General features: G+C 43.8%; 1 protein-coding gene across 1 annotated transcript; it reads right to left on the reverse strand.

Annotated features, from left to right (window-relative positions):
- Positions 1-24,257: 24,257 nt before the first annotated feature.
- On the reverse strand, positions 24,258-101,074 carry LOC124595391 (protein yellow-like). The gene is made up of 6 exons (XM_047134114.1): positions 101,005-101,074; positions 82,493-82,696; positions 75,300-75,475; positions 56,682-57,233; positions 50,501-50,760; positions 24,258-27,583 (listed from the first exon to the last, which is right to left on the reverse strand). Exons 2-6 carry the CDS (start codon positions 82,692-82,694, stop codon positions 27,415-27,417), a joined length of 1,359 nt encoding a protein of 452 aa, XP_046990070.1. The 5' UTR covers positions 82,695-82,696; positions 101,005-101,074; the 3' UTR covers positions 24,258-27,414.
- Between the last annotated feature and the right edge of the window lie 42,790 nt (positions 101,075-143,864).

Consider the following 143,864-nt stretch of genomic DNA (forward strand, 5'->3'; position numbering starts at 1 on the left):
TAATAAAGATAAGGTCAGCTTACAAACTGTTCGCGCAGCATGATAAGCTTGCTGTCGTCCAAATAGTTGTCATTAACACCGCCGTTCCTTTCGTTAGAGACGAAACTAAACGCCCACGACTACATCAGGGAAAATGGCACTAGCCTACCGTACCCCCATTTAACTACGCTGTTTCCGCAACGCGCTTCGAGGAACACCACTCGCCAGTTATCCACACGAGATCCATAAGAAATGTCCTATTAGTCTTCCAGCGGCCGACAACGGCATCATTTGCACCAGCGTAGGCTCATCCCATATCAGGTTTTGTGATTTGTACTTAGTTCTGTCAACAGCAAAAAATAAAATAAGAAATAAAATGTACTCCCTCTTCTGTGTTTTGTAGGTTTCAATAAGCGTCCGATCTTTGTTCAGACGCTGAAGAAAGAAAATTTGCTCTGAATTGCTACTGGAAATAGGAGAATGTCACTGAAGTCTGAAGACAGTTTAGAAGGACTTTTCAACGAAATCCACCAACGCGGACTATCACTGAATGCATCAAATATAGGTCTGAAGCAACTGGAACTGTTCAAGACACCCAGCGAAAACATTCAGATGTCTATGAGTCTGAGAAAGAAGAACAACTACTGCAAACCGTTCTCCGATCCACAAGGAAATCACTGCGACATGTAGCTATGGAGACAAAAGTCCGTGAAGTCTATCAGCCACCTCATTTTTGAGTGAGCCAATTGATAAAATCACATTTCAAGTAAGCCCACACTCTTAACGAAAATTTTTCTGTTCGAGGGGTACATTTTGTAACGGCGGTACGTGGGTAAATGTGCGTAAGACGCAGATTTGCCAAAGTTAATTGTCTGGAATGATGGGGTTACTTTTAAGTTAAATGGAGCAATTAATCAGTACGATTGCAAACATTAGGCTCTTTAGAATCCACACGTTGTTGTAGAATACCACTTGAACTGTCCTGGGTTTAAAGTGTGGCATTGAAAAAAAGCGAGAGACTTCGTAGAACGATCCTGATTTAGATTTTCCGTGGTTTCCCTAAATTACTTCGGCAAATTTAGGGGTGATTCCTACCCTAAAGCCGTGGGCGACTATCTGTCCCCTCCTTGTTGTTCTTAAGTTGTGATACCACTACATGTCCAACGTCCTTGTTAGATGAATAAAACTACTACTACTACTACTACGACCATTCGTTTTTGACAGCACAATGACTAACTTTATTTAGACTCCGTATGAGGTCCTTGAGACAATACGTTGTAGATATGATTGCTGTAGAAATTTTCTCACAGCTGAATGGATCACCTTCCCTGCTCCACAACGAAGCATTTCTTCGTCTTGGAGCTAATTTCATGGATGGATGGGCTGGGGTAAGAAGTCTTACTAAATTCCGCCTGCGTTTCCTTAATTTGATATCCATTGACTTCGTATTATGGAGATACTTACAAGAAAAGACTTATGTAACAAGGCCGGCACCAATCCATGTGCAGGACGAGGAGGAGTTTAAAAGACAGAAGCTTCAAATTCTCGTTCCGCAGTTTCCTGGATGTTATCATTCAACTGTTCCACGATATCAGCTTTGTCTGGGTAACAACAGTCATTAGTTTGAACATTTTTGAAACAGGAAGGAGTAAAATTTTGGCAAAATGCCTACAATACATAAGTGTATTCTTGAGTTACAGAGCGCTGAAGGCGCGCCGTGTACCTTGTAGTTTCGCAGCGTGTCTTACACTGCGCTCGCGAAGTGCGCACTTAAAATCAAACAGTCCTTATGTGACTTAGCGGTCTAAATGACGGCTAAGCTGCAGAGCTCACCTGCGCACATGATATGATTTAATATTTGAATTTCTCTATTGGTATTTGAGTTTGTTTCTTCTTATATGCCCCTATTAATTTTGCTATAAAGTTTAGAGGAAGTTTGATAATATGGCAGGAAAATAACGATTCCACATTTTTGGTAGAGACTCTCCGGAACTTGGTCTTTGTGTGGAATTCGTTGCTGAAACTGTACGTTGTTTGCACTGTTCATAACTTAATAGATATTGTGAAAACTCAGGAAGGGGCCCTAATTTTTTATTTAAACAAAATTGTATCACTCAACATGTTATTAATCTTTTGTATGTATTAATAGTCTAAATTGGTCAAATTCAGTTACGCAGTAAGTTAATTCATTCTGGTTAATCTAATTCCTTGTAAAATCCATTTGCAGTCACCCTGGGCGCAAATAGCTCCTGTGATATCCCCCTGGTAAAATAGTCGAATTGTGGGCCCCCGAAATCATGAAACATTACAATTTACGAATCATACTGACAGTAAACACGTCGATGTTGTAACGCACTGCACGTATACAAAAGTTCATCTTACATGGATTAAGATTCGCTGTAAGCTTACTTGCTAGCGCTTGCGAAGGCTCCAAAGCACACTCCATCGACTGCTAACTTGGTTCTCCGCACGGAGCTTCGTGTATTTCCCGTAACAGTCGGTTGTTGTTTCCCTTGTAAGTTTCTCTGAATGGGACCTATTCTAGCCAATCAGGAGTCCTATTGACATCTGAGGTCACAGTCTGCAAGGTGGGGTTCCACAGAGAAAGCTAGTTAACTCACAAAACAGAATGACCACACACACGGGTTGGTCTGTAATCTTTCTCAAATGATTTTAAAGAAATTGTTTAGTAAAAAATTTTGATCCTCTCCCATCTCATAGCCTCATTCATGAACTTCATCATGATCCGCTTATCATTTCGTTTTTTATCGTAGCTATTGCGATTTTCGGAATTAAGTACCTCACTGCAGGAAATCCGAATAGTTTGCAATGAAAAATAGGGAGCGCTATGAGATTGTGTTTGGTGCCTGTTTGGTCATGCATTGCTGCATATAAAATGTACCTAAAATATTGAATTATTCCCTCAGATTGGGAGGAAATCTACACTGCTTGAAGAAAAAGTGAAGCACTCAGAAAGGGGGGAGTGCACTAAATGATACTTAGTGGGTTTAGGAGGTAAGTGATATTATTGCAGTGATTATGAAACCGAGTCAAATTTAAAACGCACTTGGCAGTATGAGCTCACTTATGTCTATGACAGACAATGTCCACAGGTCTGGATGTATGCACTGATTCGATTGGGAAGAGTGTCTACATCTACACCTACACGGACACTCTGCAGATCACACTTAAATGCCTGCCAGAGGGTTCATCGAATCAAGTACACAATATTTCTATTACTCCACTCTCGAACAGGTGGTGGTGGTGGTTAGTGTGTAACGTCCCGTCGACAACGAGGTCATTAGAGACGGAGCGCAAGCTCGGGTTAGGGAAGGATTGGGAAGGAAATCGGCCGTGCCCTTTCAAAGGAACCATCCCGGCATTTGCCTGAAACGATTTAGGGAAATCACGGAAAACCTAAATCAGAATGGCCGGAGACGGGATTGAACCGTCGTCCTCCCGAATGCGAGTCCAGTGTGCTAATCCACTCTCGAACAGCGCGAGGAAAAAACGAACACCTATATCCTTGGATGCGAGCTCTGATTTCCCTTATTTTAATACGATGTTCGTTTCTCCCTATGTAGGTCGGCGTCAACAAAACATTTTCGATTTCGGAGGAGAAAGTTGGTGATTGAAATTTCGCAATAAGATACCGCCGCAACGAGAAACGCCTTTGTTTGAATGATGTCCACTCCAAATCCTGTATCACGTTCGTGACACTGTCTCCCCTATTTCTCGATAGTACAAAACATGCTGCACTTCTTTGAACTTCCTCGTTATACTCTGTTAATCCTGTATGGTTGGGATCTGAAAGCGCACGGCAGTATTACAAAAGAGGACGGACGAGCGTAGTGTAAGCAATTTCTTTACTAGATTTGTTACATTACATTTTCTAAGTGGTCCGTTAACAAAACGCAGTCTTTGGTTCCCTTCCCCATAACATTTTCTACGTGTTCTTTCCAATTTAAGTTGTTAATAATTGTAATTCCTGGGTATTTAGTTGAACTTAGGGACTTAAGATTTGATTGATTTATCGTGTACCCGAAATTTATCGGATTCCTTTTAGCACTCACGTGGATGCCTAACACTTTTCATTATTTGGGATCAACTGCAAATATTTGCATCATACAGATATCTTTTCTAAATCTTTTTGCAACTTTTTTGATCTTCTGATGACTTTACTAGCCGATAAATGACAGCATATCTGGAAACAACCTAAGACGGCTGCTCAAATTGTTCCTCAATCGTTTGTATTGGTAAGGAAGAACAGAGAGCCTATAACATCGCCATGAGGAACGTCAGAAATAATTTCTGTTTACTCGTTGACTTTCCGTCAGTCACTACGAACTGTTACCTTTCTCACAGGAAATCACGAACCGAGTTGCGTAACTAAGACGATATTTAAGAAGTATGCAATTTGATTACAAGACACTTGTGAGGCACTGTCAAAAGCCTTCTGGAAATCTAGATATATGCAATCAATTTGAAATCCCTTGTCAATAGCAGGCAGCACGTGTGAGTAAAGAAGTAGTTGTGTTTTACAAGAACGATGTTTCCTGAAACCGTACTGACTGTGTGTCAATAGACCTTTCTCTTCAAGGTAATTCATAATGTTCGAATATAATATATGTTCAAAATTCTGCTGCATATCGACATTATGATATGCGCCTGTAATGTAGTGGATTACTCCTATTGCCACTATTGAATGTTAGTGTAACCTGTGCAACTTTCCAGTCTTTGGGTAAGGATCTTTCGTCTAGTCAGCTGTTCAATACGACTGTCAAGCGTGGGGCTACTGCATCAGCATAGAGCTGATAAACAATCTGGACCAGAGACCTTTCCTATATTAAGTGACTGAAACTGCTTCGCTACACCGAGGATATCTACTTTTAAGTTACTCCTGTCGTAAAGAAGTTGTATCCTCACCGAGCGGAGCTGGACCACAACTGTTGTAACCAGTCCTTGATATCCCGGATTCTGAATTCCGGCTCTGGGTTGGAGTAAATGTTCAAGCTGGTCCAACACGTTTTCTATCAGAGACATATCTGAGGATCTTGCCGACCATGGGGGTATTTCAACACTATGCAAACAGTTCTCAGAGATACATGCCACGTGTCGGTGAACATTGACTTGTTGAAAAATGGTACCACAGTACTGTTGCACGAGAGGTAGCATATGAGGACGTAAGTGTCACGGTGTCCCACAGTTTTGTCTGAGTTCCCTCAGTTACTACCAGCTGTGCCCTGAAGTCATACTCAATGGCTCCCCACACCACAACGTCAGGAGTAACATCACTCACAATTCAAGTCATTGATCAGCAGCCCATGCTTCCTAATTATGGCACCATAACAAATACAGCCATTTGTGTTGTGTTATTAATGGCAGCCTACACATTGGACGGAAATTTCCTTGTCTGGCTACTGCTAATCCCAGACCAATGGTGTGAGATGACTCAGAATATTGCAGGGAGTCCATTACTTGTTCCTGGATGGCAGAGGCAAATGTGATGGGAATGTGATGTTCTCGGTGCACAATACAGCGATCCTCTATTGTGGTGGTCAGACGTGACAGGCCGAAACATTGATGATGAATATACCTGCTCCCGCAGTCCCACGAAGTCTAACCTTGGGCCTATATAACATCTGAATCCAAAACAATCTGGATATGACACGGTTCGACTAGTATGCCAAATGCAGACCCACAGTGAAGTTTTCGCAAATTCTGTCAGGTGCTCAATGCTACCTCACACAAGTACAAAGCATCCCTATGTCCTTGCAGTGTTCACTCAACATCTGACACTGTGATGATGATGATGGTGATGATGATGTTTGTTATGTGGGGCGTTCAACGACGCGGTCATCAGCGCCCGTACAAAGTCCCAATTGAAACTTCCTGGCGGATTAAAACTGTGTGCCGGACCGAGACTCGAACTCGGGACCTTTGCCTTTCGCGGGCAAGTGCTCTACCGTCTCACCTACCCAAGCACGACTCACGACCCGTCCTCACAGCTTCAATTCCGCCAGTACCTCGTCTCCTACCTTCCAAACTTCACAGAAGCTCTTCTGCGAACCTACCTGTTATATTCTACACATTCAATACTACATCTGATACCCCCAACTACTATACCTCCAGCTACTGTGATGCACCTTCGTGTGGATAAAAATGTTATCTATCTTCTTCTTCATTTAGTCATACAGCTGTGGAGTACTCTACCCAGTAACTGTGACTGATCCGAAATCACGAAACTTTCAAGATAAGGGTAAAGCTTTATCTGTTATCAACGGCTTAGGTACCCTTCGGGTTTATCACAGTTTCCTCCTTCAGACCAATAGCGTACCTGTATGTCTCTCATAGTGTCGATACTCTGGAAGCTTTTTTCATCTCTGGGCGTTACCTTTCATTTTCTTCCACGCCTTTTCTTACTCTAATCCTATAACTTCTCACCTTTCTTTCCAGGCCATTTAATTTCTTCTCTAGATTTCCGTCCTTCTGTTCCACAGCCAAACCTTCTTTTTAGTAAACACTATGTGATCAAAAGTATCCGGAGACTCCCAAAAACATACGTTTTTCATATTAGGTGCATTGTGTTGCGACCTACTGCCACATACTAATACTGCTAATGAGATGTGAATCGGGTATATAAGGAGTAGCGTTGTTTTGGTTGAGTACGTTTCAGTCAGTACCTGATGAACAAGTGCTACTACAGTCATAGGTCTGAACAGTGAAACAGTGCGTAAAATCGTGGCTTTCAAAGAAGAAAGGTATTTATAATATTATTTTAATTAATTACTCTTGCCACGACCAGACTCCATAACCCATCGTTAACCAAATGAAACTAATGATATACAGACAACGCTACTCCTTATATACCCGATTCACATCTTATTAGCATGTATACGAAATTTCCACTCTCTTAAACATCCCTAGGTCCACTGTTTCCGATGTGATAGTGAAGTGGAAACGTGAAGGGACATGTACAGCACGAAAGCATACATGCCGACCTCATCCGTTTACTGACAGAGAAAGCCGACAGTTGAAGAGGGTCGTAATGTGTAATAGCAGACATCTATCGAGACCATCACACAAGAATTCCAAATTGCATCAGCATCCACTGCAAGTACTATGACAGTTAGGCAGGAGGTGAAAAAACTTGGATTTCACGTCGAGCGGCTGCTCATAAGCCACACATCATGCCGGTAAAGTCCAAACTACGCCTCGCTTGGTGTAAGGATAGTAGACATGGGACGTTTGTACAGTGGGAAAACGTTGTGTGGAGTGAAGAATCACAGTACACACTGACGATCGAAGCACCTTCTTGCTTACCACTGTTGAAGAGCAATTCGGGGATGGCGATTTCATCTTTCAACACGATCGAGCAACTGTTCTTAATGCACGGCCTGTGGCGGAGTGGTTACACGACAATAAAATCCCTGCAATGGACTGACCTGCACAGAGTCCTGACCTGAATGCTGTAGAACACCTTTCGGATGTTTTGGAACGCCGAATTCGTGCCAGGCCACACCGACCGACAGCGATACCTCTGCTCAGTGCAGCACTCCGTGAAGAATGGGCTGCCATTCCCCAAGAAACCTTCCAGCACCTGATTGAACGTGTGCCTGTGAGGGTGGAAGCTGTCATCAAGGCTAAGGATGGGCCAACACCATATTGAATTCCAGCATTACCGATGGAGGTGCCACCAACTTGTAAGTCATTTTCAGCTAGGTGTCTGGATACTTTTGATCACATAGTGTATCACTACTCTATTTGTCAAATATATTAGTCGTATGTTGTGAGAATGTACTTAACACGTGTTAATAGAAGCGACTTCACTATAACAAATGTTCAGAATAATAATAATAATAACATATTAACCATTGCAATTTTAATTGCAAGCAGAATCTCTAAGGATGTTTGGTTAAATCTAATATTGTGAAAGAACATGACGGCCTTAATCTTGAAAGGTAAAATAAAAGTACATTCTAAAAAGGAGAAGGAGAAGAAGAAGAAAACAAAAAAATCAACGGCGCACCTCGAAGGAACTAGCCGAATAAGGCGGAAATCGGTAGATGCGATGTACACGTACAGACAAACAAATGATTACAATTTCAGAAAAAACTGTATTATTTATTCGAGAGAAAGAGTTTCACAAATTGAGCAAGTCAGTAACGTGTTGATACGCCTGTGGCCCTTATGCAAGCAATTATTTGGCTTGGCTTTGATCGACAGAGTTGTTGAATGTCCTCCGAGGGATGTGCGGAATTATGTTGCTCGTCCGTTGCTATGTCACGACATTGAGGATATTATAAGAAATCTCTTATCGAGCAAGTTCATCTCCTTTTTGTCACCTGGGCTATATGGGCATATGCCCATTCACACTGAAAACCATTCACTCCTCTAGCAAAACCAAAGTGTGCTCAATATAAATTTCTGTTAATCCTTTCTTTCTTGGAGTAAAGTACATTTATCTCATTTTTATGGTAAATGGCAAAATTCGCCTTAGGCCTTCAGCAGACACAGTACAACGCCTATTGAACACAGCGTTTCGGTCCTACGGAGCGCTAGGCTTCTTACTGCACAATGCAATGAGGTAGCAACTGATGTCAACAGAGTTATTTCCAAATACATGCAGGACTCATATATTTGATGTGGAGGTTCTGAGGCTTGAAATCTATTAACGATAAGTTGCATCGAAACCAAGCCCTGGTGATAGAGGCTGGTAAGGGGAAGATGGTAATTGTAATCGAAGAAAAAGACTTTCGAAAAAGTGGAGCAGTTTTTTACGTTGAACAGTATTGTCAAATGTAGGTTCGTATAACAACTAAGTAGTAACTAGTTTGAATATTTTTTTAAAAGTCTATTGAACGTCTTTTCAGCGCATTTCAGAAAATGCGTCTATTTCCGATGCACCCAACTGTCCCTAGCTCAAGTGCCAATCCAAACAAATCACCATCCTATCCGCCCCATCTTTAACGCTGGGGGGGGGGGGGGGGGGAGGGGGCAGCTGGATATCATGTTGAGAAGGCACTCGATTAGTACTTGGACAAATATTACAAGCACCCTAACGATTTTTACGTACATAACTGGAGATAGGTTACTGCCAAACTGCAAATTGCAAGAGTTAAATCGCACTTCCAGTGCAGGTATTTTGTCATTTGATGTCTGTAATATATATTCTAATACTCCCACAGAGCAAGCTTTGGACATCATTTCTAGCAGTCTGTCGACTTTGAGCGACAGACCAAAACAAGAAATCGATGAGCTTCTGGCAACAATGAGGACTGTATTGCATTTTAGGTGTTTCAGGTTTGAGAACTACTATTACACACAAAAAGACGGACTGGCAATCCCTTGGATTTTCGTCTAGCAAATATTTGTATGACTAGTTTCGAGCCGGCCGGTGTGGCCGAGCGGTTCTAGGCGCTTCAATCTGGAACCGCGCGACCGCTACGGTCGCAGGTTCGAATCCTGCATCGGGCATGGGTGTGTGTGATGTCCTTAGGTTAGTTGGGTTTAAGTAGGTCTAGGGGACGGATGAGCTCAGATATTAAGTCACATAGTGCTCAGAGCCATTTGAACCATTTTTGAACTAGTTTCTAACAAGATGTTATGGAAAAATTCCATGTCATACCCAGAACGTAATGTTGTGGTACAGATACGTTGACGACGTTTTGCTGATGTGTGAAGGCATTAGTGATGAGAGCGATTGGGTTTTGAACGATGTAAATAATCTCCACCCGACGATCCACTTCGTTATGCAGCAGAGTTTGCCAGGCTCACTTCCTTACCTAGATCTTATTATCAAATTGCAGGCTTCTGGCTTTATCTTTGTTTTTAACGGGAACCTACATGCACTCATTCAGTGATTCATTGTACCTCAAACCATCCTCATAAGTACAGTATGGCTGTTGTTATCGCTTTCGGGAGGACGACGGTTCAATCCCGCGTCTGGCCATCCTGATTTAGGTTTTCCGTGATTTCCCTAAATCAGTTTAGGCAAATGCCAGGATGGTTCCTTTAATAGTACACGGCCGACTTCCTCTCCTAATCGGATGAGACCGATGACCTTGTTGTTTGGTTTCTTCCCCCAAATCAACAGAACGCAACGCTGCTATTAGAGCTATGGTGAGCAGAATGCATAACGCGGCCATATCCTGTGAAGCCTTTGTCAGAGAATATCAACTTACCCAGGTTATAGAGGTACACAATGGTTACGAGGCTAGCTTTGTTGGTGATATCAAGGGCATTTTAAAGAAGAGAGGTTCGAATCTGAGGCCGGGTAGTATCCATGGCATTACCTTGCAGCCTGTTCTTAAGACCCCCTTGCCCGGCCCATGTTTACCATAGGATCTCCCTTTATGGTAGGATTTTCGAGAGATGCTAGCCTTATAACAAAAAATATTTCTCCAGTATATTTTATTCCTCAGAAGATTGGCCAAAAATACAGGAATAGGGATCGGTCTCCTGCTTGTAAGTTACATACGTCTGTTGTTTACAATGTTCGTTGTGGGGACTGGCAGAAGACATATTTTGGCCAGACTGGTAGATCTTTTAGTGTGCGCTTCCAAGGGCATGTTAAATTGGTCAGTTTGAAATCCAACATAATAATCACAGCTTCGTCAAGCGGGTCATACAGTTGGCAACCTACACTCCAGTTTATCTATTTTGATTGTCTAAAAGTGAATTTTAATTTCATATACTTCGTGATCTTACTTATTTTTACGCGTATTAATTTTTTCATCATTATATTTACCTTTTCCTCAATGAGAAATTATCTTTTATTTTTTTACTATTCCATCTTTGGATACATTGTCTCACTGTTAGGGCGCTCCCCAGTCTTCCGTATTCAAAAATCTCGCTGCGTTTACTTTATGTCGTGGCCTTATCGTAGCTCACTAGCGCCTCCGATAGAATGTCATCCGTCCATGTTAGTACACACCCGTCTGCCCTCCACGCCGCACCATTGCAACCACGGCGGGGTGTGAACAAATTATCGGTTGATGTTCCTTCAAGTTATCTAAGTCATTTGCTGTCTCATTATATTAAATTTCTGTTGTGGTTAGGTGTCCCTTAACTTGATATATTTTGTCTGAAAATAATAATAATTATAATAATAATAATATAATAATATTATATTATTATATAATTATATTATTATATAATATTATAATAATATAATAACGTGTCATTAACTATTTAGTGTCCTCGGTTTCATGGATTCCATACGGATACACTTATCGGTTTGTTGTTCAATAAAATGTGTGTGAAATCTTATGGGACTTAACTGGTAAGGTCATCAGTCCCAAAGCTTATACACTACTTAACCTAAATTATCCTAAGGACGAACACACACACCCATGCCCGAGGGAGGACTCGAACCTCCGCCGGGACCGGCCGAAAGTTCAGGACTGCAGCGCATTAGACCGCTCGGCTAATCCTGCGCGGCTGTTGTTCAACCAATCTTATGGTTTTGTCATTTTTTCACAACGGCGTGAGAGTCAGTGAAACGGGCATGGGAGGTTGATTATTTTGCTCCCTGGAGGCCCCAATTTTGATATTTCCTTATTTATGTCTTTCGATTTCACACATTTTACTTATACATGGTTTTTTATTAGTAGTGTATCACCGCTCTATTCAAACAGATTTCCTGTTTTATTCATTTTGACGACTGCACTTCTTCAGGGGTTTGATTTTTGATTACGAAAGTTAGGGGTGTCTTGCTACGCTGATGTGTTACTGCTGTAAGTACGTTTCAGTTTTGATGTTTCTGTATGTTTGCATACTTCAAATAAGATCTATAAAAATATTTTAAAAAAATGTTTTCTTAAAATTATCGATAGTATTTAAATTTTTACAGAATTTTTAAAGGATTTTATAGTATTTTTTTCATATCTCTTACATTAAATCCTTTCCTTCTTATGTTCAAATGTTCAAATATGTGAATTCCTAAGGAGCCAAACTGCTTAGGTCATAGGTCCTTAGACTTACACACTACTTAAAGCAAGTTACGCTAAGAGCAACACACAAACCCATGGCCGAGAGAGGACTCGAACCTCCGGAGGGGGTTCACCTGAGATTGCTATTTAATGCAGCGAAACCGATTATGACAATGACGAAATCACCAATTAGTGCTTGCTTGGGGTTGATTTTACTTCAATTCATGATGAAATTTAACGGTCTTGGCTGTCCGCATTACAAAGTTCTCTCTGTTCAGTGACGAGCCCTTTCTCCAACTGAGCCCCAATGACCAGCCAATAGGAGTCTGGAGACTCCGCGGACAGCTTTTTGATACCAACCTGTCTATCACCCGCCATAAGGCCCGGAAATCAGCAATGATGGTATCGGGCGCCATTTCATCCGCGGCGTCCATACAGCAGAGCGGTACGTCAACAGTATTCTACGCCCCGTTTTGCTGCCCCTCATGGCACCCTCGGTTTACATTTCAGCAAGATAATGCCCACCCGCACACGGTGACAGTCTCTACTGCTTGTCTTCGTGCTCGTCAAACCCTACCTTGGCCAGCAAGGTCGCCGAATCGTTTCCCAGCTGAGAATGTTTGGAGCATTGTGGGCAGGGGCCTCCAACCAGGTCGGGATTTTGACAATCTAAAGCATCAATTGAACAGAATTTCGCACGATATCCCCCGGAATGACTTCCAGCAACTAAGTCAATCATTTTATGATAATGTAATCATTTGTTTGTCTGTACATGCACATCACATGTACCAATTTCCTTCCCATCCGGATAATTCCTTAGAGGTGCGTAGTTTTTTTGTCTTAGAGTGTACAAACAAAGACACGAACTGCGTTATGTTGGCTCTTTATTATCTTCACCTCCAGCAGGTAGCGACAGCGACCAGAGATGTTGCTCGTCGCTACGACAGATGCCGCCTCCAGCTGCCAGAGGTGGAACAGGTATGTAACGTGGGTCGCGCCTCTCGCATTGGTGCAAGGCTGTCCGAGCTGCCAGTAATTGCTTGTTCCGTGCTGTATGAAGTGCTGAGAATGTCGTAATACTAATGTGCGCACAAGAACTCTGTTTTGTTTCAGGACTCTCTGGTTTACGCTGTTGGTAAACTTGCAGCACGCAGCTTTGTTTACAGTTTACATTTTCGTACTGGAAGTGGTCACACAAGTGGTGACGAGGTGTTACTCTATCATCAAATCTCACTATGCGCCAATACTATGGATTCGAAGTTTCTTGAACTTTGGCAACTAAAGCTGTCACCACAGCAACAGCAACAACATTAGGAACAAGAAAAACTGCGAAAATAACAGTATGCTGCTATCCAATGATTCTGGTCCCAACAACTGAAGTATCAGTCGGCGGTCACAGTAACAACCCAGCACCGTTCGCCTGCTTTGACTACGCTTCGGAGAGCTGGGAGGTAAACCTTCGATTTTTTGAGCTGCTTTGTTTGCTTATAGCATTTGAGTTAGTCAACGTAGTGTTTGGTCTTTTCTTCTAGCAGTCGTCTCTGCGAAGTGGTGCAAAACTTGCGACCACTCTCTGACCATAGTGATTTATATTTCACTAAAGTATCCACTCTGGTAACAGAATACTATGGTCATTAGAAGCAGATTGTTGCAGTTAGACTACAGTTTAGTCGGTGTCCTACACAACAACACAGTCTTAAGCCAGATGGGCTCTAGCTTCTTCTACAGTTCCCTATGTTTCAGCTTTTGCACGCAAAAGGACATAACTTTTCTCTCGACCTCAATGCCCAATTCACTGCAAATATTTTACATTTTTATTTAATCTAAAAACTGTTTAAGCCTTTTACCGGCAAAGGCTGAAATTTGAAATTCGAAGTATGTCAATACTTCGGAATTCTCGAACTGTAAAGATGCCCTGTCCTACCTTCCCATTGGTTCCAGTGTAGATCTCATTCGCCAGGAAATGATTTTCATTGCGCTAGATCAGAAACTTTAAGAAATGCTGGGTGAACTCTTGCTGAAAGGAAGTATGTTGCCCCATTGTTTTCCAACGAGCCGGTTCTGTGGTACGTTTCGTCAGGAGTGGAGCGATATTAACCTTGGCCACTGACAACTGTCAATGCCGGACAGTCATCCCCCCTCGCACTTCTGCCGTGCAGCCCACAGGCGCTCCATGCTTCACATTGAGGGATAACAACACGAATGAAGACGTCAGCACAGCGGCACATATACTGTCGCAGTAGTGACGCTGCGACTGGACTTGTATGAAACTCCCGTTGTGACAGTTCACTAAACCAGATGGCCCCAGCACACCTTTTCTCTCGGTGGCCATTAGCAGACCACACACGAGAGTACACATTGATTTTTCTTGGGCATTTCAGGGAGCTATATGTCTGCTGGTGGTGAAAGGTCTCTCCAACATCCCCTTTATGGCATAGATGTCGTCAAAGTCCATCCATGCTATCATATGTACCCTCTCTACCTTTTATGCCATGAGGGAGTGACATGCAGACTTATGTCTCACAACAGTCCCCAGTTTACATCATCACAGTTTGAGGCCTCCTATCACCACACGGCATTGAGCACCTGACCACTGCCTCCTTGTGTCCAACCTCCAACACAGAGAGCGAGTGAACTGTAAGGACATTGAGAGCTCAAATGTATTAGGCTCTGCTGGCGACATTGAGCGAGGAAGCGTTCCACAGCTTCCTCTACGCACACTGGGACAGTCTTGCCAAAATGATGCCAGGGTGCAGACATCGAACCATGCTAGACCTGCCTCAACTGCAGCGAGCGCAGTTTAAGTGTAGGTCCGCCTACCTGCGGAGTGCTTGTTTCAGGGCGCACCCATTTGTACGGCACCTGGGGTGGACCCAGGAGGTCACTGCAAGCCACAGGGGCGTGAGCTGTTCGACGTCGCGGCCAGTTATGACGTCTTATGAGCTTCTCCACCAATACCAACTCGCACCGCAACCACGGCAGCACTGTCTCTCCGTTGCCACCTCCGACACTACGGCAAACACTCACCAAGCCACTTGCCATAACCCTGCGCCATACTCTCGCTGGTACACCCTGCATCCCTGTTACCCACTCCTAAATAGTCAAATGAATAAACCGCAGTCTGACAGCTGTTGAATGTGGACCCAGTCTTCTAGCTCCAGTTATACTAAACAACAATATGTCTCCATCATGGTGCCAAATTCACTGACCCGCAGTACCGGGCTATCAGAATTGGCCAGTCCAGACAAAGCTATACCGCTGACCCTCTTGGTGGAGAACTCAGTCGTGCCTCCGCTTCCATGCCGGCAACAGCACAAACTTGGCCATTGTCGGACCTACGTGCCGAGGGAGGAGGGATTTAGTATCCCCACCTATAGCGGCTATCGATAGTGACTCAGAGACGCTACACCTCGCTGTACACCCACTGCCTCCAGTTGCAAGAGGCGGAACTGGGGTGTCAGGTGGACTGCGTCTCCCGCACAGGTTCAGGCCGGCCCGAGACCAATAAGGACTTGTTCCATGCTGTATGAGGTGCTCAGTATCTCGTCATATCGTTATGCATATATGTATACAACGACCCTGCTGTGTTTCTGGACTCTCTGGTTTTCACCATTGATATATAATAACCGGAAGCTTACAACGACTCTTTCCCTGTTTAAGATTTAGATTTCCATGACGGGATTGGACAGAAAAGGATCAGATTTGGAAGTGACCAGAAAAAAGTGATTGTATTTAATACAAAAAAATGACGTATGTCAGGTTGTTCTAAGTTACTTTTGCAGTTTCTATGGCATATTTACTTGTTTAATAGTGTAAGTTACTGAGCCACGCCATCTCTTACCTACTGCGCGTTGCCCAGCAACTGCTTCGCGTGAGACTCCCGATAGGGCTCGTGGGCGACTTCCGAGCCTTTTACAGGTACACAGGGCTCACGGAAAGGGGTCTCTGTCTGGCAGTCAAGAAGGAAGGTTCCAGCTGGCAACAGGTGTGTAGAGTCCATTCCAAGCAGACAAGCTGAGTGGGCTCCTCCAAGGCAGTGCAAGCCTGAGTGCACAACGTCGGGTCGCACTGCGTGACCAACGGAAGGTGAAGCATTCACCGCCTGGAGCAGCCCCTGTTCGGAAACTTCCAAGAATGATTGCCTCCCGAAGTCGCGGGGTCCAAACGATACATATCGAACGCGCGATCCTCAATCGATCACGCGACTCTAGTGGCGGGCGTTATGATAAATTATTTGTGATCGTCATATTTATCTGTTTTCCGTCGTTCCCTTAGTTGCTCTGACTTACTCACCTCCGCGAATTAATGGCAAAAAGGGAACTGTTCCCATAGCGTACACACCACATGGACTTTCACATGACAACAACACCGACAACGAGTAACGTAAGTCGTCTCCTTCGTAGTTACAAGTATTTTTGTAACGCTCTTCTTTTGTCGTTGCTATAATGGCCACCGTTAAGATACTCATAACGTCCGCCACCAGAGTCGCGCGACTTCGAGAGGCAATCATTCTTGGAAGTTACCCTCCGTTCAATCAAAAGGATCTGAACATGCTGAGCACTTTTCAGAAAATTTCCTGTTGCCATGCGTCATGCGCTCCGGAGTCGAATTTATCACGCAGTCAGGGGGGACTACTCAAGAGGACGTCGCTATCAGGAGAAAGAAAACTGGCATTCTACGGATCGGACGGTGGAATGTCAGATCCTTTAATAGGGCAGGTAGGTTAGAAAATTTAAAAAGGGAAATGGATAGGTTAAAGTTAGATATAGCGGGAATTAGTGAAGTCCGGTGGCAGGAGGAACAAGACTTCTGGTCAGGTGAATACAGGGTTATAAATACAAAATCAAAGAGGATTAATGCAGGAGTAGGCTTAATAATGAATAAAAAATAGGAGTGCGGGTAAGCTACTACAAACAGCATAGTGGACGTATTATAGTGGCCAAGATAGACACGAAGCCCATGCCTACTACAATAGTACAAGTTTGTCTGCCAACTACCTCTGCAGATGACGAAGAAATTGAAGAAATGTATGGTGAGATAAAAGAAATTATTCAGGTAGTGAAGGGAGACGAAAATTTAATAGTCATGGGTGACTGGAATTCGACAGTAGGAAAAGGGAGAGAAGGAAACATAGTAGGTGAATATGGATTGGGGCTAAGAAATGAAAGAGGAAGCCGTCTGTTAGAATTTTGCACAGAGCATAACTTAATCATAGCTAACACTTGGTTCAAGAATCATAAAGGAGGTTGTATACATGGAAGAATCCTGGAGATACTAAAAGGTATCAGATAGATTATATAATGGCAAGACAGAGATTTAGGAACCAGGTTTTAAATTACAAGACATTTCCAGGGGCAGATGTGGACTCTGGCCACAATCTATTGGTTATGAACTGTAGATTACAACCGAAGAAATTGCAAAAAAGGTGGGAATTTAAGGAGATGGGACCTGAATAAACTGATTAAACCAGAGGTTGTACAGAGTTTGAGGGAGAGCATAAGGGAACAATTGACAGGAACGGGGGAAAGAAATACAGTAGAAGACGAATGGGTAGCTCTAAGGGATGAAGTAGTGAAGGCAGCAGAGGATCAGTTAGGTAAAAAGATGAGAGCTAGTAGAAATCCTTGGGTAACAGAAGTAATATTGAATTTAATTGATGAAAGGACAAAATATAAAAATGCAGTAAATGGACAGTGTCTTGAAAGGAGGATATCAGATGAACATCAACAAAAGCAAAACGAGGATAATGGAATGTAGTCTAAGTCGGGTGTTGATGAGGGAATTAGATTAGGAAATGAGACACTTAAAGTAGTAAAGGAGTTTTGCTATTTGGGGAGCAAAATAAGTGATGATGGACGAAGTAGAGAGGATATAAAATGTAGACTGGCAATGGGAAGGAAAGCGTTTCTGAAGAAGAGAAATTTGTTAACGTCGAGTATAGATTTAAGTGTCAGGAAGTCGTTTCTGAAGTATTTGTATGGAGTGTAGCCATGTATGGAAGTGAAACATGGACGATAAATAGTTTGGACAAGAAGAGAATAAAAGCTTTCGAAATGTGGTGCTACAGAAGAATATTGAAGATTAGATGGGTAGATCACGTAACTAATGAGGAGGTGTTGAATAGGATTGGGGAGAAGAGGAGTTTGTGGCACAACTTGATTAGAAGAAGGGATCGGTTGTTAGGACATGTCCTGAGGCATCAAGGGATCACAAATTTAGCATTGGAGGGCAGCGTGGAGGGTAAAAGTCGTAGAGGGAGACCAAGAGATGAATACACTAAGCAGATTCAGAAGGATGTAGGTTGCAGTAGGTACTGGGAGATGAAGGAGCTTGCACAGGATAGATTAGCATGGAGAGCTGCATCAAACCAGTCTCAGGACTGAAGACCACAACAACAACAGCAGTCTGGTTCAGTGTTGCTTGTTGGAACTTCAGTCCTTATTGGTCTCCAGTCGGTTTCTTACTTGGTGTTTGTTATTGGCGCCGGCAGACTTGAAAAGAGTCGATTATTTAATTGTTTGGTGTTAAACTGCATCCGCCCATTAATTTATTCTTGTTATCGTGGGTCACGAACATTATTGTCCGTATACTGAAATTGGCCATTTATTTGAGTATCGGGCTCTGTGGGGAGAATAGATCTGAGTGGCACAGCTGGTGTGAACTTGCTCGTTACGTGCGTCTACTTTTAAGATTTTTGTTATGTGAGTATTGTAACGTATCCTAGTAGACGCTGTACCCTTTGCTTGATTCTGTTCGATTATGGTTCCGTCATCGGCACCGTTTCTTGTACGTTTCAGCCTAGCTATATTACCCTTGAACCAGGTTTTACAGGACTTACTGTTGTTAGTTTGTTATTCAAGAGTTAATAACTATTAACGTTAGATAAAGGCATTATTGCTTAGTTTATTTTTGGGTTGAAGTTATTTGGTGGTATTGTGAAAGTTTATTGCCAAAATGTTTCTGGACGTGGACAAACGCAATCTGTAATCCTTTGAAATTCTGTAAAGCTGCCCGCTTCTGTGAACTGGTTATTGTGCGTTTGTTAAATGTGTTCTATTTATATGTTTTAACCAGTAACTGCGCTATTTGGCCCACATCCTGTAGAACGGAGCGTCCAGTATTGTGAAATGGTGCCGGGTTTGAGTCCTGCCTACACATGATTGAAAAAGGACGTTATTAGGACACCTGCTGGAATTTATGGTTGCATTGTAAACTTTTGGGCAATCATTTCTATGCTGTTACTTAATGAGTGAAGTGGTGGTTTATTTTAATGAATTTGTTATTGTTCCGATGATGATCAGTTGACCGTCTAGCCCTATCACTCCCCAAGCTCCAAGCGCTGGCCATTGCAGTTACTTACTTGACATTAGTATGTGTTAACGCGTTATACTTTTGAAGGTTCACCTTCTTGGCAGTCTAGTGAAAAATGGACGAGCAAGGGTGAAGACAATCAGTTCATTGTTTTCGTAACTGGCTCAGTGCACTATGTGTTCTAATAACTTCCTGTATTATCTACATCTACATCCAGACTCTGCAAGCCACCTGACGTGTGTGGCGAAGGGTACCTTGAGTACCTCTATAGGTTCTCCCTTCTATTCCAGTCTCGTACTGTTCGTGGAAAGAAAGATTCGCGGCATGCCTCTGTGTGGGCTCTAATCTTTCTGATTTTATCTTCATGGTCTCTTCGCGAGATATACGTAGGAGAGAGCAATATACTGCTTGACTCCTCGGTGAACGTATGTTCTCGAAACTTCAACAAAAACCCGTACCGGCTACTGAGCGTCTCTCCTGCAGAGTCTTCCACTGGAGTTTATCTATTATCTCCGAAACGCTTTCGCCATTACTAAACGATTCTGTAACGAAGCGCGCTGATCTCCGTTGGATCTTCTCTATCTCTTCTGTCAACCCTATCTGGTACGGATCCCACACCGGTGAGCAGTATTCAAGCAGTGTGCCAACAAGTATACTGTAACCTACTTCCTTTGTTTTCGGACTGCATTTCCTTAGGATTCTTCCAATGAATCTTAGTCTGGCATCTGCTTTACCAGCGATTAATTTTATATGGTCATTCCATTTTAGATCACACCTAATGCCTACTCACAGATAATTTATGGAATTAACTGCTTCCAATTTTATGGTTATTATCGTTATTATAATGGTGCTGCGTGAATCTCAAATCTATTTTATTCAATTATTCTTTAATTATAAAACTGGTATGCATAGTACAGCTTATTTTAGAAAATAATGTGGTGGATGAATTTGTAATGATAACGCTTTTAATACCTATTATCTCACCGGGAGAGACTTAAGATGACGTTAATGATGAATCGCCTGTGCCATTGGGGTGCATCATCCTCTGTGACCCGTTCCGTTCATTTAGTAGAAAGTGTCTTCCAGAAGAGTGCTCAACATGGTACCTTCGATACTACGCTGAGCGAGGAGGATAACCGGCTTATCGTTCCGAACCAGAAGCATCTTTCAGAATGTTCTAATTTCTGACGAGTGGAAAAGGATTCGTCTTGTTGACTGAATATTACAGAGCTTCTATGAAAGCGTTGTTTTAATGTCTGCGTAATCCAAAAACTGTGAAGATAATCAAAAATTGTTACCCACTTGGAACCTGGACAGAGTGACAGTGATCCCTAAAACGGATTTTCGAACAGGAAAGAGATGTACTTCGCAAATCTTTATTCTGACACAGTACTTTGAAGGCCGTTTCCGAAGTGTAAAACTACAGGTGTCATAGTCACCATCTTGACTGCTGCATACCATTCAGTCAGTCACCGCCGGCCGAAGTGGCCGTGCGGTTAAAGGCGCTGCAGTCTGGAACCGCAAGACCGCTACGGTCGCAGGTTCGAATCCTGCCTCGGGCATGGATGTTTGTGATGTCCTTAGGTTAGTTAGGTTTAACTAGTTCTAAGTTCTAGGGGACTAATGACCTCAGCAGTTGAGTCCCATAGTGCTCAGAGCCATTTGAACCAGTCAGTCACCGTGTACTGCTGCTCAGTGTGTACTCGATGACGAAACAATTCAAGCTGATTAAATTTCTTCGATGTCGCCTTGGGAACATAATATTTTTCATACAATTTCAATATCAGCGTCTGATGGAGAAACCATAAGAATGGCCTAACCTGAGGCAGTCCACTTGCACTGCCTGATCAAAAGTATCCGGACACCTGTTTGTGGGATCTACCCAACCTTCGCGTTTATGATGGCCTGAACTTTGCTGGGGAGGCTTTCAACGACGTGTCTGAATGTCTGTGGAGGCGTGGCAGCCCATTCTTCCTCAGTAGGGTTCTTCGCCAGGAGTTCGCCAAACCCAAACCCTTCTATCGGAGTGCCACAGGGTATGGCGTGATTCACCGCCCACCGCATTGTTCGACGATTCCTGTTCGTCAGGTCATAAGGATTGCCAGGTCTTTTTGTTTAGCTGTGGCTGTTCCTTCGCTCTTCCACTTCACAATCACATCATCAGAATCTGACTGATGGATTACATACTGAGATGACATCAGATGAATAGTCCGCTTTAGAAGGCACTGTTACTACTTTTCTGCTAACAACACAACACTGCAGCCTCCCGCGCGGGGTAGCCGCGTGGTCCGAGGCGCCTTGTCACGGTTCGCGCGGCTCCTCCCGTCGGAGGTTCGGGTCCTCCCTCGGGTGTGTGTGTGTGTGTGTGTGCTTTGTCCTTAGCGTAAGTTAGTTCAAGTTATATTAAGTAGTGCGTAAGCTTATGGACTGATGACCTCAGCAGTTTGGTCCTGTAAGACCTTACCACAAAAAATATAAACTCCGCGCCTCCTTTTGTATAGGTGTGCCGGCTCTAATGACTTCTCGTGATCAGTTCCGCATGACGTAATTTTGCATTACACAGGGGTGCTCGGATAATTTCAGTCAGATAGCGTTCACAAACAACCAGACCTTCACGGAATTTTATCTGAACTGAGGACTGCACAGAATGTTTTTGAACACTAGAATAATTTGTATCTGCTGCTCAGGAGGAATCAAGCACATTTAAATTGAACCCTGATGAGACCGCCGGCCGCGGTGGTCTCGCGGTTCTAGGCGCTCAGTCCGGAACCGCGCGACTGCTACGGTCGCAGGTTCGAATCCTGCCTCGGGCATGGATGTGTGTGATGTTCTTAGGTTAGTTAGGTTTAAGTAGTTCTAAGTTTTAGGGGACTGATGACCACAGATGTTAAGTCCCATAGTGCTCAGAGCCATTTTGAACCTGATAACACCAGTGTGTCTGTGCCTTCCGCGTAAAGAATAAGTGTGCGTCTAAAAACCTTCATATTGTCGGGGGAAAACATGGTTTTGGATCACTGTCCCACGAATAAGCAATGAAGTATAACTCTGGACCGGATTGTTACGCACCAGAAGGAATGTACGAACACGAAGTGTAATGTTTGTGCTAGTGTCAATATTCTTCGTAAACTTTCAGGTAACAACCAGGAAATAAAATCGTGGAAATTGTGGTACAAAACCAAAGTGGTTCAGTATAACGCTGCGGAATATACCTGTGCTTTCCGCTTCAAATCGTGCTATGCCGAACAGACCGGGGTACTGACCGTGTCTGCTTATTACAGTATGCTTCAGACCAACCAAGCCACTTCAAAGCACGTCTGACAAGTATGGAGGGGAGACGCAAGATGCCTACTGAGATTTTTTACCGGTTGTGTGGGTAACACACTGCCCAGCAGCGGTTGACATTCTGGACAACTTTCCTGAATTCTATACAAAATGTGCTCGTCCGAAAGATAATATTCAGCTCTGTGCACACAGGGGAGTTTCCACCTCATTCACTCACTGCATATATCCAGATGCTTCGAAACCTTCAATAAAGAAGCCACAAGGAATATTAGTCCTCGCGGAAATCGTTCAGCAGCTTGCGCTCTGTAGTAAGATGACGCAATTAAAACATAAAAAGTGGGGAATCTTCCGGGAATTTACTCGTTCCAAAGATGGGGTCGGACAGAAGCAGATGTCGGATGAGCCGACGAGTTGTCCAGAATGTCCAGTTAAGTGTATACTGGAGGTCTTGGTAGGTCGCCTATAAACCACCGTCGATTCGACGTCACGAAGAAACTAACGAGGAAAGCCAAGGATATCCCAAAACTCGTTAGTAACTGTATAGCACAAAGCTGGTGAACAGGTTTCATGAAACAGGGTTCGTATGTAAAAGATCTTTTAGAGACCTACTAAGAGGTGTTTGGGATGAAAAACCGCAACTCTCTGTTTCGTAGGTTCGTTGTCAGTTCTGAAGCTCACCACAACGATTTTCAGACGAGGATGATCAGTCTAATAATAGTATGCACCAGATCAAAGTGTCAATAACGAGCACCCACAGTAACTCCTATTGCGTGTTTTTAAGTGAACATTATACAGATAATCAACTAGATCGACCAAACAAGCATTTTTTCATGGAAGTAATTTATTCAGTGACTAACCATCGTATTTTCTGGGATGCCGACTGTCGGAACACACACCAGAAAGTCCTCGTCGACTTATTCGCTCATGTGAAGCCCACATGTCATGTCTGTTTCTTCTCTCCCACAACGGGAAAATGCAGGATGCCTCTTGCCTTAACGTACTGCAAGACAAATAATTTTCATACTTCCTGATCGGGAAGGCACTTCCCTACATGGTTTCTGTACGGACGTGTCCTTCCGGATAAAGCGGTAATGTAAGACAACACATAAACAAAAGGTTTCCCGAACATTTTATTGAACAGCGCGTCTCAGTAGAGTGGCCTATGAAGATCTCTCAACAACCTCCACTTTACGGAGAGCTGTGAAAGCCGAAGACTAAACTGTAACTTTAAAAATTTGTCACGTTTTGCCAGTAAACTTATGTCACTACAATATTTTTGATGGTGCAAGGAATGTCCAGTCAACGGCGAGAATCGCTCGTGTCCTTTTTCAAGGGAACTATCCTGGTCTTTGGCTTTAGAGAGTTAAGGAATCCAAGGAAATACTAGAATTTGTTGACCAACCGCGGATCGGAAAAGCCATCCTCCAGAGTACGAATCCACTGTGGTCACTGCGCCCCTTCTTTCGGTTTAAACGCTTTTGTAAGGCTGTAAAACATGTCATGAACTGTGTTTGTAAATGTCGACGAACAATTTGTTCCTCCGTTTTGTCTCTCTCGTCATCTACGGTTACGGGATAACCTGCGTTACTATCTTACTATTTCCTTGTGTTAGACTTGGCTAATACCCTAGAAAGCGTACTTAAAAGGCGACTTCCTCTTATAGCCCTGGTGGGTAATGTGTCGCTGTACACGTTGTCAATAAGTAATTCTTCTTATGCACAAAAATGGATTTTCACACACATGGACTGTAGGTATTTTTAGGAATATTAGATATTTATTGGTGATGACAACCAGACACATTATTATAAAATAAATAAATACTCAAATGTTATTAAATGATTAGCAGTGTATGCATTATGCATATATAAAGGTGGCTTGTACTTTTTGATTTAGTGCTTAAATGTTGCATGAGAAACACACAAAATGTAATGATACACAAATGGTAATTGATACATAAATATTACATTGATAAATTACTTCACTGTAAAAGGTATGAGGAAAATGTTAGTCTGACGAAATATTGAAGATGATGCACTTTGCCACTTGTCATAACCAACACACAGTTTTGTTACACTGGGTATTGTTTTCATCAGAGGTACTAAGATCTGTTAACCAGTGAGGATGGTATGAATTGTATTATGAAGCAAAACTGCCTTAAAGTGTCGATATATAAAAATTCATGGTACACGAGATGCAAAAAATGAAAAAAACCTCATATCTGCAATGAGGAGTATTGGAAGGAATGGACAAAATCTGTGTCTATAGGTGAGGTAAAGTACGTAATTTTTGGCTTCACACAAATCTCTCTACCCATTTAGAATAACTACTACGTTTTGGATATCTCGGATTGGTTTATTTCTAAACCCAATCACTGCTGTTGAAAAAGCTTATAGACAAACTGGAAGATATATAAACCTCTTTGGTGCTGATTACGGTTGTATGAAACGTACTGCAGCTTGACACCAACCCTCCAAGAAAAACGTTTGGCTACTTATTGATTAGTTACAGAAACAATATAAGGATATTCTCCAATAGTAGGGTTTATGATCTACCGTGAATCCACGGAAGTTTGTTAGACAGTGGGGATTTCTTTGAACATTCCCTTTTAACTTTCGGTGTATAGTACACCAGTGACATATGTTGTGGAAACAACTTACAGTACTGTTTCCGTACGTAAACTACATGTTATATTTTTTCGAAGGACTTTGAATGTTATAGTCTTACATTTTGTAACAGAAAGAGAAACACTGGATTGCATCACTGGTAGCTTGTACACGTATCAATTATTATCCGATGGAACAGTGGACAACACTTTCTTTCATATCAGTAGCAAAAATATACACAGAACGACAGGACAGCTACTGAACGGCATTCTAAGAGAAGTGTGGGCGCCATATTTAGCACCTTTTGCAACTGTTGCGTAATTTCTATTTTGTGAGGGTTGGTTATCGGTATGTAGGTCCATGAAGTTTGTGTTGTCAGAACTCAAATGAAAGGTTGATTTATGTTTTGGTGTCGCACTCCAGCTGTCGCAGTCAGAAAGATATTATTTACCCAACGCCTTATGATGAAACCACTCGACAAAATGTAAAGTCGTGTAGTAGTAATGCGGCAGAGAGATCGTGACGGACGGTCTTAGTCATCTGATCGAGAAAGGTTTGCTTCCTCGAGCGAATGGCACTTGTTCTTCGTTAAAGTCTGGAGTGGTATGTCTTATGAATAGCCGTTTGAGTACTGATGAATGGTACAGGTGCATCTTCTAGCATTGTCAATGGCGATGATGAAGAGAAGAAGGAGGAGGAGGAATGTAGAAGCGGAATATAGGTACTCATCACACAAGGTGCGACATAGGCCTGAATAAAGCCAGTGATAGAGAAAGCACAGAATTCTTTTCATTCCACTCGACGTTCACAAAAATTTGTCATCTGACTATGGACTTCGGTCCATAATGACCGCCTTCAGATCTGATTAAAACAGAGAAGCTTTGTAATATCCTAAAACGATGTGAACAACAGTGCCGTTCACATTATGATTCTTCCGGCAGTGTAGTGTGGTTTATACTACACTATTGTATTTTCAATGATGCCAAGCTAATTTTGCTTGTATCATTTGACCGTGCCACTTCGGCTTAATCGTATTAGAATAATATGGTGATATGGTAATGTGATAGTCTCATCAGATCTGAAGATGGTCATTCTGGACCAAAACCGACAATCTGACGACTATTTTTTGTGATCGTCGACTGGAATTAAAAATAAATAAATATATAGCCTACTGCTCTGGAATTGGACTGTGGTGGTAGCGTAGCTTAACATCCTAATTCTGTGACGTTACACCATCAGTAGTGTGATGTGCTCTCTGTTCATGAGACAGCGAGGAGACGTTTAGAATGTACCCTGGGCGGTGATGCATATTGTGGCGATGAGAAACTGTTCATCACATACTCTTCACCTTCTGCTATCCAGATACTTGATATAAAAGCTTCTTCTGTCCATCGTGCCGCTGAACTGAATGCTGTGGCACAAACATCTTCTAAGAAAAGAGGGTAAAATGACATTAGAAAAGCTAGACTTTTCGTATCAAAACAATGAGCATACAGCCCTGAAAACACCACTAATAGTTTGTCGGTAGACATTCCTTCCAAGTTGGTAATGAGTAAACAGTATACACCATGAGTAGCGTGATGTGCTCTCACTTCATGAGACACCGAGAAGATGTTTAGGAGTTACCATGGGCAGTGATGCATATTGTGGCGATGAGATACTGCACATCACCGACTCTTCACCGTGTGGCATCTAGATACATGATATGAGAAGTTCTTCTGTCCGTCGTGCCGCTGGACTGAATACTGTCGTACAAATACCCTCGGAAAGAAAGAGGGTAAAGTAACATTAGAAAAGCTAGACTTCTCGTATCAAAACATTCAGCATACAGCCCTGAAAACACCACTCAAAGCTTGTCGGTAGACATTCCTTCCAAGTTGGGTACTGAGTAAACAGTGTGCTATAAACCGATGTAGTGATCTGTAGTGAAATTCTAGGGACGCTTTCGTCTTTTACGCTCTGTGTTAGGGAAATCTCATTCTGAATGTTGCCCTGTTTTTAAAAGAAGGCAGACATTCGAGTTATTAACGCCGGTCCTTCTCGAACATACACGCTGAAAATGTAGTGGTTTTGTGTAAACGAAGCGATGAAATGAGAAGGTGGAGCTTCGAACTTTCACGGAAAGTCCTTGCGTCAGCTTCAACTGTGCGGGGCTGAGGCTGGTTTCTGTGAGTGAAATCACCGGGTAGCGCCTGTGGCTGACACTGTGGGCGCAGCGAGTACGGGTGTCGCGCCGCAGCCAGAGGGGATGGCGGTCAGTGTTTGTACGAGTAGCCAGCTGGCTGCAGCGGCTGGCGCGCTGCCCGCTACTGGAAGAGCAGGCCTCCACTACCGTAGTAGCCGCCGCTGGGCCCGCCGTACGACGGCCGCTGCTGCGACTGCTGCTGCTGCTGCTGCTGGGGCCGGGAAGCCTGCTGGCGCTGCACCGCGCAGCTCGTCCCGCGCACCAGGTCGTCGACCGGCGACGCCAGGATCCTGCGGGCAGCCAACCGAGGTGACTCTCACACACCGCACACACACATCTTACAATTACATTTTCCTCGAGCCATTTGAGTCTCATCTTCATCTATCATACTGATAGAATCTGAAGAAATGCATTAAAATTTGTGCCACGGCCGGGACTTGAACCCAGGTCTCCTTGCTCACTAAGCAGGAATGTTAATTACACTACTAGCCATTAAAATTGCTACACCAAGAAGAAATGCAGATGATAAACGGGTATTCATTGGACAAATATATTATACTAGAACTGACATGTGATTACATTTTCACGCAGTTTGGGTGCATAGATCCTGAGAAATCAGTACCCAGAACAATCAGCTCTGGCCGTAATAACGGCCTTGATACGCCTGGGCATTGAGGCAAACAGAGCTTGGATGGCGTGTACAGGTACACCTGCCCATGCGGCTTCAACAAGATACCACAGTTCATCAAGAGTAGTGACTGGCGTATTGTGACGAGCCAGCTGCTCGGCCACCATTGACCAGACGTTTTCAATTGGTGAGAGATCTGGAGAATGTACTGGCCAGGGCAGCAGTCGAACATTTTCTGTATCCAGAAAGGCCCGTACAGGACCTGCAACATGCGGTCGCGCATTATCCTGCTGAAATGTAGGGTTTCGCAGGGATCGAATGAAGGGTAGAGCTACGGGTCGTAACACATCTCAAATGTAACGTACACTGTTCAAAATATCGTCAATGCGAACAAGAGGTGATCGAGACATGTAACCAATGGCACCCCATACCATCACGCCGGGTGATACGCCAGTATGGCGATGACGAATACACGCTTCCAATGTGCGTTCACCGCGATGTCGCCAAACACGGATACGACCATCATGATACTGTGAACAGAACCTCGATTCATCCGAAAAAATGACGTTTTGCCATTCGTGCACCCAGGTTCGTCGTTGAGTACACCATCGCAGGCGCTCCTGTCTGCGATGCAACGTCAAGGGTAACCGCAGCCACGGTGTCCGACCTGACAGTGCATGCTGCTGCAAACGTCGTCGAAATGTTCGTGCAGATGGTTGTTGTCTTGCAAACTTCCCCATCTGTTGACTCAGGGATCGAGACGTGGCTGCACGATCCGTTACAGCCATGCGGATAAGATGCCTGTCATCTCGACTGCTAGCGATACGAGGTCGTTGGGATCCAGCACGGCTTTCCGTATTACCCTCCTGGACCCACCGATTCCATATTCTGCTAACAGTCATTGGATCTCGACCAACGCGAGCAGCAATGTAGCGATACGATAAACCGCAATCGCGATAGGCTACAAACAGACCTTTATCAAAGCCGGAAACGTGATGGTACGCATTTCTCCTCCTTACACGAGGCATGACAACAACGTTTCACCAGGCAACGCCGGTCAACTGCTGTTTGTGTACGAGAAATCGGTTGGAAACTTTCCTATGTCAGCACGTTGTAGGTGTCGCCACCGGCGCCAACTTTGTGTGAATGCTCTCATAACCTAATCATTTGCATATCACAGCATCTTCTTCCTATCGGCTAAATTTCGCGTCTGTAGCACGTCATCTTCGTGGTGTAGCAATTTTAATGACCATTAGTGTATTATTAGCAACACTGTGGCTAATATCGCTGCACGAACTACACAAGTCCAGCGCCCTCTGCAACACAAACTTCTATTCATATCTTCAGCTCATATTCTCCTTCTTGGATCGTCACTTGATAACAGCGACGATCTAAGAAGGGGGAAATAAGCTGAAAACACGAATTGAAGTTTGTGCTGGGGAGGGGGCAGGACTTTTGTAATCCATGCAGCAATGTTAGCGATAGTTCTGTCGTGGTGTGAAGTCTAGCGTTCATGCCTAGTAACCTATGGTGACATCCACATTTGTCACATATGACTCTACTTTTACAGTAAAGTGTAAAACACTGACTGACATTTAAACTGCAATAAAGTAAGAACTAGTGGCTAATTATCTTCCGATGAACTGAGCAGTTAACTTCTGGATGGCAGGCGGACATAAATATGAGAATGTAAACACCACACACAAATTCACTGAACTTAAGGTTTGCATTGCAGAAGACATGGAATGAATGAAAAATAAAAAGCACGATATTTTTTTAGCGACAATCTTAAAGAGACGCTAACAGAAAATTATGAAAATCACTGTCACGTATCCAAAATTAATGGGAGGACGTAAACACAGAGATGCAAGAATCCCATACACAATCACTGAACTCAGAAGACAAGAAACAAATGAAAACGGAAAAAGTGCGATTTTTTTAACAACAATATTAAGCCGAATCTTTCTGGAAGTTACGAAAAGCACTGTAATGCAAATAAAACAACATTCCATAGCATTCCTTATAGCTGGTACTGATGTCAGAACATGCCGATACTCTGATATGTCTCAAGTAACGGTGTTTCGGAAAGAATGACCTGATTTCAAAACTCCTTATTTATTGATAAAAGCATACTATAAACATGGGGTGGATTGCAAAATACCCACAAAATCTTAAAGTTTTATCTATTCTATTACAAATGCTTCATGTGCCCACCACCAGCAACATAAATAACATCTAGAGATTAGCTGAATTCGTCATAAACTTTACACTATGTATCTGCTTTTACAGCAGTTATGGTCGTTTTTATTCTGTTCTTCACCTCTTCTACCTCACGAGGTAAAAGAGGAGATGAACATACTTTCGTTCACATATTACCACAAGAAAAATTTGCATGGGGTCCTGCCTGACGATGTTGGAGGCCAAGAATGAAGGGCAGTATCTCGGGATCCCAAGCGGGCTATCCAGCGTCGAGGCAAAGTGTCATTGAGAGCCTGACGTACGTTGTTGGAAAATGAAGTCATAGGAGTCCTCCTGAAGTGAAAAAAACCAGTTCTTCAGCATTCGAAGGAAGGTCATTCCAGTCACTGTGTTTTCCTGTGCGAGGTCGATCTTCGCACAAGCATACTATCTCTTCAGATTGGCTATATCAACGACGAGTGTTTTCGCGCGCTGGCGGATCAGTGGCAAAACACCGACGAAAAGCGCACTGGACCGATCTCACTGACTCGCTTTTTGCAAACTGCAGCACACAAAACGTCTGCTGTTGAGCGGACGCCATCGTACTCTTGACTTAACGCAAAGATAGAAGACGCATTGATTGACATCTAACGGCGATTTTCTGAAACTTTAGGCCACACCCATTCAAACAATACACATTTTCTTACCAGAACGTCCCATGTTCCGTAATTCTTACTGTACAAATTCAGGTAATTCTTTTTGAAACACACTGTACTACGAAATTATCAAACCTTGGTGTCGATATCGATACTGTAGGTGTCGATAATTATTTGTGTCAATCATATCGGAACCTCTCTGCATCTCGCTCTCATGATACTTCTGACTTTCTGAGCTATGTTAGAGAACAGCTTACATTTTGCACCGCTCGCCAAGCGTTACGTTACATTAAACTTCCTCTTCAGTTCCGAAATTGATTCCTTGTACAGCATAATTTTAACAATTTTAAGATTTAATGTACTGGGTGATCGAAAAGTCAGTATAAATTTGAAAACTTAATAAACAACGGAATAATGTAGACAGAGAGGTAAAAATGACACAAATGCTTGGAATGACGTGGGGTTTTATTAGAACAAAAAAAAAGTGTTGCTAGACGCGTGAAAGATCTCTTGCGCGCGTCGTTTGGTGATGATCGTGTGCTCTGCTACCACTTTTGTCATGCTTGGCCTCCCAGGTCCCCAGACCTCAATCTGTGCGATTATTGGCTTTGGGGTTACCTGAAGTCGCAAGTGTATCGTGATCGAGCGACATCTCTAGGGATGCTGAAAGACAACATCCGACGCCAATGCCTCACCATAACTCCGGACATGCTTTACAGTGCTGTTCACAACATTATTCCTCGACTACAGCTATTGTTGAGGAATGATGGTGGACATATTGAGCATTTGCTGTAAAGAACACCATATGTGCTTTGTCTTACTTTGTTATGCTAATTATTGCTATTCTGATCAGATGAAGCGCCATCTGTCGGACGTTTTTCGAGCTTTTGTATTTTTTTGGTTCTAATAAAACCCCATGTCATTCCAAGCATGTTTGTCAATTTGTGCCTCTCTATCTACATTATTCCGTGATTTATTCAGTTTTCAAATTTATACTGACTTTTTGATCACCCGGTACTTTACGGTTGATTCACACCAGCCGAAACTTTTCCGCCCGAATTTTTCGCCTTGCCACGACTGGTGTCGGACAGTGAACTGCGCAGCCGATAGGCTCGCGTCAGCCACGCACGACAGAGGGTGACGTCACGACAGTAACGTCAGAGGTGCGCGCGTGCTGGAGAGATGCGCACGCACGCTGCCAGCTTTCGCCGCGGGCTGCCCTGAAGCAACGGCGGAATTCCCTCGCCCGCCGTCGCCCTTGGCGTGGCTCCTGCGAGGACGACGGACTCGTCCTCGGGGTCACCCAGGCCCATCTCTGCCCTCCCCCCCTCCCCCCACTCCGCGACTTACCGCCACATAATTGCGCGTTTTGTTGTTTTCGTCGACGAAACTGCTACTCGGACCTGAGATCAGCCACGCTGATTGCGTTTGCGTGCTAATCCCGAATCGTTACGGCATGTTTTTCCAGAAGAGGGCGTGCAGAAGCGTTAACACCCTCTCGGTGGAGAGATCACGAGAGCTGATTTAACCGAGCTTCGCGCAACAGAAGGTTTCATTTGGGTTTTAAAAATCGGCCTCCTGCACAGTACGACACTGGGTGAATCCCGATCCCACGGAGAATGTTAAAAAATATATCGGCTCAACCACTTATTTATAGTGTAAAACACTAAGACTGACGCGTTTCGGAAGTCAAGCTTCCATCATCAGAATAATAAAAAGTAAAAGAACCTGTTAAAACTCGCTAAAATGGAGCATGCACCAGGCACAATAAAATTAAAACATCGTGGCTACTTCCCTTGTTGCAGCCGTGTCTTCCCAGGTGCATCTCCACATAGTCGTCAAAATATAAAAAACTCTAAAGTGGTGTCGCCTATGGTGTTCAACATCTAACCACATGGCTTTCTCCTTTACCCTGGTAAACCACCCGTGCATCTTCGTTGATACCACACACCACGTAGCCAAACACGACACTGAAACGCGAGTGAGCTCACGTGCAAGTAAACAAGGAAGTCACAGAGATATCTATACAAACAGATATCGTATACATGTTCCAAGGACCTCATGAAATGATGGTATCCTCAAATTGCTAAAAATGTAGTTACTAAAAGAAACCAGTGAAATGTTTGAAAAAGTTATTTGTATCACCAGTTAGCTGTTCATTCAGTGTGTTCTGATTATCCATGCTATGTATCGTAATTTCCAGCTGTTCTAGTAGATCCAGCTTTTTGCCTTTGTCCTGTCTATGTAAAATAACGAGATACTGATCTATTCCCAACATGGGGTGTCCCGTTTCCCAAGTATGCGTGGCTACAGCTGACTTTTCGAAATTATTAAGCTGGAAAGCATCGCTATGTTCTTTGTAACGTACTTTAAAGGACCTACCAGTTTGGCCTACATAGCTTCCCTTGCACGTGTTACACTGAATTTTATAGACCCTAGCTCTCTCATATTTATCGCTTTCCTGCTGCAAATTATTTCTTAGTTTAAACCGCAGCGTATTATTGGTCTGAAAAGCGGTATCAACTTTAAAAGATTTGAAAATGTTAGCCACTTTTTGCGAAATAACACCGAAGTATGGAATTGTGACTCTCGTAATGTTATTTGCGGTATTCTTCCTTGCATTCGCGCGCTGTTTCTGTCGTATTAATTTATTGACAACGTTTTGGTGATATCCGTTAGCTCTGGCTAGTTGTTTCACGATGTTCAGATCAGTCATTCTGTCTTCTTCATTCATATGGACTCTAAAGGCTCTAGCTATCAAAGATGTAAAAGCAGAAAGTTTCTGGCTATTAGGATGGCAGGAATTATTTTGTATCAACACATCGGTTGTGGTTAGTTTCCTAAATATTTCGCGCGACTGCTACGGTCGCAGGTTCGAATCGTGCCTCGGGCATGGATGTGTGTGATGTCCTTAGGTTAGTTAGGTTTAAGTAGTTCTAAGTTCTAGGGGACTGATGACCACAGATGTTAAGTCCCGTAGTGCTCAGAGCCATTTGAACCTAAATATTTTAAAAACATGCCTACCATTTTGTTTCCTAAGGTCGAGAAATTGCAGTTCACCATTTTTCTCTTCTTCCACTGTGAATTCATTTTACCGTGTAACTCGTTAAATTTATTTACTATTTCTGCAACTTTTTTATTATTCTGATGATGGAAGCTTGACTTCCGAAACGCGTCAATCTTAGTGTTTTACACAATAATCAAGTGGTTGAGCCGATATATTTTTTAACATTGACATTCACAACCATGATCTCCCATCCAGTATGGATAAAATCAAAGCCCACGGAGAATATTTCGGACGTAATTCAGGGGCGGGAACGAAGTCTTTCGCGACGGCACTTATCTGTAAAGCATTCTCGGTTTTCTTGCCAGGCCAATTCGGGATAAAATCTCAAGCTTTCGACGATTACGTCCATCGTCATCGTTAGGAGCAACTGACTGTCTTCACTGTTGCTGTGGTAGCCTTTTTTATAGCCCATGGACGGCTTCTTATTGGTCGGCTTGAGAAGTGGAGAAATCGGCATTTGCAGAGCACAGCCTCACGAACAAACATAAAATATTGTTCGATGAAACAAAAATTCTGTCCCATGCCTCCACGCACTGGGATTCTGTTATTAAGGAGGCTGTTGAAATAAGAATGAGCGAAAAGAACTTTAGCCGCGATAGCGGATACCATCTGAGCTGTGCATGGAAACGAGCGCTTGATGCAGAGAAGCAGCAGAGACGTTCCTTCCAAGGTTTACGTTCCAACGGAAGCGGTCACAAGCCTTCTACGGGCTATAAAAAAGGCTACATCAGCAGTGAAGACAGTCAGTTGCTCCTGACGATGATGATGAAGGTAATCGTCGAAAGCTTGAGATTTTATCCCGAATTGACGCGACAAGAAAACCGAGAATGTTTTACATATGTTATGCAGGGGTATTTTACGAGTATTTTGCTGTAAGGCACCCGTTGACTCATGTGGCTCGTTACATAGAAGTGACGTACTTATTATACATTCGGTTTGTTACTATATTTAGCCTTGTTTCTTATGAAAATACCTGCACAACGTTGTAAGACCCTGTAATATGCAATCACAAAACGTACAATACGCAACACAGAGTAATGCAACAACCTTAAGACAGATGCAAAAGTATTTCTACGTTGTTGCCGTCGCTGTAGGTATAGCGTCGTTGTACTGCTATTCTCTTGCATTCAGTGAATCTATCCATATACGAGGTGCATAACGGCCAGCTCATCAATAATAAACTTAACCTTATTGATATGTATGACTATTGACCCACGACGAAAACTGCCCGAAAAACAAACCTGAGGCAGAAATGAGCAGTATTGAACGCAAGCTTGATGGCAAAGAGTATAGTAGGCATTATTGTCGACAATAACTGTCCTAAGAGACTATAACAAGTTTGTTTCCAAAGACGATACGCAGAACATACAGTAGACATTTGCACTGCTGTGCAGATATTTTTAGTGTAATATAGATAAATAGATAAATGGGGCAAGATATTAAACGAAACATACCGGAACATTCGGGAAATAACCCTCGATACTTTATTCGCGGAGATCCGGTTCTCCCTGAACATAATATCTGTATTTCGTTAGGTCGTACAGACAATGTTCATTGCCTCCATCCCTAACGGGTATTTATACATTTATTTCTGAAATTGTATTACAAATTTTACATGAATCAAACATTGTAATTTTACCTTAAACTAATACAAGTCATTTACTCGTATAATGATCATCATTTATACCTTAAGTTTACAGGGTGGAATTCATTTAACAGCACAGCACGAAAGCATTTAATCTACAAAGCAGTCGGACTTTTTTTTAACAAGTATTTTTAGCGAAATCTTTGCAAAAACATCGGCGCAGCCTAGGCTATAAGTTGGATTTGCCACATTTTCTCCTCATGCGTTGTGTACAGTTCTTTTGTGACCAGTTTTGTGTATCTTTTTTCCCTTCATTGTGAGGTAGATATCCGTGAATTTGCATTGTGAAAGGACCGAAACAAATTGCGCAACGGAGTGAAACAGCACTGTTTTGCTGCTGCTACTGATTCTCAGCTGTTGAGTCACGTGGTTTATACTCGATCTGTGGCCATTTTTAAGTAATGGAATTGAGTGTGAAAAGCAGGATATCTCGTGCAACATTGTTAACTCTGTCTCATAATTATAATGATGATATACGCATCGACGTTGACACTCCATGTTTTCTATCGTCGTCGACTCGATCTGTTATTCTTTCTTGGGATAAAATCTGCCTATTCGACCAAACAATGTCCACTTGGTTTTTATTGCAGTCATATTTTACCTCATCATTCCACTTTGCTCCCTATCCACTTATTTGTTCTCCTGTCTCCTCTAGCGGTTCCCAAGATGCACCACTCCATTTTGCGTTGAACAACCCTGACTCTTTAAATAGTTTCCGCGGAAATGGATAGGTTAAAGTTAGATATAGTGGGAACTAGTGAAATTCGGTGGCAGGAGGAACAAGACTTTTGGTCAGGTGAATACAGGGTTATAAATACAAAATCAAATAGGGGTAATGCACGAGTATGTTTAATAATGAATAAAAAAACAGGAGTGCAGGTAAGCTAATACAAAGCATAGTGAACGCATTATTGTGGCCAAGATAGACACGAAGCCCACGCCTACTACAGTAGTACAAGTTTATATGCCAACTAGCTCTGCAGATGATGAAGGAATTGATGAAATGTATGATGAGATAAAAGAAATTATTCAGGTAGTGAAGGGAGAAGAAAATTTAATAGTTAAGGGTGACTGGAATTCGACAGTAGGAAAAGGAAGAGAAGGAAACGTAGTAGGTGAATATGGATTGGGGGTAAGAAATGAAAGAGCAAGCCGCCTGGTAGAATTTTGCGCAGAGCATAACTTAATCATAGCTAACACTTGCTTCAAGAATCATGAAAGAAGGTTGTATATATGGAAGAACCCTGGAGATACTAAAAGGTTTCAGATAGATTATGTAATGGTAAGACCGAGATTTAGGAATCAGATTTTAAATTGTAAGAACTTTCCAGGGGCAGATGTGGACTCTGACCAAAATCTATTCGTTATGAACTATGGATTAAAACTGAAGAAACTGCAAAAAGGTGGGGATTTAAGGAGATAGGACCTGGATAAACTGAAAGAACCAGAGGTTGTAGAGAGTTTGAGGGAGAGCATAAGGGAACAATTGACAGGAATGGGGGAAAGAAATACAGTAGAAGAAGAATGGGTAGCTTTGAGGGATGAAATAGTGAAGGCAGCAGAGGATCAAGTAGATGAAAAGACGAGGGCTAGTAGAAATCCTTGGGTAAAAGAAGAGATGCTGAATTTAATTGATGAAAGGAGAAAGTACATAACTGCAATAAGTGAAGCAGGCAAAAAGGAATACAAACGTCTCAAAAATGAGATCGACAGGAAGTGCAAAATGGCTAAGCAGGGATGGCTAGAGGACAAATGTAAGGATGTAGAGGCTTATCTCAGTAGGGATAAGATAGATACTGCCTACAGGAAAATTAAAGAGACCTTTGGAGAAAAGAGAGCCACTTGTATGAATATCAAGAGCTCAGATGGAAACCCAGTTCTAAGCAAAGAAGGGAAAGCAGAAAGGTGGAGGGAGTATATAGAGGGTCTATACAAGGGCGATGTTCTTGAGGTCAATATTATGGAAATGGAAGAGAAGGTAGATGAAGATGAAATGGGAGATATGATACTGCGTGAAGAGTTTGACAGAGCACTGAAAGACCTAAGTCGAAACAAGGCCCTGGGAGTAGACAACATTCCATTAGAACTACTGACAGCCTTGGGAGAGCCAGTCCTGACAAAACTCTAACATCTAGTGAACAAGATGTATGAGACAGGGAAAATTCCCTCAGACTTCAAGAAGAATATAATAATTCCAATCCCAAAGAAAGCAGGTGTTGGCAGATGTGAAAAATTACCGAACTATCAGTTTAATAAGTCACAGCTGCGACATACTAACGCGAATTCTTTACAGACTAATGGAAAAACTCGGGGAAGATCAGTTTGGATTCCGTAGAAATACTGTACACGCGAGGGAATACTGACCTTACGACTTATCTTAGAAGAAAGATTAAGGAAAGGCAAACCTATGTTCCTAGCATTTGTAGACTTAGAGAAAGCTTTTGACAATGTCGACTGGAATACTCTCTTTCAAATTCTAAAGGTGGCAGGGGTAAAATACAGGGAGCGAAAGGCTATTTACAATTTCTACAGAAAGCACATGGCAGTTATAAGAGTCGAGGGACATGAAAGGGAAGCAGTGGTTGGGAAGGGAGTGAGACAGGATTTTAGCCTCTCCCCCACGCTATTCAATCTGTATATTGAGCAAGCAGTAAAAGAAACAACAGAAAAGTTTGGAGTAGGGATTAAAATCCTGGGAGAAGAAATAAAAACTTTGAGGTTCGCCGATGACATTGTAATTCTGTCAGAGACAGCAAAGGACTTGGAAGAGCAGTTGAACGGAATGGACAGTGTCTTGAAAGCAGGATATAAGATGAACATCAACAAAAGTAAAACGAGGATAATGGAATGTAGTCGAATTAAGTCGGGTGATGCTGAGGGAATTAGATTAGGAAATGAGACACTTAAATTGGTAGATGAGTTTTGCTGTTTGGGGAGCAGAATAACTGATGATGGTCGAAGTAGAGAGGATATAAAATTTAGACTTTCAATGGCACGAATAGCGTTTCTGAAGAAGAGAAATTTGTTAACATCGAGTATATATTTAAGTGTCAGGAAGTCGTTTCTGAAAGTATTTGTATGGAGTGTAGCCATGTATGGAAGTGAAACATGGACGATAGATAGTTTGAACAAGAAGAGAATAGAAGCTTTCGAAATGTGGTGCTACGGAAGAATGCTGAAGATTAGATGGGTAGATCACATAACTAATGAGGAGGTATTGAAGAGAATTGGGGAGAAGAGGAGTTTGTGGCACAACTTGACTAAAAGAAGGGATCGGTTGGTAGGACATGTTCTGAGGCATCAAGGGATCACCAATTTAGTACTGGAGGGCAGCGTGGAGGATAAAAATCGTAGAGGGAGACCAAGAGATGAACACACTAAGCAGATTCAGAAGGATGTAGGCTGCAGCAGGTACTGGGAGATGAAGAGGCTTGCACAGGATAGAGTAGCATGGAGAGCTGCATCAAACCAGTCTCAGGACTGAAGACCACAACAAGAACTGAAATTCTGTGGATTACTGGAGAAATCCAGAAAGGTTAATTCACATTCACAGTAAACTTTCCTTTTGAGACACGTTCAGATCGAACAACGTTGAGGCAGGAAATCTCCCGTAGCTGTTTTGGCGGATCTGTTTTGGAACCTGGCTTAAGTCGTTTAGAAAACTGGAATATCTAAAACAGTATGACAGGGCGGAGATTAAAACAAAGTCTCTGCACCTATATCTATATCTACATTTACGTACGTACACAGCAAGCCAGCGTATGGTGTGTGGCGGAGAGTACTCTGTACCCCTAGCAGTCATTTCCTTTTCTGTTCCACTCGCAAATAAAGCGAAGGAAAAATGACTATCTATATCCTTGTGGACGAGCCCTAATCTTGCTAATCTTATTTTCACGGTCCTTACGCGAAATGTACGTTGACGGCAGCAGAATCGCTCAGCAGTCAGCCTCAAATGCTGCTTCTCTACATTTTCTAAACAGTACTCCTAGAAAAGAACGTCGCCATCTGTCCAGTGATTCCCATTTGAGGTGCCCAAGCATCTCCGTAACACTTGCGCGTTGCTCGTACCTACCGGTAACAAATCTAGCATCTCATGTCTGAAATGCTCCTTGTCTTCCTTTAACCAGACTTGGTCCAGATTCCAGATACTCGAAAAGTACTCAACAAAGGTTCGCAAACACACAGTCTCCTTACGGATGAACCACAACTCTCTAAAATGCTCCGAATAAACCGAAGTCGAACATTCGCCTTTCCCGCTACAGTCCTTACATGTTCATTGTATTTCACACTGCTTTGCAACCTTACGCCTAGATATACAGGGTGGTCCATTGATCGTGACCGTGCCAAATATCTCACGAAATAAGCGTCAAACGAAAAAACTACAAATAACAGAACTCGTCTAGCTTGAAGGGGGAAACCAGATGGCGCTATGGTTGGCCCGCTAGATGGCGCTGCCGTAGGTCAAACGGATATCAACTGCGTTTTTTAAATAGGAAACCTCATTTTTATTACATATTCGTGTAGTACGTAAAGAAATATGAATGTTTTAGTTGGACCACTTTTTTCGCTTTGTGATAGATGGCGCTGTAATAGTCACAAACGTATAAGTACGTGGTATCACGTAACATTCCGGCAGTGTGGACGGTATTTGCTCCGTGATACATTACCCCGTGTTAAAATGGACCGTTTACCAACTGCGGAAAAGGTCGATATCGTGTTGATGTATGGCTATTGTTATCAAAATGCCCAACGGGCGTGTGCTATGTATGCTGCTCGGTGTCCTGGACGACTTCATCCAAGTGTCCGGACCGTTCGCCGGATAGTTACGTTATTTAAGGAAACAGGAAGTGTTCAGCCACATGTGAAACGTCAACGACGACCTGCAACAAATGATGATGCCCAAATAGGTGTTTTAGCTGCTGTGGCGGCTAATCCGCTCATCAGTAGCACACAAATTGCGCGAGAATCGGGAATCTCAAAAACGTCTCTGTTGAGAACGCTACATCACCATCGTTTGCACCCTTACCATATTTCTATGCACCAGGAATTGCACGGCGACGACTTTGAACGTCGTGTACAGTTCTGCCACTGGGCAGAAGAAAAATTACGGTACGATGACAGATTTTTTGCACGCGTTTTATTTAGCGACGAAGCATCATTCACCAACAGCGGTTACGTAAGCCGGCCTAATATGCACTATTGGGCAACGGAAAATCCACGATGACTGCGACAAGTGGAACATCAGCGACCTTGGCGGGTTAATGTATGGTGCGGCATTATGGGAGGAAGGATAACTGGCCCCCATTTTATCGATGGCAATCTAAATAGTGCAAAAAATAGTTTAAATGGCTCTGAGCACTAGGTGACTTAACTTCTGAGGTCATCAGTCGCCTATAACTTAGAACTAATTAAATCTAATTAACCCAAGGACATCACACACATCCAAGCCAGAGGCAGGATTCGAACCTGCGACCGTAGTGGTTGCCCGGTTCCAGACTGTAGGGCCTAGAACCGAATGGCCACTCCGGTCGGCTAAATGGTGCAATGTATGCTGATTTCCTACGTAATGTTCTACCGATGTTACTACAAGATGTTTCACTGCATGACAGAATGGCGATGTACTTCCAACATGACGGATGTCGGGCACATACCTCGCGTGCGGTTGAAGCGGTACTGAATGGCATATTTCATGACGGGTGGATTGGTCGTCGAAGCACCATACCATGGTCCGCACGTTCACCGGATCTGACGCCCCCGGATTTCTTTCTGTGGGGAAAGTTGAAGGATATTTGCTATCGTGATCCACCGACAGCGCCTGACAACATGCGTCAGCTTACTGTCGATGCATGTGCGAACATTAGGGAAGGCGAACTACTCGCTGTTGAGAGGAATGTCGTTACTCGTATTGCCAAATGCATTTAGGTTGACGGACGTCATTTTGAGCATTTATTGCATTAATGTGGTATTTACAGGTAATCACGCTGTAACAGCATGCGTTCTTAGAAATGATAAGTTCACAAAGGTACATGTATCACATAGGAACAACCGAAATAAAATGTTCAAACGTACCTACGTTCTGTATTTTAATTTTAATAACCTACCTGTTACCAACTGTTCTTCTAAAATTGTGAGCCATATGTTTGTGACTATTACAGCGCCATCCGTCACAAAGCGAAAAATGTGGTCCAACAAAAACATTCATATTTCTTTACGTACTACACGAATATGTAATAAAAATGGGTGTTCCTATTTAAAAAAAAAACGCAGTTGATATCCGTTTGACCTATGGCAGCGCCATCTAGCGGGCCAACCGTAGCGCCATATGGTTTCCCCCTTCAAGCTAGACAAGTTTCCTTCTTCGTAGTTTTTGTGGTGTTACCGCCAGACACCACACTTGCTAGGTGGTAGCCTTTAAATCGGCCGCGGTCCGGTAGTATACGTCGGACCCGCGTGTCGCCACTGTCAGTGATTGCAGACCGAGCGCCGCCACACGGCAGGTCTAGAGAGACTTCCTAGCACTCGTCCCAGTTGTACAGCCGACTTTGCTAGCGATGGTTCACTGACAAATTACGCTCTCATTTGCCGAGACGATAGTTAGCATAGCCTTCAGCTACGTCATTTGCTGCGACCCAGCAAGGCGCCATTATCATTTGCTATTGATCTTGTAATTCATGTATCATCAAGAGCGATGTTCACCAATTATGGATTAAAGTTAAGTATTCCAGCAGCTACGTACTTTTCTTGATAGTATAATTACTTTACCTTGTTCCAGACCTCACGCCAGTCTGCGTGAGCTTAAACGCGTGCATTTCGGCCTCCTCTAGCAACACGGTGTTGGCTCTTCTGCCAACACAACAGTTTTTCCGTTTGACGCTTATTTCGTGAGATATTTGGCCCGGCCACGATCAATGGACCACCATGTATAATCGAGGTGATTGTGTGAAGCGGCACACTACTAATGCTGTACTGGAACATTACAGGTTTGTTTTTCAGCGCCGAATAGCAGTCCATTGTCTTCCCACTGCCACGCTGCATGACAAAAGCGCGCTTGAGGGGACAACTCAACGCTCTCCCAGTGTGTTTACGCGTGCCTCCACGTCGAACGGGCGGGCCTTGCGTCTGCCTGACGAAAGCAGTGGAATTACGTCGAAGTAGTCAAGAAACCACATACTTCGCGTCTTTCTTTGTACGGAACTTTTCACGTCTTATTTTTATGAAAAATACCACAGTAACGAAAAATTCCACACTGACTGAAAAATACGGACACGAGGTGGTTGATTGCTGACGTGCAACTCGAATTGATCAAAGAAGCAATGTTCCAAATCTGCAGGACACTTTCGGAAGAAAATGTTGAAGATGTATCAATGCTTGAGGCATGTTTCTATCTATTATTATTCCCATTCTGCCATATATTAATTGAGGAAGACTATTCACTTAGTGCATTCTGGAAGCGTGATGTTGATGGTTTAAGTAGCTAAAGGACAGAATATGACAGTAATGTGACAATGTTCGACCGAATAAAAGGTCCAGCCAAGTGGCAAACACTTTTCCTCGCTCATGAAGGAATAATTTTCTTTGGCTTCGCTCTGGACATTTGGGGACAAGTTGGGAAACGCTGTCATTGGTTCCGTGTAAAACTACACATTCTCTCAGCTATAAGTCGCACACAACGTAGAACGGCTGTGGTATACCGGCACTGGCACTTCAGGTAGTAAAATACTGCAAAACTAAATTCCCGGCGTTGACGATTGGTTTCTTCTAAAGCCTCTAAGACCATAAATGTATGGTCCCTTACTTTTTCATGTATTACCCACATTAATGTACAGATTAATGGAGGGGGAATTTGGAGAATGACTTAATATTTTGCGGAGAGTGCTGTCGGGGCAGTCAAGTTGGGAAGATGGTGCACAGTCTTCTTCGTAATGAAAGAATCCGTTCCTTCGGACGTAAAAACGAGGAAAAATAAATAAATAAAATAGACGAACTAAAGTAAAAAGAAAGGCTCAGCTAGATTTGTCTTCTTAGGCGGTACCTTGGCTCTCCATTCGCAAAGGGTATTAAAGCTACTTGACGCAATGATAATTTCCCATTTCATGTTAGAACATCAAAAACAAGATGAACAGAGAAGTCACACGCCTGGAACAGTCACAAATGACAAAATACAGGTTTACACACTACACAAACCAAATTGCTATGCTTTTTTTTTTAAAGGGATCTTTGCTTTATGAGGTAATTTAAGAAAAACGTTACAAATGCTGGCTGTTAAGATGTCGCAACCGCACCGCTCGATAATGTGAGGCCTTGACATTCTGCCACGTCGTCCGGAGAGACACAGAACGCCGGCGGCAGATGCGGCCTTCGCGAATGAGGGGGAAACATATCTCCGTGTCTGCAGGCGGTCACAGGTCACGGTTCTCAGCCACGTTTTCTCAACACTAATCCAAACGTCTCAAAATGTAGTTAAGTATACACCCACAACTCTTTCATTTCACAGTTAACTATGGAGAGAGGCTGAGTTTAGTTGAATCCGAAAGCCGTTCACGTTCCCCGTGGCAGGTGGAGAATCAGTCGGTATCTTTTGATCCGAGAAGTTTCTCTCACGTCATTGATACAAGGTACGTTTTCGGGAGTGCAGTCTTCTTGGCGACTGTTTACTTGCAACAGAACAGCAAGGGTCCGTCGAGTAGAGAGCGAACCCACGAACAAAACCTGTTTAAACGGAACAGTGTTACACGAATCCATCTTTCCACAACATCGACGACTTCCTAGAAGCCGCACGACTGGTGCGAGAAGTCGTACCTGCGCAAAAACTGACGGGAAGAAAAGAGAAATGAAGGGCCATTGCTCTACATTAGCAACCGGTAGCAGTTTCATGATGCCGGGCGTCGTGGAAGATTGTTTTTGCAAGATGACAGCACCACAAAATACGGAAGTAGGTTCTCATTTCAATATAAATCTTATCTAAGTCTACATCACTACTCTGCAGTTCGCACTTAAGTGCCTGGCAGAGGTTTCTTCGGACCATCTTCACATTATTTCTGTACCGTTCCACTCTCAGACAGAAGAAATGAACACTTGATTCTTTCTGTAAGAGCTCTGATTTACCTCGTTTTATTATAATGATCATTTCTCCCTATGTAGGTTGGCGACAGTAAAATATTTTCAATCATTGGAGAATATTGGTGATTGAAATTTCATGAAAAGATCTCATCGCAACGAAAAACGCCTTTGTTTCAATTATTCTCATCCCAACTCGCTTAACTTACCCGTAACACTCTCTCCCCTATTTCACGATAATACAAAATGAGCTGCTCTTTTTTGAACCTTTTCAGTGTCTTCTGTCAATCCCATTGTAATGTCTCTTGCAGCGGTCTCTCCGTGATATTTTCAGAAATTTTATAAATTATATAACTCAGTACATATCTCGAAATATCTCTTCTTATCTTACCGATTATCAATGCAAAGTAGTTTCAAGCCCAATTATTCCTTGGAGCGTCCATTTACTCCTTGGAATAGCCTCTCTGCTATCTATGTTTTCTCTTATGAAAAGAATAGGGAACTTCTTGCCGATTAGTCGTGAAAGAAGGATGTATATGTATGTATTGTTGAGCTAGTCGCCATCTTGATGAGATTCTGTATGAGAAGGAATTTAATACATGAACTAAACTAAAGTAAATGTGTTCGCGTATTATTTAACGGATTATTATTATTGACAGTGTCTGCTTGCTACGCTGTGTTGCACGGGATCAGTGGGGAACGTCTGATTTACACTGGACGAACCTGCCGTTTTGTATGCTCAAGATATCCAGTTACTTCAAATAAATAGGCTAACACGGTCTTACCAGCAGATCTCCGGTCTTTCCCATGTGATCACCGAAAGTTAATAATTATTACAAATGTTTCCAGGAGATCTACTGACAATTTTCGTCGCACCGAGACTTCGAAATTGCTTCACTGCCTTATGGAATTTAAGTTAAGCTTAATTTAATCAGGATAGAACAGTATTGAACAGTGTGAATGTGATAAGCCTGCTTTGTCAATAAAAATTCCCTTAATAAACGCATGTTTTTACTATCCTGATCATTGAAGCTAAATCAGGCCAGTGTGAGAGAGGTTTTTAAATTTTAGATCCCATACAAAAAAATATTAAACCATCTGGTAAGAATCTACTACAGCATAGCAACAATCTAGCAGATGACGAACCAACGAAGTACAGGCAATCATTTCGGTAGACTTATTGCATCTTCTAAGCGGTCTGCCAACGAAACGCAGTCTTTTGTTTACCTTCCTCACAACATTATCTATGTGAACGTTTCAATGTTCGTAACTGCAATTCCTATGAATACACCTGAATAGACAACCTTTAAATTTGTGTGATCTGTCGTGTGACCGGAATTTAACGGATTTCTTTTTGTACTTATGTGGATCACCTCATATTTTTCCTTCTTGAGAGACATTTACCACTCTTCTCTCCATAAAGATAACGTGTCTAAGTCATTATGTAACTGGTTTTGATCTTCTGATGATTTTACTAGACGGTAAATGACAGCATCATCTACAAAAAAATCTAAGAGGCCTACTCACGTTGTCTCGAAAATCGTTATATAGATTAGGAACAGCAGAGGGCCAATGACACTTCCCTGGAGAGCGCCGGATATCACTTTGTTGTTGTTGTTGTTGTTGTGGTTATCAGTCCGACGACTAGTTTGATGCAGCTCTCCATGGTACTTTCTCCTGTGTCAGCCTCTTCATCTCCGAATAACTACTGCAGTCTACATCCCTCTGAATATGCTTACCGTATTCATCTCTTGGCCTCCCTCTACGATTTGTACCCCCAAGCGCTTCCCTCCAGTACTAAATTGGTGATCCCTCAATGTCTCAAAATGTGTCCTACCAACCGATCCCTTCTTTTGGTCAGGTTGTACTACAAATTTCTCTTCTCCCCAATTCCGTTCGGTATGTTCTCATTAATTACGTGATCTACCAATCTAATCTTCAGCATTCTTCTGTAGCACCACATTTCGAAAGCTTCTATTCTCTTCTTGTCCAAACTATTTATCGTCCATGTTTCACTTCCATATATGGCTACACTCCATACAAATACTTTCAGAAACGACTTCCTGACACTTAAATCTATACTCGATGTTAACAAATTTCTCTTCTTCAGAAACGCTTTCCTTGCCTCCCTACTTCGACCATCATCACTTATTTTGCTTCTCAGATAGCAAAACTCATTTACTGCTTTAAGTGTCTCACTTCCTAATCTAATTCCCTCAGAATGACCTGATTTAATTCGACAACATTCCATTATTCATGTTTTGCTTTTGTTGATTTTCATCTTATATCCTCCTTTCAAGAGACTGTCCATTCCGTTGAACTGCTCTTCCAAGTCCTTCGCTGTCTCTGCCAAAATTGCAGTGTCATCGGCAAACTTCAAAGTTTTTATTTCTTCTCCTTGGACTTTAAGTCCTACTCCAAATTTTTCTTTTGTTTCCGTTTTACTCGATGATTTTCCATCGGTCACTACGTATGTGACCTTTCTGACAAGAAATCACGATTCCACTGCAATCTATATATATTGAATAGTTTGAGATCCCCTATCGAAAACAGTCATTACTTCGTGCGAATAAAGAGCTAACTGTGTTTCACTAGAACGATATTTTCTGAATCCGTGCTGATTGTGTGTCAATAGACCTAACCTTCGAGGTGATTCACAATGTTCGAACACAGTATATACTCCAAAATCATTCTCCAAATCAGTGTTAGTGATATGAGTCTGCAGTTCAGTGGGTTACTCCTGTTTTCTTTTGCAGCACTGTTGTGACCTGTCTAGCTCTCCAGTCTTTTGGTACGGATGTTTGCGTCGAACAAAAGGTTGGATATGACTGCTAAGAGAAAGGCTATTGTATCAGCACACTCTGAAAGTAACCTTATGGTATGCTATCTGGACGGGAAGGCTTGCCTTTATTAAATGCTTTAAGCTGCTTCGCTACACCGAAGATACGTATTGCTAAGTTGCTCATGTTGGAAATTGTTATTTATTCGAATTCCAGAATATTGATCTCGTCTTCTTTTGTGAAGGAATTTCGGAAAGCTGTGTTTAATAACTCCGCTTTAGGTGTGCTGTCATCGGTAATATGACCATCGTTAACGCGCAGTGGAGATGTTGATTCTGTCTTGCCGCTTTTGTACTTTACATACGAGGGTAATCTCCTAGGATTTTCTCTGGGATTTCGAGACAAAGTTTCGCTGTGGAAGCTATTAAAAGCATCTCTTATTGATGTCGACATTAAGCTTCAATCTTCAGTAGAACATCGCCAGTCTGGGAAAAACCACGAAATGAAAAATTACGGTTAGTGGAAACGTCCACTTCGCTATTAATTACGGAAGCAAAATATCTGATGAATGGACTTCATAGAATTTTCCATCTCTTAATCCTACTGAGCAACTGCTGTAGGCTCCCATTGTTCCAGTTCAAGAACTCTGAAAGAGGTGCAAAGTACCTCGTGAAGTCTGAGAACTCGAATCAGGAATCATATCACGGTTAATCTATTTGCCAAGGATTCAAAATGGAATGTTCAAAGAAGAACAACTACTGCTCGGAAATGAATGAGTCTTTATCTACGACTACAAATGTCTTCAAATTAGGACATTCGTTGCGAAACTTTTCTCTGTACACTCGTTTAGTTTTCTTGGCACTAAACATCGGTACATCATACGAGTACATTAAATGCATGTCTCCAACTTCTTGTAATGAGTAATGCTTCTTTTTCGACAAGCAATCAAGAATCGTAAGCAGTGGTAAACTCCAAAGTCGACGTATCACACACGATTTACTGTAGAAGGCCGCCAAGAGATCAGTCACAATCTGTAGTCTATACCAGTGGGCTGTTGGTAAGAGACAATGGCAGGGTCTGGCGTCAGTTGTTCACGAACTATCTTGTTGATAAACTTCGAATGCCTCCCTTCGTCGGAAAGCGAATACACCATTGTGCAAGTAATCTTTGGCGCCCTCGAAATGATATTTTCTATTTCATGCTGTGTCTGACGAGACCCTCTTACCAGGGCCTCAGTGTGAAACAAATGATGTAGTACCTCATACCGGGAAATCGTGCGGAACCAACGCTTGCAGTGCTTAGGAAAAAATCAGTGGTTACTGGTTATCCAAAACTGTGATTATACCTAAGGTTGCCTAATAAATGCCCCAGTTGACATCTACGCTCGTGTCTTATCTGTCTAGGTGAGTACGAAAATCTTTCACTCGTTTGCGTACTGATGATGATTAGTTGTTATTAAAGTATCCCCAGACAAAACGCTCTCCGCGTGAGGTATCAGGACAGTCTGACTGCCGCGCGGTCTCAGGCGTCTTGTCACGGTCCGCCCCCCCCCCTCGCCCCCCCGTCGGAGGTTCGAGTCCTCCCTCGGGCATGGGTGTCTGTGTTGTCCATAGCGCAACTTAATTTAAGTTAGGTTAAGTAGTGTGTAAGTTTAGGGACCAATGACCTTAGCAGTTTGGTCCGATAAGATCTTACCACAAATTAGTACAGTCTGGCTGATACTGTAACTGTTATTATCAGTGTACTGTATATGGACATATACATTGCCCCAGTAATATTATATAACCTGATGAAGACTAACTGAAAAAGTGGTCGAAACGTCGGTTCTTTAGTTTTCTGTATGATTCGGTGTACAATTTAGAAGAATTTTATAGAAAAGGTAATTAGACGCTAGTGTCCTTTGTAACAGTGCACATAAATTCTTGAACCTTCTTTCGATTATTGCATTTTTGCATCGCAACCAGTCTTTTGTGAAAAGGGAGGGGGTGTGGGGGTAAAAGCAAGATTGCTGTGGAGTGTGAGCGACGACACTTCCTCACTATCGTAACAGACACAGAGCTTTACCACAGAGTGAGTCGACAAAGTACGGCGAACAAAAGCACCAAAGCCCAAGTGGGTTAGAAAGTGAGACACTCCAGTTTCTACTTACACTATGTTACCAACAGAAGATGGTTCGTTATGAAACATTGCGAGGTTGTGCAGGGTGTCCGAAAAGTCTTTCCCTGATTACATAAACTGATAACTCAGGCTAGAAGCAAGATACAAATGTGAAACTGGTGTCTAATTGTTTACAGACTATCAAAGTTTATTTCAAACATAAGTAAACTTTCACATGAGCACCCTTGGTAGCACGTAGCACGTCTAGGCAATATTCAATTTCCCTCCACACATTAGCCAACATCACTGGAGGGATCGATTCAACGACTGTGGTTATCCGTTGCCGCAGGGTTTCGAGATCTGGTACACGTGTTCGGTAGACCTCGTCCTTGACATAACCCCATAAAAAGAAGTCTAATGGGGTTATGTCAGCAGGAGAGCGTGGAGGCCAAACCGTTGGCCCATCACGACCAATCCATCGCCCAGGAAAGGTCATATCGGGATAGACACGGATCGTCCAAACCCCAATGAGGCGGTGCACCGTCTTGCTGAAACAAGACATCGGGGTGATACTGAAGCAGCTGAGGAACAGCATACAGTTGCAACATGTCCAGATACACTGCAGATCTGATGGTAGCCTCAGCGAAGAAGAATGGCCCGATAATTCGATCGTGCAATAGCGCGCACCAGACATTCACCTTTGGACTGCCTCTGGTGCACTCCATGACCTCGTCAGGGGGTTGTGAATCCCAAATGCGTACATTATGGCGATTCACTACTCCACTGAGAAAAAAGGTCGCTCCGTCGGAAAAGGCAATTCGTCTGAGATAACCATCATCGTCCTCAATACGTGATAGCATTTCGACCGCAAAGTCATATCGGCGTGTACTGTCATTGGGCAACAATGGAAGTGGAAGGTTACTGATGTGTGAAAAAAACTTTGATAGTTTGTAAACAATTAGACACCAGTTTCATATTTGTATCTTACTTCTAGCCTGAGTTATCAATTTACGTAGTCAGGGAAAGACTTTTCGGACACCCTGTATAACATTGCAGATTCTCAGGAGGCAAGGATGGCGCTTTGCTGCGGGCGACGCACCTGTAGTTGATCTCCGAGTTGTCGATGGTGCCCGTCATGTGCTTCTGGAAGCGGCAGGTGAGCACCCAGAGGTGGCTGCGGCCCTTGCTGTCCTGGATGACCTTGACACCGCTGGCGAACTGCAGGTTGTCTGCGTCGCGGTCCAGCTCGACGATGTTCCGGCCGCCGTAGCTGGAGCGCGAGTTCCAGCAGTTGAGCGTGTTCCGCGGCAGCACGCTGAAGAACATGACGCCGTCCACGTCCATCGCCTCGGCCGCCGTCTGCCGACAAAGAGAGCGGTGTCCAGTGGGGCACGAGAAACGGACGCGGAACAGGTTTATCCACCGAACCAAACAGATTGGCTTCATCTTTAACCCTTTCGTGAGCTGTGGGAAACATGCTTCCCACTACAAAGAACTCGCTCCTAGTCTCGTGGGATTCACAGTTCCCACCTCTGTACGGTGCTACCACCTAGTGAACAGTATAGGGTACTACTTCCAAACGGAAGTTCCCGCCGTTTTTGCTGTACCTTCGCGCAGAGGCATTGTATAGCTGAGTGTTGCTCTGTAGAGGAGCCTTTCAGTGCTGTTTGCGTGACATTTTGCGATTTTTTTCCTCAAACATACAGTATAAGGTAAATACTTTTGATTTACCTAAATTTATGAAGGAAGACGTAAAATTGGAACGAGGAGAATTCCAGTTTGAAACAAATGGAGCCATTTCTGCAGTAAAATGGATGGATAACCGTCCAGTCAATTTCCTGTCCTAAATTCATGACCCATGAGAAACAGCCACAGAGAAAAGGAAAAACAAGGATGGTACTAGTACAGAGATTTCTCGTTCTGAAGTTGTGGCAGAATACAACAAAATAATTGGTGGTGTCGATACGTTTGATCAATTACGAGAAAGGTAAAATTGGAACGATGAGAATTCCAGTTTGAAACAAATGGAGCCATTTCTGCAGTAAAATGGATGGATAACCGTCCAGTCAATTTCCTGTCCTAAATTCATGACCCATGAGAAACAGCCACAGAGAAAAGGAAAAACAAGGATGGTACTAGTACAGAGATTTCTCGTTCTGAAGTTGTGGCAGAATACAACAAAATAATTGGTGGTGTCGATACGTTTGATCAATTACGAGAAAGGTAAAATTGGAACGATGAGAATTCCAGTTTGAAACAAATGGAGCCATTTCTGCAGTAAAATGGATGGATAACCGTCCAGTCAATTTCCTGTCCTAAATTCATGACCCATGAGAAACAGCCACAGAGAAAAGGAAAAACAAGGATGGTACTAGTCAGAGATTTCTCGTTCTGAAGTTGTGGCAGAATACAACAAAATAATTGGTGGTGTCGATACGTTTGATCAATTACGAGAAAGGTATGCTGTTCGCAGACGTTCTGTAAAATGGTGGCACAGAATATTTTATTTCCTGGTGGACGTTGCTGCAGTGAACAGTTTTATCCCGTGGAAAATAAGGAAAAGAGAAAGTGGGCAGCATGATCAGCTCACGTACAGGATCCATCTAGCCAGAAAACTGATCGCAGGCTTCTCATCCCAAAAAAGGCCTGGACAAAAACCTGTCCTTCTGACAAAAAGGGGTAAAGTACCTGAAGATTTTCGTCCTGTGGCTGTAGGGGAGCATCAACCCATTTTAGGAGAAACCTACTGGACGTGCCGTCATTGTAGTACCAAAGCTACGCAAAAGAGCACTCGCCGTGTTTGCACATATTGTCAAATACCACTTTGCATAGTCCCGTGTTTCAGAAAATTTCATGGCACGTAATTGTGAAAAATCATTGTAACAAGAGAAGTAAATTTATCAAATAAATATGACGTATATTGAAAAAGTTGTTTTTGTCATTTAACTCCAAGGAAGGGCAGTGGGAAGAATACTTCCCACCTTGTTGTGTGACCTCACTTTCACAGTTGGAGCAAATGTCATATTCTGTATGATAAATATACCTATCTGTTTACTACTATCTGCTCTCCATTCATTAAAAAAAAACTGCTCAATAATTTTGCCCACGAAATGGTTAAGAGTTTACTCTGTTGCTCCTGCAACGCTTCTCACGAGAAACCTGTTCTGCTGAGAGCTTTCGGTACTTCCATGTTTCATGACCTAGTAAAATTTCTTATGTGAAGTGCTTCCCTGATGGATTCGTAACCGCAACGTGGAATCGAGTCCGGCGCCCGATACGGTTTAGCGTATAGAATTCCTTTACAAATTGCACTCGCAAGGCTTCCTGGGCTCGGTCGGTAACAAAGTTACCTCTCCAGACGAGGCCCGGCCAAGTAGAGCTCGGCTAGCGCGAGCGCTTCGGCCCTGCCCCCACCTAGTGCTCTGAGCGCAGCGGCGGGCAGAGCTGAAGGGCGAGGAGCAGCAGCAGTAAGAAAGCTGCGGCAGGACGCCGCTAGAGCGGGGCGGTCTGATCGTCACTGTTAGCGAACAATACGAGTTGTACGAATGCGTGGTGTCTGTTCTTTTGGAAAAGTCCGAAAGAAGAGAGAGCACGCATTTATAGAAGGTGATTATTTTCCACTGTGTACGAACTCGAGGGACTGGTCGATGAGAGGACACCCGAACAAAAACGGTCTAATGAACTTATGTCTGGGAATGCATGGTTTTGGGACCAGTCTTCCTTCCACGTCGCCTAAAAGATCGAAACTATCGGCATTTCTTGCGGGTGACTTTCCCTCCCTTGCTGGAAGACGTGCCGTTCATATTTCGAAGCATATTAGACCGCAGTCTCTGTAACAATGTGTGTTTGAATAAATGGTTCATAGACTTTACCAAAGCTTTTGACCTACTCGAAAGGGATCTCATAGTCCGAAAACTGGAAAGCAAAATGGGAGAAGGTAGCGTATGGGCAAGAATAATCAAGTCAGTCCTCGAACACAACTTAATCACAGTATCAGACAACCTCTCTTTCTCGAACCTCATTCTGCAATCGAACGGAGTCTTACAGGGTGACCCAATGAGCCCTTTGCTGTACCTTCTTGCCACTGAAGAAGTACTGCGAATTGGAGAAAATGAAGAAGATGTATACATATATGCATACGCTGACGACGTAGCCGTAGGTTACAAACAGATATACAGAAGCTGCAGAAAATCATTGAGAAAATACACAAATGGTGCAGTGAACACAAATTACACATAAACATAACAAAGACAGAAATAGTGATTTTCAGAAAAGGAGGCAAAACGCCCAAGAATGCGGAAATCAACATCAAAGAACAAAATATAAAAATCTCATCAGACTTTAAATACCTAGGGGCGACATTGCAACCAACAGCCAAATGCTTCACGAAACATACAACAGAACGTGCAGCCCATGCAATAACAGCAATGCAGGACATCAAAAACATCTGCCTACTCAGTTTAGAAACGGCAATGAAATTATTCAACGCAAAAATCTTACCTATCCTGTCCTATGAGATGGAGGTTATATGGGACCACCTGACAGAAAAAAATCTAGAAACCCTAGAAAAGGTAAAATCGACTTATCTAAAAAGAGCACTGGGTCTCTCAAAAACAAAAAGACCTAGACTAGCGAGAGAGACATTCCTAATTGAAGACATCAAACTTTGATATATGATGCCACACACCAGAGCTTTCAGAAATCAACTGAAGATCATGGAGGACAAACGAGAAAAAGTATGGCCGGAGTTCTATGACACCGAAGCAATGACGAACTGCTCATGGACAGCACCGAACTTCGAACTGCTACATGTCGTAACTAGATTTTCTATTCACGGCTTTCATCATCTAATTTGCAGAAACAAAACTTATCACGACTCACCCACAACATGTGTGTGTGAACTGTGTAACGAAGCCTGTGAACGATATCACATAGAACTGTGCAGTAAAAGAGTGAAATCTATAAATGAATTTGCAATAATGTAAATGTAAATGTAAAATGTTAAGCAAAGTAACTGTATGTGGCTATTTGGCTGCAATTTTATTAAATAAATTGAATAAATGGTCTGTAACATGGAAACGCATTTTCGGGGACACGAACATTAGACCTTTTTTGTTCCGTATCCTCTCATCAATCAGTTCCTATAGTTTACACACGGTCGAAAAAATCACCGTGTATAACTGATTCACCTCGACAGGCAATGGATCCACAGCCTTCAGTTGTCAGTCAGATGCACATGAACCTAAAATGGGCCATTTTGGAGGAAATGCATGCTGACTGCAGGCCGGGATCGTGCCGAGGTAGTCCTCGAATCTGCGTTAAAAATTGTGTCAAGGTGACACAATGCTTAACGCAAGTGTCTAGTAAGTTGGAGATCACGAGTTCGAGTCCCAGCATGGCACGCATTTTCGCTCGTCGCCGCCAGTTCCACATAAAGTCTTGATGCAGTGATTTCATTAATTCCTTTCCTTTTGTCTCTCACCTCTCCATATTCAGTTTGCACAATAAACACCCATTGTGTTAAATTTTATTTATTTATTTATTTTTTAATCTTACACATCTAGTTCTATAGGACCAAACTGAGCAGCGTCCCGTGGTCATGGAACGTGTCAGTACATGAAATTACAGCAGAAAACTAATAAGATATAAAATAAAATGTTTATGAGTCCTAAAAAGACAACAAGCTATAAGTTTATATAAACGCAGTCAACAAAATAACATAGGAATCAGCTTAATTTTTCAAGGACCTCCTCGGCAGAATGGAAGGAGAGACCTAGGAGGAAACTCTCCAGTTTCGATTTGAAAGCACGTGTGGATTACTGACAAGATTTTTGAATTCTGGTGGTAGCTTACTGAAAATGGATGCAGCAGAATACTGCACGCCTTTCTACACAAGAGTGAATGAAGTGCGATCCAAATGCAGATTGGATTTCTACCTAATATTAACTGAGCGAAAGCTGATAATTCTTGGTAAGAAGATGAAATTGTTAACAAGAAAAGACATCAAAGAATATATATATATATATATATATATATATATATATATATATATATATATTGTTGTGGCTTGGCAAGACAGCCAAGCCACTATGAGGAAGCCGATAGGCACGCGTTTAAGCTCACGCTGGTTGGAACAGGACAAGGCAATGAGACTTCAGAAAAAGGAGGTAACTGGTAGAATAGTTAACTTTAATCCATAATTGGTGAACATCGCTCCTGACGGTACAATGTTTACGGCATTAATAGTAACTGGTAATGGCGCCTTGCTAGCTCGTAGCAAATGACGTAGCTGAAGGCTATGCTAACTATCGTCTCGGCAAATGAGAGCGTAGTTTGTCAATGAACCATCGCTAGCAAAGTCGGCTGTACAACTGGGGCGAGCGCTAGGAAGTGTCTCTAGACCTGCCGTGTGGCGGCGCTCGGTCTGCAATCACTGATAGTGGCGACACGCGGGTCCGACGTATACTAACGGACCGCGGCCGATTTAAAGGCTACCACCTAGCAAGTGTGGTGTCTGGCGGTGACACCACTATATATATATATATATATATATATATATATATATATATATATATATTTTTTTTTTTTTTTTTTTGAGACAGTAATGTTGTCAGAATATTGAGACTAATCAACGGTGTCGACAAAAGGTTCGCGAACTTACACCACTTACTGCTCGAGCGGAAGTTCAGCAGGTGAGTCATCTGCTAGGGGACAACGATAGTTGATACATCTCCGAAAGCCATTTCTTCCATCTTACGCGAACTGTATTAATTCAGACTCGTAACGGAAGAGATGACAAAGACCCCAACCACAGCTACAGCTATTCACCCAACCAACAAACACTACTATCCTCTCCCTCCTATACTCATCATCATTATCATGATACAACTCAATCACGAAATTACACTATACACGCATCCATTACACTCGCCTACACTCTACGAATATTTATAGAACACAAGTCACATATCCGCAAGGAGGATGCCAGAACCCCCCTTCCGATTAGGCAGCTGAACCCGGCCCGTGGGATATTCCAGTCAATGATACCATATGATATTTCTTTTTTTTTCCAGATGGGATAACCGTTCGTGTTACTTTTGGACACTCTATTCATTACGCCCATCTGACTAATAATGACCTGGCCACCGGTGTACCAATTTCTTGTACCGAAATATTCAGCAGATACTCCTGATCAACCAGCAGAGTTTTACCGATAGAGTTCTGTCTAATCCTGTGGTATGGGCGGAGACTTTTCGAGTGTGCTCCGAGCCGGCGCTCACCTGTCCGGGCCGCGGCTCGCCCAGCAGGAGGAACTCGCGGCTGGCGTGGTTGACGCCGTCCTCGAAGAGCGAGTGGTTGCGCAGCACGGACGTGGCCACGGCGGACTCGCGGTCGGAGGCCATGCTGTGGAAGTAGAGGCGGCGGTCGCCGTCCGCCCCGGGCGGCCCCAGAGCCAGCCCCAGCACGCCGTCCATCAGGTCGAACGAGTCGCCGTTGAGGTCGAAGTGGCCCCACTGCGGGTACGGGTAGAAGTAGTTGGCCGTGACGCGCCACGACCGGCGCCGCTGCTCGTCCAGCACGACCAGCCCGAAGCCCGTCACGTCGGCGGCGTACGCGAAGTTGCTGGTGCACGCCGCGTCGCGCGACTCCACGGCAATGGTGACCAGCAGCGACGAGGCCGTCAGCACGTCGTGCGGGTACTCGTAGCTCAGCGTCTTCTCGCCGCGGTTGTTGAACACCACCACCTTGGTCGGACATATCCGCCTGAAGTCGCTCGTCAAAATGTCGACGAAGCCGGTGTCCAGAATCCATAACCGGCCGCAAGAGTCAACCTGCAACAGCAAGTTACCATACACTGTAAGAAGTATCCCATCAAAGACATCTACCACTGCCGGTAGCACATTTCCACCCGCCCAAATCTACGTCTACATTTATACTCCGCAAGCCACCCAACGGTGTGTGGCGGAGGGCACTTTACGTGCCACTGTCATTACCTCCCTTTCCTGTTCCACCCGCGTATGGTTCGCGGGAAGAACGACTGCCGGAAAGCCTCCGTGCGCGCTCGAATCTCTCTAATTTTACATTCGTGATCTCCTCGGGAGATATAAGTTGTAAGTAGGCTGTTTAGGTTCTTATATTGGTAACGCCACCGCCACGTAGCGCTCTGTATGAAAATTACTGGCTGTACTGTGTGCTGTCTGTGGCTGGGTGGCATTGTTGTAATGTTCGCTATTGTAGTGTTGGACAGTTGGCTGTTAACAGCGCGTAGCGTTGTGCAGTTGGAGGTGAGCCGCCAGCAGTAGTGGATGTGGGGAGAGAGATGGCGGAATTTTGAGAGCGGATGATATGGACGTGTGTCCATCAGAAACAGTACATTTGTAAGAATGGATGTCATGAACTGCTATATATATTATGACTTTTGAACGCTATTAAGGTAAATACATTGCTTGTTCTCTATCAAAATCTTTCATTTGCTAACTATGCCTATCAGTAGTTAGTGCCTTCAGTAGTTAGAATCTTTTATTTAGCTGGCAGTAGTGGCGCTCGCCGTATTGCAGTAGTTCGAGTGACGAAGATTTTTGTGAGGTAAGTGATTTGTGAAAGGTATAGTTTAATGTTAGTCACGGCCATTCTTTTGTAGGGATTATTGAAAGTCAGATTGCGCTGCGCTAAAAATATTGTGTGTCAGTTTAAGCACAGTCATTTATAATTTTTCTAAGAGGACGTTTCAAAGTAGGGGGAAGCAATATATTCGATACCTCATCCAGAAACGCACCTTCTCGAAACCTGGACAGCAAGCTACACCGCGATGCAGAGCGTCTCTCTTGAAGAGTCTGCCACTTGAGTTTTGCTAAACATCTCCGTAACGCTATCACGTTTACCAAATAACCCTGTGACGAAACGCGCCGCTCTTCTTTGGATCTTGTCTATCTCCTCTGTCAACCCGATCTGGTACGGATCCCACACTGATGAGCAATACTCGAGTATAGGCCGAACGAGTGTTTTGTAAGCCACCTCCTTTGTTGATGGATTGCATTTTCTAAGGACTCTCCCAATTAATCTCAACCTGGCACCCGCCTTACCAGCAATTAATTTTATATGATCATTCCACTTCAGATCGTTCCGTACGCATACTCCCAGATATTTTACAGAAGTAACTGCTACCAGTGTTTATTCCGCTATCATATAATCATACAATAAAGGATCCTTCTTTCTATCTCGAGCCACGAAGTAAAGAAACTAAGAATTTTTTTATAATAGCATACGCGTTACGCAGCAAGTTATTACGACATGACATTCGTTGCAGTAAGGCACGCAGCCGTCTAGTACGGTGGCTGCAGGATGGCTTTTTTTTTTTTTTCCGCTTTGCTCGCAACACCGCCGACGCCGCCCGCCGTGAGAACTGCCTAGCGTAACATTCAGTCAATACGAAGATTCATACGCTCTACGAATCTAAATAATTCATATTAGTTATTATCCGATTTTGTTCAAATTTGGTACAAAGCCTTCCACTAATATAATGGAATGATGCTGCCAAAATTTCAGATTTTTTTAATTATAGTTCTGGAGATAAAGAGAAGTACCTAAAACTAATAAAACCTACTACACATGTTGTTTAAACCCAACTTAGGAACAATAACTTATTAACGATAACTTTCATTGTCATTTGAAGCCATTCCAAAGTTATCAGTGCATAAAAATCAATTAATTAGAATTTTCTTTTTAAAACGTTGAACACTGTGCATTACGTAATACAAAAAACACTCAAAAATATTATTTGATTATATTTTGCCATGTGAGGCATTGAGAATGATTGAGAGAGTCTATGGGGGACATACGTGAAAGTTTAATATTTCATTGTACGCAAAACCTTGTACAAACGAACGGTGGGGAAGTTACGTTGCAATCACGATTCAGGTGACGTATGTCGGTGTGTGCCTGCTTTGATATAAAAGTAGCCAGAATGGAAGTTAGAGGCGGAATAAGTTTATTTATTAGTTTGAAGAGTATTTCACAATTCGTTTATTTTGATTAAACAAAACACAAGAATTTGAAGTTTTGCTGACATAAATTACTATCAAATTAAAGACTGGATAAAGCAAGATTTGCCGCGAGAATGATCTGGAACGAACGTCCTGATTGGTCGTTTCGGGTGTCCGAGCGGTTCTAGGCGCTACAGTCTGGAACCGCGCGACCGCTACGGTCGCAGGTTCGAATCCTGCCTCGGGCATGGATGTGTGTGATGTCCTTAGGTTAGTTAGGTTTAAGTAGTTCTAAGCTCTAGGGGACTGATGACCTCAGAAGTTGAGTCCCATACTGCTCAGAGCCATTTGAACATTTTTGATTGGTCGTTTAGATCAACAGCCAATCAGAGTTAAGCTGTTCCCGCGCGAAAAGAGGAGTGGACATATAGGAGAGTACCTTGAAAGAGTCGCTTGCTAGCCGGCCCACGGATAACACGATGTTAGATCGCTCCTTAAGAACAGTCTGTAAGATTAGTAAATAGTGAGCGACTCGAGTTACGAACATTTTAATGAAAGTTTGCTGCTTCTAAATTAGATAATTTGAGAGATATGCGCGTGTGAACTTTCTGGTCGTAATAACAACTCCGCGTGGTGTGTTTCATGCTCTGTGCGGAATATTTTGGCGAGCATCTCTTACGAAGAAGATCACTGAAACGACCGAATGTTTAACTCGCGAATAGGTGCGTGTGTTGACTGGTATAACGTGAAAATTAGTCCGTTCGGACTTGTTAAAATTCTGGCTGCTTTTCGAGTGAAAACTTGTTGTATAGACAGTGAACTCCTATGGACAATGTTTCACTATATTAAATACCGACTTGGTAGCCATTTCATGTGTTTCAATATGCATAAAAGGCAGAGTTAATCCAATGTTAAACGCTTTTCTGCAAGTAGACTGAAGATCCCGAACGCCCGATTTTTTAATCATGGCCGGCCGGGGTGGCCGAGCGGTTCTAGACGCTACAGTCTGAAACCGCACGACCGCTACGGTCGCAGGTTCGAATCCTGCCTCGGGCTTGGGTGTGTGTGATGTCTTTAGGTTATTTAGGTTCAAGTAGTTCTACGTTCTAGGGGACTGATGACCTCAGATGTCAAGTCCCATAGTGCTCAGAGCAATTTTTTTAATCAGGAACTGACCTTCAACTAGAGTTGTGGGCGTCTGTGTGGTAGGTATTAGGTAGTGGTTTCATCAACGCTGCTTTACACTGTTTAGCACGTATCTGCTACCACAGAGTGAAGGGATACCGGCAAGAAGCCTATCGAGGTAGGTGGACTAAACGACTATAACGTTAAGCGTTAACGAAGACGCGGACGACCGACGCCGCCCCGCCGCAGACACCACGCGAAATCCGCCGCTGTGTTACACATTATATAAAATGAAGGTAGAGGGGGAGAAAGGAAAGCAAAGGGAAGGGACTGTTGATATCAGCTGTCAACCATTGCGCCACCCGGACTGAGTGTTTACCTGCCTCGAGATCACTGGGTGTTTGTGTTGTCCTCGTCATTTCATCGTCATTCATGAAATTGGCAATATTGGACTGAGCAAAGGTTGGGAATTTGTACGGGCGCTGATAACCGCTCAGTTGAGCGCCCCACAAACGAAACATCATCATCACCGTGTTTATCGCAACTGCACGGACGACTTCGGCACGCCTCGGTGGGCAATGAATCATCCACTTACAGTGCGGATGCATAATTGCGCCCGGCTGTCTGCGTCAGTCTCAAAGTAGTGAACATGGAGGACGTGAACAGGGACTGCAGATAAGTTGCGCTGGGGGTGAGTGTGTATCGGCCGACAAGCGTGCAGAGATAGTGCGCGCGAGTATCGTAAACACTGTGTCCGGATGACGCAAATGCTTAGTAAGCAGGAGACCTCGGGTATGAATCACGGTCCGGCACACATTTTCATTCGTTGCCGCTCATGCAGCACAAAGTCCCGGCGCAGCTGACATCAATAATCCCTTCCCCTTCATTTCCTGCCCTCCGTCTACCTTCAATTTACATAATTTTTTCTGTAAAAATATGCAGATACGACCTTATGTGACTTGTAGAGAAGAGCGAGTACATAACATTTTGAATAGGAAACCATGCCCGGAAACGTACCACTTAGAACTAATTAAACCTAACTAACCTAAGGACATCACACACATCCATGCCCGAGGCAGGATTCGAACCTGCGACTATAGCGGTCCCGCGGTTCCAGACTGTAGCGCCTAGAACCGCTTGGTCACTCTGGCCGGCTGTTGTTATTGTGGTCTTCAGTCCAGAGACTGGCTTGATGCAGCTCTCAGTCTTGAGTATCTGATAAAAAAGGAGCTTCATTGCTATTCTTAAACGGGCCGGTGTGGCCGTGCGGTTCTAGGCGCTTCAGTTTGGAACCGCGTGACCGCTTCGGTCGCAGTTTCGAATCCTGCCTCGGGCACGGAGGTGTGTGATGTCCTTAGGTTAGTTAGGTTTAAGTAGTTCTAAATTCTAGGGGACTGATAACCACAGAAGTTAAGTCCCGTAGTGCTCAGAGCCATTTGGACCATTTTTTTGCTATTGTTAGGGTCAACCATTCATTCGAAATGTGGTGCTACAGAAGAATGCTGAAGATTAGATGGGTAGATCACATAACTAATGAGGAAGTATTGAATAGGATTGGGGAGAAGAGAAGTTTGTGGCACAACTTGACCAGAAGACGGGATCAGTTGGTAGGCCATGTTCTGAGGCATCAAGGGATCACCAATTTAGTATTGGAGGGCAGCGTGGAGGGTAAAAATCATAGAGGGAGACCAAGAGGTGAATACACTAAGCAGATTCAGAAGGCTGTAGATTGCAGTAGGTACTGGGAGATGAAGAAGCTTGCACAGGATAGAGTAGCATGGAGAGCTGCATCAAACCAGTCTCAGGACTGAAGGCCACAACAACAACAACATAGGCTCAACCGTCAGTACACTTCTGACATCGAAATATCTTTTTGTTTATGGCAATAATTGAACTTAATGTATGGTGAAGCGACATCTGTAATTGAGAGCAGTAGACGAGAATTAGTTTTGTAACATACATTAAAAGAATACTAGCAGTGAAACTATAATAGTTATTCCTTTTTGTGTAAACAATAACGCTGCGATAAGTCTAATTAGCTGTTACTGAAAGATAAATTGAATAGAGATCTTATAATAAAAATAAACCATGTACACATACAGTGTCCACCTACGACCTCACACCCTACGGTAGTTCGCGCAGTATATATGTACAGGTACTTAGGTGATTACCTCGACCAGACCACTTGCGTTATTTAGTGTAAACTAATAACCACAGGGCAAAGCCATTTTTAATTCCCACCTAATATGGTCGAAATAAAATAGCCTTCTTGTGACTGTTGTGGGATATGGTTCCCATGTAAGGGTCAAAAGGTTCTGTTTAGTCAAGCCTTCCGCAGTAGTGAAGCAGTGATATGAATCAGGTGATACGTAATGATGAGATGTAATGGAGAATGTACTGCAACACTGACACATGGTCTCCAAATGGTTCAAATGGCTCTGAGGACTGTGGGACTTAACATATGAGGTCATCAGTCCCTTAGAACTTAGAACTACTTAAACCTAACTAATCTAAGGACATCGTACACATTCATACCCGAGGTAGGATTCGAGCCTGCGACCGTAGCGCCTAGAATCGCTCGGCCACAACGGCCGACCAGATGGTCTTCTAGCTGTAATTGGAGTGTGTTGGGTTGGGGTTGTTTTCGGAAGGAGACCAGACAGCGAGGTCATCGGTCTCATCTGATTAGGGATGGATGGGGAAGGAAGTCGGCCGTGCCCTTTCAAAGGAACCATCCCAGCATTTGCCTGGAGCGATTTAGGGAAATCACGGAAAACCTAAATCAGGATGGCCGGACGCGGGATTGAACCGTCGTCCTCCCGAATACGAGTCCAGTGTCTAACCACTGCGCCACCTCGCTCGGTTGGAGTGTGTCCATTGGACTTCATAGTGGGTAGCGTTTGACAGAAAATCGCTGAAATAATGAACAGGAAAGAAGAAAATTGACATTCGAATCAGGAAGAGTAGTCTCTAGTGTTTTACAAAACTCAAAAAAGAGGCTGCAGTTGAAGTATCTGTAACCAACATATGAATTAGTATATTTTTTCCACTGATCATGGGCCGTACCCGCGTAGTTGCAACAGACAGGACTACGGCGTTGAACTGATTACCGGGTATGGCTATGAAGAAAGGGAGGGAACATCTGAATGCGTGATCTTTGAGTATCTAACATTTGTACAAGTTGGCTGACTCATGTGTCAGGCATCTGTTAACCACTCAGAATATAAATAATATACGTAGCACACCATGACAGGCATAAATATTTGCTAAATTCTTTGAGACCACAACTGCCATGGTTCAGCAACAGTATCCTAGAACTCAATACTATGATTTCAAAAGTAAAGTCGAAAACGCAATGCTCTTAGGCATTGTGCATTCCGGGAAGGATTACTGCAAAAAGTCCAAGACTATAAATTTTAAGAAGGGTGAGGTAACATAGCACTTCTTCAGACAAACATGTCGTCAAATTACCACGACAAGAAAATAAAAGAAATTACAACTCACCACAGTCCTAACCTGCCTTCGTTTTTCGCACGTGCCATTTGTGAATGGAACAGAAAAGAGGGAAAATGGTGTTGGAACCCAAAATTCCATATGCCATACACCACAAAGTGTCTTGAGTAGTACTAATGTAGTTGTAGAATACCTAGGGATATTTTATTTTTGGTCTTGGAGGTGTCAGAACGATGTTAATTGTTACGGAATACGTTTTGTACATCGATGAGACAAAACATTATGAATACCTGCTTAATAGCTTGTTTGTCCGTCTTTGGAACGAAATACACCACTGACTCTGCGTATCAGATATCCGACTTTTGTTGGTAGGTTCGTGGAGGTATGTGGCGTTGGATATCTACGCACAGGTCACGTAATTCGCCTAAATAACGGGCCGCTGATCTGCGTATGCGGTGATGGTGCCCAGTAGCGACCCAGATAGGTTCCATAGGATTTACATAAGGCGAATTTCATCGCCGGGACATCGACGTGAGTTTACTACAATGCTCCTCAAACCACTACAGCACGATTCTGACTCGGAGACACGGACACTTCTACTGACGAAAGATAAAATCGCCGTTGGGGAAGATATCCAGTATAAAGGGATGTAGATGGTTCGCAGCTATCGGCGTGTCTTCAGTTACTACAACAGGTCCCACAAAAGCGCAGGAGAATGTTTCCCACAGCATAATACTGCACGCTTGGAGACGACCATCGACCTAGTGTAGCAAAAATGTGATCCAGCCGAAGAGCCGACACGTTTCCATTGATCGACGGTCGAATCTCGATGGGCCCGTGCCATCACATTCCTGCAACTGGTGTACCTAGCCCTCTTTATTGCGCTCAAGTCTAATTTTTGTGGTTGGTAAATGTAATTACATAAATCAGTTTTTCTTGCTGGAACGTGTAGTAAAGCTATCACCATGTAAATGAGTGTGACAATTTTACCACTACAAGTTTTGGGTGAAAGACTTTATTGTTTTTTTTAGATGTAAAAAACATAAATAAATAAATAACTCGCAACTGCTACGTGGAAAGATTACGGAAATTTCTCTCATAGTTGAAACAGATATCTATATATCCAAACACTATGTCTTTCCCCGTAAAACGTCTTCGTTAATAATTCTAGAGCACTACAGGATAGAAAAATCTAAGGAAGAAAAAGTTTATATGTGTGAGAACATCGTCTTGGAGTTCCGTATTATTCATCTGTAACGTCACCGTTGGTTACAACTCAAGCCAACTATTCTGTGGCTGTTACATCTACTGATATTTTCATAGGCTCAGTTTGCATGAAATCTGTTGTAAATACAGTATTGATCTGTTTTTGTTACTGATGCTGCGGCATAGAAGAGACAATCACTCCGAATGTCATGCGTGTTCGTTGCCCTATCTTAGGTGACAAATGAAATTTAATCTCATTTTTATGCGACCAGCTCCGCATTCTGCACCTAATAGTATGAAATATAGTGTCGTTACATTGAGAAAAAAATCTCTGAAGAGGCTGTACCATGAAAAATTTCAGAATTCTGCTGAGAAACTACATCTCTGTTGTGAAATAATATGGAACAAATAATTTCATTTATAAATATGAAGTGAATTCTTTTATTTTAAATTGTCAAAAATTTCATACTTTCAATTCAGTACAGTAAATTTGATGTTTGGAGCAAGATAACAGTGGAAACAATATTTAGAAACGGAAACAGTGTCGCATCTAAAGTGTGGAAATATTTTTATTTTGATGCTGCATTTGAATCTCAAATTATACGAGAAGAAACCGATTTAAATTTTAAATTAACGGTTATGGAAACAAGAAGATGGTGGAAATATAATGCTGCTGGTGAACGTAAAGCATAATTTTGATGCTTCTTATAAGCATTGAGTTGTAATCTAGAAACAAGCTCAATCAATCCTGAACCAAACAGTTCAACGTTAAAGCGCAATATCTATCGCAACCGGCTGATAGTAAAAATGAATACTCCCATATTGTGCGCATAAAAATCTAGCTATTTGAATGTTAATGCTGTATAAATACCTTTTTTTCAGTTGTGACAGCAGTTAGCGAAACAGACAGGGAGACGCTCCCACTCACTCAGACACCTATTACTATGTCGCACATCCCATAACTCTGAGTTATGACCTCTACACGTTTCGTTCTGTGATGTGCTGTAATACGGTGACCAGGCAGGATACATTGCTTCTGATTTAGCTGTGAGGAACGCTTTACTCACGTGCAGAGCGGTCTATGATGACAGCTTCTCTCGCCTGATCTCCCCGATTCCGTCGAATAGGAATAAAAATAACGCAGTAGGCAGATACTCCAGATCTAAGATTAATCCATCGCTGAGTGGATTTACTTAAATGTATTTGCTGAAGATTACATAACGTCACCAAACGCTTCTTGCACTGCCTCACAAACCTTCCGTGGCGTCAACCAACGAGCTTATGAAAGCTATCGGCCTTTATGTCCGCTTACGTGTCTAAATTTGCGCATTCCTTCACGTAGCGCACGCACTCCGCAAGGTCGTTTCGCCGCAGCTTATACTAACTGCATATCCAGCCGTAGTTACACCACAGTTAAACTCGTAACTGATGAGATTTGCCCTTATGAAAACGAGAGTGTTTAATAGACTAAATGTACGAGATGTCGTACTCAGACTGGTTCTGAAGAAAGTACTTTAAAAAGTCGAAACAAAATAAATCCATAGGTTTTTTTATCCTGGAGTCCACAGCCATCTATAATTTCTTCTACGAAGTCACTTTTGGTGAATCTTGCTGTACTCGTGATTGAGATACTTTGTTTCACGAGCAACTGGCTAATTGCAGCCTGGTGCTTTGAGTGTTTGCTTACGGTCTCGTAGGAAGGAGCTGTAGTCGGGTTACGGGCGGCGTTTTGATTTGCACATCTTCAGGCCGACTGTCATTTCATAAAAAAATGTGGTACGTATTATCTTCTTCTTCTTTTTCTTCTGCCTTTCACAGATGAGTCTTATCACCAGTTCGGGGATCGGGCTCGGTTTTACCTATTAACTTGCCGTCCTAAGCCACTGCTTCTTTTGGGCTTGTATTGTAAAGCCATTTTTGGCCTGCGTTCCAGATGTTCCTTCCAGTTTTCTTTACGTTATTTTATTTTGCCATTTACTGCAAAAATATTCAGTTCTTGTCTGATGTTTCAAAAGGAATCCTGTCCAACTCGGTACAATCTTCGAAACTTCGTAAAAATTTTATTTCAGCGCCGCGCGGGATTGGCCGAGCTGTCTTAGCGCTGCAGTCATGGACTGTGCAGCTGGTCCCGGCGGAGGTTCGAATCCACCCTCAGGCATGGGTGTCTATGTGTTTGTCCTTAGGATAATTTAGGTTAAGTAGTGTGTAAGCTTAGGGACTGATGGCCTTAGTAGTTAAGTCCCATAAGATTTCACACACATTTGAACATTTTTTTTTATTCCAGCCGCCAGTACGGTAGAAAAGGTACACCCATCACCTTATACAATTTCATTTTTTGTATCTCTCTGTATTTTAATGTTCTGTTTTATAGTGAAACATATTTCTGTAATTTAATGTCTACATCCTTATCTTCATTAAAAGTAATACAGCTCCCTAGGTAAATTAAAAAAAATGGCTCTGAGCACTATGGGACTTAAATTCTGAGGTCATCAGCCCCCTAGAACTTAGAACTACTTAAACCTAACGCAAGGACATCACACACATCCATGCCCGAGGCAGGATTCTAACCTGCAACCGCAGCGGTCGCTCGGTTCCAGACTGTAGCGCCTAGAACCGCTCGGCCACCCCGGCCGGCTCCCTAGGTAAATGAAGTGCTGAACTCGTTCCAAAACCTGATCTTCATTTCAATTTTGTTTCACACTTGATTTTTCCCATGGATGATGTGGTCTATATGAACATGAAGAAGGGTAGGCGATAAAGAGCACTCTTGTTTTACACTGTAGTTTATTAAAATATTTCCCCCTGTTTAATTGTGGACATAAAGTTTAATGTAACTTCAATCATACAGTCTCTTGATGCTGTTTATTAAGTGATTATCATGTTAGTATATTCCACACTGCTATGAGGACAATCTACACCTACGTGACTACTCCGCTATTCACAATAAAGTGCCTGGCAGAGGATTCAATGAACCAACTTCAAGCTGCCTCTTTACCGTTCCACTCTCGAACGGCGCCCGGGAAAAATGCGCACTTAAATTTTTCCGTACAAGCCCTCATTTCTCTTATTTCATCGTGATGATCATTTCTCCCAATGCAGGCGGGTGCCAACAGAATCCTTTCGCAATTGGAGGAGAAAACCGGCGATTGAAATTTCATGAGAAGATCCCGTCGCATCGAGAAACGCCTTTGTTTCAATGATTGCCACTCCAATTCACGTATCTTGTCTGAGGCACTATCCCCACTACTTCGCGATAATACAAAACGAGCTGCCCTTCTTTGTACTTTTTCGATGACATCTGTCAGTCCCACCTGATGTGGATCCCACACCGCCCAGCAGTACTGCAGAATAGGGCGGACAAGCGTGGTGTAAGCAGTCTCTTTAGTAGACCTGTTTCACCTTCTAAGTGTTCTGCCAATTAATCGCAGTCTTTGGTTTGCTCTACCCACAATATTATCTACGCGATCGTTCCAATTTAGGTTATTTATAACTGTAATCCCTAAGAATTTACTTGAATTTACAGCCTTCAGATTAATTTGACTTATCGCGTAATCGAAATTTAGCGGATTTCTTTTAGTACTCCTGTCAATAACTTCACACTTTTCTTTATTCAGGGTCAATTGCCACTTCTCGCACCATACAGATATCTTACCTAAATCATGTTTCAATTCGTTTTGGTCATCTGATAACCTTACAAGACCGTAAATGTCAGCATCATCTGCAAACAATCTAAGACGGCTACTCAGATTGTCTCCTATGTCGTTAATATAGATCAGGAACAACAGAGGGCCTACAACACTTCCTTAGGGAACGCCGGATATTACTTCTGTTTCACTAGATGACTTTCTTCTATTACAACGAACTGTGACCTTTCTGACAGGAAATCACGAATCCAGTCGTACACCTGAGGCGCTATTCCATAGGCACGGAGTTTGGTTAGACGACGCTTGTGAGGAACGGTGTCGAAAGCCTTCTGGAAATCTAAAAACATGGAATCAATTTGACATCCCCTGTCGATAGCACTTATCACTTCATGGGTATAAAGAGCTGGTTGTGTTTCACAAGAACTGTGTTTTCTGATCCGTGCTGACTCTGTGTCAATAAATCGTTTTCTTCGCGGTAATTCATAATGCTCGAACCAAGTATATGCTCCAAAATCCTACTGCAAATCGACGTTAGTGGTAGGAGCCTGCAATTCAGTGGATTACTCCTATTTCCCTTTTTGGGTATTGGTGTGACTTGAGCAATTTTCCAGTCTGTAGGTACGGATCTTTCTGTGAGCAAGCAGTTGTATATAATAGCTAAATACGGAGCTATTGTATCAGCATACTCTGAAAGGAATCTGACTGGTATACAGTCTGGACCGGAGACCTTGCCTTTATTAAGTTATTTAAGCTGTTTTGCTACACCGAGGATATCTACTTCTATGTTTCTCATCTTGCCAGTTGTTCTTGATTGGAATTCAGTAATATTTACTTTGTCTTCTTTGGTGAAGGAGTTTCGGAAAATCGTGTTTAATAACTCTGCTTTAGTGGCACTGTCATAAGTGACTTCACCGTTGTAATGAGCTGTGTCTGACAAAGAAACTGTTACACTTTTGTGTAACGTTGGTTCTTGTTTTAAGGTGTGACAGTCGCTTCCTGGGCTTTGTAATGCTGTCCATTGCTTTTGTTGCTCTTCTCTTCCACCGGATTGCACAGGGAGCACTAGAGGGCGGGACGAAATTTGCCGATTGCGCATGAAATGGGGTGTATCCGGTGGAAGTACTGTGCGTTGCGGGAAAAATATCTTCAGCCGAGAGATAAAGCAACGCTTGAACTGAGTGCTTAAGACATATCATTGACAAATGTCTCACAGGTGGGTTGAGACAGTCACTACTCCTTTTGTAAAATTAGATGCACTCATACATTGAAACAAAATATTGCACTGAATGTTACAACGGTTGTAAAATCACTTCCGTACCTGTGGGTAAGCGCAATCATGGGAGTAAATTACACGATGCGTATCCTAAATTTGCTGTCTGTTTAATCAATCAGTACGAGAGAAGTATTACTACTTTGAACACACACACGTATTTTTAACTAAGATGTAAAACCGGAGAATTTTTTATTTATACAGAGGGTGTCGAGGCACATTCTTCCGGGACAGGTAAGAATGGCGGAGCGGGGTAATCTTCTGCGGTACTTAGCGTCCACAACACAGCACCTGTGGAGGAAAAATATCGGCGTAGTAGAGAAGGCGAATGGAAACATTGCCACCTTCAAAATACTCCACTCTGCGATTGACACTGAAACACAAAATTCTTTTATTTTTTTTTCTTACTTTGGTTGTGTTACATCGTATGGGATTATTCTGAAGTGGCTATTACGAATTCTCAGAAGGTATTTATAGCGCACAAGAGGATTACCAGAACGATTTCCGGTATCAGTTTACAAATTTCTTGTAGGCCACTGTTCCAGAATCTGCAGATTGTAACCCTGTAATGATGTATTTGATCTCCCTCAAGATGGTTGCAATCAATACTGATCGGTGATTCGTTAAAGACTTGTCACGAAATTTGTACGTTCCTCTCACAGGGCACTGTGAAACATTTGACTAGCCAGTGTGAAGAGGAACAATGTGCTGGAATACGTAGGGCCGAGGACATTTTTTAAGATGAGTCTTATTACATTAACCAGTCGTCTTTTCACCCGATGCAGTATTCTAGTGACTGGTTTCGTCAGCTAATGAAGTCGTTATCTTAGGTTAGACCACAGGTGAAGATTACTGATTTTTCTTTGAATCGTGACACAGTCGACGTCTTGTGGCCAAAAGATAAGTTGCTGGAATCATTTATAAACGACATAGAAACACCGGCTGCCCAAATCATATCACGTAGAAATTTGAGAGGGCTTACATGTAAACTATAATTTAACATATATTTTCCATGCCAATGTGGATACATTACCTCAGAAGTAGTTTTTTGGTCTGTTTTTAAATCCGCAGATTAATTTTACGTTCTTTAATTGCAAAGTGACAGACCGCCGTAGGTGCTGAGAAGGGATTAGCTAGATTTTCGGCAGGCATCTGAAATTTCTCGTGAACTGGGGCACTCTTTTTGCCAGAAGCACGAGGGGTATGGTATTTCTTCCCAGACCATTTGGGATGTTCTCACTGAGTTTTTGGCTGTGTTTCCCGATGAATCATGGGGATTTCTCTAAACGCTCGTTTGCCAAACAGTCGCGAGTGAGGTACTGTTAGGTGCTGAAAGGGTTGAACCAACAATAATGTCCGTGGGGGAGGAACAAATCATGCATCCTGCAACGACAGCACAGGCCAAACACATTTGACAATTTGCAGAGTTTTTTTTATGAAGTGGTTAAACGTGGGAGTACGTCGCAGGCCTTCATGGAGGGAAGAAGACAGGCTTAGAGAGAGTTGCACGCGTAGTTCTCGATGTGGTAGAGTGGTAGGACACCTTCGTCGTTTAGGAGGACACGGTCTTGCACGGCCGTAGCGAAAGCTGAACGGTAGTTGTGACTTCCAATTAAGTAGGCAAAGGTTTAGCCAAAGCTAGGTTTGTCACTCGATGAGAGCTATGTGTTTCGTTACGGGACCGTTGTTATCTGATACTGAATGGCGATATACAGTACAATAAGCCGCATTGTCTCAGTGGACCCTGACCTGCTCCATTCTTGTATGTCTTTGTGATAATATTTTTAATCTGATATCTCGGGATATTTCACTTTTCTGAAATTGCCGAGAACGTGATAAGCAAGTAGTTTAGGAGATCAAGATGAGAATGCAGGCATTATATGTTTCCAGTACAGTGGTCGAATCTCTGAATTTATCTGACTATAATGAGATTGCTGCACGGCAGTTATTAGATGAGTCAGAGTAGTGAATTTTTAACCTCGACTCGCGGATTAAAGCGAGGTTGACAACATTCATCGCAAAGTGTTTCACTATGTGGTGGAGGAGTGAGTTGATGCGGGTCCGCCGATTAACCATTACTTCGCCGACAGTAGACCAAGTACGTCTTGCAGCGGCTGGCTTGGAGATTCCCTCCGCTCAGACACTGGCTGCTGTGTTGCCCTCATCATCATTTCATCCTCATCACCGGCGCGAAAGTCGTCCAATGTGGCGCCGAATGAAATAAGACTTGCGTTTGGCGGCCGAACTTCCCCGAACAGGGGCCTCCCGGCACAACTACATCTACTTCCACATCTACATCCATACTGCGCGCAAGCCACCTGACGGTGTGTGGCGGAGGGTACCATGAGTACCTCTATCGGTTCTCCCTTCTATTCCAGTCTCGTATTGTTTGTGGAAAGAAGGATTGTCGGTATGCCTCTGTGTGGGCTCTAATCTCTCTGATTTTATCCTCATGGTCTCTTCGCGAGATATACGTTGGAGGGAGCAATATACTGCTTGACTCTTCGGTGAAGGTATGTTCTCGAAACTTCAATAAAAGCCCGTACCGAGTTACTGAGCGTCTCTCTTGCAGAGTCTTCCACTGGAGTTTATCTATCATCTCCGTAACGCTTTCGCGATTACTAAATGATCCTGTAACGAAGCGCGCTGCTCTCCGTTGGATCTTCTCTATCTCTTCTATCAACCCTATCTGGTACAGATCCCACACTGCTGAGCAGTATTCAAGCAGTGGGCGAACAAGCGTACTGTAACCTATTTCCTTTGCTTTCGGATTGCATTTCCTTAGGATTTTTCCAATGAATCTCAGTCTGGCACCTGCTTTACCTACGATCAACTTTATATGATCATCCCATTTTAAATCACTCCTAATCCCTACTCCCAGATAATTTATGGAAGTAACTGCTTCCAGTTGCTGACCTGCTATATTGGAGCTAAATGATAAGGGGTCTTTCTTTCTATGTATTCGTAGCACATTACACATGTCTACATCGAGATCCAATTGCCATTGCCTGCACCATGCGTGAATTCGCTGCAAATCCACCTGCATTTCAGTACAATTTTCCATTGTTACAACCTCTCGATATACCACAGCATCATCCGCAAAAAGCCTCAGTGAACTTCCGATGTCATCCACCAGGTCATTTATGTATATTGTCAATAGCAATGGTCCTACGACACTCCCCTGCGGCACACCTGAAATCACTCTTACTACGGAAGACTTCTCTCCATTGAGAATGACATGCTGCGTTCTGTTATCTAGGAACTCTTCAATCCTATCACACAATTGGTCTGATTGTCCATAAGCTCTTACTTTGTTCATTAAACGGCTGTGGGGAACTGTATCGAACGCCCTGCGGAAGTCAAGAAACACGGCATCTACCTGGGAACCCGTGTCTATGGCCCTCTGAGTCTCGTAGACGAATAGCGCGAGCTGGGTTTCACGAGATCATCTTTTTCGAAACCCATGGTGAGTCCTACAGAGTAGATTTCTAGTCTCCAGAAAAGTCATTATACTCGAACATAATACGTGTTCCAAATATCTACAACTGATCGACGTTAGAGATATAGGTCAAGATGCCAAACGCTCATTTACATTTTTTGTCTTGCAGCGGGATCGCCGATTCGCTAATATCTCTGGAACGGGCGGATCAAGACACTGACGTGAATTCGTGACATCGCGTAGTTACGAAGAGGAGAAGCAGATTATTAAATCTTCCTCCGTCCAAGGGATTACATCCAACATGACTGACTTGACTTAATTCCTTTGGCCCCTATGGGGGCATAGGGCATCCAGGAGAACTCGCCATCCGTCTCTGTCTTTGGCCATTTTCCTCAATTCTGGCCAGGTCTTGCCAACTCTTTTTGCTTCCCCTTCCACTGTCCTCTTCCATGTGCCCCTTGGTCTTCCGCTCTTCCTTGTTCCCTGGAGATTCCATTCCAATGCTTTTTTTCTCGATGGCTCCATCTGGTTTTCTTAAGGTGTGCCCCAACCAGTCCCACTTTCTCTCTCGTATCTGGTCTTCTATAGGTATCTGGTTTGTTATTCGCCAGAGCTCCTCGTTACATATTTTTTCTAGCCACCAGATATTCATGATGCGTCGAAGACATCTATTTATGAGCTTTGTAACTGGGATGTTATCTTTTTATCCGTTTTCCAGCTTCCACTGGCGTACAGAAGGACAGCCTTCACATTTGTATTAAAAATACGGATTTTTGTTTTGTACGTGATATTTCTATTTTTCCATATTGGATACAATTGTATGAAGGCAGAATTTGCCTTTTTAATGCGGTTTTTCACGTCATCTCCAGCTCCACCATCTTCCGCCACTATACTGCCCAGATACAGGAATGAGTTGACAGTCTCCACCCGCTGCTCACCTATTAACAATGGCACCTCCATGTTCCCTGAATTTACTCTCATTTCCTTTGTTTTGCCTATATTTATCTTGAGGCCAGCAGTCTTTGCTTCTTCTTTCAGCAAGTTTAATTTAGCTTGCATATCAGTCAGCCTTGGAGCTAGTAAAACTATGTCGTCTGCAAAATCCAAATCCTCCAGACGTTCGTGGATCCCCCACTGGATTCCTCGTCTCATGCCTGCTGTGACTCTTCTCATAAAAGAGTGTAGAACGAGTCGAAAAAGTGTTGGTGACAAAATGCAACCCTGACGGACTCTAGTTGTTACTTTTGTGGGCTCTGTCATATTTCCCTTGTGGAGTACGCAGCATTTGTAGCCATCATATAGATCTTTTATGATGTTTAAGATCTTCTGTGGTATGTCATACTTCCGCAATACCTGCCAGAGCACTTAATGTTTCACCGAATCGAAGGCCTTTTGAAAATCAATGAATGCCAGGTACATTGTTGCTTGGAATTCTTTACTTTGCTCTGAAATGATGCTAAGAGTGTTAATAAGATCAACACAACTGCGTTGTGCCCTAAAACCGGCCTGTTCTTTACGCAGTCGCTTATCAAGAGATTCTTTAATTCTGTTTAAAATAATTCTGGTGAGGACCTTACTGGGCACTGACAACAATGTAATGCCACGCCAGTTGTTACAGTCTGACAAATTTCCCTTGCTGCTTCATAAATAGTTTTTACCATACCTAAATTTTTGAATGTTATTAAAAAAGTCTTTGGATGTGTGACAGACAAGTTCCAAACACGTGAACTTGCTATGCTACGAGGAGACAGCACAGACGTGGCAGAGGCTGCTCTTACCTGCACCCTGAAGACGGAGGTGAAGCCGTCGCAGTTTCCCTGCAGGTTGGAGCGCCAGTCCGGGAAGGGCAGCAGCGGCGTGCTGGTGTCTCCCTTGGGCGGCACCACGGCCAGCGTGGCGGGCACTCCCTTCTTGAAGCGCGGAATCGTCACCAGCATGCTCCACAGGCCGCGCTCTGCAGCACGCGGAAACACGAGTGTGATTCCCTGCTGTGGAACCCTACCCGCGTACCTCACCTACCGCACCTCTTTTTCTTAACATACTCTCGCTGAGTTGCTCTCTTGTCTGTCTGCTTGTTTGATACAAAATTTGCAATTAATTTTGAACTAACTTCCTGTAGAGTTAGAAACTTGAAGTTTGAAACATAGCTCAGAACTGGACGACAATGCAATATTAACTCGTTTTCTCGTTCGTCTGTTCGGTAGGGGCGTGGTTAGTAGTGAGGAAGGTCGGTAATGTCTGACATCTCGGCTGCCCTGCAGGATCTGCGTGTTGTGCAGGAAGTACCAGAATGCGTTCCAGGGTGTATATGAGAGGACGTGGATGGCTGAGCAGAGGCAGGGTGGAGGAATACGTACAAAATATACGACATATGAGTACGCAGGTGAAGCCATGGGCAAAAAGCTAGTATGTACACTGTTGTTGTTGTGGTCTTCAGTCCTGAGACTGATTTGATGCAGCTCTCCATGCTACTCTATCTTGTGCAAGCTTCTTCATCTCCCAGAAATTACTGCACCCTACATCCTTCTGAATCTGCTTAGTGTATTCATCTCTTGGTCTCCCTCCATGCTGCCCTCCAGTGCTAAATTTGTGATCCCTTGATGCCTCAGAACATGTCCTACCAACCGGTCCCTCCTTCTTGTCAAGTTGTGCCACAAACTCCTCTTCTCCCCAATTCTATTCAATAGCTCCTCATTAGTTATGTCATCTACCCATCTAATCTTCAGTATTCTTCTGTAGCACCACATTTCGAAAGCTTCTATTCTCTTCTTGTCTAAACTATTTATCGTCCATGTTTCACTTCCATACATGGCTACACTCCATGCAAATACTTTCAGTAACGACTTCCTGACACTTAAATCAATACTCGATGTTAACAAATTTCTCTTCTTCAGAAACGCTTTCCTTGCCATTGCCAGTCTACATCATATATCGTTTCTACTTCGACCATCATCAGTTATTTTGCTCCCCAAATAGGAAAACTTCTTTACTACTTTAAGTGTCTCATTCCCTAATCTAATTCCCTCAGCATCACCCGACTTAATTTTACTACATTCCATTATCCTCGTTTTGCTTTTGTTGATGTTCATCTTATACCCTCCTTTCAAGACTCTGTCCATTCCGTTCAACTGCTTTTCCAAGTCCTTTGCTGTCTCTGATAGAATTACAATGTCATCTTCTCCATGGATTTTAATACCTACTCCGAACTTTTCTTTTGTTTCCTTTATTGCTTGCTCAATATACAGATTGAATAACATCGGGGAGAGGCTACAGCCCTCTCTCACTCCCTTCCCAACCACTGCGTCCCTTTCATGCACCTCGACTCTTATAACTGCCATCTGGTTTCTGTACAAATTGTAAATAGCCTTTCGCTCCCTGTATTTTACCCCTGCCACCTTCAGAATTTGTAAGAGTGTATTCCAATCAACATTGTCAAAAGCTTTCTCTAAGTCTACAAATGCTAGAATCGTACGATTGCCTTTCCTTAATCTTTCTTCTAAGATAAATCGTAGGGTCAGTATTGCCTCACGTGTTCCAACATTTCTACATATTCCAAACTGATCTTCCCCGAGGTCGGCTTCTACCATTTTTTCCATTCGTCTGTAAAAAATTCGCGTTAGTATTTTACAGCTGTGACTTATGAAACAGATAGTTCGTTAATTTTCACATCTGTCAACACCTGCTTTCTTTGGGATTGGAATTATTATATTCTTGTTGAAGTTTGAGGGTATTTCACCTGTCACATACATCTTGCTCACCAGATGGTAGAGTTTTGTCAGGACTGGCTCTCCCAAGGCTGTCACTAGTTCTAATGGAATGTTGTCTACACCGGGGGCCCTTGTTTCGTCTCAGGTCTTTCAGTGCTCTTTCAAACTCTTCACGCAGTATCGTATCTCCCATTTCATCTTCATCTACATCCTCTTCCATTTCCATAATATTGTCCTCAAGTATATCGCCCTTGTGTAGACCCTCTATATATTCCTTACCCCTTTCTGATTTCCCTTCTCTGCTTAGAACTGGGTTTCCATCAAAGCTCTTGATATTCATGCAAGTGGTTCTCCTTTCTCCAAAGGTCTCTTTAATTTTCCTGTAGGCAGTATCTATCTTACCCCAGTGAGATAAGCCTCTACATCCTTACATTTGTCCTCTAGCCATCCCTCCTTAGCCATCTTGCACTTCCTGTCAATCTCATTTTTGAGACGTTTGTATTCCTTTTTTTCTGCTTCATTTACTGCATTTTTATATTTTCTCCTTTCATCAATTAAATTCAATATTTCTTCTGTTACCCAACGTTTCTACTGGTCCTCGTCTTTTTACCTGTTTGATCCTCTGCTGCCTTCACTATTTCATCCCTCAAAGCTACCCTTTCTTCTTCTACTGTATTTCTTTCCCCCATTCCTGTCAATTGTTCCCTTATGCTCTCCCTGAAACTTTGTACAACCTCTGGTTCTTTTAGTTTATCCAGGTCCCACATCCTTAAATTCCCACCTTTTTGCAGTTTCTTCAGTATTAATCTACAGTTCGTAACCAACAGATTGTGGTCAGAGTCCACATCGGCCCCTGGAAACGTTTTACAATTTAAAATCTGGTTCCTAAATCTCTGGCTTACCATTATATAATCTGTCTGAAACGTTCTAGTATCTCCAGGGTTCTTCCATGTATACAACCTTCCTTCATGATTATGAACCAAGTGTTAGCTATGATTAAGTTATGCTCTGTGCAAAATTCTACCAGGCGGCTTCCTCTTTCATTTCTTAGCCCCAATCCATATTCACCTACTACGTTTCCTTCTCTTCCTTTTCCTACTGTCGAATTCCAATCACCCATGACTATTAAATTTTCGTCTCCCTTCACTACCTGAATAATTTCTTTTATCTCATCATATGTTTCATCAATTTCTTCGTCATCTGCAGAGCTAGTTGACATATAAACTTGTACTACTCCAGTAGGCGTGGGTTTCGTGTCTATCTTGGCCACAATAATGCGTTCACTATGCTGTTTGTAGTAGCTTACCCGCATTCCTATTTTCCTATCCATTATTAAAGCTACTCCTGCATTACCCCTATTTGATTTTGTATTTATAACCCTGTATTCACGTGACCAAAAGTTTTGTTCCTCTTGCCACCGAACTTCAGCAATTCCCACTATATCTAACTTCAACCTATCCATTTCCCTTTTTAAATTTTCTAACCTACCTGCCCGATTAAGGGATCTGACATTCCACGCTCCGATCCGTAGAACGCCAGTGTCTTTCTCCTGATAATGACATCCTCTAGAGTAGTCCCCGCCCGGAGATCCGAATGGGGGACTATTTTACCTCCGGAATATTTTACCCAAGAGGACGCCATCATCATTTATCCATACAGTAAAGCTGCATGCCCTCGGGAAAAATTACGGCTGTAGTTTCCCCTTGTTTTCAGCCGTTCGCCGTACCAGAACAGCAAGGCCATTTTGGTTAGTGTTACAAGGCCAGATCAGTCAATCATCCAGACTGTTGCCCCTGCAACTACTGAAAAGGCTGCTGCCCCTCTTCAGGAACCACATGTTTGTCTGGCCTCTCAACAGATACTCCTCCGTTGTGATTGCACCTACGGTACGGCTATTTGTATCGTTGAGGCACGCAAGCCTCCCCACCAACGGCAAGGTCCATGGCTCATGGGGGGGGGGGGGGGGGGGGGTCAGTACCTATAAGATGAAAAACGAAATCCTGGGGTGCATGCAACAGATAATAGAAAATGATCTATTCATGCATCTGTCATGTATTTCTCAAGCTTCACGTTTTTCGTTATAAATCTTACAAGTATTGCCATAGCTATTAAAAATTCACAAGCACAAATTATCAGGACTATCCCTAAGGAGCCAGGAATCCGTATGGAACTAGAAGAAATTATTCTATATTTTAATCCAATTTAAAATGTGTTATATTAAAAATTTAATTTTGACTTGCATTATTGTTTTTAAAAACGTTTCATTCTCCACCGTGAGGGGTGGCAGGGATGTTCGAAATGTGACCCACTGTCACTGAACAAGTTTGACGTATTTTATCGCATGATAGTCTACATCGATGGTGGATCGCTTGATAAGCGAATGATCTCCCTGTTGTTTGGGTGCAAAATGTGAAAAAGTGTGGGCCACAGATGCTGTGCTTCGGCGTCCTGTGTTGAAAACGACAGAGGAAACTTCATGACAGACTTGCGGCCAAACCAATGATGAGAGGCGTCATGAGGGATAAGCTCAAGTACTGTGGTGTGAATGGTACAGTGCTCAAATGGTTTAAATCATACCTAACTGGAAGAGTGCAGAAAGTTGAAATAAACAGTTCACATAATATGCAAAAAACTGGTGATTTCTTAAACTGGGGAACAATCAAGTATGGGGTGCCGCAAGGTTTGGTCTTGGGTCCTCTGCTCTTCTTAATATACACTCCTGGAAATGGAAAAAAGAACACATTGACACCGGTGTGTCAGACCCACCATACTTGCTCCGGACACTGCGAGAGGGCTGTACAAGCGATGATCACACGCACGGCACAGCGGACACACCAGGAACCGCGGTGTTGGCCGTCGAATGGCGCTAGCTGCGCAGCATTTGTGCACCGCCGCCGTCAGTGTCAGCCAGTTTGCCGTGGCATACGGAGATCCATCGCAGTCTTTAACACTGGTAGCATGCCGCGACAGCGTGGACGTGAAACGTATGTGCAGTTGACGGACTTTGAGTGAGGGCGTATAGTGGGCATGCGGGAGGCCTGGTGGACGTACCGCCGAATTGCTCAACACGTGGGGCGTGAGGTCTCCACAGTACATCGATGTTGTCGCCAGTGGTCGGCGGAAGGTGCACGTGCCCGTCGACCTGGGACCGGACCGCAGCGACGCACGGGTGCACGCCAAGACCGTAGGATCCTACGCAGTGCCGTAGGGGACCGCACCGCCACTTCCCAGCAAATTAGGGTCACTGTTGCTCCTGGGGTATCGGCGAGGACCATTCGCAACCGTCTCCATGAAGCTGGGCTACGGTCCCGCACACCGTTAGGCCGTCTTCCGCTCACGCCCCAACATCGTGCAGCCCGCCTCCAGTGGTGTCGCGACAGGCGTGAATGGAGGGACGAATGGAGACGTGTCGTCTTCAGCGATGAGAGTCGCTTCTGCCTTGGTGCCAATGATGGTCGTATGCGTGTTTGGCGCCGTGCAGGTGAGCGCCACAATCAGGACTGCATACGACCGAGGCACACAGGGCCAACACCCGGCATCATGGTGTGGGGAGCGATCTCCTACACTGGCCGTACACCACTGGTGATCGTCGAGGGGACACTGAATAGTGCACAGTACATCCAAACCGTCATCGAACCCATCGTTCTACCATTCCTAGACCGGCAAGGGAACTTGCTGTTCCAACAGGACAATGCACGTCCGCATGTATCCCGTGCCAGCCAACGTGCTCTAGAAGGTGTAAGTCAACTACCCTGGCCAGCAAGATCTCCGGATCTGTCCCCCATTGAGCATGTTTGGGACTGGATGAAGCGTCGTCTCACGCGGTCTGCAGGTCTGCACGTCCAGCACGAACGCTGGTCCAACTGAGGCGCCAGGTGGAAATGCCATGGCAAGCCGTTCCACAGGACTACATCCAGCATCTCTACGATCGTCTCCATGGGAGAATAGCAGCCTGCATTGCTGCGAAAGGTGGATATACACTGTACTAGTGCCGACATTGTGCATGCTCTGTTGCCTGTGTCTATGTGCCTGTGGTTCTGTCAGTGTGATCATGTGATGTATCTGACCCCAGGAATGTGTCAATAAAGTTTCCCCTTCCTGGGACAATGAATTCACGGTGTTCTTATTTCAATTTCCAGGAGTGTATAATAATGACTTGCCATTCTATATTCACGAAGATGCAAAGGTGGTACTTTTTTCCGATGATACAAGTATAGCTATCACACCTGACAGACAAGAATTAACTGGTGAAATTGTAAGCGATGTTTTTCAGAAAATGATTAAGTGGTTCTCTGCAAATAGGCTCTCGTTAAACTTTGACAAAACACAGTATATACAGTTCCACACAGTAAATGAAATGACCACATTAATAAATATAGACTTCGATAAGAAATCTGTAGCTAAGGTAGAATATTCAAAATTTCTAGGTGAATGCACTCATGAGGGGTTGAACTGGAAAAAACACACTGAAGATCTGCTGAAACGTTTGAGTTCAGCTACTTATGCTATTAGGGTCATTGCAAATTTTGGCGATATACATCTGAGTAAATTAGCTTACCACGCCTATTTTCATTCTCTGCTTTCGTATGGCATCATATTCTAGGGCGACTCATCATTGAGTAAAAGAGTGTTCATTGCACAAAAGCGTGTAATCAGAATAATTGCTGGAGCTCATCCAAGATCATTCTGCAGACACTTATTTAAAGAGCTAGAAATCTTCACTGTAGCCTCACTTTATATATATTCACTTATGAAATTTGTTATTAACAATCCGAACGAATTCAAAAGTAATAGCAGTGTACATGGCTACAACACTAGGAGAAAGGATGATCTTCACTACTCAAGGTTAAATCTAACTTTGGCTCAGAAGGGGGTAAATTATGCTGCCACAAAAGTCTTTGGTCACTTACCTAATAGCATCAAAAGTCTGACAGATAGCCATATAGCATTTAAAAGGAAATTAAAAGAATTTCTTAATGGCAACTCCTTCTACTCATTAGATGAATTTTTGGATGTAGTAAGTAGGTAATTTCCCAACCTCCACAAAAAAAAAAAAAAAAAAAAAAAAATTGAGTGTCATGTAATATTTTGTGTAATGTAATATCTTGTATAGACACCTTTTATTAACCTGACACGTTCCACATCATTACGAAGTGTCGTATTCATGATCTGTGGAATAAGTACTAATCTAATCTAATCTGATGTAATCTAATGGAGACTCTATTGTAGATTAATTGAGCACGCCGAGGATGAGGACGACTTACCGCTCTGCCAAGGCTGCACGTCAATAGGGATGGAGTTCCCTGGAACGTAGGAGCCGTTGCGTATCATGGCCTGGCGCGTGAGCTCCGACGGGAAGGCGAAGTCGAGCGTCCGCCAGGCGTTGAGGATGCGCATCTTGCCGGCCGCGCCCACACCCGCCGTCAGGGCTGCCAACAGCAGCATCGCGGCGCCCAGCCGAGTCATCCCTGTCAACAAACCACGTTTAGGTGCGTCCGAAGCCTCTGTAGGGTGGTGCTGGTCGTGGAAGCCCAGTGCCAGAGTTACTACACTGGCGGAAGCCTTTGTACAGGCAGACGTTGACGTCTAGCAGGGGCAAATACACTAAATGTCAAAGTCTCCGTGAGAAATCGTTGCCGGCCGCGGTGGTCTAGTGGTTCTAGGCGCGCAGTCCGGAACCACGGGACTGCTACGGTCGCAGGTTCGAATCCTGCCTCGGGCATGGATGTGTGTGATGTCTTTAGGTTAGTTAGGTTTAAGTAGTTCTAAGTTCTAGGGGACTGATGACCACAGAAGTTAAGTCCCATAGTGCTCAGAGCCATTTTTGAGAAATCGTTGATGGCCAGGCAAACGAAGCAGGCGGAAATGGCGTTAATGCAGGAGAAAAAGATAGTGCGAAGGACTAGCATACATTTTGGAGGTCGTGGGAAGCACATACACTACTTTCCATTAAAATTGCTACACCACGAAGATGACGTGCTACAGACGCGTAATTTAACCGACAGGAAGAAGATGCTGTGATACGCAAATGATTATCTTTTCAGAGCATTCACACAAAGTTGGCGCCGGTGGCGACACCTACAACGTGCTGCCATGAGGAAATTTTCCAACCGATTTCTCAAAAAACGGCTCTGAGCACTATGGGACTTAACTGCTGAGGTCATCAGTCCCCTACAACTTAGAACTACTTAAACCTAACTAACATAAGGATCACAAACATCCATCCCCGATGCAGGATTCGAGACAGTGACCGTAGCGGTTGCGCGGTTCCAGACTGTAGCGCCTAGAACCGCTTGGCCACTTCGACGATTTCTCATACACAAGGAGCAGTTTACCGGCGTTGCTTGGTGAAACGTTGTTGTGATGCCTCGTGTAAGGAGCAGAAATGCGTACCATCACGTTTCCGACTTTGATAAAGGTCGGTTTGTAGCCTATTGCGATTGCGGTTTATCGTATCGCTACATTGCTGCTCGCGTTGGTCGAGATCCAATGACTGTTAGCAGAATATGGAATCGGTGGGTTCGTGAGGGTAATACGGAACGCCGTGCTGGATGCCAACGGCCTCGCATCACTAGCAGTCGAGATGACAGTCATCTTATCCGCATGGCTGTAACGGATCGTGCAACCACGTCTCGATCCCTGACTCAACAGATGTGGACATTTGCAAGACAGCAACCACCTGCACGAACAGTTCGACGATGTTGCAGCAGCATGGACTATCAGCTCGAAGACCGTGGCTGTGGTTACCCTTGACGCTGCATCACAGACAGAAGTGCCTGCGATGGTGTACTGAACGAGAACCTGGGTGCACGAATGCCAAAACGTCATTTTTTCGGATGAATCCAGGTTCTGTTTACAGCATTATGATGGTCGCATCCGTGTTTGGCGACATCGTGGTGAACGCACATTGGAAGCGTGTATTCGTCATGGCCATACTGGCGTATCACCCGACGTGATGGTATGGGGTGCCACTGGTTACACGTCTCGGTCACCTCTTGTTCGTATTGACGACACTTTGAACAGTGGACGTTACATTTCGTATGTGTTACGACCCGTAGCTCTACCCTTCATTCGATCCCTGCGAAACCCTACATTTCAGCAGGATAATGCACGACCGCATCTTGCAGGTCCTGTGCGGGCCTTTCTGGATACAGAAAATGTTCGACTGCCGCCCTGGTCTGCACATTCCCCAGATCTCTCACCAATTGAAAACGTCTGGTCAATGGCGGCCGAGCAAATGGCTCGTCACAATACGCCAGTCACTACTCTTGAACTGTGGTATCGTGTTGAAGCTGCATGGGCAGCTGTACCTGTACACGCCACCCAAGCTCTGTTTGACTCAATGCCCAGGCGTATCAAGGTCGTTATTACGGCCAGAGGTGGTTGTTCTGGGTACTGATTTCTCAGGATCTATGCACCAAAATTGCGTGAAAATGTATTTGTCCAATGAATACCCGTTTATCATCTGCATTTCTTCTTGGTGTAGCAATTTTAATGGCCAGTAGTGTACTAACGTCCAATTTTCTGCGGTCATAGGCCTACAGTTACACAGTTGTAAGTGATTCACGGAAACGAAACTCAATTTTTATAAGCGAAAGCATATAAATCACTTCTTGAGGGTTGTTATATTGATGTACAAAAACAGATGTTAATTTAGAACAGTGGCAATCAAATGTAAGAAAACTGAGTGTGTTGTTCGAATCACCGCTGTCGATTTTTCGTAAAAACTTCGGGATATAATCGTAACTAATGTTTCGTATTAATGCGTAATTTAAGTATCAGACTCTTCACTACAGTGATTACACAGTGTTGTGTAACAGGTGAATCCCAAGTGTGGACTGTCACTGGACGTTGTGTGCACGATGGGTCAGTGGAAAAGCTATATAATCGATATGCGCCGTTTTTTCATTTCCCTTTCGACGCTGCCTTACTCGCGTTCGCTCGGCACTGCGCTTATTGGGCATTTTGAATTCCTTTCGACAAGAGCTTTCCTCTGATTTTCTCTGACTGAATTTCGAGCATATTTTCATTTGACATGGACTATCTTTCTTTATTCCGTGATTTTCAGTTTAATACTGATTTTCACATTTATTTCAAAGAATAGTTTTATTGTATCGCTTTGTTTACTAGTAAAACTCGGCACGCTTTTCACACTGAGACTGGAATCAATGGCCCAGCTGCATACGTCTCAACGCTACAGCAATTTGTAGCCTTATACAAAGATATCTGTTTACAATCTCGTGGACGCACATACTCTGGTACGATGACGCCATGGACAAAATAGATTTTTGGCGACAAAAACGTACAGACATGATGTATCTGTTGTGGCATCAAGCCGGCCAGAGTAGCCGAGCGGTTCTAGGCGCTACAGTCTGGAACCGCGCGACCGCTACGGTCGCAGGTTCGAATCCTGCCTCGGGCATGGATGTGTGTGATGTCCTTAGGTTAGTTAGGTTTAAGTAGTTCTAAGTTCTAGGGGACTGATGACCTTTGCAGTTAAGTCCTATAGCGCTCAGAGCCATTTTTTTGTGGCATCAACTTTTGTTTATACACTATTAGTCTCGTAGTTATTAGCAATTCGAAAGAGAAGAGAATGGGGTTTCAAGCCAAAAGTCCTGTTATCGACTGCTGTGTAATTTTCGCCTCATTCCACAAAATTGTGCCTTGCTTCTTTGGAGAACATCGTGGCAACATTTACGGTGCACCACTGGTCATAATGCGAACTGATGACTTGTGTTCACTTTCTGGCTGTAGACTTCGCGTTTTATGCATCAGAACAGACAAGAATCTAATGGGTTGTGGTTCTGCGACCTTGATGGGTCATGACATCGTCGAGCGCTGTCAGTGTATCCGTCAGGGAACGTTACACGATGTTTCCTCTGATGGGTAGAATCCGCAATACATTAATCTCGCTGGAAGAACATATCTAGTCTTGTTGCGATAGAAACGTCTCCAAATTCCAATATAAACTGATATTATACGCAGTCTTCATGCCTTGTGCTTACGATGAGACACCAGGGCCAAGTAATCGATTTTCAAATACACTCCACCACACAGTTAAGGCAAGCGATGTTTAAAACGTTTCTCTATTTACCAACTTTCTCTCACCAACAATGTGAGTTACGCATGTCGTTGATCCTACCGGGATTCGAAGCAGCCCATCAGTGAATCGAATTAATGACCAGTTATCTGTCTCTATGTCGTTCGATTGTGGTCAGTGAATTACTGCCCATACAAGAGGTATGGCAGCCTTCGCGTTTTTTTTTTTTTTTTTTTTTTTTTTTTTTTTTTTTTTTTTTTTTTAATTGGCTTACTGGACTCGGTACTCGGGAGAGATGGGCGCTTGCAATACCTGTCCGGCCATCCATATCTAGGTTTTCCGTGATTTTCCTAAATCGCTTAAGGAGAGAACTGGGACGGTGTCTTTGATAGGACACGGTCGATTCGTTCCGCATCTTTTCCGAATCTGAGATTGTTCGCTGTCTCTATAAGACTGTAGCGAAATGCAGGAAGACCCGAAGACGACTGACGACTGGTACAGGTACTGGCAGTTGACTCTGAACATAAATAAATGTAAAGCATTGCGCATAAATAGCCGGAGAGATCAGCTACTGGTCGACTAGACTATTGGACACAGTTTACTGGAAACGGTAAGAAACACTAACACGCTGAACAATCTCCAGTGGTAGAGTTTCAAGGGAGGCCAACTGTGTATCACGGAGAGGTTTACTACTAACATTTCGAGACAGTACTTTCCGATAAGAGTCGGACAACATACTATTTCTTGACACATACGTCTTGCGAAAAGACCACAACGAGAAAATTCGAGACATTGAAGCTAATACATAGGTTTATGCAATAATTCTTCCAGGTGCCATTCGCGAATGGAACAGGGAAGGGGGGATCAGTTTAGGGTATCAGAAGTACCCTCCACACCATCAAGTGTGTATTGATATAGTTCTACATCTACATCAATATTCTGCAAATCACACTCAAATGCCTGGCAGAGGGTTCATCGAACCACCTTCACAATAATTCCCTGTTATTCCGCTGTCGAACAGTCCGTGGAGAAAACGAACACCTATATATATTCGTGCGAACTCTGATTTCCCTTATTTTATTGTGACGATCGTTTCTCCCTACGTAGGACGGCGTCAACCAAATATTTTTGCATTCTGAGGAGAAAGTTGTTGATTGAAATTTCGTGAGAAGACTGGCCGCAGCGAGAACCGCCCTCATTTCAATGATGTCCATCCCAAATCTTGCATCATGTCCACGACACTCTCTCCCCTATTTCTCGATAATACAAAACGTGTAGCAGATTCAGAAGGATGTAGGTTGCAGTAGGTACTGGGAGATGAAAAAGCTTGCACAGGATAGAATAGCATGGAGAGCTGCATCAAACCAGTCTCAGGACTGAAGACCACAACAACAACAACAAAAAGTGTTGCTGTTCTTTGAACTTTCTCGATGTACTGCGTTAATCCTCTCTGGTAAGGAACCCAGACCGCGCAGCAGTACTTCAAAAGAGGACGGACGAGCCTAGAGTAGGCAGTCTCTTTAGAAGATCTCTTGCATCTTCTAAGTGTTCAGGCAATAAATCGCGCTCAATGGTTCGCCTTCCCCACAACATTTTCTATGTGTTGCTTCCAATTCAAGTTGTTCATAATTATAATTTCTAGGTATTTAGTTGAATTTACGGCCTTTAGATTTGATTGATTTATCGTCTAACCGAAGTTCAGCGGATTTCTTTTGGCATTCATGTGGATGGCCTCACACTTTTCATTATTTAATGTCAGTTGCCAACTTTAGCACCAAACAGATATCTTTGTTTTGGTTCAAATGGTTCAAATGGCTCTGAGCACTATGGGACTTAACATCTATGGTCATCAGTCCCCTAGAACTTAGAACTACTTAAACCTAACTAACCTAAGGACGTCACACAACACCCAGTCATCACGAGGCAGAGAAATCTTTGTTTTGATCTTCTGATGACTTTATTACGCAGTAAATGAGAGCATCATCTGCAAACAATCTAAGACGGCTGTTCAGATTTCTTCTAAAGCGTTTATGTAGATAATAGATAAGGTACAGCAGGGGAACACCAGAGATCACCTCTGTTTTTTGCATGACTTTCCGTCAAATGCTATGAACTGTAACGTCCCTGACAGGAAATCACGAATCCACTCGCATAACTGAGAGGATATTCCATAAGCACTCAATTTGATTACAAGCCGCTTGTGAGGTAGTGTCAAAAGCCTTCTGGAAATGTAGAAATACGGAATTCACCGCTTCGTGTGAGTACAGAGATAGTTTTCTTCACAAGAACGATGCAATCTAAATCCGTGTTGACTACCGTAAGATACCAAGGAGTAACCATCCGGAGCGGCGTAAGGCGTAATGACTACATAAAACAGCGCGCAGGAAAAGCAGATGACAGATCGATATCAACCGATGTCTGAACATAGTTCCTCAGTATGGGACTCTTACCAAGCAGGATTTATAGAGGAGATAGAGAAGATCCAAACAAGAGCGGCACGTTTCGTCACGGGGTGTTTTCGTCGGCGGGAGAGCTATACGCGTTACTGAGCTGTTTAACAAACTCTGCTCGCAGATTTTACAAAAGAGGTATTGTTTATGACGTAAAGGTTTGCTGTTGAAGAGTCAGGCAACGCATTAATTTCTCCCACAGAAGTCTCTCGAAGTGATCATAACGGGAAAATTAGAGAACTTGTATATCATACGGACCTTTACCTACGTACAAGCATTTTCTGCATGTGCCATTCGTGGTGGGACAGGAAAGGGGGACTTAGTGGTGCTAGGCGTATACTCCGCCACACACCGTAAGATGGCTTTCAGAGTTTAGATGTAGATGCAGATGCAGATGCAGTAATCTTGTCGTCAATGGGGTGTCAAACTCTAATCTTGCTTCTTCCTGTCAATCTATGTGACAGTGTTCAGTAATATCGGCTTCAGTGGCGTCTAAAAGTCCCCCGAGCTATGTCCCTATTTTGTTGTTCATTTTCTGTGTGTTTCGTAATTTTAATAATGCAGGTTAACGTCGCTTACGGCGGTATAGGCAGGTCGTTTGATCTGTGTTTCTCGTGGTCTACATGCTGTTTCTCAGTTTGTGTCTAACTTCGGTGGTTAGTACAGCATTTTCGTGTTTTATATGATTGTGCATAATAGGAAATTGATAGGGATTGTGCTTTTTGTGTGTAGACACAACGGGAACTGACAGCTGTTTGGCTCTGTAGCTCAGTTTGCTTTTAAGGCCATGATATGCAATAATCTGCTTCCGTCTTATCAAATAACTGCTGATCTGGATTCAGAAACATCTACAGTTTATAGCCGATCGCGACCAAAATACTAACTGTCGACCAAGCGGGTGGAGAAGTGAAAGTCAAGACAAGCCTCAGGTAAAATGGCAAATGGGTATCCAATAAGTGATACGTAGCTTGAGACTTACCCACAGAGACTCTTTTGAACATACGTGTCCTTAGGTAGTTCTAACGATCCTTTATCGTTTACACTATGTGTATTGGGTCGGTGCAGAAGCCCGAGCCGTTTTTAATTGGGTTGGCACCACTGCATTGTGAAACATTCGTTTTAGTCATTCATTTGTTTTTTCTTCAGTTCGAAGTTTGGTTGTTGCGAACAGGAGCTTGTATGTTGTTAACAGATTCGTTTGGCCATTTTCAGGGCTAATCAGTGTCAAGCAGATTAAAACGAGCACTTTCGACACAGTTCACTCTCCAAGTTTAATAGAGGAAGCATATTCCAAGAGGACGGCACGGAAATGGTTTTTTCGTTTCCCGGAAGGAAAATTCGACTTGTGTAATGATCACGTTCCGGAAGACCTTCGGTTTTCAATACAAAGGCCCAAATTTGTTGGTTGGTTGTTTTTGGGGAAGGAGACCAGAAAGCGAGGTCATCGGTCTCATCGGATGGGGAAGGAAGTCGGCCGTGCCCTTTCAGAGGAACCATCCTGGCATTTGCCTGACGTGATTTAGGGAAATCACCCAAATTTGCTGGTTCACGATAATCTTCGCCAGACAACGCAACAGTTAATGCAAACTATAGAACGCGAGCACACAATCACTGTGCGCCATTTATATCCATTGAATAAGGTGCAAAAATTGGGTACGTGGGTAGCACATGTGTTAAGCGATACCAATAAATATCAGCGAATAGGTTTGTCTTCGCTGGCTCGTTATCGTTTGGTGTGCCGTAGGCACAAAGCATTCCTTGGGAATATTGTCACAGTGACGAGAAGTGGTATCTGTATATGAACTTAGACAAGACGAAAGAACGGCTCATCCTATCGAAAAATGCAGCATCCGCGTGCGAAGAATCGTGCACACCCTCAAAGGAATCATATTGAGCGTTTGGTAGAACCAACCTGGCTTCTACATCTACATCCATACTCCACAAGGCACCTGACGGTGCGTGGCGGAGGGTACCCTGAGTACCTCTATCGGTTCTCCCTTCTATTCCAGTCTCGTATTGTTCGTGGAAAGAAGGATTGTTGGTATGCTTCTGTGTGGGCTCTAATCTCTCTGATTTTATCCTCATGGTCTCTTCGCGAGATATACGTAGGAGGGAGCAATATACTGCTTCCGGTGAAGGTATGTTCTCGAAACTTTAACAAAAGCCCGTACCGAGCTACTGAGCGTCTCTCCTGCAGAGTCTTCCACTGGCGTTTATCTATCATCTCCGTAACGCTTTCGCGATTACTAAATGATCCTGTAACGAAGCGCGCTGCTCTCCGTTGGATCTTCTCTATCTCTTCTATCAACCCTATCTGGTACGGATCCCACATCGCTGAGCAGTATTCATCATGAATTGCTATCAAAAAATGAAACGATAGAAAGTGCTGCGTATACTAAATAGCTTACTCACTGTTGCTACTGAGAACAAATCACTCAGTAAACCTGTGACGTTACGCCAGAATCACCCATATCGATGGCTGAACTTGGTTGGGAACCACTTCCCCAACTTCTACCAGACTTATCTGTTCCTGTTTATCATCTTTACCGGTCTCTCCCTGACGACGTTCGGGGATAATTGTCTCATGATGAAGCTTCTCTCAGCAGATTTCTTCAACTCGAAATGATAACAGTTCTACGGAAGAGCCATATAACTACCTGAACGCTGATCGGCTTCATTGACAATGATGGTGAGTACGTCACTCAGTAGTGTATCTCTATTGTTATAGCGTATTGTATTGTAAACTAATATGGTGTAACGAATCTGTGCACCGACCGGTACAAGGATAGTCACTAAATGGTGTAAATGAAAGATAGAGCAGGAGAACGCGTGGGAAGGAAAAGAAATAAAAAAGTATTGAAAGCTTAGCTTCCCAGAGAAGGCTGCTGACGTTGAAGGAACTGATTGGCGACAGAATAACAGTTGTGTCTCTTACAAACTTATTGGCCTTTAGACATAGGAAATGCGTCAGAAATGCACTGACAGTCATATTGTGAGCCATACGTGTTTGGGTGACTTATTTGACGGAATCGAAGACCCAGCTTTGCCTCAGGTTCAGTCTCCAAACTGAGTGAATGGTTTCGTGTATTTAACAGTAAGGCACGCTGATTACTTGAATATTATTCACAACGACCTCAATTTTGTTGACACTTTTAACTCGTGCGCATACTGTTTGCGAACTCGTCCCGCAGAAATTTGAAACTTGTTCATTTAGAAAAGTTCACCGCATTTTTGTAAAAACGCTGTTCTTAATACGAGACGTCTGTTGTAACTAATCGTTGCATTAACTGGCCGAATCTCATAGGCGACTACCGTTTAAATTCCCTCCACATTCACACAAACACTGTCCACCACTGTTCACAACTACATGAAACCGCTCTATTTGTAAACAAGTACCTTTTATTGACGCGTGGTCCAAAATACCAGCAACACCGTATTGTTGTCAGATTTTCAAAGCATGACATACATTCTGAATATTTTGTTGTATCACGAATTGCTGTACTAACCCGTGAAAGGCATTAAATGTTCTTTCGAAGTCATGACGAAATCTCGCAAAACTCTCAGAGCTACTGACTGGTAACTGATATGAGTAACAGCGAGAATCTGGAACCCTGGAAAGGCATGCTTTCGTGTCCATAATCGGCTTACTTTACTTCTAGATGACCACCGTTTTATTACAACGTCTGCTGTAGCCTAAAAGCTCAAGCATCTGATGTAGGTGCCCATTAAGGTATACATTTAAATTATAAGGTGCTTTCCTGAAATTAATTGACCTATGCACAGTTGATTTTCGCTGGGTGATCTGAGAAATGTTCCTTATCACTATTGGCGTGCAGAGTTGTTGGATGTGTATTGATCTAAATTATAAACAACTCAACAATGTTACTCATGGACTGAGGCATGTCTGATGGAGGAAGGATCCCTTGGATGGGGATGCTATGCCCCAGCGTTTCGGCAAGAACTTTCATTCTCATCTTTCCTTTAATTTATATAATAATTCACAGCAGCAGCAGCAGCAGCAACAACAACAACAACAACAACAACACAGTACAGTGCACTACAAGACCACTGATTGATATTTACACTATGCAAATAGTCTTCTGATACAATAACAGGTCAGAAGGACACCACTTCCATTAGTATATACCCATTAAACCGTTATTCCTTTGGTTGTCCGTCATTTGCCTGAATGACTTCATGCGAGATGCAGCATGATTTCTACTACAAAGGTGTGTCTACCCTGGTCCGACCTAACCAGTGCTTGTCCTATAATAACCATGGTGTGAAACTGAATGCAACCGCAAACTTAACGGTCCTCGCTCCACAACTGTTTTCCCATGAGCATATGGCTGATTATACGACTTTTTAAACACCCTCAGTCATTCAGGACGTGGATTCGTATGAGATAGCTATTTTCGCGGTTCGAGGGAAAATACAATTTGAAGCAGTACTGAGACAACCACGAAAGGTTGTCGGTCACAAGTATTTTAATTTCTTGTTTTCTGTTGTTTGAGAATTATTTGTTATTAGATGCACGATTGTCACAACTGCCCGGAAAATCCTGCAGCTTTCTGGAGATAAGCGCTCTAGCCGCCGTATCCCGGGTTGCACACCTCTTGTGTGGTTTCCGCAAGCCGCTTCCTGGCTGTGGTCGCCACACGCAGCTGCAGGCCGCCATCAGCACACACTGCCGCCGCCGACAAAACAAACGCTTTCCAGATATTCCAAGTCTCCGCAGCCGCCCTCCGACTGTTGACTTTATTCAGAGCATCAGAAACTATTCAGTTTAGGCCAATAAAACTAGAGTGCTGTAGACACATGTCAAATGTATTCGCATATATAGCGGATTAGTTTGGATCAGAGAAAATCACAACGGATCTGCATTGACGATCTACTCTTTTTCGGTTCTTACATCTATCTTTACCAGTCATGAGCTTTTCCTACTTTAGAAAAAAAATGTTTACTTCAAAAAAACCGCAGTAAATTGGTTTTATTGAAACAAGGAACATAGGACCGAAAATATTTTTTTCTCTGCCGCTATTTCACCGGCAGGCCTGCTGAGCAGTTATCACCAGGGAGAAGTACCAGCAACCAATTGTCACAGGTCTGAATTCCCCAAAGCTACTGATCTCAATTTTTAACCAATTTCATCTACTTGTGTAGCGTCTTGTGTTATCTTCAGAAGGAAGTACGTGTAAGACCAGCCACTTACCACAAAGTTCCTGCTAGAGTAGTAATTTCTAGAAAAGAAGGGTAGGAAGAAAGGAAAGAAGATTTCCAGCGTCCCGTCTACGGCGTGATCATTATAGATTAGTTCCTATTGGGTTGACAGAGATGGGCGGTATACATTTCAAACGAACCATCTGTTGACTGGCAAAAGCGATTAAGGCAGAGCGCGAAAACATAAGTCAGAATGGTTTAACGGAGGCTTCAGTCACCTCCCTACCTCTTCCCACCTCCCTTCCCCTCCCCTCTTTGCTATCACCACTAAATGTGAACCCAGAGTGTTATTCACTGCACCGCCTCGCAGTAGATGAGTAAGAAAAGAGAAATAATGACTAAGTTGTTTTGAGGTACCTCAGTTTAACTAGGAATCCGAAACATTGTGTGACTTGACACTTTTCACAGTCACAAAGTAAGGCATATGCCACGTCACAGTGCCAGCTAAAATGTAATATCATCAACCGATAATATGTATTTGTGACACTATTCATATCCACTGAGTCATATTAAGCGAATTCCATCAACATTATTTCTGAGAAAAGGGCTTCTTCGCACGATGCAGTCGCCTGTCTTTTTAGAGTGAATTCCATCCACATAATTTCTGAGAAAAGGGCTTCTTCTCGCAATGCAATCGCCTGGCGTGTTACCAGCTTTATTATTAAGTCAGTTGTATTTGGTATTCATCTCCTACTGATGTGAGATCGTGGTAAGCACAATTTATGAGCTGACTTTCATCGACCGACGGCCTTGGCTCAACCGACGGCCTTGGCTGAAGCTAATTCTGACCTTTTATAACGGGTAAACTTGCGCTTAGTACGCTTCACTCGTTGACTAAAACCATGCTTTTGGAGAGATTCGTCCAATATGACCAACACTCCCACATACATATTCCCCGATAATACTCCAATGCCGCACAGGAATGAGTCACTCCGATCGAGTGTACACAGATCAGCCAGAACATTAACAGTCGGTATGTCCACCTTCGGATAACAACGCCGTCGCATCGTGTCATGGTAGCAATGAGGCGTTGGTAGGTCACTGGAGGAAGTTGGTATCACATCTGCACACACAAGTGACCTGATTCCTATAAATTCCGGGGAGCAGGGTATAACACTACCGTCTGCTACTGCTATACCATTACCTTAAAGTAGGAGGCAGGTCGTGAAATATAATTATCTAGTAAAAACAATTATGGTATAAAGCAACAGAGCAGTGTTACCCTCTGAGAGGAATTTTGCTAGGTTGACCGTGCTGTACCTAACGGGAATGGCTTATAGAAAATGAAAGTCATAATTACGTAAATATTTGAACAGTACGAACAAAATTTTGCCTATCTGTACTGTTCAACTGATAAAGAAAACGGTCGCCAGCCTAACTAGGCAAGAGAATGATTAACATCGGTTAAGGAAATAGTTATTAGTAATTTTAACGAATAAACACAACCTATACTTTGTCACACGCAAGTGCAATGAACTCTGACACATACATATGTTTACGGTAAGATTGAAACTAACAGTTAGAGCAGCAGAAACTATTTGCAAAATTATAAGAGATACCGAAACACCCTATTACTTTCAGGCTTTAAAGAAATTACGGTTTTTTATAATTAGTGGTCTTTCCGTTACTAATTACCCAGCATTAATACAATAGACAAACTGTGGATCCTTTTATGTTATTAATATGCACTTCCTATACACAAGAGAAACATACGCTTAGCAAACATAAGTATATAACGTTTCACAACTGCAGTTTTCCATTTTTACTAAAGTGAAACACAAAATTAACATATACGTAAGATACTGACTCATCTTCTGCGATTTACAACAGGCAGTAATGTGATCATTCACTAAGCAAAACTTTATAAGCCTCAATCTTAAGAACTTTTAATTTTGAAGTAGGCAACAACACATTAATAAGCAGTTTTACTAGGAAAATTATTTTCAGCAAGCATCATTAACTTTAACCCACTCTCTTGCCACATTAACTTTAACTTTCTTTTTACTATGTTCAAGAGACATCAATTACCAAAACTCTAGGCTTTAATTTCTTTCAGTAAGGGCACTCGGAAATCACTTTAGTTCAAACGGAGAGGAACCTGAGAGGTGTTATGATGAGGAGAAAAATCAAGGTTGGTATATAAATTTAGATATAAATTACCTTATATTTGAACACACTAACATCCATTAAGCTGATCCTTCACTGTACATCATTATAGCATTCCGATGCAATGATTGCGCAATGTGGTGGCAACTGCATGTTGGTAGGTGGAATTGCAGGCAGAATTGCTGGACTCTGTCATTTCCTGGTGGCGATGATAGATACAAATTCCAGAATAGTTCCAGCTATTTATCCATCCATCCGAAGCATTGGAAAGAAGCAGAAAAAGCCTCTCTCGGAACCAGCACAATATGCATCTTTTACATGGCAGTGCACAGTTTGGTAGCTCGTGGTCGTCCCCGACTGACTCTTATTCCACCTTTTCCACCTAGGCCAACCACAATTTGCGCGCGCTACACAGTTCCGTTCCCGAGGGGAACCACTACACCTTTTACATACAAACTAACTAAGAACCCAAGTGAGGATCAGCAGTTTACATAACAGTAACCAAATTCATTCAATAAAACAGAACATTTGCACATATTGACATTTCTAAAAAAAATTATTCAGACAGGAATTACAATTACGTACAGTAAGTTTTGTTCTCTCCAAATGAGACAAAGAATTTAAATGGCAGATACACTACTTTGCATTGAACCAAAACATGACGTCAAAGTTTGTACAAAGAATGGAGTATACAATTTCGTGTTATCTATTCAATCAAACACATTTACAGAAGCACAGCAATGTAACATTAAATGAAACAAAAGCAAAATAAATCAGTACAGCATTACAGCTATGGTGTTACAAGGGCCGTGAGCACTGACGCCACGTTCAATCACATCCATTATGTGATCGATCGGATTCATACCTGGTGAGTTGGGAGTCCAGCACATGAATTGGAATTCGCCACTGTGTTCCTCGAACAACCCCGTCACACATCTGGCCTTGTGACATGGCGCAGTATCTTGTTGAGAAACACCACTACCGTTGGGGAACATGATCATCATGAAGGGGTGTACATGATCTGCAACCAGTGTACGATACTTCTCGCCAGTCACGGTGCCCTGCTCGAGCTCCACTGGACCTACGGATGCCCACGTGAATGTTCTCCAGGGCATAATGGAGCTTGTCTCCGTCCCGCAGTACAGATGTAAAGGAGCTGTTTGCTTGGAAGACAACAGATTCGCGTCCTCCCGTCGGCATGATGAAGAAGTGAAGAAGGTATCGGGATTCAGCAGACCGTGCATCACTGTGCCGACGCGCCAACGTTGATGTTAGTTCCGCAGCAGTTTGCCGCCTGTCCTGATTTACCATTCTGCGCAGCCAACGACGTCCGACATTTGTAATTAGGGGTGGCCGACCAACTTCACAACATCTGGACGTCGTTTCGTCTTGGTTTCACCACGTGTTGAAGACACTCAGCACAGCACTCCTCGAACAACCAACAAGTCGTGCAGTTTCTGAAATGCTCGTGCCGAGGCTCTGGGCCATCACAATCTCCCCTCAACCAAACTCAGATCACGCCCCTTCCCCATTCTAAACAGAGATACTACTTGCACCGTCTCTGTGTATAAATAGCTGTCATTCCTCGCCATGGGACGCAGCTATCGACTGGACGGGTTTATATCGATAGTAGGTCGGTGGTCATAGTGTTCTGGTTGGTCAGTATGATTTTTTTCTGGTAGGTTTGTTTAGGCAATATGGCGAAAACAGTGTCACATACAGGGAGAGTCACCTAACATTACCGCTGGATATATGTCGTAAACCACATCAAATACTGACGAATCGGTTCCACAGACCGAACGTGAGGAGAAGGGCTAGTGTAATTGGTTAATACAAACCATAAAAAAATGCACGGAAGTATGTTTTTTTAACACAAAACTACGTTTTTTTAAATGGAACCCCGTTAGTTTTGTTAGCACATCTGAACATATAAACAAATACGTAATCAGTGCCGTTTGTTGCATTGTAAAATGTTAATTACATCCGGAGATATTGTAACCTAAAGTTGACACTTGAGTACCACTCCTCCGCTGTTCGATCGTGTGTATCGGAGAGCACCGAATTACGTAGGGATCCAAAGGCAACGGTGATGGACCTTAGGTACAGAAGAGACTGGAACAGCACATTACGTCCACATGCTAACGCCTTTTTATTGGTATTTTTCACTGACGCACATGTACATTACCATGAGGGGCGAGGTACACGTACACACGTGGTTTCCGTTTTCAATTACGGAGTGGAATAGAGTGTGTCCCGACATGTCAGGCCAATAGATGTTCAATGTGGTGGCCATCATTTGCTGCACACAATTGCAATCTCTGGCGTAATGAATGTCGTACAAGCCGCAGTACATCTGGTGTAATGTCGCCGCAGGCTGCCACAATACGTTGTTTCATATCCTCTGGGGTTGTAGGCATATCACGGTACACATTCTACTTTAACGTAACCCACAGAAAGAAGTCCAGAGGTGTAAGATCAGGAGAACGGGCTGGCCAATTTATGCGTCCTCCACGTCCTATGAAACGCCCGTCGAACATCCTGTCAAGGGTCAGCCTAGTGTTAATTGCGGAATGTGCAGGTGCACCATCATGTTGATACCACATACGTCGACCCGTTTATAGTGGGACATTTTCGACCAACGTTGGCAGATCATTCTGTAGAAACGCGATGTATGTTGCAGCTGTTTGGGCCCTGCAGTGAAGTGTGTGTTACAACACGCAACTGAACGTCGGAAGTCTCAAGCGTCAACTTTATGTTACAATATCTCCGGATGTAATTAACATTTTACAATGCAACAAACGGCACTGATTACGTATTTGTTTATATGTTCAGATGTGCTAACAAAACTAACGTGGTTCCATTTTAAAAAACGTAGGTTTGTCTTAAAAAACATACTTCCGTGCATTTTTGTCTGGTTTGTATTAAACAATTACACTAGCCCCTCTCCTCACGTTCGGTCTGTGGAATCGGTTCGTCAGTATTTGATGTGGTTTACGAAATACATCCAGCGATAACGTTAGGTGACTCACCCTGTATAGACGATTAAAACCGTTTTACAGCAAGCTTATATGCACAAGATTTCTCACGTAGCTACAAAGAGGATTAAATCAATGGTAAGTCATCTCGTGTGACATATTAGCCTATTGTTAAGGCAGGAATGTAGTTTGATCTCATAGGTAGCTCACGAACGTCGCACGTCCCAACGGCAGAAATATTTTATATTTACAGCAATTGAAATGGCTGTATACACCTTTGATCTATGAAAGCACTATGGCGAACGTAGATTTCGTGTTATTGATATTGCATTTATGTTACGCTCGTCTGGAGTCGCCAGTGGTAAGAAAGGTTACGATTCGAACTGATCAACTATTCTTGAGTTCGTAGACTTCCACGGCGGGTGTCATTTCAGCTGAAATAATTTTGGGTATTGGTCCGCGTCATTGTCGGTCGGAACATCAGCAATTTAATTGTTTTAGTACCTTTCAACGACACTCCAATTCTGAAAATTATTTTACTCAAACCCTTCTCAAGATTCATGTAGCGCAAGTAGTAAGCTGAAGGAAGGTCGTTTGATTATAATTGACGATCAGTCACTGAAATCAGCCCTAGCCTTCAAGTAACTAGGAATAAATATTCAGAGTGGTGTAAGGTGGAACGCCCACAAAACCTAGCCATGGGGAACCAAATGCCAGACATTGACTTTTTGGAACAGTCATGACGAAGTGTAGTTCTCGCAGATGAGAAGCTGCTCGCCTTACCAAGTATCGTTCACGGAAGAGGTAGAGCAGAGTTAAAGAGGGACTGTTTCAGAGCGAAAGCCGCGCAGAGATGACCAACAAATCCGGGGGAGAGACTTTTAAGAAAGACTTTGCGCGTCACGTAGAAGTTTACCGTTGAAATTCCGAGGGTCGACGTTCAAAAAATCGGTCAAGAAATAGAGTGCTTCCTGCAACACGCGTCTCGCGTAATGACTGCGACGATAAAAATGAATGATTTATTAGGTAGCTGCACTACGAAATTGTTCACTGTCGATGGCGTTACCTATAGTGAACTATCGTCAAAGAAAGTGCTGCAATACTCGACAAAAATTCCACTAGAAATCGAAGGCTTTTTTTAATGTGAATAAATTTAAGATAATACCTGTAGCGAAGAGAAAAAAAAAACAGATAGTATCAGATTACGTTAGTGGTGAATCACACCGCGTAAACATTTAGGAGTAATAGTAAGAAGCGAGATGAAATGAGAGGATCATATATAACCAGCTTTATGAAAGGTCAATGGAGGGCTTCGATTTGTTGGAAGGGTTCTGGGAAAATTGCCGTGATGTTGCTGTCGTTCGTGGGGCGCCTCAGACAGCGTGGCTATTACGTTCTTCAAATTGCACCACTGAAGACCTATCCGCAATGCTTTGTATCACAGTTAATGTTCCTCTAACACTCCCGGAGAAGAAAAAACGAGACAGAACCGAGGGAAGAAGTTTGTTTTCAAACAATACACACCGCATGCTGTCGATGTTTGCACTGTTGTGCAAATATTGTAAAGTGGAATACAGACAGAATTTTTTTTTTTTTTAAAGAAGATGTCGTAACTGTGTAACGAGCCAACGGAAACCCTGGGAACATTATACGCTCAGAAAATATCTCTGAATAGCCTCCGAAATTTTGTCGGTGCAGGTAAGGAACCAGAAAATTACGGCAAAATTCATATAGAGGGGAACCGACAGGCATTCCCGCGTAGCGTTCGCTTATGGAACGGAAAATGGTTGAAGGAGGGAGGGGGGGAGGCGGTGATAGTGATACACTACGAGTAAGTACCATCTGCTAGGTAACCGTGAAGTAATAACTCAGTGCCGTGCAATTGATGGCCGTCGCTCGAAGAGAGGTCAGCAGAGAATTTCACGGAATTCAGCCAGTTGCAGCAGACTGTAGGTCTCGGAGCCAGCACTGTGGCGCGTACTCACCGGAGGCGCTGTGGTGTGTGGACGAGGAGAGTAGCGGCCGCTTCTGTCTGGTGTAGCGTCCGCCAGCAGGGCCCCCGCCGGAGTGTTGCGCTCCGCCGGCCTGTGCCGCGCTATATACCGACGCGGCGAACCGGTCGCTTCTCCGCGGGCAGCGCCCATGACGCACGCCAGCCCCCGCTGACCTCACGCCCTCGATGCGCCTTCCACACCGCCGCGCACACCCCAAATTTCACCGCGGCGGAACATACGACGAGTCAATCACGTCGTACAAACTTATTGTGCAACACAGTTCGTATCGTCACGGCGCGGAAGAGCTGTAGCAAATGTGGTTGAAAATGCCGCGCGCAGAATCACTGTTTGAGAGAGGGGTCTTGGTGCTCGGTTCCTATTTGATCCGGGGTAAAAAATTTTCAGCTAGACCAGCGGCCATTTGTATTGCCATTCAAACAACTGTCTTACTATACCTATAACTACGGGGTGGTCCATTGATCGTGGTCGGGCCAAATATCTGACGAAATAAGCGTCAAACGGAAAAACTACGAAGACGAAACTTGTCTAACTTGAAGAGGGAAACCAGATGGCGCTATGGTTGGCCCGCTAGATGGCACTGCCAAAGGTCAAACGGATATCAACTGCGTCCTTTTAAATAGGAGCCCCCATTTTTTATTACATATTCGTGTAGTACGTAAAGAAGTATGAATGTTTAGTTGGACCACTTTTTTCGCTTTGTGATAGATGGCGCTGTAATAGTCACAAACGTATGGCTCACAATTTTAGACGAACACTTGGTAACAGGTAGGTTTTTTAATTTAAAAATACAGAACGTAGGTACGTTTGAACATTTTATTTCGGTTGTTCCAATGTGATACATGTACCTCTGTCAACTTAGCATTTCTGAGAACGAATGCTGTTAGACCTTGATTACCTGTAAATTCCAGATTACTGTAATAAATGCTCAAAATAATGTCTGTCAACTTCAATGCATTTTGCAATATGTGTAACGACATTCCTCTCAACAGCGAGTAGTTCGCCTTCCGTAATGTTCGCACATGTATTGACAATGCGCTGACGCATGTTGTCAGGCGTTGTCGGTGGATCACGATAGCAAATATCCTTCGACTTTCCCCACAGGAAGAAATCCGGGGACGTCAGATCCGGTGAATGTGCGGGCCACGGTATGGTGCTTCGACGACCAATACACCTGTCATGAAATTTGCTGCTCAATACCGCTTCAACCGCACGCGAACTATGTGCCGGACATCCATCACATTGTAAGTACAATGCCATACTGTCATGCAGTGAAACATCTTGTAGTGACATCGGTAGAACATTACGTAGGAAATCAGCATAGATTGCACCATTTAGATTGCCGTCGATAAAATGGGGGCCAATTATCCTCCCTCCCATAATGCTGCACCATACATCAACCCACCAACGTCGCTGATGTTCCACTTGTCGCAGCCATCGTGGATTTTCCGTTGTCCAATAGTGCATATTAGGCCGATTTCCGTTACCGCTGTTGGTCAAAGACGCTTCGTCGCTAAATAGAACGCGTGCAAAAAATCTGTCATCGTCCCGTAATTTCTCTTGTGTCCAGTGGCAGAACTGTACACGACGTTCAAAGTCGTCGCCATGCAATTCCTGGTGCAATGAAATATGGTGCGGGTGCAATCGATGTTGATATAGCATTCTCAACACCGACGTTTTTGAGATTCCCAATTCTCGTGCAATTTGTCTGCTATGATGTGCGGATTAGCCGCGATAGCACCTAAAACACCTACTCGGGCATCATCATTTGTTGCAAGTCTTGGTTGACGTTTCACATGTGGCTGAACACTTCCTGTTTCCTTAAATAACGTAACTATCCGGCGAACGGTCCGGACACTTGGATGATGTCGTCCAGGATACCGAGCAGTATACATAGCACACGCCCCTTGGACATTTTGATCACAATAGCCAGACATCAACACGATATCGACCTTTTCCGCAATTGCTAAACGGTCCATTTTAACACGGGTAATGTATCACGAAGCAAATACCGTCCGCACTGGCGGAATGTTACGTGATACCCCGTACTTATACGTTTGTGACTATTACAGCGCCATCTGTCACAAAGCGAAAAAAGTGGTCCAACTAAAACATTCATATTTCTTTACGTACTACACGAATATGTAATAAAAATGGGGGTTCCTATTTTAAAAAACGCAGTTGACATCCGTTTGACCTACGGCAGCGCCATCTAGCGGGGCAACCATAGCGCCATCTGGTTTTCCCCTTCAAGCTAGACGCGTTTCGTTCTTTGTAGTTTTTTCGTTTGATGCTTATTTCGCGAGATATTTGGTCCGGTCATTATCAATGGACGACCCTGTATATTAAGCATGGCTTCAACGACGAACCGGAACTAACGCCCGGGCAAATTATGCGAATCGATTGATTCTTTTTGGAAAAGACTTCAATTGTGCTGAAATTAATGCTCAACTAATGGCACTATTTGTACGTGCACCGTTCGGATTTTACGTGCAAAGACAGTCATTCTTAAGTAACCCCGGAACTTGAGCAAGACTGATGGTTCAAATTTGGTCCAGCAGTATATCGGATCTTTGCCTCAGGTACGTTTTGACCATCTGAAAAAAAGTCTTACTTCTTTAGGATGCAAAAAATACATTTTCTGGGACGTTTTTGAAGTGCGCCGCTTCTAAACTTTAAATTTATAGGAATCGGTTCAAACTTTGCACGGAGGTAGATAAACGAATAGAGTGAAAACGATTTTCTTTTTACCCGGTTATCTTTATCTGTTGTCGAGATACGATGGTCTAAAATCGAGCTAAATGTAGGACATAAAATTCGTTCTTACGTAAACTTAATGTGCGGAAACAGTGTGAACCGAGTCAAATAAATAAAAAATTGATTCTTACGATAAAACTGAAAACTCCCTTTAAAAAATGAAACTTCATTCGGATTTTACGTGCAAAAACACCTTTTTGTGAGTTTTTTTTTTTTTTTTTTTTTTTTTTTTTTTTTTTTTTTTTTTTTTTTTTTTTTGGCGCGTGCCACTTCTATGTTTCAGACTTGTGCGCAAAGGTTCAAATTTTGTAAGGTGGTAGACAAATAGCTGTAATTAATGGTAATCCTGCTATTTTGTCAAAACTTTATCTGTCGCCACGATATAAGCAACATGGTTCGAAAGACAATAAATAGGCCTATCCCGGATCATTCGTCGACATGATTCGATAGATAATAAATAAGCCCATCCCACATTATTCGTCGCCCGAGTCAACAAAAATCTGCATCGATTGCCAGGCTATGGTGGCCTAATATCAAAATTATGGCAAAGTGGAAATTGGGAACCAGATTGTAAAATACTCCTATCGCAGCGCAAAAAAGGTGAATATGTGACAGGAAGAGGAAGGGAACTAGCTTTTCGGCTTACCCGGCACGTTCAGATACATCTAAATCAAAACGTCTTGACATATTCGCGCTTTCTTACGAATTAATCTTGCTTCCCCAACACGTTGAATTCTCTTATCCGCAATGTGTTTACAATGTGCATCTTGTAATTTACAGTGAGGATGTGTGCAACCTAAACTTTAATGATGCGTTGTGTCATATTGCACATTTTGGAATTTCTGTTTCGAATGTTTGTACAATCGGTACCGTCCAGTGGAATGTACAAATCTTCCTGAAGAATAAACATAAGAATAAAATATAAGAATTAAGAATTGGTATTTGAATGAAATACGAGGGTTGTCCAGAAAGTAAGTTACGATCGGTCGCGCAATGGACACCCCAGTGAAAATCCGATGAACTTTGCACGGATGTTGTGGGTAGTATCTGTAGTGTGACCGTCGATCGCATCAAGACGTTATTTTCAGTTGTGAGCTCATTGTGAGCGCGTAAAGGTGCCTAGAACAACAATGTCTCCCGCCAAGTAGGAGGGCCCACTGAGAGGCTTCGCCTTAATGAATGCAGCCCACCTAACACAACTGTCACGCACTTCCTTCTTCATGGCAATTCTCAGCTGCACTCTGCAGGGGCAGGGAAGACGCTCCTGCAGCCTTTTCGATGGGGAGTGTTCGATCACTCACAAAACAGTGCTAATTGGTTCTTCCTGAGCATCATCTCTGTTCACATTAAACGCTGGATACGAAGACAGCACTTGGGAGCAGGCTACGCGCTATAGACCAGCGTAGAGAATTATCGGAAAGCACAGGCGGCTGCCTTCTATGACGATGGTGTTGGAAATTTGGTATAACGCTACGACAGATGTCTAAGTCGGAGCGGTGACTACGTAGAGAAGTATCTGGAAAGTGTAGCTAACTCTTGCAAATAAAGTGTTTCTGAGTTTCACTGTGGTTTCCATTAAGCACCGATCGGAACTTACTTTCTGTACAACTCTCGTAAAAGAATATGAGAATTTAAAAAGATTGTAACCTCTGAAAATACCACACGTACATATAATACATGTATTACACTTATTGTGAAACCTAGCTGCAATTATACAATTAATACAATGTCCTTGTATCCCCGAACTTGATATGGAACATTCGTGTAGTAACCTAGGTATACGGGTGGATAAACGAAAACAATAAAAACAGTAATCGGTTTTCGAACATGGGACGCGGAAGTGAGAGGCTGCGACCTAGCCACTGTGCCCCAGGTAGGTTGATGTCAGCGCAAGCTATAGGGCATCTAAATTTTGACGACAACTTTGACAGTCGTTTTCTCAGAAACGGATAAGCCGAGACACGTGTTTGCTTATTTTTACTCCCCTTCTACTGAACGAAGTTTCTAGGAAGTAAGGTTATGCCACTTGCCGTGTTCTCTTCTTGAGACACAGCGAATTCGGAATCAAGACAACGATGAGTAGCGATATCAGTACAACAGTACAGAGAAATCACGACTGACTGTCGAGCTAGGCAAGCATCGTCCCAAGTGGAAATTGCGTTGTACTGACGGTGCAATGTTTCCCGAGTGGTTATTGCCTACTATTTAGTGTGATGTTATTTATGTATCCGCCTCGTGTCTGGATGTGTCTACATGGTGTCAGGAATTAGGTTTGACTGGGGGGTCAGCTTCTTGTGGCCGCACTGCCTGTCAAGCAGGGCCAAGGGCCGCTTGTAACGGTCGGCAATTTCGTTGCGCGTTCCGAGGCGACGGATCAAAGGGTTTTTGGAACTTCTCGTCTTCTTGTAAAATTTCATTGCGTGATATTTAAATCTACAAAGCACGAGTTTCTCATCAACTGCGTCGCATAGGAACGCCGCTGGGAATTCCTCGGGACATGTTATATGCGTTATACTTGTTTTGGAGGCGTTGGAGTTTGTTGAGATGAGTTTTCGCAGTTGTTCCCCAGACGGGGCAGGCGTAGTCCTTTATCGGCCGGAAGTAAGACCTATAAATCTGAAGGCCACATGCGGTGATGAGAGCTGAACGCTGATTGATGAGGGGATAAAGAGCGCCCAGTGTGCTGGTCATCATCAAAAATGGTTCAAATGGGTCTGAGCACAATGGGACTTAACATCTGAGGTCATCAGTCCCCTAGAACTTAGAACTACTTACACCTAACTAACGTAAGGACATCACACACATCCATGCCCGAGGCAGGATTCGAACCTGCAACCGTAGCGGTCGCGCGGTTCCAGACTGAAGCGCCTACAACCGCTCGGCCACATCGGCCGCCTTGGTCATCATATTTTTGACTGTATCAACGTGGTCCTTCCATGGGAGTTAGTAGTCCAAAGCCATACCCAGATACCTCGCAGACGGTGTCAATGGAATAGGCCGTTTGAAGCGTAATGTGGGGAAGTTTCGGCGGTCGCCTCCTAGTTACTAGTAGAGCTTCACTTTTTGTAGCATTGAAACACGTTAATAGTTTGTTGCCCATCGTTCGATGTCAGAAGAGGCAGTTTGTAATATTTGCTTGACAGCTACCGGCCACCGTAGCCGTTTCTGGTGACACGTGGCGACGCAGGGAGGTCGGCGGTATAGGCGTTATACAAGACAGGGGCTCTTACCGCACCGTGTTGTACTCCTGCACGTACAGGGCTATTACAAATGATTGAAGCGATTTCATAAATTCACTGTAGCTCCATTCATTGACATATGGTCACGACATACTACAGATACGTTGAAAAACTCATAAAGTTTTGTTCGGCTGAAGCCGCACTTCAGGTTTCTGCCACCAGAGCGCTCGAGAACGCAGTGAGACAAAATGGCGACAGGAGCCGAGAAAGCGTATGTCGTGCTTGAAATGCACTCACATCAGTCAGTCATAACAGTGCAACGACACTTGAGGACGAAGTTCAACAAAGATCCACCAACTGCTAACTCCATTCGGCGATGGTATGCGCAGTTTAAAGCTTCTGTATGCCTCTGTAAGGGGAAATCGACGGGTCCTCCTGCAGTGAGCGAAGAAACGGTTGAACGCGTGCGGGCAAGTTTCACGCGTAGCCCGCGGAAGTCGACGAATAAAGCAAGCAGGGAGCTAAACGTACCACAGGATGGTGCTCCACCGCACTTCCATCATGATGTTCGGCATTTCTTAAACAGGAGATTGGAAAACCGATGGATCGGTCGTGGTGGAGATCATGATCAGCAATTCATGTCATGGCCTCCACGCTCTCCCGACTTAACTCCATGCGATTTCTTTCTGTGGGGTTATGTGAAAGATTCAGTGTTTAAACCTCCTCTACCAAGAAACGTGCCAGAACTGCGAGCTCGCATCAACGATGCTTTCGAACTCATTGATGGGGACATGCTGCACCGAGTGTATGTGTGTGCAAAGCATTGTGAAAATATCTCAAATAATAAAGCTATTGTAGAGCTGTGAAATCGCTTCAATCACTTGTAATAACCCTGTACTTCTCGGGGCGTTGTTTCACCGTGAGAAGTTCTGACGACAAAGGTCCTGCCTTCGAGGCAATCAGAGAGTAATTTCACCAGTCATCCACTCATTCCTTGTACAAGAGCCCACAGTGGCAAAGAATCGCGCGCGTGACATCTAAGAATATCATGGCAAGTATTCGTTGCTGTTGAAGGCTTGTATGGCTTTTTATACTACCCGCAGTAGCTGTACCGATGTAGAATTTCCAGGTCTGAAACCAAACTGCTCTGCAGGTAGGACGTCGTCCTGGCTAAGGCTGCGATTCAGTCGTTGAAAGAGAATGCTCTCAAAGGCTTTGCTCAATGTTGGCAGTAAACTTGTTGGCCCGTAGCTTTTTGGATCTGCCCGATTTTTGCCGGGTGTGGGAAGTATGACAACGACCGCTCGCTTCCACGTCGTGGGGTAGACTCTTTGGCTCAAATGGTTCAAATGGCTCTGAGCACTATGGGACTCAACTGCTGAGGTCATTAGTCCCCTAGAACTTAGAACTAGTTAAACCTAACTAACCTAAGGACATTACAAACATCCATGCCCGAGGCAGGATTCGAACCTGCGACCGTAGCGGTCTTGCAGTTCCAGACTGCAGCGCCTTTAACCGCACGGCCACTTCAGCCGGCGTAGACTCTTTGCCTCATTATGTTGGAGAAGGTGTAGGCGAGATAGTAGATGGCTTCTGGAGACAATTATTTTAGTATCTTGGCTTCGATATCACCATGCCTCTGATACATCTTGCCGGGGAGCGCCTTTATGCATTGCAATACTTCAGGTGCCGTGGTGGCTTCCTGTTCTTATGCATCTCCTCCATCAGCAGAAAGAAAAGCTTGAGGTCGTTGTTTAACCATTTGCACGTGAGTCTGCACGTGAGCGTGGTTGACTGAGTCCTGCAGAAGTCGGACTGACTGCCGAGTGTTTTTCTGTTGTTTATTGTAATTTTAAAACCTTTACAGAAAGGTAGGCCGGCAGCAGCCTATCTATGCCACTCTTCAGCCACAGAAAAAACATACATAAAACAGGAAAACAAATAAATGGAGGATAAAAACAGGAGACATACATATTAAAATAAACGAAGGCGTTCACGGACGCACTTTTTGTATTAAAACGCTCAGCACTGTACACAATGGAGACAGAGTTGCACACGTGAACGGAAGAGCACTGAAGGAGAGACACTGAGTAACTGACGGGAAGACAAACACCAGCACAGTGGTGACGATCTCTGGCGCACTGAAAACGTACTGTGCAGACGAAAAAGCCGAGGGCCTGCCAGAGGGAAGAGGTGAGGGTAGGCTGGAGGGGGGGATGAGATGCCAGTGGGAGAGAAGAAGGGAGGGGTAGGGGAGAGGGTAGAGGGTGTGTGGAAGCGCGGGGAGGGGAAGAGGGAGGGTCAGGAAGTGAGAAGGGAGAGAAGGGAAACAGGGTGGCCTGGGGGAAAAACACAGGAGGTGGAAGGGAGGATCAAAGTTGGTAGGAGGGGTAGATGGAGGGGACGAGGGCATCATCAGGGAGGGGGAGTTCGCAGAAGCCACCTTGGGCAAGGGTATGGAGTTTGGTAAGATGGAGAGCAGATGGGATGCAGGTGTACAGGCGCAGCAGCAGATGGGGGTGAGAAAGGATGGGAGAGACAAGTGGGTGAGGGGGATCAAGTTTACGGGAGGTGTAAAGGATCCGTATCTGTTGAAGGAAGAGGAGGAGGTGTGGGAAAGGAATTAAGTCATACAGGATCCGTGTGGGGGAAGGGAGGCGGATGCAATAGGCGAGATGGAGCGCATGGCGTTCCAAGATTAGAAGGGACTTGTAGGAGGTAGGTGGGCCAGAGATCCAGGTGGGATGGTCATAACAGAGGATGGGGCAGATGAGGGATTTGTAGGTGTGGAGGATTGTGGAGTGGCCCAGACCCCACGTGCGGCCAGAAAGGAGCTTGAGGAGACAGAGTCGGGAGCGTGCCGTGGATTGGATCGTCCGGATATGGGGTGTCCAGGAGAGGCGACGGTCGAGGGTGACGCCAAGGTACTTGAAGGTGGGGGTGAGGGCGATAGGACGGCCATAGATGGTGATATGAAAACCAGGGTGGCAGAAGGAAGGGGTGGTTTTGCCTACAATGATCGCCTGGGATTTGGAAGGATTGAACTGTCGAGGTGCTGGGCCGCTAGCTTTAAAGGTCCGCCGCGAACGCCGATGGGCCGGCACGGCGCCCGTCTCATTGCGGAGGCGGTGGCAGCGGCGACAGCATCGCTCCCAGTGCCGTCTAGCGGCTGTCACCAAACACCATACCTTCCGGCGGGCTTTCAAACTCTCCGGACCGGGATGCCAGATTAACTACTCTGTTCAGTCACCTTAATGTGACCACGTGTCAGAAGCCTGAATAACCACATTTTGCAGTGCGAACTGATGCGAGATGTGCCGGAAGGGAGTCAGTGAGGTTCTGGGAGTCATCGACAGGGACGTGGGGCCGTGCTGACTTTAGTGCCGTGGGCAGCTGCGCTAGGTTTCGCGGCTGAGGATCCATGGCGCGAACAGATCGATTCAGATGGTCCACGAGATTCTCGACTGGGCTTCAATCTGGGAAGTTTGTCGGCGAGGGGAATACAGTAAACTAATCGTGGCGCTCTTCGAAAAACGCAAGCACACTGCGAGCTGTGTGAGACGCTGCATTGTCCTGCTGGTAGATGCCATCGCGCAGAGGAAAAAACAAAGTGCGTACAAGAGTACACGTGGTCCCCGAGGACAAAATGGTTCAAATGACTCTAAGCACTATGGGACTTAACATCTGAGGTCATCAGTAACCTAGACTGCATTAGATGAGTATGTGCCAAGCAAGATCGTAAGAGATGGAAAAGAGCCACCATGGTACAACAACCGATTCAGAAAACTGCTATGGAAGCAAAGCGAACTTCACAGTAAACATAAACATAGCCAAAGCCTTGCAGACAAACAAAATTTACACGAAGCGAAATGTAGTGGGAGGAGGGCTATGCGAGAGGCGTTGAACGATTCGAAAGTAAATTTCTATGTACTGACTTGGCAGAAAATTCTAAGAAATTTTGGTCTTATTTCAAAGCGGTAGGTGGATCAAAACGAAATGTCCAGACACTCTCCGACCAAAATGGTACTGAAACAGAGGATGACAGACTAAAGGCCGAAATAATAAATGTCTTTTTCCAAAGTTGTTTCACAGAGGAAGACTGTACTGTAGTTCGTTCTCTGCATTGTCGCACAGATGACAAAATGGTAGATACCGAAATAGATGACAGAGGGGTAGAAAAACAATTAAAATCGCTCAAAAGAGGAAAGGCCGCTGCACCTGGTGGGATTCCAGTTAGATTTTACACAGAGTACGCGAAGGAACTTCCCCCCTTCTTGCAGCGGTATACCGTAGGTCTCTAGAAGACAGTAGCGTTCCAAAAGATTGGAAAAGGGCACAGGTCATCCCCGTTTTCAAGAAGGGACGTCGAACAGATGTGGAGAACTATAGACCTATATCTCTAACGTCGGTCAGTTGTAGAATTTTGGAACACGTATTACGTTCGAGTATAATGACTTTTCTAGAGACTAGAAATCTACTCTGTAGGAATCAGCATGGGCTTCGAAAAAGACGATCGTGTGAAACCCACCTCGTGCTATTCGTCGATGAGACTAACAGGGCCATAGAGACGGGTTCCCAGGTAGATTCCGTGGTTCTTGACTTCCGCAAGGCGTTCGATACAGTTCCCCCCAATCGTTTAATCAACAAAGTAAGAGCATATGGACTATCAGACCAATTGTGTGATTGGATTGAAGAGCTCCTAGATAACAGAACGCAACATGTCATTGTTAATGGAGAGAGGTCTTCCGAAGTAAGAGTGATTTCAGGTGTGCCGCAGGGGAGTGTCATAGGACCGTCGCTATTCACAATATACATAAATGACCTTGTGGATGACATCGGAAGTTCACTGAGGCCTTTTGTGGATGATGCTGTAGTATATCGAGAAGTTGTAACAATGGAAAATTGTACTGAAATGCAGGAGGATCTGCAGCGAATTGACGCATGGTGCAGGCAATGGCAATTGGATCTCGATGTAGACATGTGTAATGTGCTGCGAATACACAGAAAGAAAGATCCTTTATTATTTAGCGACAATATAGCAGGTCAGCAACTGGAAGCAGTTAATTCCATAAATTATCTTGGAGTAGGCATTAGGAGTGATTTAAAATGAAATGATGATATAAAGTTGATCGTCGGTAAAGCAGATGCCAGACTGAGATTCATTGGAAGAATCCTCAGGAAATGCAATCCGAAAACAAAGGAAGTAGGTTACAGTAGACTTGTTCGCCCACTGCTTGAATACTGCTCAGTGTGGGATCCGTACCAGATAGGGTTGAGAGAAGAGATAGAGAAGATCCAACGGCGAGCAACGCGCTTCGTTACAGGACCATTTAGTTATCGCGAAAGCGTTACAGAGATGATAAATAAACTCCAGTGGAAGACTCTGCAAGAGAGACGCTCAGTAGCTCGGTGACGGCTTTTGTTGAAGTTTCGAGAACATACCTTCACCGAGGAGTCAAACAGTATATTGCTCCCTCCTACGTATATCTCCTGAAGAAACCATGAGGATAAAATCAGAGAGATTAGAGCCTACACAGAGGCATACCGAAAATCTTTCTTTCCACGAACAATACGAGACTGGAATAGAAGGGAGAACCGATAGAGGTACTCAAAGTACCCTCTGCCACACATCGTCAGGTGGCTTGCGGAGTATGGATGTAGATGTAGATCTTTTTATTAAATTCTTTATTCACAAATAATTTTAAATATACAATATAACCCCCCATCTTATGATCCAAATTACTATAATTGCAGCTTTGCAGCTAGTTTGCAAGTTAACAACTGAACTACAGCCAGTACAGATTTATTATGGGCAGCTATATTTCTATTAATACTCTACTTTATGATAGCTGCTAAGGTGTAATCCCTACTGCCTGCGGCGTCACAGGTGTGTCAGCAAGATTATAAATCTACTACACAGCCTTGCTCACCGAGCTAACCCCGATGAGCGTGGCCCTGACACTAGGCAGACCAAGGATGTTTAATAGCTGCAGGAACCTATTTTAATTTCCTAATTCTAAGTCCTACAAACTAAGTTCTAGTCTATATCATCTTTAGTGCATGTCATGATTCTGTGCTATTGTACCCCGCTCCCCCAGTCCTGCACGTGGCGGATTCCAACTTGGAACTACTTAGGATATCACACACATCCATGCCCGAGGAAGGATTCGAACCTGCGACCGTAGCAGCAGCGCGGTTCTGGACTGAAGCACCTAGAACCGTTTGGCCACAGTGGCCGGCTCCCCGAGGACAATGCATACTGGTGTGTATCCGTTGTGACTTCGCGAACCACCAAATCAGCCAGGGTATGTTAAGAAAACATTCACCCGACTATAAACTCCCGCCTGGCTGCGGGATGTTTGCTTTCACACGTTTCGCGCCGTTCACGCCAATGGCCATCTGTCCGATAGAGGATAAAACATGGCTTGTCTGAAAAGACCACCTGTTGCCTCTCAGTGGGCGCCCAATTGCGTTACTGGCGTGCAAATTCCAGCCTTTGTCGCCGACGAACAACAGTTGGAGCGATGCATGAACCAGACGCGATTTGCGAAGGCCCATAGACAGCAGTGTTTGCTGGACAGTCTTTAGGGAGACGCTGTCCATAGCCCCTTCGTTCACCTGGGCGGTCCACTTCTCAGCAGTTTCACGTGTATTCGCCCGTACACATCTCTGCAGCCGTCGCTCACCCCTGTTATCTATGGGTCGTGGTGCACAACAGTTGCTTCGGCGCCGTTTTTGGATAGCGCCATTTTACAAGGCACGGATTACTTTGACTATGGCAGAAGCGAACAGTTTACAAATTTCGCCGTGTCGGAAATTATTTCACCCTTGGCTCGAAAGCCAATTATCATGCCTGTTCTGGCGTAACCACAAGCAGTGGAACAAAGAGGAAGAACGCAAGACAAGAGAAGGCTGCGAGACGACGTCAGGCAGTAGCCTGCTGGCAAGGACCGCGCCGCGCCAGGAGCGACCTATGCAAGAAGTGAATATAAGCGCCGCTCCTGCCAGCCTGGGCCAGACATTAGTGGACAGTATTCGCAAAGTATTAGCACGGCCTAGCAGAGAGTGGTACGAGAACAGTTGTTAGTAATCCATATCTATTGCTTGTTTGGACTTTGTGTATAGCGAAGAACATTACTGCATGTTGCCCATCACTTGCAACACTTGTTCTAAATACAAAATTAGGTATTGTCAATCTGCTTTATTGAAATACGAGGGTTATTGGGAAAGTAAGGAACGACCGGTCACGAAATGGAAAATACAGTGAAAATCTGATGAAGCTTTGCACAGATGCGTTGGGCACTGTGTCTAGTGGGCCCCTGGATCGCAACATGTCTCTCTTTTCAGTTCTGAGCTCACAGTGAGAACGTAAAGATGGCTAGAAATTAGCATCTCCCGCCAAGTATGAGAGCCTGCCGAAAGATTTCGCCTGAAGCTATGCAATCCACATAACATAACTGTCATGCGGTTCGTTCTACACGGCAATTCTCGGCCGCACTCTGCAGGGGCAATGAAGATGCTCCTGCAGCATTTTCTATGGGAAGTGTTTGATCACCTACAATACAGCCCGTAATTGGCTACCCCTGAGATTCGTCTCTGCTCATATGAACCGCTGGGTATGAAGACAATATTTTGACACAGAGTAGAAAATTGACGAAAAGCACTGGCGGCTGTCTTCTATAACGATGGAATTGAAAAGTTGGTACAAGTCTGAGCGGCGACTGTGTAGAAAAGTAGCTGGAAGTTGTAGCTAACCGTTGCAAATAAAACAGTTTTCATTTTCACTGTGGTTTCCATTTCGAGACCCATCGTTCCTTATTTTCCGAATAGCCCTTGTAAAACTACAAATTTTATTTGCTTGAGTTGTTATATAGCAATCCGGGAATGCAGGATCCTTTAGGCACCCTATACAAGACTAGTGGGCAGGAATCCACATTTGGCGATAAAGACTCAACATTTTAGTGACGAGTTTCCTCCAAACCCAGTGCCCGTCGGCCACGAATTTTTCGTATATTGTGCTGGCGCCTTAATTTTTTTTTTTTTTAGTTTACTTTGCAGGGGCGCTTATTGCTTTACCACTTTCTTGTCGTTTTTGCTAATCAGTGTTTTCTTTGTACATATTTTTTGCCTGTTTTTTTGCATTTGTTTCTTCCAACATGTCCACCCCTCCTTTCCCAGCCCCTGCTTAGGCCTCACAACCGCGAGCGTTAGATGCCTCACGTCTAATGCAGATGTTTCAGTTCCATACGCAGCAGATTTCGGCACTACTCACAAGGAAACCTCCCCATCGCATCCCCCTCAGATTTAGTTATAAATTGACACAGTGGATAGGTCTTGAAAAACTGAACACAGATCAATCGAGAAAACAGGAAGAAGTTGTGTGGAACTATGAAAAAATAAGCAAAATATATTAACTGAGTAGTCCATGTGTAAGATAGGCAACAGAAAGGACAATGATAGCTGATGAGCGCCGTGGTCTCGTGGTTAGGGTGAGCAACTGCGGAACGAAAGGTCCGTGGTTCGACTCCTCCCTCGAGCGAAAATCTTACTTTCTTTATTTTCGCAGAGTTACGATTAGTCCGTTCATTCATTGACGTCTCTGTTCACTGTAATAAGTTTAGTGTCTGTGTTTTGCGACCGCACCGCAAAATCGTGCGATTAGTAGACGAAAGGACGTGCCTGTCCAATAGGAACCGAAAACATTTGATCGCAAGGTCATAGGTCAACCGAGTCCTCCACAGGAAAACACGTCTGATATATTCTTTACGACACTGGTGACGGCATGTGCGTCACATGACAGGAATATGTTGTCGACCCACCTAACTTGCACACTTGGCGAATGGGTAAAAAGATTCATCTACCTTGCCCGATTTAGGTTTTCTTGTGGATGTGATAATCACTCTAAAAAAAGTAATGAAAACATAAGAGTTTGTCACATAAACTGCATCAAATGAATGCAACAGTTCCAGAGTCGCACAGTTTTCCCTGTGCTCTGTCAAAACATATGTTTTTTTACGTTTTCAAATGTTTCCGTGCGTAGACCGTCAAATTCTGTATATGTCCAAGCAAATCTGAACATGTTCTGGAATTTTGGAGAGCGAAGTTGATTATGTGTGAGTGCCTGAACTTTGTAATTATCTGAAAATAAAAAATTAAAATTTTCATCCGATAGAAGATTTGAATCAAGGACCTAAGATTTGAATCAAGGACCTGTCGTTCCACAGCTGCTCACGCTAATCACGGGACCACGGCGCTCGTAAGCTAACACTCTCCTTGATGTTGCCTACGTTGCGCATGCACTACTCAGTTTGTATATTTTGCTTATTTTTTTCATAGTTCCACGCAACTTCTTCCTGTTTTCTCGATTTATCCGTGTTCAGTTTTTCAAGGCCTATCCCTGTGCCAACTTATAACTAAATCTGAGGGGGGTGCGATGGGGAGGTTCCCTTGTCAGCACGGTGCAGCAGCTATCGCCAAACACTGCGCGCCCGACAGAACAAGCACCGCCTACCACAGCTGCTATAACACCTTTTCGTCAGTTTTGTGACCAAGAAGAGGAATGGCTCGAGTGGTTATCATAGTTCGAAGCACATTTATTAGCTCACAATGTACCAGGTACCGTGAAACTTCCTCATCTATTTTCAACGGTAGGATGTGCGGTGTTCCGCCTAACCACAAAACTTTATCCTAACGCCTCTCTGAGTGAACTTAATTATGTCCAAGTGATCGCTTCGCTAAATAACTATTATGATCAACAAGAGTATGTGGTAGCAGCTAGCTATCAATTCATTACTTGCAAAAAACGATCTGAACAAACTTATCAAGAGTGGGTAACAGATTTGCAGGGTATGGTAAGGAAATGCAAATTCAAATGTGCTTTCGGTGCTCTATATTCAGATATTATGTTGTGTGACACAGTGTGCCTGATGTCAAACTCAGAGAACAGATTTTGAAACAGTCTGATCCATCATTCCAGCAGATAGTGCAAATACTAGATCAGTACGAGTCCGGTGCCTTGTCGGCTCATACATTTGAGCAGTCAGCTATTTCTCGGGTTGAGCCCCTTGCTTGCGATCGCCCCCAACGGATTGCGCTAGCTACGCAGAGTAAACAACACCTCTCCATGCCGCGTAAGCAGTCCGCTAAACACTCGGCTACACAGGCGAACAGAATTAAGTCTTGCCCTCGGTGTTATTCACGGCACAATCGACAAGACTGCCCCTCCAGACAAGCCCAGTGTTACGCTTGTGGTAGGAAAGGACATGTGCAATCTGTATGTTTGCAATGAAACGAACATAAGAAATCGGCATACTGTAGTCACAAGACCAATGTCATTAATGCTGTGTATTCCAAGTATGCAACTAGCAAGCGTTCAGTTTCGTCAATGATACGTCAGTCAAACAAACTTTTTGTTCGTGTTCTTCTTTATGGGAAACGTGTGAAATGTCAGTTGGACAGAGGTGCCTCTGTCTGTTACTAAATCGTCACACATATTAACTGTTACCTGTCCATGTCTGTCTAATACTAGCAAGCAAATGATGGCTTATAATGGACAAGGCATTCCTGTTTTCGGAACATGTACTTTGACTGCAATATATCGCCCGCATACGTCAACAGTGATTTTCACAGTGCTACAATCGCGTGAGGTCGAGAACATATTTGGTCTTGAGTCTTTTGATTTGCTTGGCTTTAACATTCAGGACAACGTGTTGTCAGTATCTGCATTTCATGCAAAATACTGCCGCTAGATTGCGAAAAGAATTCCCAGAACTCTTTCCTGAAGGTTTAGACAAGGCTAATAATTTTGTTGCACATAATACTCAGCCGAAATTTTGCCGGACCAGAACTGTTCCAAATGCAAAAAGGTACAAAGTCGCTGCTGCTATTGCGCCCATGCAGGCTAGTCAATGGGCGAGTCCACTGGTTTTGCTCCCCAAACCTTAAGGTCGCATTCACCTCTGTGTTGACTTTAAGTCTATAGTCAGCCCAGAAACTGTGACTGACGCTTGTACACTGCCACGCCCAGAGGCTCTCAAGGACAAATTAGGCGCTGGTCGCTACTTCGTACGCAACAATTAGCGCATCGACACTGTACTTGGCAGGGTATGGACGCCCAAGTAGAACAGATGACGTCACAGTGTCACGCCTATGAGGAAAATCAGTCATCTCCGTCACAAAAAATCTCTGCTTGGCCTCGCAATCGCCATGGCAACGCGTGCACGTTGACTTTGCGGGACCTTTTTGAAACACCCAGTGGTTGATCGTGGTTGATACATATAGCAGGTCCCGTTTGGCTGTGCCAATGACCTCGACAACGACACGTAGCACAGTTCAGGTGTTCACATCTTACCTGAAGTAATAGTGTCAGACAACGGACCTCTGTTCACGTCAAATGAATTTGAAACATTCCATGAACGCAACGGCATACAGCATCTAACTGGCGCACCGTTCCATCCACAGTCAAACGGCGAAGCGGAACGTTTTGTCAGAGCTTTCAAGCACCAGGTGGCCAAACTTCGCTCCGCACACCCCAGGGGTCAAACATTGCAACTGTTTCTCGCCTCCTATCGTTGGCACCCACGAGATGGACCGTCGCCGGAGTAATTCCTTCACGGCCGCCGCCATGGCGCACCGCTCCATCTGCTCCACTCTCCTCAGCATCCGGCACCGGAGGAAGGCCGCAAGTATCGCTTCGCGCCACACGATATTGTGTTCTACAGGGTTTTTAGCGCCAGCAGACGGTGGGCGCGAGGCGAGATCGTCCGTAGACTTGGCGCTTGCACGTATCTTCTTTCACGTCCACCTGGTTTGCAGCGCCACCATGAAAATCAGCTTCGCTTCTGTCATGTACACTATGATCTTTCAATCTCTCTTCCCCCAGATTCAAGGGTCCGGATGACATCGCGGCCACAGCAGCCGCCAGAGGGTACCATCACGACACCACAGGACGACCCCATGGAGACCGGAGCCTTCGCCTCCTCCGCCTCCTCTTACCGACGGAGCTGGACACGCACACAACGCAGCAGTCGCCGCTTTCTTCATCCAGCTCATGGCAGCAGGAGGTGGGCGAGTACCGTTCTGGTCGTTTTCCGGGGGAAGTTTCCGCCAGAGCGCAGGCTGGATGGCGGCGTACGGCTGGAAACTTGACGTCCCCTGCAGCCCTGCAGCTACAGCTTCCGGCCCGAAGTTGCGCCCACATTCCTGGATCCTCCGTCTTGGTTGCACTCCCTACATGACGACGGTCCGTCCGAAATGTTCTGGCGTAACCACAAGGGCCAAAACGAAGACGAAGAACGCAAGACCAGAGAAGGTTGTGAGGCGGCGTCAGCCAATATCCTGCTGACAAGGACAGCGACTTCTAGAAGTGAATATGAGTGCCGCTCCTGCCAGCCTCGGCTGGACATTAGTGGACAGTATCAGCCCGACCTAGCACAGTGCTACGAGAGCAGTTATCAGTGATCCATATCCATTGCTTGTTTGGACTTGGTCTATAGCCAAGATCATTACTGTTTGCAAGTCGCCCATTGTTTGCGACACTTGCTGTACATTCAAGTTAAGTACTGTCAAATCTGATTTATTGAAATAAAACTACTAATGTTACTTGCTTGAATTGTTGTGTAGCATTGCAGCGCCGCAGCATTCCTTAGGCATCCTACACGAGACGAGTGCGCAAAACCCCACAATGCGCGTCAGGACAACAAATAAATTGTTCCGTTTCCACTTTACGACAACGACTGTACTGCTTTCCGCGTCCCCCTGACACGGTCTCTATACCCTCCACTGTTACTGCTGCCACCTGCCATCTGTGAGTGGTTACTGCACATTGAAGTCGAATGTTAAGTGGTGGATTTCAGAAGAGTTGCTCTATTAAGAATGCCATTTACATGTTCACTCACCAACTTTTACAATCGTTAAGTAATAAAATAGCGCCAGATGGCATTTTCAGCGACATATCTAAGGCATTTGACTGTGCGCACCACAGTATTTTCCTAGATAAATTGAAAATTTATGGTGTTACAGTACAGCCAACCAATGGATGATATCATATCAAAACAAAAGAATGGAAAAGCTGTACTTAACAATTCATACAAAGTAGTCCAGGGACATTAGTCTGACTGGGGAGAAATCACGTATGGGGCTCCTCAAGGCTCAAACTTAGGTCCACTACTGCTCCTTATATATGAATATGTAAACGACCTTCAGTCTAATACACGACAAGCAGAATTAGTTATTTTTACAGATGACACTAGTATTGTAATCTGTCCAACAATAGATACAGAAACAGAATAAATGGTAAACAATGTCCTTAATCTATCATTGACTGGTTTTCTGAAAATGATCTCACCCTCTGTTTTGAAAAGATAGGACACATACAGTTCTGCAAATCTAGGGGATAAGGGTAACACACGGTGAGGAAAGAATAAATACGGTCGAAACTTCAAAATTCGTAGATGTTCATATTGATGACGATTTAGAGTGAAAAAAGTACATTTGGAACTCTTAAAAGACTTTAGTTCAGACACATTCACAATTAGCATCTTTGCAAATCTTGAGGAAAGACAAATCAGTAAGCTGAGATATTTTGCATATTTTCATTCAATAATGACATATGGAATAATGTTATGGGGTAGCTCATCGTTAAGGAAGAAAAACTTCATTTCTCAAAAACGTTCTGGAAGAGTAATATATGGTGCTCACCCACAATCACCTTGTAGACATCTGTTTAAGGAGTTGGGCATTCTGACTCCCGTTTCAGCTATGTTTCCCGCTTCATGAAATTTGTTCGCGCACACACACACACACACACACACACACACACACACACAGATACACTCCACTCGTGAATGGTTGTGTGTGTGTGTGTGTGTGTGTGTGTGCGTGTGTGTGTGTGTGTGTGTGTGTATGTGTGTTCCACATCTCCTCCTAAATCAGTGGACCGGCTTCAACCAAAATTGGCACACATGTACCTTACGGTCAAGCAATAAAAGTCGTGGTCTTCAGAACAACCCGTCCATCAAGTAGGTGGGGTTGGCGGTGAAAAAGAAGCATAGCCCGCGACTTTATCCATCCAGTATCTCTGAATGAGAGCACTTAGCTACATGCAACAGACTTTACACAAGATTTTAAACCTGAACGAAATTTTTTCTCGCTGTCAACCGCTGAAAAATGATAACAGAAGAAATGCTTATGGCTTACTATTCTTCCGCTGTTCATGCAGTAACAGTACTGCATGACGCATGACGTTATAATTTATTACATCTTTACTACTAATTTCATTCGCGACAGATTTTACAGACAGTATTCACGTTGTTGGTGTTGTTGTTGTGGTCTTCAGTCCAGAGACTGGTTTGATGCAGCTCTCAATGCCATACAGTAAAGCTGCATACCCTCGGGAAAAATTACGGCTGTAGTTTACCCTTGCTTCCAGCCGTTCGCAGTACCAGCACAGCAAGGCCGTTTTGGTTAGTGTCACAAGGCCAGATCAGTCAATCATCCAGACTGTTGCCCCTGCAACTACTGAAAAGGCTGGTGCCCCTCTTCAGGAACCACACGTTTGTCTGGCCTCTCAACAGATACCCCTCCGTTGTGGTTGCACCTATGGTACGGCTATCTGTATCGTCGAGGCATGCAAGCCTCCCCCCAACGGCAAGGTCCATGTTTCATGGGGCGGGGGGAGTATTCACGTATGCCACTGAATCTAAGTGCAAAATTATATCATTGTACGACATATAGTTCAAGAGATGATGTGGCATAAACAATGAGATGAGTGACACACCGACGCTTCAACCATAATATTTAAATTTATTACTTCGTTGGTATTTGTTCTACTCGCAACACATTTTGCGGACATTATCCACATATGCCACTGAATTTACGCATAAAATTATATCATTCTACGACAGATCAGGAGATACGACGTCATAAACATTAAGCGCAAGGCCAGACGTTGTGTGGTACGGGCGTGAACGCAAAGCTACAAGTAAGTACCTAGGTAGGGTCTGGTTTCCTCGCTAATGTATTTAAAACCTAGTTTACAAGACGAGACTAGGCGGTGTGCAACTGCAGTACCGACCACTGCGCATGTGCGCTGAAACTGAAAATATTCATCTTGGTCCAGCTTTGGCGAACCTAGTAGTGAAGTTGGGAACGGGGAAAATTGTTCGCATTTTGGATATCTATGATACATATAGGTGTTCGTGGGATGTTAGCGATGTGGATTATAAAAAAAAAAAATGGTGGAGCGTGGTGCTGCGCTTGAGGCTTCCCTGCGCACGAATAGGTTGACGATATCGTTCGCTTATGAGTTCGCTTATGAGTTCGTACGCAAAAGAATTAAGAAAAATGCAGGCAAGTCAAACACTGTTCATGGGACGAATATGAATTCCCACTTGCCAGGAAAGGCAGTGTGATTTGTGGTTCCAGTTCTGGCGACAATGCTTCACGCATTACGGTATCTTCCTTCCTTACTGCGATATTAAATCTGGTTAGAGGAAACGTAAACTGTTCTGATTATTCTAGCACTTCATCTGGAATATAAAAGTATTTTATGGTAAATTAATTAATAGTGATGGTTATTCTCAGGCGACTGAAATAACTTGACGGGTCTTCCATAACAGTTTATTTCAGCAAGGTTGCTGAGCGTCCGTGCTGACGTCTTTTCTTTACGCAGTCGTGAATCCAGACACGTGTCTTGTTTATTTTCTTAAGCAGTGATTTCATGCAGACAAGCATTAACTCCGCCGCGACTCGTGCGGCTGCCAAAACTTCCATTTCGGAGGCGACTCCGGCATTCACAAAACGACGAAACTGAAGTGTACACTTCTGTCTCTGTGTCTACAGTCGTACACGAAACCATTTGCTGGAAACCCATTTCACTAAACGAGTTGCGCAAACTAATGTGTCGTGTAAACTAGCCTTAAGTTTGCCCGCTATACAGTCGCTTGTGTGCTTCAGGAAACAGGACAGGTCCTGGTAATGCGGAACGTCCATGGTCAGGGGTTCTATACAAAGTTGTCAATGTTATTACACTGTCATTAACTGACTCTGTTGGTTGGTAACGCCTTGTTATGAGTTTCATGATTGAAATTATTTCGTACAGTCCTTGCAAAAATACAGGCTGATGTAAATTTGTATTTTGAATTTATAAATCACTTGCATCTGGAATTAAGACTGTTTTGTGGTAAATTAATTAATAGTGATGGTTATGGTTTCCATTTCATTGTTCATTTCTGGGGTTTGAGCAAGAGAAATTACAGCCGCATTATTCTGTGCATTGAGTGGATTTAGTTCTAAGTGTAATTTATACTGCCGTTTTTGTGCTACCGTTAATATTGGCTTTTCCCTCATAAGTTTTTGTTTTGTCCACTGTGGATTTATTTAGAAAATCTTAACTATTGGACAGGAATCACGTATATTTTCACTGTCACTCAGAATATGCGTACTATTCAGTGTGTATTCATTAACAAATTTTAATTGTTGTTATTCACTGTGTATTTATTTGACAAGCTTTTATCTTTCTCTGAATCATGGTGAATGCCTCCCCACCCTTCCAACACATAGTCACTTCCGCTTCTCAGCCTAAGCTGCTGCTAAAACTGAAGTAACATTATGGGCATTCGACACTATCTACTAACGTTTAACATCAGCTGTAAGTCGGTGCAACAACCATTTCCTGAAAGTATTTTGGAGGAAGGAAGATTATGATTTAACGTACTGTCGACGCAATGTAATTGGAGATGGAATAGAATATCGAACTACTTGGATGCGGCAGGGAATAAGACTTGTCCTTGTTCAGAGCAAGCGTCCTACTTCCTAGCGTGTTCCATGACCGATTCTGAGAAACTACTGAAAACCGAAAACCAGGATGTTCAGATGGGCCAGCGCTAGAGCACCACAGAAATAGTTAATGACCTCCAGTGAGAGACGTAACGAGAAAGGCGATGTGCACCACAGAAAACATTGTTCTTCATAAACCGAGTAAATTCGTCGATAGCCGAATCTGGTTATTTGAGCATCATCAAAGTCACCAAGATAAGTTGCCGGTTGTACAAAGAATTTACCGTTATGCGCATGATTTGTAAGAAGCCCCAACTGCCCACAATTTGTGACGAATATCTTAGCAGTGATAACATGTGATCTATTTTCGACTGTTCTGGTTATAATAGAACCCCACACACTACGTTTTATTATTAACAATATCTTAGCAGTGATAACATGTGATCTATTGTCGACTGTTCTGGTTATAATAGAATCCCACACAGTACGTTTTATTATTAACAATAGAGGGTGAATCATTTAAAACTTACACCGCAAGTATTGCGGAAATAGAAAAGTGCTGTTTATGTGCGGTTTTCACAGGATGGGTTGGTAGTCAGAGGCTCGTATCGTTAGCTTATACACATATTGTAATAATACTGAGCGTACTTCTTGTGAAAACATACACTTTTCTAAATGGAACAACGCCTATTAAAATTAGCAGACTGAAAGCGGGGTAAGTTAGAATGTCAGTGAAGTCTGTTTCTGTTGCAGGACTGTAGTGCGAGTCGTTTACGAGATATCGTATTTTGAAAAGTTTCCCCGCTCACACTTGTACTATAATAGCGGTAGTACACACAAAAGAACAACGAAAGTGCATACAATAGTTAGTGTGATTCTGACCAGTAACGAGACAACTGACCATCACTGGTTATGTTCGAAATGAACTCCCGCAGCGGCATTACACGCTTCCAGTGTGATATGGAACGACTGCTGCACATGTGCTACCGCTTCAGCGGAGATGGTTCAAATGGTTCAAATGGCTCTGAGCACTATGGGACTTAACATCGGAGGTCATCAGTCCCCTAGAACTTAGAACTACTTAAACCTAACTAACCTGAGGACATCACACACGTCCATGCCCGAGGCAAGATTCGAACCTGCGAGCACAGCGGTCGCGCGGTTCCAGACTGACGCGCCTAGAACCTCTCGACCACTCCGGCCGGCGTTCAGCGGAGATGTCCAGGCAGGCTGTAATAATACGTCTTTGCATACCATCGGGCGTAGTTGGTATGTCCTTTTAGGCAGCGTCTTTCAACTTTCCGCTCAGAAAAAGTCTAAAGACGTCAAATCCGGGGAACGAGGCGGTCAAGGTACAGTTCCTCTGCATTCAATCCAACAATTTGGAAACAATTCATGAAGACACACTGTAGTACTTCGTGCGATATGGGCTGAACAGCCATCATTTTGGTACCACAGGTTCCTTCTAGTCTGCAGAGGAACGTCTTCTACAATGGAAGATGGTTGTTAGGAGGCTGTGATACTGGTGCTCGTTCAGTGTTCCGTCTGTGAAACACAGGCCTAGGAGCTGATGGTTTACTGTCGCGCGCCACACCTATTGCTTGGGCTTTCACCCATTAACTGATTATCAAGTCACAAAGCACTCAAAGAACATAAACACACGCTGTATGCAAATGTAATAACATCGTACCTACCAGCTACGCAGGTTGAATGGCACAAACGTGTCGGTGCGGAAACGTTTCAAAATACGCTATCTGGTAAGTGACTCGCATTATAGTCCTACAACAAACTCCAGTGACATTCTAATTTACCCAAATTTTAGTTTGCGTGATTCAATAAGCATTATTTCACTAAAAAGTGTATGTTTGCACAAAAAATGCTCTTTGCAAGCATTATTACGATCTGTTTATTCGCTAAAATACCAGTCCATTCTGTGAAAACTGCGCACCAATAGCGCTTCCCATTTCCACAGTATCTGCGGTACGAGGTTTAGGTGATTCACTCTGTATGACATTTAAATATTTCAAGTATTTGCAGCAGACATTTTATGATATGTGGTTATGACGTGTGCGTCGAAACTACGTAAATAAATTGTTGTGTACATAATTTTTAAATGGAAGAGGAATATCAGATGGAGAGTAAACGACAGTGAGAATATCACGTGTTCTACCTGATAAATCGTTCGGCAGCTTGTTAAGAAAAAATATGCGCGTTGGTTGGAACATCTGCTATGGGATGTACTCCTCTGCGTCCAGAATGTTGGCGACACAGTGCGTTACCTGTGACTCCAAACTAAAGAGGGCACATCTGGTCGAAACGATACATTTGTTTGTCCTGTTTGGACGCACAGAATTACAAGTTACAGCAACAAAGCAGAATACTTGGAAATCTGTAAATATAGATGGAATAAAGGTGGAGGTATCTAAAGTGGTAAGAGAAAGAATGTTTTCTGGTGATCACAGTACACCGAAATAGGAGGATGTCAAAATAATACTGTGATTATCAAAGGAGAGAATCCGAAGAGAAAAAGTCTTAAAGGACAATATTGCAAGAGCAACTTAAAGAAACATAGATGTAGCAACTGCTTCCCACTTAGACACTATGATGTACCCTTTTAACAGTTAGGTTAACTGTAATAATATCGAACGAAGACGCTGCAAATGTGTCACAAAGTTTGTTCGGCATTAGCACGGACACTATGTTATCGTGTAAATCGAGAAACAGCCGGAGCTTTTGTTAATCTTTGGGGGCCTCTATTATTCCCTATAAAGAGGTAACCAGTGCCCCAGATGACCTGTATTTAAGTGCCCAAGGTTAGTGCTAAGAGAGGTCGAACTGATTTGTCCCTTGATGAACAGCAGAAAGCATAATAGACATACATCCGAAGAACCCTGCTTTCGGGATAAAAAAATGCTTCAAATGACTCTGAGCGCTATGCGACTTAACTTCTCAGGTCATCAGTCACCTAGAACTTAGAACTACTTAAACCTAACTAACCTAAGGACATCACACACATCCATGCCCAAGGCAGGATTCGAACCTGCGACCGTAGCGGTCGCTCTGTTCCAGACTGTAGCGTCTAGAACCGCACGGCCACTCCGGCCGGCCCTTTCGGGATAGATCTTTGGTGTAAACACCTCTAAATCCTACCATTAAATACTGTGCACACAATTTTATTAGTGAGAGCATTGTTTCCATAACCCTATGATACGATGTCGGAGACAGCCTCGGCCGCTACAGTATAATGTGGCAAGAGAATAGTTTGAGTGTAATGGCAGAGAGAAACATGGCCGAAAATAACTGCAGCTTACAGATTCATTGAGAGATGTTATGGAGCATGCACATTCATAAACAAATTTTACGTAAACATGATGAAGAATATGTCACCAGGTTCTGAATATAATGAGCAAAAAAACGCAAACGGGACACGCTAGGTTTCATCTGGTCTCATAGCAAATGTGTTACACGATGAAACGTTATTGGATCTGGAGAAGCTAATAAATCCCTGTTATGCGCTCGTACACTAGTACTAACCATAGTTGGACAAGCTGCAAGCATATTGGCGAATTTTTGTCCAGATTATCTGGTGCATACAAGCGCACTTCATCGCAATACCTCGTCCTGATATTATGAATGTTACCCATACATCTTCAAACAATATACAAGCGCGCTGAATTTTGGTTATGAAAACAGGCCATAAAGAATAAAGGGAATAATACGGTAAAATCAAATTCCTAGGAAGTATTTGGGCGTGGGTAGAACCGAAATAGACATGTAGCAGTTATTACACACGTATGGACAATTAAAAGTGGGAGTGGTACATAATGTGGAACCACTCTTCCAAAACTAAAAAGGGTAAATAAACAGAAGTTTAAAGTCAAGTAGTATGTGATAGGAGAAGGGGGAAACCTGTGTGGCTATGTTATCAACATGCTTGCTATTTTCGAAGCCGTCGCCTTGGATGCAGCTCGTGTTTTTCAAATTGGAAGGGGGCATTCGACACTTCCAGACAGAGAATTACACGAGGAAATAAATGGTGTCTTTCATTTGAGCATAGCGTTATTCATTCTAGAGTTATGTCACGTTTTGTACAGAACAAGTCAAATGCTCATGATGACATATACAGCCTACATGATACTGTCGACATGCTGTCCAGCACGTTGTAACATTGTTGCCATTCGCTTCATTCATTCCTCATGGTCCTTAACCAATGAGCCAGAATTCTCATTATTTGTGCACCACTAGCAACAGTTTCCTTCGAGGAACAGCGAAACCTGCGCCCTGTGCTCTTGCCGACCGATGCCAGAGCAGCGGTTAACGTTTATTCATCCATAGCCGTTTTCAGTCTCTGACTTTCGGTTTGTCTGCGACAGAGCCAGTTTCACGGAATTTCGCGAGAGGTTTCACCACCGCACTGTGGGCAATGGGTGGTCTGTCCAGGAGCTGTTCGTTGAAATCTTCCGCGTAACACGGGCGCACCTCTCTCCTCATATCAGATCGACCTCAAAGCGTTCAGTTTGTACTAACGCCATCAGCTTTCACATCACTTGTAAGTAATAAATACGCCATAATTGACAGAACCACTGAAAGCTGTGCTCAAATGAGAGCCACCGTTGTTTCTCTCGTGTAATTATCAGTCTGTCCGATAACTCACACCACCCCTGTTTCCATTTGAAAATAAAGCCTTGCATCGAAGATGGAGACTTCCGAAATGGTCGACATATTGGTAACATAGTCTCAAAGGTTTTCGCCCCTCTCCTGTCTGATATTACTCGACTTCGCTGCCGGCCGCTGTGGCCGAGCGGTTCTAGGCTTTTCAGTCCGGAATTGCCCTGCTGCTACAGTCGCAGGTTCGAATCCTGCCTCGGTCATGGATGTGTGTGATGTCCTTAGGTTAGTTAGGTTTAAGTAGTTCTACGTCTAGGGTGCTAATGACCTCAGAAGTTAAGTCCTGTAGTACAAGGTGCATTCAAGTTGTAAGGCCTCCGATTTTTTTTCTCCGGACTGGAAAGAGATAGAAACATGTGCATTGTTTTAAAATGAGGCCGCGTTCATTGTCAATACGTCCCAGAGATGGCAGCACTGTGCGGCAGATGGAATTTTACCGCCAGCGGCGAGAATGAGAACTGTTTTAAATACTTAAAATGGCGACGTTTTCCTTACTTGAACAGTGTGCAATCATTCGTTTTCTGAATTTGCGTGGTGTGAAACCAATTGAAATTGATCGACACTTGAAGGAGACATGTGGTGATGGAGTTATGGATGTGTCGAAAGTGCGTTCGTGGTGCGACAGTTTAATGAAGGCAGAACATCGTGTGACAAAAAACCGAAACAACCTCGGGCTCGCACAAGCCGGTCTGACGACATGATCGAAAAGTGGAGAGAATTGTTTTGGGGGATCGCCGAATGACTGTTGAACAGATCGCCTCCAGAGTTGGCATTTCTGTGGGTTCTGTGCACACAATTCTGCATGACGACCTGAAAATGCGAAAAGTGTCATCCAGGTGGGTGCCACGAATCCTGACAGACGACCACATGGCTGCCCGTGTGGCATGTTGCCAAGCAATGTTGACGCGCAACGACAGCATGAATAAGACTTTCTTTACGTCGGTTGTGTCAATGGATGAGACGTGGACGCCATTTTTCAATCCAGAAACAAAGCGCCAGTCAGCTCAATGGAAGCACACAGATTCACCACCACAAAAAAAATTTCGGGTAATCGCCAGTGCTGAAAAAATGATGGTGTCCATGTTCTGGGACAGCGAGGGCGTAATCCTTACCCATTGCGTTCCAAAGGGCACTACGGTAACAGGTGCATCCTACGAAAATGTTTTGAAGAACAAATTCCTTCCTGCACTGCAACAAAAACGTCTGGGAAGGGCTGCGCGTGTGCTGTTTCACCAAGACAACGCACCCGCACATCGAGCTAACGTTACGCAACAGTTTCTTCGTGATAACAACTTTGAAGTGATTCCTCATGTTCCCTACTCACCTGACCTGGCTCTTAGTGACTTTTGGCTTTTTCCAACAATGAAAGACACTCTCCGTGGCCGCACATTCACCAGCCGTGCTGTTATCGCCTCAGCGATTTTCCAGTGGTCAAAACAAACTCCTAAAAAGCCTTCGCCGCTGCCATGGAATCATGGCGTCAGCGTTGTAAAAAATGTGTACGTCTGCAGGGTGATTACGTCGAGAAGTAACGCCAGTTTCATCGATTTCGGGTGAGTAGTTAATCAGAAAACAAATCGGAGGCCTTAGAACTTGAATGCACCTCGTACTCAGAGCCATTTGAACCATGTTTAAGTCTAGGGGACTGATGACCTCAGATGTTAAGTCCCATAGCGCTTAAAGCCATTTGAATCATTTTTTGGGAAGCCGATAGGCTGTCCGGGTGCTACTGATGTGAACACCTATCGAAAGTTTTTGAAGATCGATGAAAACAATGAGTAGGCGACAAAGTGTAAGACGTTCGCACCTCATCACCGAATGTGGAGTTCGCAGTCTTGCCCGTTCTGTAAAGCTCGACAGGCGGCGATCTGTGTCAGATATGACAGCAGAGTACAAAGCTGCTGCAGGCAAAACTGTTTCGGAGCACCAAGCTCCGCGCACATTGATGAACGCCGAAGACGACCCTCACGTGTTCCCCTGTTGACGCAACGACATCGACAATTACGATCGCAGTGGGCACGGGATCGTAAAGACTGGATGGTGGACCAATGGAAATGCGTCACCTGGTCGAGTGAATCACGTCTGTTGTCCAGGTAGATGATGACCTATGGATTCGCCGTCGTCCAGCCGAACAACTGCTCGAAACCTGCACCGCGTCATAGACGCAGGGCAGTGGGGGCACTGTTATGCTGTGGGGGACGTTCGCGTCAGATTCCGTGGGACTTTTGGTGGCACTGAAGGCACAGTAACAGCTGTGGATAACATCACTGTATCTCGGACCACCTGCATCTCATCACGCTTACTGTCATCCTCGATATTGATGGCATCTTTCAGCAAGACAAATACACATACAACAAGACCAGAATCGTGCTATTGCGGTTTGAGGGACGCAACTAACGTAGATGTCTTGGTCATCAAATTCGTCTGACCTTAATCCGATGCAGCACGTCTGGGACGCTGTCGGATGCCAACTTCGCGTCCACAAACCACCAGCCCGCAATTTATGAGAACTGCGTGACCTATGCCTAGACATCGACGGAAGACTACTATGCCAAGCAGAAAGGCGGTCGAAAGGTGGACCAACACGCCATTAAGCAGGTGGTCATAATGTTTTGGCTCATCAGTATATACACAGGTGAACTGAGGTGCAGTTGTTAGCTGTGGATACGGGGAACTTAGAACATCTGACCGCCGGCCGCTGGTGGCCGAGCGGTTCTGGCGCTACAGTCTGGAACCACGCGACCGCTACGGTCGCAGGTTCGAATCCTGCATAGGGCATGGATGTGTGTGTTGTCCTTAGGTTAGATAGGTTTAAGTAGTTCTAAGTTCTAGGGGACTTATGACCTCAGCAGTTGAGTCACATAGTGCTCAGAGCCATTTGAACCATTTAGAACATCTGACCATACTGACTGTATCAGCCACACAAAGATGATAACATGAAAGGCAGTCAGTGATGATTTAAAACAGCGTATGAGATTGTGGTAGCAATGACTGTGCAACACGTTAAATTATAGCTGAAAGAAGGCGCTCTTTAAGAATGTGAATTTATCTCTTACAACGGAACCTCCCCATCGCACCCCCCTCAGATTTAGTTATAAGTTGGCACAGTGGATAGGCCTTGAAAAACTGAAAACAGATCAATCGAGAAAACAGGAAGAAGTTATGTGGAACTATGAAAAAAATAAGCAAAATATACAAACTAATTAGTCCATGCGCAAGATAGGCAACATCAAGGAGTGTGTAAGCTCAGGAGCACCGTGGTCCCGTGGTTAGCGTGAGCAGCTGCGAAACAAGAGGTCCTTAGTTCATGTCTTCCCTCGAGTGAAATGCTTAATTTTTCATTTTCAGACAATTATTATCTGTCCGTCCGATGCGAGGTAACTGCGCCGTAGCATGGGGACGCTGCCCCTAAACAAACATCGAAACACGCGACGTCAGTCGACTACAGCGCACGGAAGAGAGAGTATTCCTGCTAACGAGGCTCCCTGGCTGGCTGTTGACTGTTCGCTACTTTGGACGAGAGTGCATTAAATACGTGAGATGTATTCCGTGGGCAACATGAATCCAGCAAATATAGCTCGCGGTCGCAAAACGCAGACACTAAACTTATTACAGTGAACAGAGACGTCAATGAACGAACGGACAGATCATAACTTTGCGAAAATAAAGAATGTACACTTTTCACTCGAGGGAAGTCTTGAACAAAGGACCTCTCGTTCCGCAGTTCCTAACGCCAACCACGGGACCACGGCGCTCCTTAGCTGATATTATCCTTGATGTTGCCTATCTTGCACATGGACTACTCAGTTTGTATATTTTGCTTATTTTTTTCATGGTTCCACACAACTTCTTCCTGTTTTCTAGATTGATCTGTGTTCAGTATTTCAAGGCCTATCCACTGTGCCAACTTATAAGTAAATCTGAGGGGACTGCGATGGGGAGGTTCCCTTGTTAGTAAGATAAGGAAGTGCGACTGAATCGCTGATAATAATATATAAATGATCTTATAGAGCGCGTTGCATGCTCTTGAAGACTGTTCGCAGATGGTGCGGTTATCTGTAAGAAAGTAGCAATGCCAGAAGACAGTATCGATTTGCAGAATGAGCTGCAGAGGACTGATGAATGCTGCAGGCTCTGGCAGTTGACCCTGAACCTAAATGAGTGTAACAAATTGCGCATACCTAAGAGTAGAAATCTACTACTGTACAACTACACTATTGGTGAGGAAACTCCACGAAACAGAATCTAGGAGTAATTATCCAGAGCGCGCTTAAGTGGAATGACCGCATAGCACAAATAGTAGGAAAAGCAAATGCCAGACTGAGATTCATAGAAATAATCTTAACGAAATGTAACTCATCCACGAAGGATGCGGCTTATAAGGCGCTTGTTCGACCGACTGTTGAGTATTGTTCATCAATATGGGATCCTTACCAGTTAGGACTGATAGAAGAGAAAGAGAAGATACAACGAAGAGCGCCGTTTTTCTTCATGGAATCGTTTAGTTGGTGAGAGCGCGTTACCAAAATGCTCAACAAACTCCTTTGGCAATCGTTAGGAGAAAGGTGTTGTGCATTATGGAGAGGTTTACTACTGAAATTTCAAGAGAGAACTTTGCATGAAGAGTCTGACAACATATTAATTCCTCCCAAATAAATGTCGCGCAATGACCATGAAGAGTAAATTCGAGAAATCATTCTTCCCATTCGCCATTCACGAATTGAACAGGATAGGGGGATAAGTTAGTGATACCACACGTACCTTCCGCCACACGCCATTAGGTGGCTTGAGGAATGTGATACAGATGTAGTGTAGACAACTCTTCATGCTAAAGAAACAAAAGACTGAAGAGTGACAGGTGTTTCAGCATGTGACTTCTGGTTGTCCGGAAGGACAGTGGCTTTCTCCAGGACGAAATAAGTCGATAAAGGAACTGTGAACTGTTTAAGACACAGGTTGCTAGGTTTTTAAAAATATGTAAATTTCGTATGTTCCTTTAAACGCTCTGATTTTTGTCCTGAAGTTAATATCAATGGCAGAATAATGGTAGAATGCGTGGCGCTTTCTAACAGATCCATAGGGGATTTGATAAAACAATATGGTTACAAGTGACGGATAATGGTGAAGATGGGAATTTGGTCAGTTAAAAGACTGAAATTTGTTTGACAGATATGTGTGTCCTAAATTCCTCCAGAGTATCTGAGGGCTTCATTAGTCATACGTATTTATATATGATAGTGATGTACTCGTGACAGAATTGTTCACAAGTTCTACCTCCTCACATTAAGACAGCTCTTCCGTGATTTCCCAGCAAGCCCTGGTCCCGTTCCGCCCCCAGCGTTTCTCCAGTTCATTGGTTTCGATTTTACTGAGCTATATGACGTCAGAAAGTAAAATTCCAATCACGTCATGGGCACAACAGCAGTGCATTAATCAAGTGAAACTAACTTTTGAAACGAAAATAGTTCTTTTAGTATTTGTAACTTAGGCATCATTCAGAGTTACTAGCTTTATGGAAATAAGGACCAAAAACGTAAGGAAAATAGATCGCGGCATTATTGTTTCATCTATGGTGTCAGTGATGTGCCCAAGTAATCCGTCCTTACTTAAGTGGTCTTCCTTAGCGCGATACAAGTAAAACTACCCACGTTAGACAAACAATCAGAAACTGTTTTATGTATAACTCTGACATTTCTTCCTTATGTCAGATAGAATAAATGTTCATCATTTCTAATCCGTTATTAATTCTTTTCTCACATCCAGTCGTGACCTGTGACCAACTTGCTGTGTACGGGCAGGAAGTAGTGTTGGTTTCCTCGCGTAACGTACTAAAAAAGTTTTTATGCTTGTAAAATCATAATCTCGCAAAATCTCCAAAACAGTCTGTAGCCAATTCCTATTCTAGTTGCATCCGGACAATTATTAATGAACAATTATTAACTTGAAATACGACGTACTGGCGATATTATTTGTTTTCACACATAATGTGGCCCGTACACTCGGTTTTCTTGTGTTTCCACAGCCACTTATACATCCATACAGCATCGCTAATTCTACTGGCTGTCAGGTTTGTTTCGTATACGTATTTCAAACCAGGCAAAGCACAATTTTGAAGAATAACAAAGGCTATAAAAGTTTGAGATTGTGTAGCTGCAACTCGCGCTAATCTTCAAATGTAATGCAATGCGCACTGGAGGTGGTACATGTGTTTTCCGCTGTGAAATACGGACAGAATCAGAAAAATATATTGAGATATGGTAATGAAGGCTATTTTTAGATTAGATCTTAAAACTCTGCAGACCGCTCTGTCATATTCCAAACAGAGAGTTACATCTTCTACACTCTTAAAGTAAATGTTCCGTAACATGCTTAGAGAACAAGTGCTTTATGGGGCACGGAATATTTTCCAGAAGGAGGCGTAGTTTCCAAACAGGCTAGCTTGGAATGTTAAACCGAGGTTTGTAGTCAGATAGTCAGCGGTATTGTAGATGTCCTTTTGCACTAAATGCGTAGACAGTAGTAACAGATCGCAATACGCTGTGAACCAGAAAACTGCTTCTGCAGCTACACAAGAAGAGAGGTGGAGAAACATTTCAATAAAAGTGTTTCAATAAGTGAAGCAGTCATCAGACAGAAGATTTTTTTCAATACCACAATACTTAGCTAAGCATTACTGCTGGATGGGGTATGCCGTTGTCTCTCTCCGACCTTTGAACTGACTACCAAACCAGTTGTAGGAGGTACCATCAGTTTAATGCGGACTCCGAACCACGGTACAACTCGAAATTTTTCACGTCAACAAATATTGCCAGAGGCGTAACTAATGAAAGGCAACAGCTACAAATCCTAGGATTGAACGGCGATAGAACCTGAGACCTCTGGATATGCGGTCTGGCACTTTGCCACTGATTATGAGCCACCTACAGAGCTTCAGTACAGTGCTAATACAAGACTGACGACTCAGCCACAAGTGTGTGCATAGCTGTTTCAGTGTTAGCATTGATTGTTACAAGATTTAAAGCGTTATTGTAATGCGAGCCAAATATCTTCATTAGGGAGGGGATTCATTATTAGAATCAGAATTTGGAAAACTTAAGATCGAATAAGGCAGAAGGAATGGATAACATTCCATCAGAATTTCTAAAATCAGTGGGGGAAGTAGCACGCCGCGCGGGATTAGCCGAGCGGCCTTCGGCGCAGCAGTCATGGACTGTGCGGCTGGTCCCGGAGGAGGTTCGAGTCCTCCCTCAGGCATTGGTGTGTGTGTATTTGTCCTTAGAATAATTTAGGTTAATTAGTGTGTAAGCTTAGGGACAGATGACCTTAGCAGTTAAGTCCCATAACATTTCACACACATTTGAACATTTTGAAGTGGCAACATAACAACTATTCACGTTGATGTGTAGATTATATGACTCTAGCGATAAATCATCTGACTTTAGGAAAATATTATCCACACAATTTCGAAGATTGCAAGAGCCGACAAGTGCGAGAATTATGGCACAATCAGCTTAACAGCTCATGCATCCAAGTTGCTGACAATATATAGACGAATGGAAAAGAAAACTGAGAATGTGCTAGATGACGGCGAGTTTAGCTTTAGGAAAGGTAAAGGCACCAGAGAGGCAATTCTGACGTTGCGGGTGATAACGGAAGCAGGACAGAAGAAAAATCAAGACACGTTCACAGGATTTGTCAACGTGGAAAAAGCGTTCGGCAATATCAAATGGTGCAAGATGTTCGAAATTCTGAGGAAAATAGGCGTATGCTGTAGGGGAAGACGGGTAATATACAACATGTACACGAGTCAAGAGGGAACAATAGGAGTGGCAGATTAAGAACGAAATGATAGTATAAAAAAGTGTATAAGATAGGACTGTAGTCTTCTACCCGTTCTGTTCAGTCTATACATCGACGAGCGATGTCGAAAATAAAAGAAAGGTTCAAGGATGGAATTAAAATTCAGGGAGAAAGAATATCAATGGGAAGATTCGCTAAATGCGTTGTTTTCCTTAGTGAATGTGAAGAAGAATTACATAATCTTCTTAACGGAATTAACAGTCTAATGAGTACAGAATTAGACTGAGATTAATCGAAGAAAGACGAAAATAATGAGAAGTAGCACAGATGAGAACAGCGAGAAACTTAATACGAGAATTGGTGATGACGAACCAGATGGAGTTAAGGAATTCTGCTACCTAGACAGCAAAATAACTCATGATGGCCGCAGCAAGGAGGACATAAAAAGCAAACTAGCACTGACAAAAAGAGCATTCCTGGCCAACTGAGGTCTACTTGCATCACAGATATGTCTTAATTTGAGAAAGAAATTTCTGAGAATTTACGTTTGTAGCACTGCTTTGTATGGTGGTGAAACATGGACTGTGGGAAAACCGGAAAAGATGAGAATTGAAGAATTTGAGATGTGGTGACACAGAAGAATGTTGAAAATTAGGTGGACTGATACGGTAAGGATAGAGGAGGTTCTCTGCAGACTCTGCGAAGAAAGTAATATATGGAAAACACTGACAAGAAGAAGGGACATCTGTTAAGAAATGACGGAGTAACTTCCATTGTGCTACAATGAGCTGTAGAGGGTAAAGAACTGTAGAGAAAGGCAGAGATTGGAATATATATTGTAGGGTCTCTATGGCGGCGTTGAATGTGGATGCAATGACGTTATATTCATGCAGATGGGTACTGGGAATCCTGTGGCGAAATAGGAACAGATGACTCTGCCCAAAACTATAAGACGGCTTGTGATATTTGTGGCCTCGCAAAACACAAGAACTGATGAAGAATCAAACATGATGGTAACCAACACAAAACTGTCACTTCATACAAAAATATTCGAAAAAGTTCCTAGTGGCAGTCATTACTATTCTGACAGTATATTTTTGCCTTTGGGTTCCCTATTCCTCAGTTGAAGGATGTCAAAATTTCAGCCTGTTAACGTAATCGTATAAGCAGCTGCCAACATTAGCAGGAGACAGCATTATCATGTAGAAGTGGCGTTATTTCCACTATCGAACTCCTTAACTACAAAAATACTAACTACCGATGGCATGAAAGTGTTGAAACATGTTTGGGTTTCAATAAAAACGGTTTCTTGTATAACGAGCTGATCTTATGTCCAGTAATTTCATCTCCAAACACGGCCACTGCAGGAGCAGCAAAACCAAATGAAGAACACCTTTCACTGTGTTACAGCCACTGTCGTTAGTGAGTGAATGTATTTTGCTTCGGTCGGTATCTCAATGTTTTCTCCAGTGTGAGAAGGTAAAAAGACTCCACCGCAAGAACTCAGTGTTCCAGTTGAAATTAGAAGAACCAGTGAGCTGTGAAACTCCGATGAAGGAAGGTACATGTATCAGAAGGTAAAGAAAGCTAGAGAGAGCCTGAAATTTATCTTTCTATTTCTCGTAAATTCTATCGTACAATGTACGTACTGCTTTGCATTTCATAGCGGGGAACAACTTGGTGTAAGAATCTTGTAATTCCGATCCTTTCTACAATAGATGATGGCTCGTTATCTAGTGGAATCACTTCTTCTGTTAAATGATGTTCCTTGGCTTTCACGTCGTTTATATCCCTAAGCAATTTCCTTTAGAATGATTTTGACATAGTCCAGTGCATTTCTGACAATGCTGAAGACGAACTTGTAACCCGCCCAGATAGCTGTTCTTGTTAAGGCGCTCCTCCCGAGACTATGATGTGCGACTGCCCCAGATGTAATACGCCTGTCCGGTTAAACGACGACGGTCGGTATGCCGGCCGCCTTGTACACTACTGGCCATTAAAATTGCTACACCACGAAGATGACGTGATATAGACGCGAAATTTAACCGACAGGAAGAAGATGCTGTGATATGCAAATGATTAGATTTTCAGAGCATTCACACAAGGTTGGAGCCGGGGGCGACACCTACAACGTGCTGACATGAGGAAAGTTTCCAACCGATTTCTCATACACAAACAGCATTTGACTGGCGTTGCCTGGTGAAACGTTGTTGTGATGCCTCGTGTAAAGAGGAGAAATGCGTACCATCACTTTTCCGACTTCGATAAAGGTCGGATTGTAGCCTATCGCGATTGCGGTTTATCGTATCGCGACATTGCTGCTAGCGGTGGTCGAGCTCCAATGGCTGTTAGCCGAATATGGAATCGGTGGGTTCAGGAGGGTAATACGGAGCGCCGTGCTGGATCCCAACGGCGTCGTATCACTAGCAGTCGAGATGACAGGCATCTTATCCGCATGGCTGTAACGGATCGTGCAGCCACGTCTCGATCCCTGAGTCAACAGATGGGGACGTTTGCAAGACAACAACCGAATGCACGAACAGTTCGACGAAGTTTGCAGCAGCATGGACTATCAGCTCGGAGACCATGGCTGCGGTTACCCTTGACGCTGCATCACAGACAGGAGCGCCTGCGCTGGTGTACTCGACTACGAACCAGGGTGCACGAACGGCAAAACGTCATTTTTTCGGATGAATCTAGGTACTGTTTACAGCATCATGATGGTCGCATCCGTGTTTGGCGACAGCACGGTGAACGCACATTGGAAGCGTGTATTCGTCATCGCCATACTGGCGTGTCACCCGGCGTGATGGTATGGGGTGCCATTGGTTACACGTCTCAGTCACCTCTTGTTCGCATTGACGGCACTTTGAACAGTAGACGTTACATTTCAGATGTGTTGCGACCCGTGGCTCTGCACTTCATTCGATCCCTGCGAAACCCTGCATTTCAGCAGGATAATGCACGACCGCATGTTGCAGGTCCTGTAAGGGCCTTCCTGGATACAAACATGTTCGACTGCTGCCCTGGCCAGCATATTCTCCAGATCTCTTACCAATTGAAAACGTCTGGTCAATGGTGGCCGAGCAACTGGCTCGTCACAATACGCCAGTCGCTACTCTTGATGAACTGTGGTATGGTGTTGAAGCTACATGGGCAGCTGTACCTGTACACGCCATTCGAGCTCTGTTTGACTCAATGTCCAGGCGTATCAAGGCTCTTATTACGGCCATAGGTGGCTGTTCTGGGTACTGATTTCTCAGGATCTGTGCACCCAAATTGCGTGAAAATGTAATCACATGTCAGTTCTAGCATAATATATTTTTCCAATGAATACCAGTTTATCAGCTGCATTTCTTCTTGGTGTAGCAATTTTAATGGGCAGTAGTGTATATGGTTTTTAGGCGGTTTCCCATATCGCCCTACATGAATAATAGGCTGATACGAAAGTCTGCCGGCCGATGTGGCCGTGCGGTTTCAGGCGCTTCAGTCTTGAACCGTGTGACCGCTACGGTCGCAGAATCGAATCCTGCCTCGGGCATGGATGTGTGTGATGTCCTTAGGTTAGTTAGGTTTAAGTAGTTCTAAGTTCTAGGGGACTGATGACCACAGATGTTATGTCCCATAGTGCTCAGAGCAATTTTTTGAACGAAAGTCCGGCCTCAGTTACACGATTCTCAAGGACAGAAATTTCCCCTCACTTTGGCATGAACAACAACACTGCACGCAGACAGTTACGGTACATGTATTTCGTCCCAGGGACGGTGGGGCTGGGGGTGGTGACGGGGGAGCAGGGTGGTGGGGAGGGATGCAATGGGGTGACGGCAGGAAGGGCATCCGGCCACACCTTCAATTATCGCGCGAAATCGCTTCATAACCATGCCGACCCTGCGCTGAAGCAGGACAAAGGCATGGGAGGAAGAAGCTGAAGATGAAGTCGCACTGGAGGCGGCTAAGGAAGGCGCAGCCAAGGCAGCAGCTGTAACTTTATTAACTGCTTGGAAGTCGATGTTTCGTTTCCAAGTGATTTTTCGTAGTTCACGTACCGATTAGATAAAAAAATTGTTTGGTTTGAGGTAGGCTAGGTATTTTCTAATTAACTTTATTATAATTACAACCTTGGATCACAATGTTTATTTGTAATCAGGTTAAAATTTTGATTGGTAATGACCACTTTGGACCTGAGTAAACAGTACTGCATTTACCTATTAGATAAATAACTACGTTTCACAAAACATACGCACATCCCATACAAGTTTAATTAACCAGAATATTCGATAAATGGATAATTTTTAACGATATTTATCATCGTAGTTATAGACGAACACTTTGGTTGTCAGTGTAATAAAAATATTCAGTACAGAAGACTTGACAGTCCAAGGCTTCAGTACATACTTGCTCTTTAGCCTTGTCCGCCACGAGAAATTTGAACTCGGCTCTACAAACAAACTGTAAACCTGTTCCATTAACTTTCGGGTGTGCAGCCGCAAGAAATCTCCTTCTTCTAATATTTCGGCCGTATAGCGTTCAGACATCTTCAGAATGAGCCGCAAGACTGCCGCTCCAGTGCTCGCTTCGTCTCTTTATACTGTTGTACCGCGCGACTGCGCATGCGGCCACAGATGCAAATGCGCCAGAGACGTTGGTCAGTGGCAGAGACGTGCATAATGCGCGAGTTGTATCTATGACTTCGCAGTTGATTTTTGTTGGCATATCGATATATCATTGTGAGCTGCACTGTGACGACGTCTTTGTGAGTTTATTACAGCAAGTGTCGGATTCCAGGATTTATCAAGATTGAAACCATTGTCTCTATTCATTAAGTTCGTCGTCAAGCGAATTTCAATTGCCTCCTTTACTATCTAGTCCCAAAAGGACGACGTAGTTGCCAAAATTTCGACGTTGTCATACAACATACTGTGACCATTATCAATACAGTGCTCTGCCACTGCCGACTTGTTAGGTTGTAAAAGTCGTGTGTACCTCTGGCGTTCTGTACATCTTTCTTGGACAGTACGAGTTGTTTGTCCGATGTAAGAAAGGCCACATTCACATGGAATTTTGTAAACTCCAGATTTTCGGAGCAGCAAATCATCTTTGATGGAGCCCATGAGTGCAGCTGTCTTAAGTGGAGGACGAAAAATTACTTTTACTTTGTGTCTGCCGAGAATGCGTCCTATTTTTGATGAGAGGCTACCCACATATGGCAGGAAGGCCATCTTCACCTTCTTCTGCTTTCTTTGAGGCCTCTTTCGGTTTCATTCTCAGTGCCCTCTGTATTTGTGTAAGTGGGAAAGTTCATCTTGCAAACTGCAAGATGACTGTAGACCTATCATTGATTACAGCAAAATTATCCCAAATGACGTTTATCGTAATCTGTTTTGAAGTTAACAAATTATTTTCTGTAGTAACTTCAAATAACAACAGTAGAAAGTGATCGGAATTCGCAAAAAACTAAACAGTCAGATCAGTCAATAAATATGTTAGCTTTCAGGCAGATTAAAACTATATGCCGAACCGAGATTCGAACTCGGGACCTTTCTGTTTCGCAGGTAAGTGCTCCACCTACCTATATCAGATTTATTACATCAATTCATTTCACATATATGAAATTACATGGTTGCAGACATCTTCCAAGAATATGAGCGGAAAGGAAAATCGGGTGAAACAAGGCATCCTTCGCCTCCTTATGTAAGGAAACCGCCGCAAAACAGGGCCCTGCAACGAGCCAGTGAGCCGATCCAGATTATCATATCGATAAATAGTAACTTAGTCCCCCGAGTATCTCAGGCGTGAACGTAGCCTTCTAACTGAACGTTATCGTCATTCTTCTCGTCCCGCACCTGGTAACTTCAACATGCCGGAGGAGCTGCGCATAATACAAATAATTGGCGAAATTAGTACTACAGTGTTTGTGCCACTGCAGGATCGTATGTCCCTCTTCTAGAATACACCACAGTGTAAGACATTCTTATCACCTTTTCGATAAACATAATGTGTCGCCATCCCTTTTATCGAATTCACTAACAGATCGAATTACCAAAGCACGACTCACGAACAGTAATAAAAGCTTCACATCCGCCGATACCTCGTGTCCCACTTTATAAATCCCAAGTAAAGCAGAGTACTAAGTGCGTACGTTGAACGCAGTAGGCATGCCATTATTGCACACTCTTTTTTGACGAATTAATTAAATTAATTTTATTTTTATACGAATTATTAATATTATTTCATTTTAATGAATTTTATTTCCTAGGATTTTCAGGTATAATAACTACAACAATACTGTGGGAACAGACTGGTTAACATGGATAAATTCAAATTATAGAGTAAAGATCTACGATATACACTCCTGGAAATTGAAATAAGAACACCGTGAATTCATTGTCCCAGGAAGGGGAAACTTTATTGACACATTCCTGGGGTCAGATACATCACATGATCACACTGACAGAACCACAGGCACATAGACACAGGCAACAGAGCATGCACAATGTCGGCACTAGTACAGTGTATATCCACCTTTCGCAGCAATGCAGGCTGCTATTCTCCCATGGAGACGATCGTAGAGATGCTGGATGTAGTCCTGTGGAACGGCTTGCCATGCCATTTCCACCTGGCGCCTCAGTTGGACCAGCGTTCGTGCTGGACGTGCAGACCGCGTGAGACGACGCTTCATCCAGTCCCAAACATGCTCTATGGGGGACAGATCCGGAGATCTTGCTGGCCAGGGTAGTTGACTTACACCTTCTAGAGCACGTTGGGTGGCACGGGATACATGCGGACGTGCATTGTCCTGTTGGAACAGCAAGTTCCCTTGCCGGTCTAGGAATGGTAGAACGATGGGTTCGATGACGGTTTGGATGTACCGTGCACTATTCAGTGTCCCCTCGACGATCACCAGTGGTGTACGGCCAGTGTAGGAGATCGCTCCCCACACCATGATGCCGGGTGTTGGCCCTGTGTGCCTCGGTCGTATGCAGTCCTGATTGTGGCGCTCACCTGCACGGCGCCAAACACGCATACGACCATCATTGGCACCAAGGCAGAAGCGACTCTCATCGCTGAAGACGACACGTCTCCATTCGTCCCTCCATTCACGCCTGTCGCGACACCACTGGAGGCGGGCTGCACGATGCTGGGGCGTGAGCGGAAGACGGCCTAACGGTGTGCGGGACCGTAGCCCAGCTTCATGGAGACGGTTGCGAATGGTCCTCGCCGATACCCCAGGAGCAACAGTGTCCCTAATTTGCTGGGAAGTGGCGGTGCGGTCCCCTACGGCACTGCGTAGGATCCTACGGTCTTGGCGTGCATCCGTGCGTCGCTGCGGTCCGGTCCCAGGTCGACGGGCACGTGCACCTTCCGCCGACCACTGGCGACGACATCGATGTACTGTGGAGACCTCACGCCCCACGTGTTGAGCAATTCGGCGGTACGTCCACCTGGCCTCCCGCATGCCCACTATACGCCCTCGCTCAAAGTCCGTCAACTGCACATACGGTTCACGTCCACGCTGTCGCGGCATGCTACCAGTGTTAAAGACTGCGATGGAGCTCCGTATGCCACGGCAAACTGGCTGACACTGACGGCGGCGGTGCACAAATGCTGCGCAGCTAGCGCCATTCGACGGCCAACACCGCGGTTCCTGGTGTG

This window comes from Schistocerca americana, chromosome 2 (assembly GCF_021461395.2).
Source record: "Schistocerca americana isolate TAMUIC-IGC-003095 chromosome 2, iqSchAmer2.1, whole genome shotgun sequence".
Lineage (NCBI taxonomy): Eukaryota > Metazoa > Arthropoda > Insecta > Orthoptera > Acrididae > Schistocerca > Schistocerca americana.

Excerpts from the sequence above, each read along its gene's own strand:
- LOC124595391 (XM_047134114.1), bottom strand. The coding sequence starts at position 82,694 with ATGACTCGGCTGGGCGCCGCGATGCTGCTGTTGGCAGCCCTGACGGCG. Across the intron at positions 57,234-75,299 it reads CCTCCGTCTTCAGGGTGCAG|GTTGACTCTTGCGGCCGGTT; the intron begins GTAAGAGCAGCC and ends TTGCTGTTGCAG. Across the intron at positions 50,761-56,681 it reads GCGAGCCGCGGCCCGGACAG|ACGGCGGCCGAGGCGATGGA; the intron begins GTGAGCGCCGGC and ends CTTTGTCGGCAG.